General features: G+C 40.3%; 6 protein-coding genes across 11 annotated transcripts in view; 3 read left to right on the top strand and 3 right to left on the bottom strand.

Annotated features, from left to right (window-relative positions):
• THSD1 (thrombospondin type 1 domain containing 1) overlaps positions 1-8,180 on the bottom strand; it is a 21,869-nt gene extending 13,689 nt beyond the window's left edge. For both annotated transcript variants that reach the window (XM_059819404.1, XM_059819396.1), the window contains exons 1-2: positions 8,123-8,180; positions 1,732-2,697 (exon numbers count right to left, since the gene is read on the bottom strand). In XM_059819404.1, coding sequence (XP_059675387.1) covers positions 1,732-2,697; positions 8,123-8,180 — 1,024 coding nt within the window. The remainder of the gene's footprint in view (positions 1-1,731; positions 2,698-8,122) is intronic.
• Positions 8,181-28,830: 20,650 nt separating this feature from the next.
• VPS36 (vacuolar protein sorting 36 homolog) lies at positions 28,831-49,599 on the bottom strand. 2 transcript variants are annotated; one of them, XM_059816676.1, is made up of 14 exons: positions 49,531-49,599; positions 48,190-48,258; positions 44,441-44,511; positions 43,031-43,145; positions 41,478-41,567; positions 39,605-39,691; positions 36,347-36,379; positions 36,160-36,237; positions 35,616-35,750; positions 34,610-34,675; positions 33,993-34,057; positions 33,454-33,538; positions 30,889-30,965; positions 28,831-30,805 (listed from the first exon to the last, which is right to left on the bottom strand). In XM_059816676.1, exons 1-14 carry the CDS (start codon positions 49,597-49,599, stop codon positions 30,712-30,714), a joined length of 1,134 nt encoding a protein of 377 aa, XP_059672659.1. In that variant the 3' UTR covers positions 28,831-30,711. The 2 variants fall into 2 exon arrangements, with proteins under 2 accessions (XP_059672659.1, XP_059672650.1); XM_059816667.1 differs by having other exon boundaries at positions 49,504-49,599.
• Positions 49,600-49,982: 383 nt separating this feature from the next.
• On the top strand, positions 49,983-61,633 carry CKAP2 (cytoskeleton associated protein 2). 2 transcript variants are annotated; one of them, XM_059819723.1, is made up of 9 exons: positions 49,983-50,043; positions 52,175-52,262; positions 53,505-53,583; positions 55,341-56,164; positions 57,186-57,372; positions 57,960-58,127; positions 58,669-58,741; positions 59,475-59,868; positions 60,731-61,633. In XM_059819723.1, exons 1-9 carry the CDS (start codon positions 49,983-49,985, stop codon positions 60,966-60,968), a joined length of 2,112 nt encoding a protein of 703 aa, XP_059675706.1. In that variant the 3' UTR covers positions 60,969-61,633. The 2 variants fall into 2 exon arrangements, with proteins under 2 accessions (XP_059675706.1, XP_059675715.1); XM_059819732.1 differs by having other exon boundaries at positions 53,508-53,583.
• Positions 61,634-64,446: 2,813 nt separating this feature from the next.
• Positions 64,447-76,838, top strand: NEK3 (NIMA related kinase 3). 3 transcript variants are annotated; one of them, XM_059819298.1, is made up of 15 exons: positions 64,447-64,583; positions 65,362-65,455; positions 65,675-65,772; positions 66,787-66,870; positions 67,524-67,591; positions 67,711-67,797; positions 68,906-68,960; positions 70,925-71,129; positions 71,467-71,544; positions 72,147-72,193; positions 73,110-73,212; positions 73,609-73,752; positions 74,823-74,957; positions 75,623-75,749; positions 76,738-76,838. In XM_059819298.1, exons 1-15 carry the CDS (start codon positions 64,467-64,469, stop codon positions 76,802-76,804), a joined length of 1,509 nt encoding a protein of 502 aa, XP_059675281.1. In that variant the 5' UTR covers positions 64,447-64,466; the 3' UTR covers positions 76,805-76,838. The 3 variants fall into 3 exon arrangements, with proteins under 3 accessions (XP_059675281.1, XP_009807807.2, XP_059675288.1); XM_009809505.2 differs by having other exon boundaries at positions 70,925-71,125; positions 71,475-71,544; XM_059819305.1 differs by having other exon boundaries at positions 70,925-71,125; positions 71,475-71,544; positions 73,630-73,752.
• A 2,273-nt stretch (positions 76,839-79,111) lies between these two features.
• On the top strand, positions 79,112-107,983 carry NEK5 (NIMA related kinase 5). The gene is made up of 22 exons (XM_059824266.1): positions 79,112-79,228; positions 81,024-81,120; positions 82,168-82,265; positions 84,234-84,317; positions 84,426-84,496; positions 87,617-87,703; positions 88,836-88,890; positions 91,039-91,239; positions 91,336-91,408; positions 93,020-93,156; positions 96,861-97,060; positions 98,404-98,470; positions 98,812-98,931; positions 100,186-100,269; positions 100,374-100,478; positions 102,201-102,281; positions 103,111-103,179; positions 103,992-104,136; positions 104,332-104,463; positions 105,542-105,679; positions 107,231-107,345; positions 107,749-107,983. The coding sequence occupies exons 1-22, from the start codon at positions 79,112-79,114 to the stop codon at positions 107,981-107,983; spliced, it is 2,511 nt and encodes an 836-aa protein (XP_059680249.1).
• Positions 107,984-109,575: 1,592 nt separating this feature from the next.
• On the bottom strand, positions 109,576-114,971 carry ALG11 (ALG11 alpha-1,2-mannosyltransferase). Its single transcript, XM_059823363.1, has 4 exons — positions 114,934-114,971; positions 113,604-113,837; positions 111,957-112,888; positions 109,576-109,847 (listed from the first exon to the last, which is right to left on the bottom strand). Exons 1-4 carry the CDS (start codon positions 114,969-114,971, stop codon positions 109,576-109,578), a joined length of 1,476 nt encoding a protein of 491 aa, XP_059679346.1.
• Positions 114,972-128,973: the final 14,002 nt, after the last annotated feature.

The raw sequence follows: 128,973 nt of genomic DNA on the forward strand, positions 1-128,973 counted from the left end.
TTAAGAAAATAATATGCTTTCATTTTTAGGTAGACTTTCTTATGTCAAATGAAGAGAGAGAGTGCCAACAGAGAATGCAGATGGGAAGTTAAGATGAAGAGAAGAACTATGTACTGAGTTTGGCATATGGTGAAAATAGAGGTCATTTTTAATACAGACTGTTAATTAAAGAACTGACAGTTTTAGAATTTATGAAATAGTACAAAGTAAGACCACATGACACTAGAAACCTAATTAAGGTAGGCTGTGTCTGGACTGTGTGCTATGGAGCACGTCCTACACTCCTGGTCTCCTGATGACCCCGCTCAGAGACCTGCCCGTGAAGCGCAATGACCTTTTTTTGGCTTGAGTTCCTGCACTTCCTTTTCAGAGAGACCAAGGTGGGGAGGTGTAGAAAATGGTGTACACCTCAAAACTTTCAACCCAAACTCTTTGAAGTGTTTACATGGGAAAGACTAATTCATTATGTATGGACACAAGCCTGCTCCAAATAAAAACATTTACTTTTCTGTTCCAGGATGTAGGCAACACAACCTAACCCAATCCAACCCAATCCTAGTCCCCTTGTGCGCATACAGCCCATCCCTCACTGTAGTTGCCTTCCACAAATGAGGGATGAGAAGGACGTTGGGCTCATCTGCTTCCTCTGTCATGCTACTGTGATTTGTAGACTCTGCCAAACTATGGACTGCCACTTCTGAAGCTACATCTGCGCAAGATGTATAGATGTAAATAGAATGTATAGATATTCCTTAAACAGGGCTGAGGAATGGGCTCAAGCTCTGTCTTGTGATCACACTTAACTGTGATCACTCCTTAACCATGATCATTCATACTCCTGGATGTGGTTTTGGCTTCTGCCAACCAGCACTCTCCCAGACCATGCCTGGTCATGGCCCAAAGGACTATATGGACCACAGTCTGTCCCTCGTTGGCAGTTTGGATGATTCTAATCTTTTCTGGGAGGCAAAGTTTAGCTATATGAATGTGACCCATGATCTGTCAGGTGGCCTCATGGGTCAGAAAATGCACCCTGGTCTGTTTTAAGCAGCAGCAGAGACATGTCTTGAAAGGCTGCTTGAAAAACCCGAAGCTGTCCAAGAAATATGACAGTGCCTTTTGCTGTGGCCAAATCCTGATTCATCTCACCAAAATTTGTGTATCTAACAGACAGGATTCTAAACTTTTACAGCAAATGGGCTAAAGAAAAAGACACCCAGGTGAGGATTCAGCCCATGTATCTTTTATAATGAATCACCCTTGTGAGATGCCTGTCTCTCTTGACTAAAAAGCTAGACAACTACTTAATGTTGGACCCTTGGCTTTTAGACACTTAAATGTAGGTAAGACTAATCCTACCTTTAGTATGTCCAATGGGCCAGATCTACTGCAGTAGCTTCTTACCTCACTGAGAGGGCCAAGTTTCAGTTTTACCTGGACTAGATAGATACATCATTCAGAATGCCCCAAACAGTTTTGGTTGGTACTTAGTGTTAACTTACTGCAGTTTTAAGTTACCACAGTGGCATTTGCTACCAAATGTCCTTGTATATGCCTCTACTCCATTGTGTTCCCATCTGCATATGACATTACAACTATTTTGTCTGGTGTAGGAGACCCAAAAAGTAGCTATTCAATAGAGGACACCACAATCAAACCTAGTTACCATTACCCATGTTGGCTGGGAAGAGTGCTGATTTCAGCTAAAAGAGGACAAACATCAGTACAAACCCATATTCCTTTGGATCATCATACACTCCTTAACTCTTGTTGGGAAATGGCTTCGGTTTGAGAAATTAAAGAGGTCAAAGCAGTATTTGTTCTTCCCCACATCAAACAAAGTGCAGTTAAATTCTGTCCTGTTGTCTCCTGGGTGAAGGGTGTTTTCATACAGCCAAGTTGTTCTTTGACTAGGGTGCTTGAGAGCCTCTTTATAGACGACAATTTTTCCGCTGATTGTAGTGCACGGTGGAGAGACTACAAAGACTTGAACCAAAGTTTTGCATGTTGCTTCTGGTGCCACAACCAGTCTGTATCCAAATTTGTGGAGGAGATCTATGGGTCCTATGGAGGCAATGATGGAATATGTTTCTAACGATTTCAGTAACACAGTGATGTATGTTTCTTGACCAACAGGTGGGCAATCAAACTCTACCCACTGGGACCTGGAGAGCAGGATTCCTTTGCTAGTTCTAATGCCCAGAGTCTCATCAGAGCTTACTCTTCCGAATTCATAAAGAGTGCTGGTGAATATCACATCCAGTGAAACCACTGTCTCGTTCATAGCACACAATTGCTCATTTGTAAAAAGTCCAACCTGAAGGGAGCTCCCAAGCACCTCTGAACTCTTGTTCAAATCAATGTGAAATACAGGCCACTCCACGTGGAGGGTGGACATGCTTCTTCTGCTCCACTGGGCAGCACTGCCATTATTGCTGGGAGAGACCATTCTGAACAAGAAGTCCCCAGCTCTCTTGAAATGGAAACACTCAAACTCTACCATCCCCTGGGAATGATTTGCTGGAAGTTGTTTTCTTGCAATTATCTCATTGGTGCTGGCATCCAGCAATAGGATGGACAGATGCTCTGCTGTCGCATTACCACCACTATAGTACTGATATTCCACAGACACTGTGTCATTGCTGAAGGCTACATGACCTGGACGCTCCAACAGGAGATACTCCACTTCGCCGAGAACTGAAAGGAAAACAGTTTCACAACAGTATTAAGAACCAAAGAGACAACTGATTGTTCAGTTCAACCTTATGGAAGAAAACAGAGTTATAAAGTGGGTATTTAAGAAGTGGTTCTCAAACTTTTTTAAGTGAATCAGTTCACAAAAAAAAAAAAAAAGGTCCTAGCTACAGCAATTAAAACTCCTCACCTCTCCTTTGTGCAGGGACGTGGTTTCAAGCAGCTCAAAGTCCACTGCAGTAACATGTTCAGGAAGGTTAAAAACAAAGTTTAAAAAAAAAAAACCCACAAAAAACCCAACCCTAAAGATTCACAGAAAACTTCATTTATCAGGATAGATTTTCAAACTTCCCAATTTCTTTCACTTATAGATTCTTAAAGCTCACCTCACAGTGGCCAGCTGTTGTCCCACTTACTTTAGCTATAATTTAGCAAAAAAAGGACAGTAGTTTCTTAATACAGAAACACAAAAAATGTCGCTCAAATGAAATAAAATAGGAAGTCTGCATGATGCTTTTTGAAGCCTCTTCTCTTGCTCTGTCTTATGAATCTTTCATTTTGCTCATTTGCATCACAGAGACACTTGAGCAAAAGAGCTGAAAATAACAGTGATGGTGACTGCAGCACTTTTCTTGTCTCAGATGTGGTGCAACATGTCTAAATGACATCATTTCATTATAAATGGCGCAGTCTTTTTAAATGTACTTCTTGCATGACCATGTTTGTGCAAGTTGCCAAAGTATCCTGAGACGTGCTGTAACTAGTGGGGATAGATGATATCTAAAGCAATGGATTGTGAAGATCATATGTCCATTCTCATCTCAGCCAGCTTTTCTGCATTGCTTGAAACTTAAGGATTTCAGACAGAAAGGTTATCTGAAAAATGGGAACCGCATACATCTATTCCAGACACAGAATGTGCTGTGAGACATCTTTATTTAATTAATCGTCTGGGAAAAGGCTTCCAAGTCTTGGATGGAAGGTGCTACGGAAGTGTAAAACTTGAGTTAAGGCAATCCTTTCATAAGTAGTATCAACTAACAATACTTTGACTTGTTAAATCTGTTACACATGCCTTAAGATTACCTCAAAGAAAGCTTTGCTGGAAAAACACTGCAACTGCCAAGGCAAGCACTCAGCAGTCAAGAGTAGCAGGACTCATCTCGCATATTAGACACCTACCACTCTAAGCTTCAATTTGAGTTAGTCACCTTAGATTCATTTTCTTGTCAGCAGGGAAATTTTTCAGGAAGAAATTCATCTGACCAGCTATAGACTTTTACATCAGGGTGAGGTGCAGTGTGCACTAGAAGAGCTATTACTCTTCACCAGCTATAACACATGCTTAAAATAACCAGGTCCAACCACATCCATGAAGTCCGAACGAAGGCGGCACACACAGCCTTACATGTATAAATCATGCATAAACTCATACATATATGTACTATAACTCAGTCTCTAATTTGCATGACTCAGTACTATTTTTTCCACAAGATGCTGCTTCCTTCGCAGATGGATGGTGCTCGTTACCAGAGGGCTCTTTTGTTCTCATTCTTCCATGGGTGGTCCCATGTATTATTGACTGCACACCATCCAAAATCTACCCTGATAACATGGAATTATTCATTTCCCCCGTAGACTCTTCTATTGTGCTCTTATCATAGTATATTAATGCATTAGAAATATTAATGAGTTTATCCTTCCAATATCCCCAAAAGATAAGAGGATGTCACTATTCTTGTTTAGTGTGTTGGGAACCAAGGCACAGGCACAAAGGTGAAAACTGTCAGGTATCAGCTACTTGTGGATGTCCTAAGAAACCCAGGACCTGACTTTAAATACAACGGTCCTTCAGACATCTAAAGAAGGATCCCATTGATCCCAGCTGTGGTGAGCACATGGCACCCCAGCAAACCTGATGTCAACTCAGACACTCAGAGAGTAGGAAACAGACCCTGAATGCCTGTGAAAAATGGCTCTCTATGAATTGCCCAGCAACACATTCTCCTTGCTCTTCATGTTTTGGTTCTGTCATCTGTGCCTGCCCATATTTTCCAGTCCTGTTCCTACCATCACCTACTGTCAATATCTCTTGGGTACTATCCTAACTTCATTACGATTACCACGGTTCTCCAAACTCCTGCCCTTGTCTCTTTGCCTTATAGCTCTTCTCCTGTTCCTTGGGTCTGCAGTTAACTCCAGCAAGTTCCCACCTTTCTTGTTCACTGCTAGCATAACAGCAGAGAGCAGAGGACAAGCAACTCTAGTGCCCGATACTACAAATGTGGGGGAACTATGCTGCCCTGGGCTGGAGCACGCACAGTATTGCGTGGGGCTGGCAAGAGGAGCCAGCGGGAATTGCGGCACACTCAACCCTTCAGAAAACTTCATCACTAACTCATCTGCAAGGACTTAGATCCGGACCAGATCTGGGCAAGTCTTCATAAGGATAGCAGAAAGCATGTCCCAGGCCACCGTGAGCACTCTAAGAAACATGAAGTTCCCACGTCTATATTAAAGAGTTCCCCAGTTAAATGGTTGCAAGTTGCTACATTTTTGTTTCCTTGAACACAGGCAAAATGATTCATTTCTCTACAAAGAAACTGGCTACATTCAACTTACCTGAAACATTATAAGGAAAAAACAAATCGGACCATGGCAAAAATCCAGATGAAAAATTTCAACATCAAGCTTTAAACTTACAGCAAAAACATTCAAGTGATAGTAATGAAAAGCATTGATGTTTGTACCTACTGCTCTACCGTCCTTACTCTCTTTTAGAACTGTCTTGACCCTCTTGCACTATTTTTTATTTGGAATGGCTCGGACAAGAAGAATGAACATCACTCTGTATGTGTGTGTGAGGACTGGAGAGAGGCCAGAGGACTACCATGTAGCTCCCATCAACCCTAATGCAGATCACTTGGGAAGTGAGGAAAGTGGGCATTATTGGTGGATGCTGCTAAAGCATTGCACAGCTCTGACTGGTGCATCCCAGCTCACAGCATCCTTTCCCCCATCTTTGGTTAGTAACACAGGAACTCTGCACTCCTGGACAGCCCACATCGCAGTTTTTCACGATGCTCCAAAAGGCACGGGTCAGAACTAGCCAGCTTCCACCGCAAGCTCCTTCAGCTGCCCTCCAGCCTACTGTGTGTGCGTGACTGTGTCACATGCCAAAACTTGGTCCCAGTTGTTTGGACAGCCAGTCAGGGGCAGCTTTCAATGCATTTGTATATTTTTGGTTGTCATTACAATGGTCTCCCATTGAATGGGGCCTGGCTGTGGTGCCAGCAACCTGCCAGAGGAGTCTTTGCAAGAACTCACGCTTAGAAAGATCAAAAGGAAAATCCTTGTTTTCACTGAAGAGCAAGAAGAATTATTTGAGGGTGTTATTCGATATTTATTTATTTTCAGTTGTGTTTAAGCCAACTTGGGTTGTGCTGTTGGCTTGTCAGCCACCAGTAGCACAGAGCTAAGAAGAACAAACACATCAGAAAAACTGATAAGAAATGAGAATACTGTTTTGTCGTACATTAGGGCTTTTTTTAGCATTACAGTAATTTTCCAGAGCATACTGGATCATTTAAAAAATAGCCTTGGTCTGAAACATAGAAGTATGAGAGTGTTATCTAAAAACTATGTACACATGTGATACTCAAAGATGTGTATATGCAGAACTGTTTGGAACTAATTTTCTGAATCATGGACTACGGTGTAACTAGAAATAAGGCAAAAGATGATGCACCTAAAGTTTGCAGCAGATATTTAGCTCTTTAACTGCACCCTGTAATTACCTACTGTGCCATGCTCTATAAAGAAGTTGAGGAATAATAGCTTTTAGCTCTGAGTCAACTAGTTGTGAAAGCCTACAGTACTGGCTCACCAAGAACCAGTGGATATTGCAATCATTCACCTTACTTCTTGGGTTAAGTGAATTTAACACTTACCTTCACTGTGTTCCTCACTCAGTGCAGTGTTCCTAACTTGGCTGTTTAACTTTGTCTTATTAAAAGAAGAAATGGTACTAAAAGCCGTAGACAAGTGTCTCCACTTCTACTGGAATTAAGTTCATCTAAAAGACGGCAATTCTAGGTTCTTTACACCTTCTAGTCATCCCTTGTTCTAGAGCAGAGATGGAGCAAGCACAGAGGCATGAGTAGCTACGCATATTTAGTATTCAGTCATTACCTATAATCAGATTTTTCTGACTCAAACAAGGAGAGCAAACTGCATACATTTTTGATCCATTCCTCTCCTTTGTAAGACATCTTCAGCCGTTTGGTGCGTGAACTGCCTGCTACCATAGCTCATTCCATAAGCGGGGACTAAACAAGCCTTTTTTCATTTTTTCCATGCTATAGACATTTCAGCAGTGCGTGGATTAACCCTTTAGCATGGTTTGGCAATGTACTGCAGCTGTCAGAACAACACCTGCTTTTAAATTAGGAATGTAATTTCTGAAAATGTGTGTTATTTCGGCATTGAGTCCCATTTTCAAAATTTCTAATTCACTGTGCAATAAAGAATTAATTCCCTTTGCAAATCTACTTCCTACTTAGTACAGCCTTGGAAGAGGTAAGACGCCATGCATAGGATGTCCCTCAGCTTGTAGACATCTTACAGTTGTCTAACTTGAACTTAGATGTCTAACCTCTCTCCTTGGCAGCTGATTGTGAGAAGGAGGTGCTTTCTCATTCCACACATCTCAGATTGCAGATGGGTTGGAGCTACTTTCAGTATGTGCTGATTCGTGCGTGGACTAGTCAAACAAGACTGATTGCCTTTGGCTAGCTGCCTAATTTTACATGACTAAAATTGAATGAGTATGAATACCATCCTTTGGCTTCTTATATGGTCAGAGGAAAGAACACCTCTGTTGTTCTCCAAGTGGCAGCTTAGGTCCATTGGATGGAGGTTGACTCAACCAAAGGAGGTTGCCTGTACTGTAGATGCTTACATCTCAGCCAACCACCATAGGTTCTTTTTATAGTTAATGGAGAGAAACAGGTAGTTGTAAGGCACAGTTCTGCCCATCCTGGTACGTTTACCTAAAATAGGTCTATCTTCCATGATGTTCATTAAATATTATGAAATATGAGTCTTACAAGACAGCACAGTTCCAGTTACTGCTTCTAACACAGCCAGTCCCTTGATGATGCCCACAGAAGTACGTTCCTTTATCTTGTTTATTTCTCTGAGCAAATTTGCAGCAGGAAAGCTTCCTGCCACTCTGATCTAAAGGTGCAGTTTATGCAAGCTGCATTTTCCACCTAAATATTGCATAAGATCTAGACTATATTCTGTGCATATCAGTGGTGGCTTCTGTGGCATCTGATTTCAACAGATCACCTGGAAAACAGCACCATCCAAAACCGCGTTGTGAATACCCATCTCACAGTTTTCCCTTGATAGCTCTAATACTCACCGTAGTCACAGAGCACGACTAACAATAGATTTGAAAAATCTTTCAACATCTGTTTCATTCTGACCAGTGAGATCCCAGGTCCTTTTACTCCTCATGTCCTTCTTCAGCTCCAAAGTACAGGCACTTGTTTCCCAAGAACACCTGAAAATTAAAAAATTACAGCTGTGTTGACTTTGCTTCATAAAATACGAGAAGGAAGACATCCCACTAATAAGTAAAAAAAATACACTATTAATCAACACTTTTCTCCCATTTACTTAACAATTATTAATACTGTATCAATGGATCTCAATAAGCACAACTACAATTAGGTGTTCAAGGAACGTGTGGACGAGGCATTGTGGGATATGGTTTAATGGGCATGGTGGTGTTAGCTGATGGTTGGACTTGATGACCTTACAGGTCTTTTCCAATCTTAGTGATTTTGTGTGTGTGTGTGAATTCACTGTACAATAAATTTTCCCTCCTAAAATGTCAGCTCCTGAGCTAGAACAACAAAGACAGGTCACAACAATTTACCTTTGCACTGCAGTAACTGCTGCTGCGCATGTCTTACATTACAATCAAGACTCATGATAGCGAAATAACAAGTATTTTATACAAAATGTAACTCTGACCTCAGCACATACCGATATTGGAGATTTATTGCTGTTACACAATTCATATCATCTACTGTCAACTGCTTTCAAGCATGAAAGAGACCTAGTAGAAAACTACCATTTTGGTCCTCAAACTGCCCTATTATTCACATCTACTAATCTATTTAGTTATCTTACTATATTTATAAAAGATCTATAGCTCCCTTTTATGTCATACAGACTGATCAGATGGAGAAGGTATTAACTTCCACTTTTTCCTCCGTCATTTTTTAAGTTTACATTCTCTGCAGCCTTGTTAAGCCAACAAAGTTCCTTTTGGGAAGTGTCACAATTTTATGTCCATGTGCTTTGAACTAGTCTTTATGAGTCTCATAATAATCACATAAAACGAGTTGGAAGCACAATGATAGCAGCAAAACCAACAGTTTGCTTCAGAAACAGAAGTAGGGGAGAATCTAAAAAGAGAAGATCTAGCTCGAGGGAACCATTCTCAAAATACAAGAATTGCTCTTTTGTATTGCATAGGAGTGCCGGCAAGTCAGTCTTACTGTGCTCACCGTCATGCAAACACGCAAGAAAGTTCTTGTTCCATAAAGTTTACAACCTAATTTTACAAGAGAAATCTGGCACTGGAGCAGGCAGAAGTTAGGAGTGAACAAAACTGCGGAGCATAAACGTAAAACGTAGGAACCAGGTACGGCAGAGATCAGGTACATCTTTAGGAATCACAAATGAGATATTTCAACAATTACATTGCTAGTCTTGTTGAAGTAAGAGACAGCAGACGTGCTATTTGAAAGCTTTTCAAACTGTTCTCTGTGCCAAGTGGCTGGAGAGAATAATTTCTAAGAAAAGACTAACAGCATGGCTTTGCTCAGTAAAAGCCCATTACAATAACAGCTGTATGTATCTGAAGGGAATAATCATCATCCGGCCCACGAACTTGACAAGGCTCCAGGAAGAATTAGATAGGGACAGTGATACCGCCACCACCCACAATTTCACTTGATACGCCAGAAATTACAGGAAGACAAACCTTATGCCTCAAGACAGGGGCGGGCTGCTAGCAGAGGGCGGTGGAGAGCCAACCTCCCTCCCCAGGCAGCTGCTCCGTAAGGGCCCACGGCTACTGGCAGCAGGCACGGCATCACGTTGGGGACGTCATTCCTTTCCTGTATCATTATTGATTGTTAATCGAAACAAAGATTCAAAGTGGTCCAAGGAAGAAAAAGCAGGTTTCATTTAAAAAAAAAGTGATTGTGATTGATGCCTTGGCCTCTAGCATTAACTGCTCAAGGAAAACAGCAGAAGTTATGCGGCATTGCTGTAAACTGCCCTGAAATAGAGAGGGGAAAAAATGCTTTGTGGGCCACAACCGTGATCGTGATGGATAATTTAATAGGTCCTTTCCATTTCTAGCTTTCCTAGCTGTGTATTTTTCAAATGGCTTTTACAAATCCTTCTTTCAGAGCGTCACACACGGACAGGTGAAATTCAAATAATCCTAATCTCAGTCTAATGAGCGACACACTGCAGAGAGGAACCAAAGCTATGGAAGGGAGAATAAATCCTCAGGAGGAAAGAAAAAAGCCTGCATGGGAGAACACTCTCAGTCAAGATAGCCACCTTGCATCTTAATTTGTGTGTGTCAGCCCTACCCAGGCAAAAGCAGCGTGGTTCAGGAGACAGGGTGCTGACGGGAGGCACAGGAGACCCAACTTCTGTTCCTATTCCTGCCATCACCAGGCATACGATGTCAGCAAACTGCAGCATTAATCTGCTCCCCTCTTTCCCACCCCATCTCTCCTGCTCTGTATTTTTAGTACAGACTTTTCAGGACAGGGACTCTTTCTAACCAAGCCCGCAGATGAAGCCCAGCACCAGGGCCCTTCAGTGTTTCCGTAACACCCATCATTCGTCAGACCAAAACCTCCTTCCCTCTCACCCTTCCCTCCGTGTTATCTTGGCTCACTTGGGAAAAGACTCCAGTGTGCAGCGCAGGCAACACCCAGGCTAGAACTGGAGTATTTGAAACAGTACCAAAACTAACTTCCAATTAGTGAGATCAGGTACCTCTGGAAGCCTAGCCCGGGGCTACTTCACCCTCCGCACGCCTCTGCTGTCACTGCATTGCAGCGGGAGCCCTCCCACCTCACATACAGCTACTTTAGGCTACCGGCTGCAATACAGCCCTACCTTTGAACAAAGCTCCGATTAAAGTGCCTCCATGAAGCCTCCCTGAGTTTTTGCACCGGTGCTAGCTCAATTCTAATAGCAGCTTTGAATGCAAGAATTGCTGGCCCATTTGTGGTGTAGTATTGCCCCCCTCCTACTCCCCTCTTTCCCCACAGGTTTGCTCCTCTCCCCTCCTTCAGTTTTCCCTCCTTTTGCCTTGTCTCAGTTTTGGACAGGCCTTATGCTGACCTCTAAGCTTGGTTCAGACTTCTCCCCTCTCCTCTCAGTCTTCCCTAAGACAACTTCTTTCTGGATTTCTTCTCATTTTTAGGTCTTCTTCAAGACTCTCCACATCTTTGCCTCCTGCCTCCCGCTCTATTATTTTTCCTCTTTTCATACCTGCGTAGAATTTTGCTTTTCAAGGCAGACAGTACATTTTAAATGGTTTCTACACTATTCAGATCTTCTACCTCAGGTTCATTAACTTAATGAGATGAAAAATGATCGAACAGAGAAGGCTATCAGACTTTGAATAATTGGCTTTTTTAATTTATTGCTCTCGTGGACAAGCACGGACTGAGGCTCTATTGTATGAGGCGCAGAAGAAGCACAGCAACATAAAGGGATGCTTTCTTCTTGCAAGAGACAGTGTAATGGGCTGATTTGAAGTGGAAGACTTCCTCTCCAAAGGGAATTGGAAATGACAGATGAGGAGGGGATAAGACATAAAGCGCCTTGGAAATTAAGACCAAGAGGCCTGTGAGTAACGCAAATGACACTGGAAGACTTCAAGATCCTGCTCTGCAACAGATTTCCTGTGCGATCTTGGTCACGTCACTTAGTTTTCCTGTGTCATAGCTCTCCACTGGAAACAGTACCTCACTATCTGGTACAGGTATTACGTGAATAAATCCACCATGAAATACGAAGCTTAGTCATCACAGTGTCAGGAACTGTGTAAGAACCAAACATGAAATTTATAATTTTGTTTACAATATTTTTTGCAAATAAAGAAGTAATAGAATAGGTTATACATACTGACAATTAGTCACATATATTAATCTATTCAAATAATGTCCCTATTTCTCTACGTCATTAAAATCATAAAGTAGTTTGCTTTTACAAGCAAAAAAAAACCCACCCAAACCAACAACAAACCACAAGCCAACTGGATTTATAACTCCCAGTACTTTTTGCAGCAGTATCCAAGGCCACAGAGCAGACATGACGTTTCACAAACCAGCCACCTCTTCCGAGTTCTGTCACCTGCTGATTGAGCACAGCTAACCAGCTACCAGCTTCATCAGCTGCAACAGTATACCGTTCAGCAGCTACTCCCCCTTCATAAGGGAGATGAGAGGCAAATGAGCCCTGCAGTTAAGAAAGGGCCATCAGGAATTAATCAGCTACTCCATGACCAAACACTGAGTTTAATGAGAACACAAACTCACAGCACTCAAAACCTCTGTGCTCTGGAGCCTGATTCACATGAAGGGGAGTGCCACTGATGGATTCCGTATTTCGTCCCGGATACGGGTATCCTCAGCCCTCCTCCTCTTTGCAAATCCCCTGCAAGAGCTGAGCCCTCCCCTGCCCTAGCTCCATCCTCCTCCAGGAATCGGGAAGAGGCCTGTCCTCACTCATCTCTCCCCTAAGCACAGCCCCGGTCCCTCTGCATCCCCCAGACCCCACAGCTCCGGGTGCACGTGGACCCAGCCATGGCATGGGAACCCCCACGACTCGGGGCACATGCAAGAGTGAGGTGGGAGAAGGGCTTGGGGATGGAGTAAGTGGCGGGGTCAGTTTGAGAACTGATCCTCTCATGGCCAGCCTGCCTACCCCCAGGCACTGCCCCCGAGCAGCGGCACGAACCCCAGCCACCCTGATGGACCCAGGGAACGGGCCACGATCTGGAGTGATGCTGTCAGAAAAATAAAGTTATCTTTTGGAATTTAAAACAAGCAAAATGTTGCCAGAATGTAAAGGGAAAAAAAAAAATCCCAGATGAAAAAGAGTTTCCTTAACAGCTGTCCATTAGTAAACATTTTTCAGTCATATTTGCAACCCGAAATTTGCACAATTCTGGTTATGCATGAGAGGCTGACAGCAAAATAGGCTAGAGACGGAAAAGCCTGAAAGTCCATAAATCCTCCCTACATTTCACTTGAGGGATACCAAGCAGCACGAACAGCAAAAAGAAATGTGTATCTGCAACATTTCCGCAAATTTAAGATATTTTATCTGCATGGCAGGAAAGAGATTAATTATTTTCAACCAGCATTCACTTATTGCAATGTGGGATTAGGCAGCTATTGAAGTGTTACCACCTGCTGGGAATTTCAGAACTTCCCATATAATCCTTTCCCTTCAACATTAAAGAGGGAGCACCTCAGGTGTGCATCACATTTTATCAAAATCTAATCACTGATGACCAGTCAGAATGGTCAGGGTCAAAAATATGCCACTTCTCGGAAGATACTGAGTTTAGTGAGAAAAGTATATTTGTGATGTCTGCCACAGCAGGGGGCTAGAGCTGACATCCTCAAAGGCATCTTTCATTCTTATTTACACATCAGACAATTTTACATTGTTATCAGATAATGGCTTTATTAAAATTATGCATCTAAATTCACTAGGCTGAAACTGACAGCACCAGATTCTCTGTGTGCAAGAAAAAAACAATAATTAGCTGGTAAAGCCTATTTTCATCAACATTTTGGGTCTGATCTCACAAAATCCTGGGATTTCTCAGCTCCTTTTGGTATCAACTCAGCAATTCAAGACCTAGCTGGCCAGCAACATCCGTCCTTTGAAAACTAAGGGCTACAGCAGACTGAATATATAGATGAGATTTACTTTGGAAAATGTACAGTGAAAATAAGTTTATTAAGCATAAGGAGATTTGAGAAAGTGTCCAAAGCAATAATAAATAATGAATGCAAAGAATTAAATACATTAGATCACCCCTTATGGCACAAGGAATGGAATGCAGTCATCCATTCCTTCCTTTCCCCTCTAGATGTTTTAGAAAATATGTATCTTGTTCACTGTTTCTGGAATTCCCCTTTTAGAGTAGTTTATTTTAAAGATCATAGTATGGGGAATATATATGGCACAGCTGAAATAATTAGAAATACATTTGAGAAGCAGGTCTGAAATACCTTGAAGTATCAGTATTAAGAGGAGAAGTGGGAAGCTGTCTCCTATGCTTCATACTGATTTTGTCGTATACTCACATGGTTTCGTCTAGCGACTGATATAAAGTAGAAATCACTAAACATGCTGAAAAACGCTAAAGTTAATCCTTCCTATCACAGAGTCAGAGTGACAAAAAAATTACAGTTCCTTTACGTGTCAGCGCTAGAACACCAGTGCTCCCAGGCGGGACGGTCCCTGCCTCAAGGGGAGAGGCGATCGCAGGGAAAATCTCAGCAAAGGACAGATGCAAAACCAGAACCTGAAGTCACACGGGTATTTTGAAAAACCGGAATAACCAAGCGTTACGGCAAACGCAGCACGGTCCTGTCAGCACCCCTCGGAGGCGACCCACGGGCCGTCCCCGGCCCCCGCCGACGGGGGTCCGTGCCGCTGGACGACGCCCAGCCCGCTCCGAGCCTGAGGCTGCCCGGGGCGACCCCACGGCTCGAGCCCCCCGTCACCCGCGGCGAGGGGAGGCAACCGCCGCCGCGGGGTAACCCACCCGCGCCCCGCGGACGGCGTCTCGGCGAGGCCCGCCATCCCCCGGCCCCCGCGCCCGCCCCGCCGCCAGGGGAAGCCCCGGCCGGGCCGCGGGGCAGGGGACGCGGCTCCCCCTCCGCCCGCCCCGCGCTCACCTCCACGCCGCTGCCCGCGGCTCTGCGCGGGCGGAGCGGCCGCCGCACCGGCGCCGCCGGCGGGACGGGCGCGCAGGGACGGGGCTGAAGCGCGATCCTTCCCGCGGAGGAAACGCCGGCGGGGCTGCCCCTCGGCGGCGGGCGGGGGCTCACTCACCTCCGGCGGCGGCAGCGCCCGGCCCGGCCGGCGGCGGGGGGAGGGCTAAATGGCGGCGCGGCTGTCAGGGCGGCTGTCAGCGGGGCGCGGGGCGGCGGCGGGCGCCGTGCGAGGGGAGCCCGCGCCCCTGGCGGCGAGGCGCGGCGAGGCGAGGCGCTGCCCTGCCCAGCCCTGCCCCGCCGGGGCCGCGCCGCCCTCACACGCCCTCCCGCCGCCGCCGCCGGGGTGTGGCGGCCCCTGTGGGAGAGGGGCCTCCGGGAGGGAGGCGGCCACGGCAGCCCGCCCGGGGGGGAGGCGCTGGCATCCTTCGCCGTACGCGCCCCGGGCGCCGGCGGCCAGCCGCGGTGGGGGCCCCGCCGGACCCGGGCCTCCGACCGCTGTCTTCACGGGGCAGTGCGGTTTGCGTGGCCCCAGGGTGAACAGTCATGGTCTTCCTTTCGGTCACGAAGAAGCTGGAGAGCCGCCATGCCAGTCGAGGAGACACTCGGGAGTCGGGCCAGGCTGTCAGACCTGCCCAAGCCACCATTTCTCCACCGATGCCTGGCTGTCTCCACCTCTTGCACCTTGCTGCAGGCTTCCTTTCTGGTCAGTAGAGAGTCCTCACCACAAAATCAGTCCCCTCCTGCGGGGCGTTGGTAAAGGCATGTGTCCATGCAGAAGCTTGCACGTCGGAGCCGGCCATCAGTGTTGGTCATTGTCGTGTGAAGAAAGGAGCGGGCAGACCGGGGACTGCTTTCCAAAGTCAACTTGGAGTGGTGAAGACGGGGCATCGAACAATCTCATCAGCTGGGAAGAGCAGCCCTGGCTCCTTAACGTGCCCATCTGCAGCCAAAGTTTGTGTATGCATGGGTATTTGTCATGCCCAGTGTTTATGGATAATACTACAGGCATTACTGTGACAGGATAAAACTATCCTCTTGCAGAGAGACTTCTTCAAAAGAAAAGTTTCCATCTGTTTTCATGCATTTATCTCATCCATTTATCTCAAACCACGGTTAAATTTATTTCCCTGTCGTGGAGTCTGTGATTTTAATACAGACCAATGGATACCTACATGCCCACAAAGCTATGAAAGGATTCAAGGGGCATTTAAATTGACAGATGTTACGTGTAAAGACTCTTCCTGCTTTCCCTAATTCATCTACAATAAGTGTGGGCACAACGTAAAGGCCTGAGAGGAATTAACTGTCAACTTTTGGTGTCCAAAATTAAAAATGAACAAAAACGTTGCTCCTAGTTAACTTTTATCATCTATATGACCAAGAAAATACGACTTCCATACAGCATGAGCATCCCCACCCCACGTGAATGCTAAACCCAAGCAGCTGATTAGGGTTACCGCCCACCCTATTCCCCCGTCGTCCCCTGCCTTCCCACTTTAACTTGGCTCTGATCAACCTGCTCTAAAACCCTTTTCCATATGCTCACTGGGGTCTGCGGTGGTTAACACTTCACAGGCACACTACCATCTGGAGTACCATCAAAAACCTTGAGGAAGGTGAGATAAACACTTGCTGAGAAACTTGGACTGTGTTCTGGACAGCAAAGAGTGAAGTATTTATGTATCATAAATATTTTCCAGGCTGTTTTTAAACATTTTAATTTCATAGAATCATAGAATCATTTAGGTTGGAAAAGACCTTTAAGATCATCAAGTCCAACTGTAAACCTAATCCTGCTAAGTCCACCACTAAACCATCTCCCTAAGCGCCTCATCCACACATCCTTTAAATACCTCCAGGGATGGTGACTCAACCACCTCCCTGGGCAGCCCATTCCAGTGTCTGACAGCCCTTCCAGTGAAGACATTTTTCTTAATATCCAATCTAAACCTACCCTGGCACAACTTGTGGCCATTTCCTCTTGAACAATCCAAATTCCTAATGTTCTCCTGTTTTGTTTTAATAGAGGGGTGTACAGCCTTTCTAACTCGGCTGTCTTTTTGGTGTCTGTAGGATTTTGTTTGATGTTTTGGAGGAGAAGGGATACACATGTGTGTGTGTCTGTTCTAATACATGAAGGTCACTGCATTTCACCATCAGACACTCGCGGCTACACGATCTATTCCATGTCTCGTGGTGACGTAGCTCAGCCATTCCTTTGAATGCCGAGAAGCTTCCCATACTGGTTCCTGGTCTGTGTGACTCGTGACAGCAAGGATTCGGCTCCAGGCAGTGCTGACATGGAGGTTCTAAGGTGCACAGGTACAGAGTCGTGTCAGAAGCTCCTTTCACATTGATCACGTAAGGGATCAGCTGACACAACTGGAGGTGTTGTGACACTGGGTTTGGTTTGAATGAAACAGGTAATAAATCACATGTGGTAATAAAGACAATAATACTGTAAGGAGACTACAGATGATGGGGAAGTTCAGAGGAGAGGAAGTGTGCGGTGAATAGCCTGCTGCTCCGAAACATCTGCTGAGTCCCAGGACTGAAACTCCAGTCTCACTTGCTGCCTACATTTAACATCTGAAAAATCTTATATTGGTGAGTGTTTTGCCAGGCTTTTTTTCCCCTATGAACACGACTTCTTAAAAATTTAATCACTAAGAAAAAAATGTCATTCTTCCATTCTAATACAGAGGAGAAAGTAAAGAAACCCACACAGCAGGAAAGAGACTGAAACATGTGGCAAGATGTTTTACACGTATCCTAGTATTTTGCACTCATTATAGTGCCTTTGATCCAACGGCCTTAGAGTATTTTACGAGTTATGAGTGATCTTTGGTCTTTTTGTTTCCCACTCCTGATAAAAAAGCCTTTGTCTTCATTTTTCTGCCAGAGTAAACTGATTTGCTGAGATTATGCTCAAATTGTAAAGCCAGAAACAAAACCACAACTGCAGCTCAGGTCACTGCGCCCCCCCTCCGTGCCTTCTTTTAGATCCATCTCCCCTTTGTGTCAACATTTCCGAAAAGGTACACAGTTCAAAAAATAGCGATTAAAAAACACAAGTCAGCCCTTATGATTACGTGATAGAAATTGTAAAGACCTCCGATAACAGAAGGATGAGCACGGGATAAATACACAGGCTACATTATTAAACCCTTTGAAGCACACTGGATTATGTTTGCATATAATACACCTGCTGTGATGCTAAGGACTAAGATCTGTCTTTGGTAACATGCCGTCCAAATTTCATCAGGAACATATTTTTCATTAAAATACTTCAGCAGAGCTGGTCTCTGAGGCATCTGGCTAGCGGTGGATGAAATGGCGGATTCCTTGCCATTAAAGTTGGTCTCCCTGGAGAGTGAGAAACTAATAACAGAAGGGACAGGAGAAAGAGGGAGCAGATGAATACTCATTTAGCCCACAACCATAATGTTGAGAACAAAATGAATTTAGACACCAAAGAATACGAAGAGAGAGGGACCTTTAATTGCTGATCTGTAGTGCCAGGCACGGTGTGGTAGCCAAGCAGGGAGTGTGCGGACGGATCCCACCTGAGCGCAGACCTCAGCTAGCCACTGTGCTGAGGTGGCACACGCGGCTGAAATATTAAAGGCAGCTGTGACAGGCGGGTCAGGCAGGGAAAAGCATCTTAGTCTGTAAAAACGGGATCACCTGTTTTCCAGCTGCTGGCAGCTTTGCAGAAAATGCTTGCACGTGTAGTGACAGGCAGTGTTGGAGGCTGTGGGCAGCTGCCCCCTGCTTAGCCAGGCCAGAGCAGCCATGGTGACTCCAGCCCTGAGCCAAAACCCATCTGCCTGATTTTACCCGAACCAAATTAAGGGTGTTTATATGAAGGGCATCACCACCAGATTGGCTGTGTTGGTGGTTTTCAGTGGGCATAAGGTGGTATGTTGGTTTGTGGCTCTCTCTCCTGTCAGCACAGTTGGGTTGGGAAGAAAATGTCTTTTTTTTCCGTTGGCATAAAACCAAGATCGTGTAGTAGCACATATTGACTACAGACCACCAGGTGTGAAAGCAGAATGGCTGGCTACTGAATTCCCTCTCTGCTCTGTGTAGGGGGAGAGATGCAACATTGTGTTTGATTTCTATGCAAAATCTGCCAAAAGTCTCCTCTTGCTGATATTAAAATGACCTCAAGCTCCCTAACAGGAGCTGTAATAATATCCTGACTCAGGGAGAAAAGCGTGCAAGCGAGAGGAATCTCTATTTGCGCTCGTCCACACTGGCAAAGAAGAAGAATTAATTGTGAAACCCCCAAAGTAGTGCTGGCTGGGATACAAGCTAGTCATCTGTTATGGATGAGCAAGGTAAGGGCCAGAACAGTACTGTAAATATTTGGTGGTTTAGGAGGAAACTTCAGAAAGCTGGAAACAGGGAGAAACTGAAACGTGCATTTGAAAATGATACTTCTGCGTTGAAGAAAATTTCTCAAGCTATAAAAAAAAAAAAGGTTGCACTGGCTGATAAAACTACAGTTTTGACTGGAGAACTGGCAAGAATACTAATAATTTAACTACAGAAGGCATTTAAATGAATAGAAATAAGTAGAAAAAAGGTAAAATTTTCAGGAATTGGTGGAAATTAGAAGCATAAAACTGGTAAAGAACTTAAAAGAAGATGAGATCTGCAGCCAGCGATGTTGAGTAATAAAGATTTTTCTGATTTTAATATATATTTGAAACAGAAGAATGGTAGCTATCTTACTGATCTACTGCTATGTGAAAAATTTGACTTGTCAATTGGAATGCAAAAGAAGCACAGATGTTCAATAAATATTTCTGTTCTGTTTTTTGGGGGAAAACAGATGATAGAGCCATATTCCAGGATGGTAACAAAATCCTTCCTGTTCCAATGCAAGCCTGAGAATGTAAAATAAGAGCAGCTCCAGTTAAACAACTTAGAATCAGCAGCTCTGGATAAACTTGCATCCAGTAACTTGTAACATTGTTTTTTCCAGTCAGTTAGTCTGGAGATGCTCGGGGGGGGGGGGGGTTAGACCACTGGATGAATACTCATGTGCAGGGTATTAGTGGTTTGGTTGGTTTGTAAAGCGAGAGCAGCCCCGGCTGCTACAGACCTGGCAGCCTTACCCTGATTCCAGACACAGGGATGGAAAAGCTGATAATAAAAAGGGAGAGTACCATCACCAATGCCACTTGACAAAGTTGGTAGGCAATGTATTTTAGAGAAAGTTACAAGTTCGGGAGTAAAGGTATAATGTAATGATATCTTACATCTCCATAGAACATTTGGCTTGGTAACCCCTGACATTTCCACCAAGGACACTTCTGCAAAATTAACACAGCGTGCATTAAAAGGATTAAATGTTGATGAATTGGTCTCAAAATGTCATTCTAATGTGTCATCTTCATGCAGGATGTATTTACCTAAAGACTTAAGCATGGATTAGGCTTTAGCAATTTAAAACTTTTATTAGAGGCCTAAAAGAGGATGTAACATCATCCCTGCTCAAGTTTTCAGGTAACACACAAATTGGGACAATGGTAAGTCCTGAAGGCAGGTCACTACCACTGAGCAATCTGGATCTCTGACTAAGCTGGGCTTTAGCAAACAATACATATTTTAATACAGCTCCCATCAAATTACATACCTAGCAACAAAGACTGCAGGGCACACATTACAGGATGTGCAGCTCCCTCCTGGGAGGGAGGGATCTTTACAAAGATCTGGAGATCATACTGAGTTGTTAGCTAATCTTGAGCTCCCACTGTCACATCAGTTAGTTTGTGCTGCTGCCCACAGGTTTTGAGCAGAGAAGGATGTCACCTTACTTCTACAAGTCTTTTGCCACTATCCCACCTGAAAGTATTATGACCGAGGGCCCAATATGCCGGCCTGACCCGACCCACAGGGAAGTCTGCTGCCTCCCTGGGGCCCGGGTGAGAGAGGTCACAAGGAAAGTCCCTGGTCTGGTACGGCCCACCGATTACTACCCGCTGGTAGTTTTGCAGGTTGGCAGCGAGGAGATTGAGCAAAGAAGTGTGAAAGGGATGAAGAAGGACTTTAAGGCGCTGGGGAGACTGATTGACGGATCGGGTGCGCAGGTGGTGTTTTCTGCAATCCCTTCAGTGGCGGGGAGGAACACTGAAAGGAATAAGAAAGCAAACATGGTCAACGCGTGGCTCAGAGACTGGTACCACCAGAGGAATTTTGGATTCTTTGACCATGGGGTGGTCTCCATGGCACCGGGCCTGCTGAGTGCAGACGGTGTCCAGCTGTCCCCAAGGGGGATAAGGATCCTTGCCCGTAAGTTGGCAAACCTCATCAGGAGGGCTTTAAACTAGTCTCGAAGGGGGAAGGGGATGAAGCCAGGCTACCCAGAGGTGAGCCTAGGGGTGACGTGCCATTGTCGGGGGCAAGACCGATAGCCCAGCTCAAGTGCATCTACTCCAATGCACGCAGCATGGGCGGCAAACAGGAGGAGCTGGAAGCCATCGTGCGGCGGGGCAGCTATGACGTGGTCGCCATCACAGAAACATGGTGGGACGACTCGCATGGCTGGAGTGCTGCGATGGAGGGCTATAAGCTCTTCAGGAGGGATAGGCAAGGAAGGAGAGGCGGTGGGGTGGCTCTGTACATCAGGGAGTGCTTTGATTGTATAGAGCTGGATGATTGTCATGAAGGGGTTGAATGCTTATGGGTAAGGATGAGGGGGAAGGCCAACAAGGCGGATATCCTGCTGGGGGTCTGTTATAGACCACCCAACCAGGGCGTAGAAGCTGATGAAGCGTTCTACAAGCGACTGGCAGAAGTCTCACAGTCGCAAGCCCTTGCTCTTGTGGGGGACTTCAACTTACCGGATGTCTGCTGGAAGTACAACACAGCTAAGAGGAAACAGTCCCGGAGGTTCCTCGAGTGTGTGGAAGATAACTTCCTGACGCAGCTGGTAAGCGATCCTACAAGGGAGGGTGCCCTGCCTGACCTGCTGTTTACGAACAGAGAGGGTCTGGTGGGAGAAGTGAAGGTCGGAGGCCGTCTTGGGCTTAGCGACCATGAAATGATAGAGTTTGCAATTTTTAGCCAAGTAAGGAGGCGGGTGAGCAATACCGCTACCATGGACTTCCGGAGGGCAGACTTTGCCCTGTTCAGGACACTGGTCGGGAGGGTCCCTTGGGAGACGGTCCTGAAGGGCAAAGGGGCCCAGGAAGGCTGGACCTTCTTCAAGAAGGAAATCTTGAAGGCGCAGGAGCAGGCAGTGCCCATGTGCCGTAAGAAGAGCCGGCAGGGAAGACGGCCGGCCTGGCTGAACAAGGAGCTTATGCTGAGGCTTGGGGAAAAAAAGAGAACTTACCACCTCTGGAAAAAGGGGCAGGCAAGTGAAGAAGAATACAAGGACCTCGTTAGGTCATGCAGGGAGGGAATTAGGAAGGCGAAAGCCCAGCTAGAGCTCAACCTGGTCACGGTCGTGAGGGACAACAAAAAAAGCTTCTATAAATACATTAACAACAAAAAGAGGGCCAAGGAGGATCTCCATCCTCTACTGGATGCGGCGGGGAACATTGTCACGAAGGATGAGGAAAAGGCTGAGGTACTTAATGCCTTCTTTGCCTCAGTCTTTAACAGCCACACCAGGTATCCTCAGGGTATCCGTCTCCCTGAGCTGGATGACAGGGATGGAGAGCAAAATAGGCTCCCCATGATCCAGGAGGAAGCAGTTAACGACCTGCTATGCCACCTGGAGACTCATAAGTCTATGGGGCCTGATGGCATCCACCCAAGGGTGCTGAGGGAGCTGGCGGAGGAGCTTGCCAAGCCACTCTCCATCATTTATCAACAGTCCTGGTCAACGGGGGAGGTCCCGGATGACTGGAGGCTTGCCAACGTGACGCCCATCTACAAGAAGGGTCGGAAGGAGGATCCGGGGAACTACAGGCCTGTCAGCCTGACCTCGGTGCCGGGGAAGGTTATGGAGAGGCTCATCTTGAGGGCGCTCACGGGACACGTGCAGAATACCCAAGGGATCAGGCCCAGCCAGCACGGGTTCATGAAAGGCAGGTCCTGCTTGACCAACCTGATCTCCTTCTATGACCAGGTGACCCGCCTAGTGGATGAGGGGAAGGCTGTTGATGTTGTCTACCTGGACTTCAGCAAAGCCTTTGACACTGTTCCCCACAGTATTCTCCTAGAGAAGCTGGCGGCCCGTGGTTTAGACAGGTACACTCTTCGCTGGGTAAAAAACTGGCTGGATGGCCGAGCCCAGAGAGTTGTAGTGAATGGGGTGAAATCCAGTTGGCGGCCGGTCACAAGCGGAGTCCCCCAGGGCTCAGTTTTGGGACCGGTCTTGTTTAATGTCTTCATTGATGATCTGGATGAGGGGATAGAGTGCACCCTCAGCAAGTTTGCAGACGACACCAAGTTGGGAGGGAGTGTTGATCTGCTTGAGGGTAGGAAGGCTCTGCAGAGGGATCTGGACAGGCTGGATCGATGGGCTGAGACCAACCGGATGAAGTTCAATAAGGCCAAGTGCTGGGTTCTACACTTCGGCCACAACAACCCCAGGCAACGCTACAGGCTTGGGGACGAGTGGCTGGAAAGCTCCCCCGCAGAAAAGGACCTGGGGGTGTTGATCGACAGCCGGCTGAATATGAGCCAGCAGTGTGCCCAGGTGGCCAAGAAGGCCAACGGCATCCTGGCTTGTATCAGAAATGGTGTGGCCAGCAGGAGCAGGGAGGTAATCATGCCTCTGTACTCGGCGCTGGTGAGGCCACCCCTCGAATACTGTGTTCAGTTTTGGGCCCCTCACTACAAGAAAGACATGGAGGTGCTGGAGCGTGTCCAGAGAAGGGCGACGAAGCTGGTGAGGGGTCTGGAACTCAAGTCTTATGAGGAGCGGCTGAGGGAGCTGGGGTTGTTTAGCCTGGAGAAGAGGAGGCTGAGGGGAGACCTTATCGCTCTCTACAACTACCTGAAAGGGGGTTGCAGAGAGGTGGGTGTTGGTCTCTTCTCCCAAGTGACTAGTGACAGGACTAGAGGAAATGGCCTCAAGTTGCGCCAGGGGAGGTTCAGGCTGGATATTAGGAAAAAGTTCTTTACTGAGAGAGTAGTGAAACATTGGAACAGGCTGCCCAGGGAGGTGGTAGAGTCACCCTCCCTGGAGGTATTCAAGGAGCGTGTGGATGTGGCATTGTGGGATGTAGCTTGATGGACATGGTGCTGTGTGGTGTTGGGTGGGTTGGTTTTTGGTGTGTTGTGCCTTGTTGTTGTTGTGTGGTGGTTGGCTTGCGTGGGTTGTTTGTGTGTGGTTTTTTTTTTGGTTTTTTTTTTTTTTCCAGGTTGGACTTGATGATCTTACAGGTCTTTTCCAACCGTAGTGATTCTGTGATTCTGTGATTCTGTGAGCGCAAGAAATACGACCTTGATCAAATTGCTATGAGGAAACACAAAACTTGTGGGAAAATCAGGGAAAGAGTAGTTACCATTGATATAAAAATGGAGAGATGATCAAGTGAAATTCATCACTACGAGAAATAATCACACAACCATAGCACAAAGGACAACCCCCGAGGAAGTAAATCTGCAGGAAAGCGTCTGTAAGCTGCCGGGGAAGCTGCAGGGCAGGCTTAATCAGATGAAGCCCTGAGCCTTTCCCTCTACGCTGTTGGTTAATAACCCCACTGTGGTTCAGGCTCGTAGTTTTTATACTGTGCTTCGGAACAGTCTAGCTTGGGACACCCACCAGGAAACTGGGCTGCAGTGCACTTAGCCTAGTGCAGTTTTACAGGAGACCACCCTCGAGCCCCACTTTCCCCTCTTTCTTAAGTTACCCGCAAGAATGAGAGTCCAGCAAAAGTCTGACATCGAAGTCACATTCGCATCTCAGCTATGTGGATGGGGAGTGAACTGAACACGAACATAGGTTTAAGCATGTTTGATAGCACAGGCATGCGGTCTGTATGTGATGGCTGGGAGTATAAAAATTGGGAAAACAAGTTACCTCTGCAATTAGTACTTTTGCAATAGCTTTTCTTGGTCCAGTGCTGATGTTTACAATTTAATGTTGTTATTAGGTAACTATGGAAAACCTTGGGAAGAGCAGAAAATAGGACAACATGGTGGGCAGAAGGTCTCCAAATGATTTCACAGAACAGAATCACAGAATCACTAAGGTTGGAAAAGATCATCAAGTCCAACCATCAACCCAACAGCACCATGTCCACTAAAACATGTCCCACAGTGCCACGTCCATACATTCCTTGAACACCTCCAGGGATGGTGACTCCACCACCTCCCTGGGCAGCCTGTTCCAATGCTTCACCACTCTCTCAGTAAAGAAATTTTTCCTAATATCCAGCCTGAACCTCCCCTGGCGCAACTTGAGGCCATTTCCTCTTGTCCTATCACTTGTCACTTGGGAGAAGAGACCACCACCCACCTCTCTGCAACCCCCTTTCAGGTAATTGTAGAGAGCGATGAGGTCTCCCCTCAGCCTCCTCTTCTCCAGACTGAACAACCCCAGCTCCCTCAGCCGCTCCTCATAAGACTTGTGCTCCAGACCCCTCACCAGCTTCGTCGCCCTCCTTTGGACACGCTCCAGCACCTCAATGTCCTTCTTGTAGTGAGGGGTACTTTATTTATTTGTTTAAGAAACAGTTATGTTCCAGGACACCTGGCATGATGGGAACTCATCCTTTAATAGAGGACTTATTAAACATAAGGTCCAGCGGCTAGAAGCTGAAGCTAAACAAACTCTGATTACGTACACTGAAAGCATTTTTACAACAGGTAATAGTAATTGGAATAATTTGCCAAGAGCTGCAGTGGGATTTCCCAAAAGCTGCGATCTCTTCTTTTTCCTAAAAGAGCAGTTCTACTTCAAACACAAATTAACTAAGGGAAGTCCTACAGCTTCTGTTACCCGAGAGGTCAAGCGAGATGGTCATAATGGTCTGTTCTGGCCTTGTAACCTATAAATAGATCAGAGTCCCAGTGGGAAAAAAATTATCCTTATCTTGGGCTTTCCCAAAACACGGTGGAAAAAACAATAGGAATGCAGAAAGATCAGAAATAGACACTTTGCAACAGTTGTGCCTAGTTTGGGATTTCTACTGAAAAGACCAAAACATTTTGTGATCTTATTCTAGAATGTCTTTTAAGCTCTTCCTCTTGCCATCAGAGCTCAGCCATACCCAATATACCCATTTTCAGAGCTGTTAACTGGTCAACATTTGATAATTATAACAAAGGTTGGGTTTGAAGTTGGTGGGAGTTTTGCCATTCTCACTTAATGGGTGGATCAAACCATAATTTAAGGACACACCTCAAATTCTCCATCCGATATGAACTGAAACTCGGGGGAATTATGCCACACACACACACAGAGCTGCTGAGTCTGGCTGAAAGAACAGGCGTTTCTCATATACCGTGTCAAATACTGTTATATTTAGGCAACATTCAAAAAGAATTCTACCTACATGAAGTGAATCATTAAATAGCCACAGTACAAATGCCATACCAGCAACAGACACAAATTTACTCTGTGTGACTGTGCTGCCTTTATTGTTCTTTGCAAAAAGAGAGTACTTCACACAGCATGTATCCTCCTGCAAACTTTTTGGTTAAAAGAAAATAACAAGTCCTATCTTTGAGTTTCTGGGAGTGTTCTGCATGTATGAAGCAAGGGACACAAGAGCACTGATTTGTTTGACTGTTGACTTCAAAAATACAGCGAAAACAGCATTTAGATTGTATCAGTCTCCTCTTTTACTTACTCCCTGAGATCATTTTGATGATAATTTATCATCAGCTAAGTGAAACCCTCCGAGTACATAAAACACTGTGAATTGAACAGAACAACACAAAACGTCTAAATAGTCTGAGCCTTATGCTCCAAGCAGGAGTAGAGTCACAAAAGTGCTGCAACTATTCCAGCAGTACCAGCCCCTTTTACCTTGAACTTGCTGTCCATCGTTGCTACAAGCATGGCAAAGCAGGGTTTAATGCGCTCCTTCATCAGTGGGAATTTGAAGTCATGGCCTTCACAGTCCAGTGGGAAAGCAGGAGACCCAAGATTCTACCTGGTCTTTGGTCTGGAGCAGGGATATGAAGTAGGGTAGTTTCTGTCAGGTCTACCTCTCACAAGTGTGTGCTAACTAGCAGGCTTTCTGGGGTTTTCTGAAACTGAGGTTTCCTCTTTCACCCCAGAAGTTTTTGTGTTTTGGTGTTTAATATTTGAGTAATACTTTAATTCTGAACCACAGAGAAAAATTACTCTCAAGCCTGCTGGCCAGGACAACTACCTGGGAGGTATGACACTTGGGCCTCCAAAAAGTATTTAAGAATTTCCTTAAAATAAAGATGAATGTTGCCAAGAGACACGCCCAGAATATCCTTTTAGCAAGAGTACTTGCTAAAAGTACTTGCAGCTTATTCTTGGGAGAACAAAACGACAGTTGAAGTGTCCCCAGCAGAAGATGACCTGGAACTAGTGTCTTGCATTTCACATGAATGCCTGAAGCACTAAGAATTAGGATGAAATGGGAACTGCTAGGAGAAGCAACTAATTGCCAGATTTGTGAATCTAGCTCAGAAAAAAAACATTGGAGAGGGGGTTCCACCCAAAGAAAACAATGATTCCATACCAAATCCACAAATAATTTTGAATCAGCCATTCCTGCCTTTTCAGTATGTAAGAACTGTCCAGTTGCAAATGAGACCCTCCCAGGCTTGAGGAAGCAGAAACCTCTACTGTCGGCAACAGGCTCCCACAGTCTCCCACGGTCTCCCACTACTGTCCTCATGAATTCAGTGACAATACTTCCACTAATTTTACAAGAAGTACAGTTAGGCCCTTTAGACAAACTGTAAAAGTCCTGTTAGAAGAACTGAGCATCAAAGAATTTAGCTAATTAATATGCAGCCAGTAGCAATTATTAAAGATATACTTCTGAAGACTTCCAAATACACATACATACATATATATCTTTCAGAGAAAGAAAATGTTTGCACTCGAGAAATACGGTTCGGATTAGATCCATGTTTCCATAGGCTGAATACAATCTTCCTGAAAACAAAGGCAAAGGAGAAATGGAAAAGATGTACAGATTCCTGAGTGGCGTTCTCTTCCTGTCAGAGGTATAAAAAGGCCTGTGTTTTCAAATGAAAAACATAATCATCATTTAAGACTGCTCCATAAAAAACCAAGCACTTTTTGAATACACGTTACAAACCTCTGTTCGAAGGACTGTGTAATCGGGCAGCCCTGGCAAAATGAGATAATGTTCATGTATCATGTTACAAACATTCTAGGAATAATCAAAACATGAAAGGTTCATATAGGCACCTTCTGTATGAAACTAGAATGATCTCTGACAACGACAAGTCCTGTATTTTCCTCTTTCCTATAATCCTGCTTCAACACAGTCAATAGATTTTTTGCTGGTAGTTCCAATGGAAACAGGAGTGGGCAATAACAATTTAGGACAGTGTGATGTACTACCATGATACCACACACTCGTAAACACGTCACTCCATTTGTTCACCCAACAGCTGGCTCTCAGTATGGTATCAGATATATGATTTCTGTTGTCTTTCAGCTGGGAAAACACATTCAAATGTGTCAAACGCACTTCCAGCGCTAGCACAGGATGTATGCTTGGCTTGGACTCAGACTCGTTCCCTCGTGAAACTGGTGCTTGTGTAGACATCTACAGCTTTGCGATTCTGGCTCGGATGGGTCACAGGCTACTCAGCTACAGAACCAGGGCATTCTAATTACATTTAATTCTGCCTTTTAACTTTAAATCAAACCTATCTTGTACCCTTTTAGGTACAAAATGAGACAGCAAAAATATGATGTGCGTTAAAAACCTGCCTCACGGATCCACAAGATTTTGATGTGTGAAGACTTTAAAGCTGCCCGAAACATTTAGGAAGAAAAAAACCCGACAGAACAGTCTATTTAAGAAAATCTTTTAATTCTTATTACTTTCTAGTAGTCATTTTCTCATGTGTATGTTTAAATTCTAAACCAGCTATACAATTTACCCTATAGATTTCTTCCCTGTAGAAAAAAAAAAAAGTCAAGGAAAAATCCTGGGAAAGAAAAGTTCAAGAAGGTACCATCATTCTAAATAGGCTGTATTGTTATTGCTTAATCAAGATAATGAAATGCTCAGAGTTGGAGCAACGAAGGCTGGGAGTTTACACTTGGCATTTCCTTTCTGGTTTTGTTCTTTCTGCAGAAGACATGCCCCCTTGTGGGGAGAGGTTCAGGCCCATAAACCACTGGTCTCCCTTGACAAGTTTGGGTATTGGGCAAAAGAAAGTTGTCACAAACCAGCTTTTTGCTTCTGAATTTCTCACTTTTCAGTCCCTCCTTAGATGTGTGATGCTTGGTGTACCTCGCATAGATCTCTTCTGTGGGTTGTGGGAGGATGAAGAAAAGCAGCAAGCTGTAAAGTTCCTGAAGAGATGATACTAGGTGGTTAACACAGTAAGGATAGCATGGAATCGGTTCCTTCAGCTGTGTGAAATACAGTATTTTTAGCACCTTCATGAAACAGAGGAAAACTGCCCCAAAGAAGGCACTGCATAAAAGTTTGCTTGTGACAAGAGGACACAAATCCCTGGATCTAAATGAGCATCCTACGAACCAAAAGCATTATCACTGTAGGGATCTCTGCACTGAACTTCTTGGCAGGCTCTTAACCCTTGTCTAAGCTATGGTAACACTGAAATAGTTCTGAAAATATTTTCAGGGTCTTAAAAGCCTTTTTCTCCATTTTTGTAATGTCAGTTGGCCATTACAACCACAATGCAGTTACCTATATGTTGGTCCTTGCCCATACCTTGAACCAATTTTGTTATTTATTAAAACTGGTCACTTCAAACCACCAAAAATTTAAGGGACGTGGATTGTAAACATCCATTTACCATTATTACCATCACAACAGATCTGCAAGTAATGTAACAACTCCACTGGAGTTATGAAAACTGAGACTATCAAATTGCATTCAGTGTGAACACAGGGTGAGGAATACCAAACAATATGATATGATATCTCGTGACTCTTAAAAACAGGGTGATAGTCTTCTTCCTCCCTTCAATATTGAACGCATATTAATTTTCGCATACGAGATGTAAGCAAATGAAGTGTCTCTCCAAAACAGATAACAGGCTGATGAAACAAAGCAAATGAGCTTTCATTAGAAGTACAAGATGAAAACCAAGCACATTAAAGCACAGAGTCTGGTAGAGTGACAGGAGGCTACTACACTCTGCTATGTAAAGAGAGGACAGAGAAAGGGCATCCGAAGCACAACATTATGAAACAGGAAGGAAGATGGCAAGGAAAGAGAAGGGAGGAAGTCTGTGCTAACAATGCGTCTATCTGACATATTAGCATAAGACATGATAAAATAAACACCGTGTTTTCTAGATTCACATAACATGTTAATCTCTCCTGCAGCAGGTTCCTTCTGTCTCAAATTACAAGAACCCCAAGATCCTCTCTTAGAAAACTGTTCATCACTTCAGGGAGAAGGGGTTATTCTACACTGATTTGTTCCTTATACCTCAGTACACACCAAAGTCACTTTTCTTATCACTGCGGATACATCTGTCTGCTTTGTTGCTCTAGACATAAACAAACTGAAACTGGAGTATGCAGTAACCTGTCTTCTGGGTGCCAACCCTCATGGCAGACTACAGGGATATTCTCTCCACTTCCACTTGTGTGGAATCTTCATGTGACTTCTCTTGAAATGAGAAACTACAAAGCACATCAAATAAAACTTGAAACATGAACTAGCCAGCTTGAGACAATTAACATGCTTCTGACTTAGTGATTCCTATTTCCTTTCAGTTCCACGTAAGAGGATTCAGCACTGGAAATACCTGAGAACTGTAAAGCATTGCAATGTACATAACAAACTGTACACAAACTACATTAGCTTTGTGTCAGAAATAAATTTGGGTAGAATCTCAAGCCTTCCACTGAATCATCTCTGCAAAGATGGCCCATCTTTTCAGCAAGAAGCAGCCTAGAGAAAGCAAAAGAAGACGTGCTGTATTAAATGAGGACAATGTGATAACAAAGGTATTAAACACAGCAATTATTACTTACCTTTCTTTGGCTAAGAGAACAGACATCCCCACCAGCTTAGCAAACTCATCAGCTGTGAGAGAACCCTTTTCAGATACCTGTCAAAAAACAAACACACAAATAAACAAACTATGGCATTAAAAGAACAACGAAGTTCCCTCAGCTACTGAATCAGGTCTAGCCTTGTGAAGTGATAAATTCATAGCAAATCCCTTGCAAAGACAATTAGTTTGCTTGCATTTAAAAAAAGTACAAATAATTATGACTATTTCCCCTTAAAAATACCTCTTCTTTGTCCTGGGAAAATTGCCAAGTGTAAAAAAGGAATGTAGAAAATAGTTAAATCTGTAAAAAATCACACGGTACCCTTTCCTTCGCATTTTTTTAAACGATGCCTTGGGACAACAACATGAATAGAAAAATTAGAATAGCTCAGACAGCAGTATACTGTCACAATCAGTATTTACACAGCCCAACTATACTAAGTGATTCTGCAAACAGTGAAGCCTAAATGAGGAAATAAAAGACCTGTTCAGGGCAGGTCATTGATTTAGATATTTAAGTAATCTCAGATGGAAATGGAGAATTTGAGTTTAATGGCATTTAAAACATTCCCCACTGCCTATAGAAAAATTCTGAAACCTTAGTATTGCACCCTATATTACGGCATGCTAGAGGAATCAGTAAAAGCCACCATCACATTCAGTTGACACAAAAGATGATAGGTTCAGTCTTGGGACTCAAAACTTTGGCCCCATTGTCTCAACCACGCTAGTTAATACATGCTAAAATGAAACTTTCTCACACAGGTTGGACAGGTGGATCCTTAAAATATTAGATATGAAGTCCAGACTTATTACTGCATTGAATTTCCCAGATAAACGTGTTTTATTACCCTACAAATTAATAATTCTAACATTTCTCCATTGCTTCAGATTCAAGCAAACTTGTAAATCCCGATGTAGTTGCCATTTCCTGCTTCCCACGTAACTGGGTAGGTCTACTCTGTGTCATTCTCAGCAGTAGTCTTTTTACAGAAACTCAGATTAAATTAGTCCTAACTTGAGATTTTATGAAGCTAAGTGATCAAATATGAGTAATGGAAGTCAGCTACACAATATAATATGCATATGGGTAATTAATCATCTTTCCTTCCCAAACCACTACTCTCATCAAGGGTGACTTTGGGTTCCTTTGACTTCCATGCCATTTCCTGTCTTCACCAGCCGTTCAAAACCACATCTCTCTCCTGTCTGAAACCCTGTGACTTCCTTTCACTTCTTCTCAGAAGTTTCATGTTACTGTACATTATACATTAAGTACAGGGTGCTTTTGGCCACAAGTCTGATCTCATCTTCCCCTTCCCTTATGGGTTAGCTTTCCTCATTCAAAGCCTCTCCCTTATGTTTTTCTGTGGAGTCAAAGTCTCATATTATGAAAATAAAAGAAAAAAAGGCACTTCAGTAATAAATCCACCATCTGCTGCTTTTTGCAGTTGACCTCATTTGTTATCAGGAAAAGGTTTTTCCTTTCCTTTTGAAGAGATAAGCACTCTTACTAAAGGCAACAAATTAATTAGAAACCAAAAATAATCAAAAAAACCCTAAAGTGGACTAGGTATTTTTCTGTAAATATAAGAAAATAAACTGAAAGGATTAACATATATTGAAAGATTTAAGCATTTTAGTTTTGATAATTTAGGATGGAATCTTTTAGACAGCTATATATATTTCTCTTATCTAAAAATCTTTTTGATGAGAGAAAGCTATATGGTAAAAATCATGCAAAATGCACTGAAGAGTCTACCTCATGTATCAGGTGAGAAGGTGTCTGTCATAGCTCTACTTTTTCTTGACTGCCCAAGTCAAAGTCCTCTTTGACTCTGATGTTTAACTTTGGATATACTGAATCAGCCTTTACTCAACTTCATGAAAAACAAAAAATTAAATCCCACTGAAAAAGATACAGGAAAATGCATCAAATAATGGGATAGCAGGACTTTAAGGACTCCAGAAGTAGCAAGACCACAAAGGTTTACCATGCTGAGCAACTGATACTAATTTTTTTCCGGATGAAGCCAGCTTAATTCTATATGCGCTACTCTCCAACTGAGCGCTCTTCACAGCAGCAAACTCAGCACAAGATGTTACACATACAATGTGCTATTTTATGAAATAAACCCAAACCAAACAACTGCTTATATCAACATTTAAGAGCTACTTTCACTGCTTTCAAGCACATTGTGTACAGTGTCTGAAGTCCACTTCTGTTAAATTGCTTAATACATGCCATGAATTTCATCCTACAGTGCAAAAGATTTGGAGGAAGGTTGAAGGTTAATGAAGTTTGAAAAGAGATGGAAAAGTGATTTATTCCTTTAGAAGAAAGCAATGACTAAGATTATTGCCTCCACAGCACTTTGAAGGTGAAAAGTGCTATTTAAGTATTACTGTTAGAAAATTTGGAAGTGAAATATTTTGTATTTCAAAACCTTAAAAAGAAATCCTGTACCCCAAGTTTTTATATGTAATGGGTTTAAATTTCTCCAGCACAGTCAGAACATTGAAGGAAATGAAGTACACTTACTGTCTCTAAAGCAGAAGCTACCATTTCCTCTTCATTATGAGACTGGAGTTCAATCACCATCACACCACTGTCAAATATCCGAAGCCTAAAATCAAAAGAGAGTCGAAGTAACTAAAAAACCTGTGCACATCAGCTATGGTCACATTTCTAATGCATCCACATCTATAACCACTATAACCAGAAAAAAAAAAAAAAAAAAGCTCCGTAAAATGAACTTCACATTAAAAGTATCTTCAAAACCTGAAGAGACTGAAAAGAGCAGGGCATATGTCTGGGCTTAGTTAAACACTTTTCTCAGTCTGAAAAAACTGTATTGCAAGTGAAAAGAATATTGTCTTCCTAGCAAAGTGAACCATGGTTAAAAATTCATATTTTAATGTAGAGTGGATGTTGGTGCATACAGCAGCATCCTTTAAGCAAAGGATGACTTTCTTTAAAAAACAAAAAAAATCTACTGCAGGTAAAACATTAAGTCATCCAAGCACCATGGTCTGACTTGCAAGTGCCATGTTTTATAAATACATCTGTAAAGCTCTTACCTTAGTGGTAATTTCAATGACTCCAGCGTCTTACAAGCATTTACTAAATCTTCTGGTGACAGCAACTATTAAAATAGTAAAACATTTATTCACAGTTTGCATTTCAAGTATACAGCATAGCACCAAAATGAACAGTATTAATAATTACAGCTATAAAATACACCAGACTACATAATATTGTTAATTTTATTCCTTTCTATTGTCCAGTCTATTTTTTTTGGCTTCTATGCTTCTTTCTGTTCCCTTCCTATGTGTTCTATAATAATCCTTCTTGCCCACAGAAAGAATTGATATATTTTGTAAAAAAAACCCCATTCACCATTCTTTAGTATTCTCTGTCTTTTCAGTTTTCTTTCCAGATAAGGATGGATTTTCCCTTTTATATGGTATTATAAAAAGCAGCATACATTATGATAACTTACAGAGGATACATAAACTTTACGCAGAAAAAGGAGAAAGGAAAAAGGTAAAAAACTCTCATTTTAATAAAGGGCTGATCACTTCATGCTGTTGGACAGGTGGAGCAAGCAACTGGTAGGGAACACTTACCCTTTTTCTTTAATTACCTTATCACTGAAGTACATTTTATAAAATATTTAATAAAACCAATTTCTCACCTCTAATCCTCGTGCACGATTTACGAGACAGTACACTTCTGTAAGTGACATGATCCCTCCTCGCTCCTGTGTTAAGCACAAGACTGGTAAGAGAAACAGCATTAATCTAGTAAACACAGTATCTCAACTTGCATTTGACTGAGTAAACAGGTAAGACAGAGGAGCTAAGTGATGGGCCTTAATGAAAAAAACTACCCAGGCAATACAGTATATTTCTAGCATGAGAGGCAAGTTGTTATATTACATCTTTCTCTAATTATTTTAAAATGTGAAGCACTGATACTACATCCAAAGACTGTGAATTACTTTGATTTTAAAGCAGAGCATAAATCACAGGAACAAGGAATTTCAATACATTAAATCTATCAATCAATTTACCATTTTTACTTTTCAGACACACCCAGTTTTCCATTCTGATCATAGTAGGTAGCACATAGCTTTCACAAAAATACTGTAATATGTATGCTTTTTTGTAGACACATAGCCTTTTAAGTTGCAACATGAAATCTAACTTTCTGGTGAGAATCCTGAACTCTGTAATAGCTTCAGATAAATTAAAATATGAGATATTACTAAGGGGGAGTAATCCATGTAATAACTCTGTGCTATATTTGCAAAATATGTACTTTTTAAGCAGTTTAAAGACTGACTACTTATATTTTCAAAGTCAGTGTTGTTTCACTCTTTCTTTAAAAAAGTAGTCTGCAGCAAGGGATGAATACAGGGCTGTTCAAATAGAAGAAAGACTGCTAGTATGATTTTCTAAATATCACTGATATTTCGCAAATTAGAAGTTGAGATGCCATTACTCCAAAGAAAAATTCTTACTCATATTTAAACTTTCTTATTCAGAAAGAGGATATATATTCCTTCCATAAACATTGAATATGAGGCTGTGCTGCTAAATCCGAGACTTTAAAAAGAGACACAGTATTACAGCCAAAACACATTTACATCAAAATTCAGCAACACACGGAAAATGCTGGTGCAAAATTAGGTACTTTACCTCTAATGGTGTCTGCAGTATTCCAGCTAGTTGCTTCGCCAGTTGCATGTGGTAATGTGTACCAGATCCATACGTTTCCCTAGTAACTGGATTAGCTATACCCATACTCAGTAGATAGGACTTGAACCTAATAGTCTAAACAAACAAATAAATAAATAAATTTAAAAGTACATCAACTAGTGAATGATTCTGGTTTTAAAAAGTCTTTTATTTTATTACTCTAAGACAGTTTTGGTGAATAAATCCATTCAGTTTACTACCAATAAAGTCAATTAGTAGCAAAGAGAAGGCAAGACTTAATACAATTTATTTTTGACCAGCAGAGGTCAAAAATAAAGAAAATTACACAAAGGAGTAAAATCTTTTCTTTTAAGAAAGGGTCAAAAGAAAAGCTAACACTAAACAAGTAAGTCACTTTTACTTTATGTAGAATTAAAACACAAAAAACCCCAATCATGAAGTGTTCTTTATTAACGTTACATGTATTAAATGGATAGCTTTTTGCTTTGCATTTCTGTTGACTTTAAAAACAAAATTCATTTACCTCATCCTCAGTGATGTCACCTTGTTTTTCTTTAATCTTATTAGCTATTGACTTCGATAACTCCACCATTTCCTTAGCCTATCAAGAAAGACACATAGATAACTCAACTTTCAGCTCAAAGAGAAAAGCATGCTTAAAACTGAGAAAACAAGCATAAGTCTACTTGGATAACTGACACATGCCGTACCTTCTCCATTAGCTTGCTAAGATCCTCAAAAGCCTGAAATGAAAAGCAGACACTGGAGATCAGTATAATTACAGCATTCAGCTTCATGGATACAATGAGCTGCTTTTGTCCACCTATCCAAGCTATCTGTAAGAGCTGCCTTCCCTTTGGATTAGTATGTTACAATGCGAGATACTATACAATGTGAGTATGTTACGGTATGAGATTATACCCAGGTCTTGAAATCAAAATCATACAATCCATAAACAACAAAGAATGAAGAGAAGAACCAAACAAGTACACACTTTTCTAGTATGTGAACACTAGTTCAGTATGATCTGTGAGGTCTATATGATAGGAAGGAACAATGAGATACTGAGGCCCAGGAAAGATTAAACTGTCCAAGTATATTATGCTCTCCTAAAAGGCGGGGGAAGATTTCTTGGTGGTGATGGTAGGTTTTCTTCCAACACTTAACCCACACTCAAGGAGATCTGTCGTTTCTAGCCAGCAGGAAGCCAGGTGTAAAGCTACAGAAGTACTCCTCCTGACAAGACAATTTTACTTTAATCAGTAGATGTTACTAAGTTAGTAAGAAACAGTAATTTCAAATGAGCAAGGAAGAGGGTATATGCTTTCACGTGTATGCTTAACTGAAGAGACAAACCCTCTGAAAATGTGCGGCAACACCTCTTCATTTAAGTATTGCATACATAGGAACAGTGATGCTACCACGATACACAAAAAGTGGTTAAAAAAATGAATGAAATAAGGTCCACGAGACAAATTATCAAATTTAAATGAATTAAGATTAAAACTAGATAAAAAGCATCCTCTGAAAACTATAGTTGTTGGACCTAAAACCCAAAATGCCTGCTACAGCAAGGGAAAAAATTATTTGTACAAAAGAATTTTTTTCTAGTCTAAGAAACCTTTTATTTTGTTTCCACAAAAAAATACGTAATAAAATGGACATTCATCATAGGACCACAATTATATCAAGTCTATTAAGCTTAGTAAATTGCTATGGTCTCAAATACAACAATTGTACAACAACCCACAAAGGGCATTTTTAGGCTTAAATAAAACATACTTTTAAAAAAGCTGAAGGTATACTGAGATTCAAGTTTTACTAATGCTAACTAACTAGCATTAAAAAATTCATTTAAAAAAAAAAAAAGAGTTACCAACTATATTAATGCAATTAGATTAAAAAGCAACTCTCATTTCTCCCATCCTCGGCAACACGCATTCAGCCTTCTCACCCACTTCTCACAAATACATGACAGCATGCCCAGGAGGTCAACCTTTTCAAACAACCTTTTTTGAACAACTGGTGTGAGAAAAAATCCTGAACCTTTTCAGCTAAAGCTTCCCTGACAGCAGCACCCAACCCCTCCAGCCACAAGTAAAGAAGGTTGTTCAGTTACAGGATGTCAAATGACCAGAGATACATCTTGCCTACAGCTTCTAGCCATTGCTTCTATGTGATTCCTAGCTTATTCTGACTAATGCCCCATGAAAGACATATTTTAGCAGAATTTGTGCAGGAAGACCCAATTGTTCCCATCTGCATTTAGGCACCTTACTTAGAAGCTTATTGGTCTGAGATTCAACATGCAAAGAAGGAAAGAGATGCCTCCAGGAAGGGACAGGGTTTGCTTTTCATCTGAATCCCTCCTAACGGTGCCAACATTTCTGCACTAACTGGAGAAGTCTAGCCTCTTAACACTTGATACCTAAGTTAGGTATCCAGGATTAAGTGGGACAAAGCTAGGTCCAAGGGGAGAAAAGAAAATATACTACCATATAACAATAATCTACCACGATCAGAACAAAAGCTTCTCTTTGGAATATTTCTTCTTACTTCCTGATCTGCCAAATTCAATAATTTATAACAGATTTCCCGATCTGTAGTGTAAATCAATGTCCCTCTACTGTACTTGTATATGATGTCAACAAAAAGTTTTCTAACAAGGCTTTTCCCAGCTTGTTTCTCTATAACCTGCATGAAAACACCATTCATCAAAAGAACCCTTGATTTAGCTAAATAAACAGCATGCTGTGTCTAACTCCTCCTCTGCCTGACTCACCGAGGGCAGGCCTGGAAACAAAGGGGAATGTGCACACACCTAACAGGAACTTCCTCAGATAAACAAAAGGCTAAAGAACTGGATTCTTATCAGCAGTGAACAGCAGATGCAGGAAGCCTTTTCCTGGAAGCCAGGGCACCATTTTTTAAATTAAGTCATTTGTAACATTTAAAGCTGGAGGAAGGCAGGATTTTACAAGTCGTGGTTTTCCTCCGTTCATACAACACGTATAAAGGGATTTCTTTTACTCTCTGACAAAGCTACTAAAGGAAAAAATAACCAGACAATACCTTTTGAACTATACACACGGGCATGTAACCACAATACCTTTTGAACTACACACTTCATTCATTACGCTCCTCATAAACAGAAAGGAAAAACTTTAATGCTACCAGTATCGGAAACTTTGCATGTGGCCTGCAAAAGTACTATAATTTTCTTATGTATTACTTCTGTATTAATCTCTACCACCAAGACAGAACCAGACTATTTTTGAGGATATTGCTCCCAGGTATATATGAAGAAATTAATTGCCTCTGTTGTCCATCAGTATTGATATCTGGAATTCAACTATTGTGCTGTTTCTGGGGAAAAAGATGGTCTCCATTTACCCCAGGTGTTTTGCAAAGATACTTGTAACATCTTGCTGATGCCTGGACTGCAGAACATTTTACTGTAATTATAAGCCTAAATCTAACATTTAAAAACTGAATTATTTATAAGATGAAAACCTAACTTCACCACAGTTATGTGCAGACATGTGTATTAGCATATTCTTCTTAATATATATTAACTCTTCAACTGAAACCAAAATTAGGTGTAAAAAAAAAAGGAAGGAAAAAATTACCAACTTTTAATAGTCTCTTTCTGCAGATGCCTTTGTGTTCTGCTTCCCCAATGAAAAGTCACTGAACTCAGATTCCTAGTTCTACCAAAATTAATTTTATAAATACACACCGTTAATGTCAAAGAACAATCTTCTTGAAAGGAACTGTTTAAATTAAGTACCTTGACATATATTGAAAAACCAGTTAAACAAAGTAAGTAACTGTAAATTATACACTCTTAATCAATTCAGACTTCTCAATAAAACCAATAAATAGTCTCAGCTGCTCCTAAAAGAAAGTCTGAATAAATGTAAATGGCTCAGACAGGTGGTTGGCCTTTAAACTTCAGTAGTACTTACCTCGGAAATGTTTTTGTCAGTCTCTTTTCTTTTTTCCTCTAATTTCCTTTCAATCCCTACAATTCCTACAGCCCTTATTCTTCCTGCCTGAAAAAGAAAATAATGAAAGGAATCAAAATAGGAAATGCTAAGTTTTCTCATTCGCCTCACTGTGAAAAACCTTACATCAGAAGACAGGAAACGTTCCCCCAAAGAGCTGGTATCATGCATACAACTTTTCATATATTTCTTGAAAGTATTTTTTAAACCAGTGCAAAAAAATAAACAGTAAGTGTACAGCATGTATGAATTTGCTGTAGTACATAGATAATAACACTATTACATTGAAGGTATTCATATGAAGATGCTTAATAGCCTAATCCAGACTGAGCATTCCAGCTCATCTCAATTAAAGCCTCCCAAATCCATGTGAACATCTATACTAGAGCTGTGGAAATGCGTGAGTGTATCTAAACATGATTACCTCAAAAAATCTAGCCTGGAGAAATCTAGCCTGGAGCACAAGTCTTATGAGGAGCGGCTGAGGGAACTGGGGCTGTTTAGCCTGGAGAAGAGGAGGCTGAGGGGAGACCTTAACACTCTCTACAATTACCTGAAAGGAAGTTGCAGAGACGTGGGTGTTGGTCTCTTCTCCCACGTGACTAGTGACAGGACAAGAGGAAATGGCCTCAAGTTGCGCCAGGGGAGGTTCAGGCTGGATATTAGGAAAAATTTCTTTACTGAGAGAGTGGTGAAACACTGGCATAGCTGCCCAGGGAAGTGGTGGAGTCACCCTCCCTGGAGGTGTTCAATGTGTGGACGAGGCATTGTGGGACATGGTTTAATGGGCATGGTGGTGTTGGTTGATGGTTGGACCTGATGATCTTAAAGGTCTTTTCCAACCGCAGTGATTCTGTGATAGCCACAGAAACAAAACGCTAAGTGCAGTCTGATTTACCTTGCTGAGAAGTATCAGAATAGAGGTGATGGTGAACCTTTCATTTGATGCCAAGTATGTTTTAGAAAGGCTGGTACCTAAGTGGCAGTGGTGCCAGCTGTCAAATCTCTGACTGCAAAGCTTAGCACTGGTGTTAATGATTTGCTATGACTTAAGAATAAGAACAGGAGGTTAGGCATTTTCATTAAGTGATTCTTGACGCAGGGTACAGGCTTCCCCATTAGCTGAAATGCAACTATGTTTATAGGTACTACATTTACAAAGGAGGACATATGTGATTCGACATTGAACAATCTTCAAATAATCCTATTTCATTCATATAGTACTGTATGTTCAATATATTAACATATTCAACATATTCATATACAGAAACAACATCTACATGTTTATCAGAGTTTATAACGTAAAGTATGCAGACAGATAGAGAAGGCAATCTAACATATGACAAAGAGATTCTCCATGACAACTGTTCATTTAGAACATACATTTAAATCAAACACATATAGGTACCAAAGAGTTATATAAAAGTTTTATGTTATATATTTGATTTCCAGCCACATAAAATAAAACAGAAATCACAATTAAGACCAAAAATCTTTCTGCTTCATTAGATCTCTCATGCTGAATAAAATTATATGCATATAGAAAATATTTGCATAATTGTGCACACGTGTGTGTGTGTCTACATAAAAAAAATGGAGCTCATTATCAACTATTCAAATCTAAACACACTCAAGGAAGAGAGGCCACAGTGTTCTGTATCAGGTAAAAACTGCAAAGGAGAAACTAATTTATGCCAGTGAAGAAACAGGCAAAGTAAAGCTGAATTCCCACATGTGCCCACGCTGTTGGTTAGAGAGGCATGCCAGATGCAGTATATGGGCGCAGCAAGAAGTGGAAACAAGAGGTTACATACAGATTCTGCTCCGCACATACCTGTGGGTCCTTGTTAACTTGAATGGTCTGACCAGTAGGCATGTTCTCCCATCTCCTTTGTGTGATTTCTTCTGATAATCGTCTGTAGAACTGCAAACATTAAAGAGTGACAACAGACGTTTCATAAACTGTGCAAAATACCTCTGGGTATTTTTAGCATTTTGGTGGTAGATGAAATAAACTTCACTGTAAGACAAAACATGGTAACACCTACAAATCCACAGTACAACATTCATTATCTGGAAATTCTTCATGTCCAATATTCAAAAATATACACATTAGTGGAGGAGCCATGTAGTTACTAGTTAAACTTGCATGAGTACTTCTATTGTAAAATATTTTTTTCAGATATTCAGAATGTTCCAAAACATGCTAAAAGTTCAAAATGTCGAGGTTTGCTCAAAGGCATGCTTTTAAAAGTAAGGAAAGCTGAACAATCCAATTACTATTGATCTGTTAATTCAACGATATAAAGACAACCACACAGATCAATTACACTTATTTGTTTATTGCTATTTATTGCTATTACACTTATTTGTTTATTGCTAACACCAGAAGGTGGCATTAGTTAATCAGTTAACAGTAAGTATATCCCACTGACTAAAATTCAGAAAGAAAATCTATTCCATTCTTATGGTTGTTCAGAAAGCATTCTGAAGTCATAAAGAAAAAATCTGGAGTGTAATTGATATGCTAGGTAACCAGTAAGCATAGTAAGTTTGAATTTCAGATGATTGGGCAAAACACCTATACAGTTATAACTGGGCATAAAGCTACACTCATCTTAAGCTGAAAACTGCTCACAAAGAAATGAAAGTGAGTCTCATCAAGCACATGCATTTATAAGACATTTGTAACTAATTCAAGTTGAAAATCTGATTTTCTGTAGTGAACAGGTATGGCTTTTTTCATTGTCCAAAGTCAACATTCCCAGTCTCTTCAAGTGAGGATCTTATACTGTGAAATTTCTTTACAGAGTGCAATTTCTTTCTTTTTTATGATAAGCCTTCTTTTAAAAATATATTATGGTTTTTTTGAATGTTCAAAGCCTTTGAAATTTGGTGTAGGTAAAAAAAATACAGGTTTATAAAACATAAAATTAAACAAAGCTCTGAGGCAACAAAAAGTGTTCAGCAATAAAATTAGAGAGACGATTAGGAATAAATTGCTTGATTCCTGTTCAGTAGAGGGTTAGCTACAAAGAAACATCTTTTACTCTGTTAAATATTTAACAGATTTCAGAGACATCATTTTGGAAAATCCTGTGTTCAATTTAAGATTAAAAAGGGAAGTATAAGATTATATTAAAACTAATAAAATAAGGACAAAGCCTAATAATGCCTCTTGACATTTTTGGAACTCTATTTGCATTATTTAACCAAAGTATAAAACCCTGAAGGCTCATAGTGTTTGTCTTCAAAAAGGATGTACTGAAAAAGCTCCACCTCAGAAGTAAACATGGAAAGATCATGGAAGATTATCATTAACGCAGCAAGAGGAGAAAAGCATGTCCAAAGATCTGATGTGCTGGGCTTGCATGATACAAAACTTACCTCAATCTGCCCATGTTCTTTGAAAGAAAGTTTGATGTAGGAGTATTTGCTGCTTTGGAATGGACCAGGTTCTTTGTTTGAAGCAGCAGGATGCAGATGAACTACTATTTTGGCACTAACAAAAAATTAAAGGAAAGAGAAGAGGCAGATTTCTGTAATAGCTAAACAAAAATTATTTCTACAATCAAAGTTAACTATTTAATCAAAACCTCTATTAACTTTATCTCACACAAGAACATCTCACACACTAAAAAATGCTTTACATTTGTGCAGTGACATTTAAGTATTTTGACTCTATAAAAACTACTATAACCTCTAAAACAGCAACATCTCACAAATTTAAAATGTACCCACCATCAATTCCTACAAAATAAACATAGTAAATTTTAACATTTCAAGCAGTAATTTCTGAAAAATCTTTTAGTTAAGATGAAAACTAATCGTCAAGTAGTCATTTGATTTGGCTTTTGACTTGCAATAACTACTGCCAAAATACACTATCTTTGTCACAGGAAAACAAAAGGTCTCAATATTATGTTTAATCTATCCCACTTGTGTATGCCACTTGCAAACACTGTATGTGAATTTGTCCAAAACCAACATTCAAAGGTAACGTGCATGGAAATAACAGTCTAAAATGACACCTACCACCAAAACAAACCTTGAGATAGCATTATTTTAGGAACATAACAGACTGCTATCACAGCATGACTGCAAGTCCACCATTCCCATTTCATTTTACTGATAATTTTTCCATGAATTTTTATTTACTTGACTTCTCCAGCATTAGTGAATTACCTGATTTCTTCTGGATACCCCCAGAATATTACCTTACCCATCTGACTAAAGGCTGCAAGCAGATGTCACCTACATATATATTTCTCCAGTTGGTATTTTTTTCTCCTTTTCTTGTGAAACTTATTTATACACATACCGTACTGAATTAGTTATTTAAGTGACTGGAAACAGTGCATTCCTTCTAACCACCGCTAGCATTTCCATGCTCATAATCAGTCATATGGTCATGAAAAGTTATATAATATGGGATCTGGTAGAGTTTCTATCCCCAACCAGTTCTGTGGCACGAAAGACTAAAATTAGCTTTCAAATTTAGCTCCAGCAAAATCACTGTTGTGATTTATGACTAATCAAATGAAAATGGCAACGTAGAGCACATATTTGTTTAGTGACTACAAGACAGTTATTTAACAAATCACATCAAACACTGCTTTGTCATGACTCTCTTACACATTTGATCTCAAGTGAGGAAAGCAGGTCCCTTGTGGCTGTCAACCTGGAAACTTGGATTGCAAATGGAACCTACCATGAATTAATACATAATCTTGGGTACCTCACATAACATGCATGGGCAAACTATCCATCTGAAAAAGACAATGACTATCATCTTACCTTTTTCCTATCCCAGCTGCTTGCTCTTCAATAAAGACAATCTGAGACAGAGGTATAGCAATGCAGCACTCCTGGAATAATCAATGCAAACACAAGTGAAATTAAAGCCTATCTTGACTATTCATTCTCTAAAACCAAGTGTTCTCTTTCTCCATTTCACAAACAGTATAGGTGCTGCCTGAGGCGCTCCATATGAAATATGATGGCAATAATAGAAACAATCTATTAAAGAGAAATATAAGTAGAAAACTTAATGCAAAGTTGAAACTGAGTTCTAGATAATCAAAAAACCAACCTTAAGTGTCAATGTGTTGACTTTCGACACCTCAAGCTAGATTCATAGAAGGACTCGTGAATTTAACAAATCTTTAGTATCTATGTTCAAAATTTAAACACTAAAATTTCCACACTACTGCAGCTTATTCCTGTAGGTCCACAATGTTCATAGGTTCTTAACATTTTTGCATTGATGTTGCTTGGGAGCTAAAACAATATCCAAAAGCACCAGTCTTTTAAGTGTTGAATGTCAAAAAAACTAGACCGTCCTCTGAGTGGAATAGGAATTTCTCCATCTATCCCACAGCCAAGGACTTAATCCAGTAGTTGATGCATCTCAACACACATTTTTTGGACTGTGCTTTAGACAAAACAAAGCAGAGCAAGAAACAAGACTGTATCCATCTGTGGGTTTACCCAGGCTAAACTCTTTCTATAGGCATTTGAGACGGAAATTGGTCAAGGGAGCAATTCAAAGCATCTAATTAGGTGCCTGGTCCTGTTTTGGTGAATGTCCTTTGGTGAATGTTGTCTTCCACACAATAGCTTGGTGATCAACACAGTCACCCAGAATTCAGGAAACACAGGTTACATTCCCTCTTTGAACCTCTGTTCCATCTGCCATGAGGGTATGGTTACAATAAACACTGTTATGGGGTCCTCTCAATCCCTACTACCAAAATTGTTCCTCTTTGCATGAAATGATTAAAAACTCATTAAATTGGAGATTAAGGAAGTATACATGCAGGAACTCCAACTAATGAGTAAATCTCTCATTAGGAAAAAACATGGGTTGTACTTCCTGTTCTAAAAACTCTTAATAGAAGCTATTTAGATTCTTCTATGGCTTTCACTGTTTGTAAAACGCCCATATAGCTTGGACACTTTAAACATAGGCAAAATGATACTTCAGTTAAAAAAAAAAAAAGAAAAGTTTTTGAAAATTACAAAACAGTCCAACTATACATAGTATGTACACTGTCAAAATGATTAATTCATTTAGTTCACAGAAAGTTACGAAGTTATTGTAAGCACAAGGACTTAGAATCACCCCTTCCTGGTTAGAGAAGTAAGAGGAAGGGATACAAAGAGAAAGATGCGTGAAAAATGCTGTGAGGTCATTTGGATATTTTTTTCCTAATGTCTCATGCTCACATCATGTATGTACGTACATATACTGTTCAACTGCAGATGGTAACAACTGCAGCTATAAAACACAGCTGTATGGTTTTGTAAAAAGGCTTGCAATGTTAACCTAATGACAAGTGCCTCATTTATTACTAAAGTTTGCTGACACAATAAAAGGGGACTCTCTCTATAAGTTTATTCTAGGTAAGCTAGCTAAGGTTTGCAAGGCTGATGTTATATCACAGCTGAGCTTAGCCAACAACTCACCATGAAAATAAAAGAGCATTGTGCTCCTCATGTTTCAATCCTAAGAGCTTGAGAGAGAATCAGCTTCATTTACCACACTAACAAAGTTATTTGTGTACCATAGATTTTAAATTAAAAAACAAACCTGGCTCTGCTGAGACAGAATTGGTCTGTATTATACCAGAACTGGGTAATTCTTGCCCATCTCCTGGCCATATGTTTCTGCCCCTTCTCTTAATCAAGCCTGGAGCTTGTTAGAATCTTTGCTGAGTTAAATTAATTTGTTAAAAGAAAACTATTTTTCTTATTCTCCAAGTTTCTGCTCTGTTGATTTAGCAAATTCAGTTATCTTGATACAAGGAATCACGTAGCCTAGGAGCAGGGGAAGTCAGGGACAAGAGATCAACGCCATCCTTTTGTTGGGAAGGAGAGAATGGGGATGTGGACAGTTGTAGACTTGCTGAAGCCATAACACTTAAGGTTACTCCAAGCAAGTAAAATGTCCAAGTGAGAAGACTTGAAGCAATGCACATTGTAGTACATGCCCATCCGTCAAGCTTTAAACTGAAAGAGGGTAGATTTAGATTAGATATAAAGAAGAAATTATTCACTATGAGGGTGGTGAGGCACTGGAACAGGTTGCCCAGAGAAGCTGTGGATGCCTCATCCATGGAAGTGTTCAAGGACAGGTTGGATGGGGCTCCAAGCAACCTGGTCTAGTGGAAGGTGTCCCTGCCCATGGCAGGGGGGTTGGAACTAGATGGTCTTTAAGATCCCTTCCAACCCAAACCATTCTATGATTCTATGAAGAGATGCTGACAAAGAAATAAGAGATTAATTACACAGATAGTTTAGCACAACTAAATTATCTCATGCTGACTGTACCAAAAAAAAGTTAATTTATACAGAATAGTTCATGATCCGGACAATCAACCCCTGACTTCTTTAACAGTAACCCCACCCTGGGGATCAGCTCTCAAAACATTTTGAAAAATTTGTACTAAAAATAGTTCTGCTGTTCCTGCAAACAATCCCTAAGGAAAAAATATATTGCTTTGCCAAATTAAGAACATCCTTGGTGACCTTACCTTTAGAAGTCTCTTAGTAGCTCCCTGCTTTGGAGCAAGGATGTGATATTTGGTAGGAAATGGCCTTTGGATGTGAGAGGTGCTTCAGCTATCCTTCCGCAAAACTAATCCAGTGGAATATAATAGGCCTTTGAAAAGTTGTCATCTGAATATGCTCTGTCTAAACTTTGGCTTCCAGGGCTAAATTTCTAAAAGGCTGTGTCCGAAACAAGAATAATCCAACCTGGTTCTGAGGAGGACTTCTCCTTCAATTGCAGCTGCAAAGTGGTGCACGTTGTCACAGTCTATGCTTAGAACTTTGTATGTGTTTGTAGTCTTTCTCACCCATTTCTAGCCTGCAATCTCAGGCTGTGGCTTGATGATACAAAGCTTTCATCAGCAGTATTACACTTCAGTTCTGACACTGTCACTTATCCTCTGAGTTAATTCTCCATAGCAGTACAGACAAATGTTCTGGCTTATTGAAGGGATGGTTCAGCGCAAGAACAGGCAGTTGGGAAGGTAAAACCCGTACAAAATAATAATGCCACCAAACACACCCTAATCATGGTCTGGGACTATATGCTGGGAGCAGATGACAGGGAAACTTGGACTTGAAAACACAATGAGGAAGAAAAGGTCTTGCTAGACAAGGAGCATGGGAGAGGAATTCACATTATGATTTGCCTGGCACATTCAACTTCAGTCTCAAAACCAACAGTTTTTAGTGCATGATACCAGACTCTTTTCTCCTCTATTTTTGTGCCATAGAAAAGAAAAATTTATATGATTTATTCTCATCTCTCCTCGTCTCTGCATGATCATTTTATTAAAGCAGAATTGGGTGAGAGAACATTCCTTGTACATAGTTTTCTTTCCACTGTGAGCAAAAAAATGGACTAAACTTGTAAAACAAAACACACACAAAGGAAAGAAAAATATCTCTGTGCGCAATCTTTTCACTGCAAGCTACCTGTTGTTTATTATGGAATTTACAGTTGAATGACATAAAGAGACAAAAGTAGAACTTACATGATTCTTTTGATCCCTCCATATTAGTCTGTGTGTGCTAAGTAGTAATACTCCGCTGTCAAATTTCACCTAAACAGGAAAAATAAAACAGATCAACGACAAATTTAAGCAGTAAGTTGCATAAATACCGGTTTTGGAAACATTACGCATTACCACAACATAGCAATCAGATTCAACAAGCCAATATTTTGAGAACACTGTCTTTTTTCAGAAAACACAATAAATGAAGTTTAGGGAACAATGGAGAAAATTAGTATAAAAGGATTAGATGGATATACACAAACTTCCTTTTTCAACTGTATAAACTTTCCCCCAGGAAATCCTGAAGGATCCTCCCTCCATATGCTGTGCAAGATATAAACATTCCTAAATATCATATTTTAAACAGGGCTATTGGCTTTGGAATACTATTTGCTGACAAAGAAAGTAAAAGTTGTACAAAAAAGCAAAGCAATCTAATAAGATGCTATGCACAGACTGAAATCTTCCGGTCTATCACTTAGGAGTATTGCTTCCAGCCATTTTACTGTTGAAAAGTTCTTTATTTTCAGACATCAATCAGTATGTGGAAAATCTGTGTTAGCAAATTGCTTCCTACTTTTAAAACTTGAGGCATGTTTTCACAGTTTTTTATGAGGGTATGCAACTACTGTGGTGTGGAAAAATGAAGAGATCAAGAGTTAGTCCAGCAGTGAAGCAAAGTAATAAGTGAGTAGGCTCAGATAAGAGCAGAGGGCAAGAAAGCACCCTTCACGACCTGAGCTAAAAAGCATTTTACAGCTACCAGGGTGACTCAAGTGCGAATTGTATGGCACGGCCTGTACATGACATCAAAGCCACAGAGGGCAGCTTGCTGTGCGGAGCAACAAGGGGGGGAGCGCTTAGCCCCTGACGCAGGAAGTGACAGCCCAAGCAGTGGGCATCAAGTTTCATGGCAGTGACATCAGCTACACTCGTCCCATGGGGATGCCAGCCCTCCCTCCCTGTGGCACACACCGTCCAAGGCCTTTCTCGGTCCCACAAAACCTGGATCTCCTCCCTAACAATCTTCTCACAGAGCCAAACCCTACCAGACCCTGGAGGAAAATGTACCCGTCCTCCCACGCCTCTGACCGATGCTCCTCCAGCGGCCCAGGCCCCTTCACACCCCTCCTCTCGGCCCCCCGCCGGCCAGGCCCCTCGCACCCCTTGCCAGATACCACCCCTAGTCACGTTCCTCGCCGCCCCCTTAGCTGAGGGCCCACGGTCGTGCCGTTTCCCGGCCCCCCGGGTCCCGCCGCGCCGCCAGGCCCCGCGCAGGGCCGCTCCTGTCACCTTCTCCTCCCCGTCGTAAAGGCGCACGCCGCGCTGCTGGACCACCAGCGTCTCCCCCAGCTCCAGCAGCCCGCTGGTCCACGCGAACCTGTCCATGGCGGGCGCGCAGCCCCTTCCCCTCCCTCGCTGCTGCCGCCGGCAGACCAGGCCGCAGCCGCCGCTCTCTGCCCGCAGCCGCTGGGCAAGCACGCCCCATCCCCGGCCGATCCGCGCCCTCTAGCGGCGGCCTTAGGAGCGGCCGCCATCTTCCCGCCGCCTCGCGCTCCAGCGGCCGCCCCGCCCAGCCAGCGGACACCCCCGCCTGCCCCCTGCCGGCCCGGCAGGCGCACCAGGCGCAGCCGGCCCCGCCCTCCCGCTCGCCATTGGCCAGTTCAAGTCCCGCGGCCGGTCCAATCTGGGAGGCGCTGTGCGGCGGGTGATTCAAACGTCTGCCGCGCCGCGCGCTCCCCCTCGCAACTGCCTTCATATTGCGGGCGGCCATGGCGGCGCGTTCCCCTCCCCAGCTCCCGGCCAGCCGCAGGTCCGAGCCGGCGTACCGAGGTAAGGCTGCGGGGCGGGCACCGGGAGACAAAGCCCTGAGGGGCTGAACCGGCCTCCGCTCCCGGCAGTGCGGAGCCGAGACGCTCGCTGCCGGGGCTGTCCGTCGTTACCGCCCCGCGTAGCGGCGGGTAAGGAAGGAGCCGGTGGGAGAGGGGAGCTGGTCGCTCTTCCCGGGAAGCGGGGGACGAGGGCAGGGGCCTCAGGTGGTGTCGGAGACCTGGCAGGTCTTGGCAGCAGCGCCCGCTGTCCGTGGCCTTACAGCTTCCGATCGGTGCGAGCGGGTCGGTGAGACTTCGCCCTCCCCTCGCAGGGCTGGGGCCCGTGCTCTCCCCCAGGCAGGGCTCCTGGAGTGAAAGCCTTTCTTCGTGACGAGAGGCACGCCTTAACTTAAGAGCATCCTATTGAAACAAGCAAATGCTCCGATCTAGACCTGCACTCTTCTGCTTATTACTTTCTGAGCGGTTTGGCTTCTGCAAGTTAAACGACCTGCATTGCTTTGATGGGGCTTTGCTGTTTTGAGTCGGTAAGACCCGAGTTTCTGAAGCAGAAGGTACCCGGGAGGCTCTAGGATGCACGCTGAGCTCGCTGCTCTGCAGCATCTCTTGGCAGGTACGCGTCTGGTGTACTAGCTGGTGTACACCTCTTCAGAAGCAGGTGATGTATACTGACTCTCGGGCTTCATTTAGCGTGGGCTTGGACAGCTGTGCTAAGAAAGCACTATGTCCTAACTGAAAGACAGTGTTGCTGCAAGCCCAAGTCTCAATTCACTCTGCTGGCTGTGTGTTTCAGGCTTTGATGTGTCAGTGCATGAGAAAGAATCACCTCTTTCAGCTCTCCTATATTAGGAGGAGGTTCTGACTGTAATTACCCCATTCCCGGGGATGACAGCTTTTTACCATGGAGAGTGTGCAATCAAGTGCTTGCTACTTTTCAGGATTAACATTCAGGTTCTCAAAAGCAATAATGTTTTAGCAATTTCTACTGCCTAAACTTCAGTCATACAGAAGCATCTCAGTGTTCAGTGAACGTGTTGGTGAACGTTGCAGAGATTTCTGAAGTGTGAATCAGGAACAATGGGCAAGACAAAATATGAAAGATAAAGAACAAATGCATACAGATTCAAAAGGGGACTTGTACTTGCCTAGGAGGGGCAGAAATTGGGTTTTATATGTGAGTTCATTGAAGACTTCCACTGTTGAATGAGCCTGTCTATGATGGAGGATGGTGTGATGCCATGAGTTCCTGAATGCCATAAAGGAATTGTTGTTCTGAGTCAAAGAGAATGCTTTACCTTCTTGTTCTCACATCCCACAGCATGTGAAACAGTTGTAACACTTGGAGTCTTCCTAACTGTCTAGACTGGCTGCGTGGATGCTTGAGCTTGCTTTGGGTGGGAAGACCATCTTATCCCAGCAGCTTCCAGCACGCCAAAGTCACTAGCTCCCTATGGGGAATAAGGAAAGTTCTCAGAAAAAGATCAACAATGTAGTCCTATGAAGGATGTAAGACTCTGGTGTGCAGTCAACCAGTGAAAACCTGGGAAATAATATCCTGTTCTGGAATGACTTTCTGTATTAAGACAGTGACAGCTGGCTTAAGACCTTTTCAGGACCATTTTGTGCTGTTATTAACACTCCCATTGGTCCAACATTGTGCAGATGCCCAGATGACAACAGCAGAGAAGCAAATGATTTTACAGGTGGTCAGCTGGGTTCATGTGCATGGTGGGTTTTGTGTGCTATACTTACCTCATTACTGTCACAAGTGAAAAGAGTGCTTGCTGAACCAAAAGTAAGTATGTGAAATACTGAACAGGCATCCAGAAGGTGAAAGAAAGAGCATTTTAGCTCTTTAGTGTTTCTTTTAGCTTAATGCAGCAAAATAGCCATGAAATTACATTCAACTGCGCCTTGAATATAGCCTTTCTCAAGAAATGAGAGAATGCGTAAGACATCGTAAGATGTGAATATTAAACTAAAGACTTTCTTAATCCATACTGTCTATGCTTTATAATGTCTTGATGCTTTTCTAATTGCACATCCTTTTTTCTAAGAGACAAAGTTTGTCTGGCATTACTATTTTAGCTGAAAACATAATAATTCTGCTTGTTTGGTTTTTTTAAACCCACTAGAACAAAGACGACAAAAAGTTGAAGAGTATCTATCAAGAAAAAAGACCTTTTCTGGTGTGCCCATTCAAGAAAACCAGGCATTAATCAGGTAGTAATTCTGTTATGGCTTACATTCCTTTAGAAATGTCCATGGTTGGTGGGGAAAGATGTAAATAGCAGTTCTTGCAGAGAACCTCAACCAAAAGGTGAGACCATGCAACAAGACTGGTGAGCGCGTGGATTTCCTAAAGTCCTTTTATTGTCAGCAAATACTAAAAGTTTTTGTTAAGCAAATGTATGATAGATGCAATTCATGAAGTGTATCATCTGCTCCTATAGAGACTGAGACAGGACAGGATTAGTCACCATCCCTTGAGGTATTTAAAAGACATGTAGATGTGGCACTTGGGGACATGGTTTAGTGCTGGGCTTGGCAGTGTTGGGTTTATGGTTGGACTCGATGGTCTTAAAGGTCTTTTCCAACCTAAATGATTCTATAATTCTATGACTTCTGACCAGTTCCCTTAACATGTATTCTCTATCACAGGTGACAGCATTATGCAGACTTCTTTCTCCAGCATTTCAAAGTCACTAATTATTTTTATCTTTATTTTCACTAATGTACCTTCATTTTCAACTCAGCTAACTTCCAGAAGATCATATGATGCAAAGATATCAGTTGCTAACTGGAATGTTAATTTTCAGTCACATGCAATAGTGCTACATGCTTCATATAATGAATCATGAAGCATTTGAGGAAGAATTTGAATTTGTAACTATGAACTGAGATGTTTTTCTCCTGAGCTGTCAGCACATTTTCATAGTTGCTAGGAGGCAATACTGGTCTTGGTGGTTTAGTAACTGGGTAGTCTGATGCCAGCTCTGGTGCCTGACTGCAGGTTTTGGAACCTGTCAGTGTGGTAGGAACTATGTATCCTTGTTCAGACTTGCCTCTGATGATTGCAGTAGCTGAGCTTCAACTACTTGTGCTGCTCCCTCTTCTCCCTCAATTGCAGCACTTAAAAACCTGACCTTCTGTAGCAGATGCATCAGGCCAGACAGTTGGTGCTCATCCTTAAACATGAGAATGGCACCTGCAGTAAATAGTTTGTTCTTTTCTTCCCCTCTGTTAGCCAGCTCTTTATGGTGCAAGAAGGGATGTTTTGCAGCCTGGGCCCTGATCAGTGGTTGCGTAGCCATTTATTTTTTTCTGGAGGAAGAGTACAAGCTGAACAGAAATGCTTCAGCATGAATTCAGCCTGCAGACTGCAACCTGGACCATGTGAATTTACTCTAAAAATACATTCCTTTGTTATGCTCCACGATGATTTAAGATGTCATCTTTTTTAAGCAGTAGCAGAACTAGGAGAGCAACTAGCAATAAACTGCAAGACAAAATACAGCTCTCAAGATCTCCAAAGCCAGGAATGGTAAGTTTTTGACCAATAATCAAATACTGATGGCGCTCTGTTTCTGTGACTACAACATTCCACTCACTTAAACTGTATTCAAGTAGTTTGCAGGTGCAAAGGTGCAGTTTGTTAAAACTTCATTTAGTGACTGCTTAATATACAGTAAAGCATCACGTCTCTAAAAAGGGTATGTAATGGATCATATTGATATTCAGTTTGTACCTGACTGGAGAGGGGATTAAAGAGGATACCATTATTGCTGAAATAACAATTCAATTTTAACAACTTTTCTTGAGACTCTCAGAACTTTTTTGATATATTTTCAGTCTTCATGGAGGTTATTTGAAATCTGAGCAAGGTCTTCTCCCAGAGTACAGAATTATTCTATTGTACTCTGTTACTTGGAAAGAAAACCCAAGCAACTAACAAAACTAACTGTTGAATGTGTGGTGATGTTGACAAATCTAATGTAATCAGAAGTAGTTGCTAATACCTAATCAGAGTTCAAGGGATTACTTTCCCTATATCATTTTGTGTCACTTTTCCAGAACTAAGATGCACATTGTTGTGCTGCTTAGAAATACCAAAACACAGATTCTTCTCCAGACCTGTTCTCAGGGAAAGGTGAGGAAAAAACCTAGACACAAAACCTGTGTTCATGTTAGGTGATTTTGACTTTGGGTTCCAAAAGATTTGAGAGACCTGGGGTTATTTGAGGAGCAAAGCAAAAAACTTAAAACTTCAAAACTGGGTGTTGAGGGGAAAAATTCCAAAAGTGAAACTCGAGGGTTTTTTAGAAATTTCCTGAAGGGAGATACTTTGGTCTACGTTAATGTCTCGTGTGATTTTTAAAGTTGAGTTAAACTACATAGCTTCCTTAAATAGCAGCCCTTGTACTCAAGCTCTAGTTACTGGCTTGATCATATCTAACTTCTAAGCGTGAATGACAGATCAGGAAATGAGATGCAGTGTAGTTTTCTTACAGTTCAAGGGCATCTTCCTTAAAGGAGAAGAGTATCAGCTTCTCCAGATTTCCATGTTTCATTCACTTTTTTTTCCCTGCCTTTGGATCTTTCGCTCTTCCATAAGCTGCTGCTTAGACAATGCTGAATTAGTTGCTGTAGAGCATCTTCTTTGCAGGAAAAGGCTAGGTTCCACTTCTCATGGCCTCTGGGCTAGTGTTATGCTGAGAACATATGGTTGAGAGTTTCAGGGAATAGTAAGGCCGTATAAAACTCACGTGTCTGTTTTTAACTACAGCCTCCTACAGCTCACTAGTAAGGAAAATTCTCCTTGTTCAGGTAACATGTCCTAATGCCCTAATTAAAGGCTTTATTTACTACCTTGTGTTAGTAGGCTATCCACATTAAGTGGAGGAATGGTGTTGCCATTGATGGGGTATGCAAAGTGAGATACTGCTTTTGACTATATACAGCCTAAAGCAAGTTTCTGCTTTAAGACTCTTGTTAGAAGGTGATTCTAGCAGTTGCTTTAAGAGAGCTTTGTTTCTGTAAGAAGAGTGTAGCCATCAGGTTAGGCCTTCTTACTTTCAAGGCAGAGTTAAAATAATCCTTATTTGACTTTTTGATGTGAATTCTGCAATAACTGACAAATATTCTTCTCAGTATATAAACACTACTTTTGTAGATACTTTTAAAGTGGCATTTACTGTTAATCACTTTAGTCCTGTAAATGAGTGAAAGCCTCTTTGGAAACAAGTAACATGCAGCATGAATGTACTTCAAACATCTCCATGGATATGCTTTTGATTTCAGGAAAATAAAGAGAATGCTAATAAACTGTCATGGGACCAATCAAGCGGAACCTCAGAAAAAAATGTTATTTTAAACTCTTCCACAATCACACTGACAAATTCCATATCAGGCACAAACTATAATCCTGAAGATCATGCATCCAAGGATGAAGTCACTGAAATAAAATCTCAGCACGTGTCACTTAGCAAGTCTTTTTTGCAAATAAAAAGCATAAAAGAGAAGCAATTGATTACAGAAAAACAAAATTCAAGTGTCAGCCTACCGAAGAAACCAGTGCTTGGTACATATCGTGGCAAAGTTATCCAATCCAAGATAAACTCCTTCCGAAAAGCACCAAAAAGTGAGGGGGAAAAGAGTTCTTTGCCAGACAAGAAGCTTCTTTCTTCTGCCACCAAACCAGCAGCAACTTCTTTGTCCACAAGCAGCTGTAATGTACTTCTGAAGACCATCAAAGTCACAAACCGCCCTAACTCTGTAAAACCAAATGGTGTCCTCCCATCCCAGAGCAAACCATCTGACAAAGCTGCTATTAACTCACAGTCCAGTCTGAAGAAACAACAACCAATATCTGCTGTCGTACCAAAGAAAGTAACAGTCCAAAAAATTATTGGTGGAAGGGGACCACAGCCACCGAAGGCTGTTTCTAACAAATCTGACCACAGAGCACCAGGAGTGAAGAAATGTGCAGATTTTTGTGAAGATGCAAAACCAGAAGCTCCAGCAAAACCAATTTCTGTTGTTCCTGGTACAAAGTTCAGACAGGATTCTAAAACTAATGGCAACAGAAAATCTGTTCTGCCAAAAGAGTCAGCAGAAGAGAGAAGGTAACTAAATTACTGACTGTCGTAGCTTGATTTTGGGAAGTATTTAGACCTTCTTTCCAAGAATATCTATTTTGATCTATTTTGTGCTGTAGGTGTGCTGAAAAATAAGAGAACTGAGTGTTTGAACTTGATGCCTAAGGTCAGCAGACTAAAACTGCAGACTTGATACTGAGAAATCAGGATTCAGACTAATTGCAGCAGCTCTTCAGGCTTACAGCTTGTCCTGAGCAGTTACAAATACAAAATGTATATTGCTCGAGCTCTCTGGTTTTTAAGTGTTGTGACAGCCTTAAGCATGACAGATAATCCTGTAAGTGAATTGCACATGCATGCCACTGCTTTAAAAAAAACCAAGAGACTGATGCAGGGTGTATATAGAAATGAGCGTGTTTATGGACTGAAGGAGAGCACTTGTTAATGACATATTTTTCAGCGTGGTGAATGCAGCTTAGACAATGGAGTGAAGATGTATAATCTAAAAGTTATTTAGTATTCTTGGTAGAGCTCCTTGCAGAAAGTCACATTTACTAAAAATTGGTGGTCTAGGGGGATGGTGTTGAAATGAAATGTATATGAAGACTGAATGACATTGATACATCAGTTTCAGATTTTAAAGGCTGTGTGATAGGGTTGTTCTAGGTTGCTCTCCGTGCTTAGAGATAGTTTCTAGTTTTCTGGTTTGAAGTGGGATTAGGGAAGAGAGGTGCCATGGACAAATAAATTGGAAGCATTTTTTACTCTCCCTTGGAAAAAAGGGTCTGTAACCTAAGTCTCTTGTTGCTGCTGGAAAGGGAGAGATTAAAGTGTTCTGACCTGATAGGTACCTAAAGCAGGTAGTGGTATGCATGGTTCTGAAACTTCCATGCAGGTCTAAACAGCAGCTGTATTCCTTTTAGGATTAAAGGGAGAGGACTTGAGGACTATCTGGAAAATATGTCTTTGTATGACTTAGCCTAGTTAGTGTCAGTCAATGTAAAAAATAAAGCATCTGTCACTTGAGCTAATAATATTTTAAATGCAGAGCTCGCCTGGATGAATGGAGGGCATCTAGAGGAAAAGTGATGAGGAGACCTCCTATATCTGTGCTTCTGGGACCCCAGTCTAAAACTGAAGAACAAGAATTCTCTTCTGATGATTCTTTCGCGCATGTATTACATAGTGAAAAGGTCAACAATACTCTCGCAGAATGTCTTCAGTTAACCAAACAGGTATTCACTCCCTTGCTTACCAAGTTCTAATCATACAGGTTCCTACAATATGCAAGTCCTACGGATGTCCTGGACCTGTGAATCAGATGCAGGGGGCTAATTGCTCCCCAAGTTAAGCAGTATCATAGCTTTTTGCTGACACATGAAGAAATTAGTTCTCACTTAAGCTTCACAACTTACTGAACTACCCAATAAGATTAGGCAATAATGGTAACATAATAAAGTAGAAAAGCTATAATGTAATAAGAGTAGCTATGAAGTAATTAATCTAAAACAAGTTTGCATTTGCAGAAACTTGCTTGGACTTCTGAAAAAGTCTGGTTTAAGTAGTTCTGAAGACATCTATGCATTCTACTATCCCTTCTATTTACAATACTGTATAAATAATTCTCATTTGGAAGAATAGGTGAATGTCAGTTCTTCTACTCAAGTTCATAGTTCAGTCTTGGAAATACTTGCCATCTTCAACTTTCAGGGTTAATCTCCAAGGAAAGAAAAAATACTTGCTTTCCAATTCAAAACCAGTTAAAATACAGCACCTCAAAATGTTCATTGCATTTAAATCTCTGCTCTTGTGTTGACTTTAGGGATGTCAAGGCAGTGAAGTACGCACCATGTTGGAAGACCTGACACAGAGCATTCCTGGGGCTAAAAAGCTTGCAAAATATTGGATCTGCTGCATGCGTCTTGAACAGATGGGCCCTCTTGAAAAGCTTATTGCTGTCTATGAGGAGGCCATTTTGGCAGGAGCAATGGTGAGCAGCTTGTCTTGAAGTTTGAGATTAGCAAATGTAAAGTCATGAAAGTATGGTTTATAAAATACAACTACCTCTGATTTTAATAAATCCTTTTATAGTAGAAGGAGAGCCATGTGACCTACTTGAACATTAAAAGTTGGATTTGGTTTTCTCTGTAATCACCGTAGATACTTACTACTTCCAAGAAGAAAGGTTTAGGAACATCAAAATAACTTATGATGTTCCGCCTAGAAGCAATTAAGGCCTGAGACTTCTAGTATCACTAGAAACCCAAACTAGAACTTAATTTTACATTCATTGATGGACTTAATTCCTGTGCTTTAATATCAGCAAGATTTCAGGACACCAAATACAGCCTTAGTGCACCAAATACAGGATTCACTTGTGTTCTGACATGTCTGAGCAGCATTAAATAAAGGGTTTGTAACATGAACGTCATGTCGTCTGTACCACTTTCCCTGTAACTGTTATACCAAATAAGCTGAAATAATGATTAATTTTGGAATTGTTTTTCTAAAACAATACAATTTTTTTCCAGCCTAAAGATGAACTACGACACACACTAATAGATACTATGAAAAATACTGAAAGCCTTTTTAAGTCTGAGGATGGTAAGTCTGAGTACTCTATTCTAGTTAAATATCTGGGTTGACAGGCAACACAAGCTAACTGTTTAAACTATTTGTGCCTCTATTAAATTCTATTTCATGGAAACTTCTCTGTGGTCATTTTGTATGTACTCAATTGCCTTTGAAAACAACCTTGACTAATCTAATACTTTTCAGTTGTGGGCTTGTTCAAATGAGTAGTGGAGATGCTTGCATATTCAAACGTTCTATTTAAACTATTAAAGCAATGTTGTCCAGCTATTTTAGCCTGATAATCAGAGAGTAAATAAAAACATCCTTGGCAGCTAAAAATCAGTTGCCTCTGATACAAACTCCTTCACTAGCAGATGCATGGTTTTGTTATGGCATAATGTCAATTAAAGGTGGTAAATATTCCAATTTTGAAGCAAAGTAGCCATATACATTCCTGTTAAATATAACATAATCTGACAAATATTTGATCCCAGAAACTGACTGAAATACTTGTTCAGAGCTGCTGTGCTTGGGAAGGAAGAGAATGACTTCTCAGGATGTACTTAGCCTGAGTTTTCAGGTTGCAGGTTCTTGAAGGTGACTAAAATTATTAGTAACTTAAATTGCTGTGGCTCAGACTCACACATACTTAACTTTCATTCTCATGTAAAGCTTTAAGATTTCAGAGATCTCTCTAAAACATTAACTTTTCTTTTAGTTGTAAATAATCACAGCTGTACTTTCTTCAATATTTCTATTTTAGGAGGAACTGTGATAGAAGCTCATTTAAGTGAGGTAGTGGAAGTCAGCAAGGAACTAAATTCATCTGTAGAGCAGGTTCAGGAGGCCTTCAAGGATTTCTGCTCTGGTGATGACCAAAAAGCAGAGAATGATGACAAGAAGGCAGAGACTAGCAGTGAAGTGATCAAAAAAGAAGAAAGGGATTTAGACTTGAAATCGAGAGAAGAAATCTTGCCAAAAAAGAATAAAAAGCACAAGACTAAAGAACATACAAAAAAGAAAGGAAAATGTGAAACAGAGGAGCAGAATGAGGATGGGGTAAAAGATATAGCCCTAGCAGTTAATACTCCTGAGAAGGAGAGTGACACATCTTATTTAATGAGATACAATCCATCTACCACACCATACTTGGAAAGGTAAGATTACTTCAGGTAACTATGGAAAGTTTGCAGTGTGTGGAGCAACAGTAATGTTTGTGTCCTGTTGAAACAGGGAGGCACTGCATTTGTGAACACCTAGTTAAAAGCTCTCAAGAACTTAGCTTTTTAGGAGTGCTTACTCTTCCTTCAGAAGGAAGTATTTTAAAATAAATTCCTGCATTTACTCACATTGCTTTTTGAATCCCTCACTACAGAGTAATCAAACCTCTTTGTGGCAGAGACATAAATTCCAGGTTTAGGATCAGAGCCCACATGGTAGTAGCAGTTCTACACTGAGCTAGGTAAAGAGAAAGTAGGTGTCTCCAGTCCTCCCCTTTTCAAATGTAGATGTGGTTGTACGTCATACAACACAGAAGTGAACAAGATGTAACTGCCCTGTAAAGATTTTCTTAATTGTATCTTGAGGCAAAAATCTGGGTAGTAATCTCAGGACAAAACAGATAACATTTTAAATTCTTTTTTTGCCGCAAGGTTTCATCTAAGATAGCAGACTTAGGAAAGTTGTACTCAGCTTTGGCATCTGATGAAGCTGGACTCCTGGCAGCTGGCTGCTGTCCCTCATAGCAGGAAGAACAGTTTCCCCCTGACAGAATGGGGGGGAATCTTCCTTTGGAAACTTTTCAGGAGGTTCTCCAGATTAAAATATTTTGCCCAAGAAAAGAGTTGTACATCTGGTTTTAACTGTATGAATGAGAAAGGGCCTGTTTCCCATTTCCTTTGGCTAAGGGAATGGGAAAGAGTTGAATATGAATCATGACTTGCTGTTTCTGTTAGATGCTACAGAGGTAATTTGTATGATGGTGTGCCTATATTTAGTGATATTTTTTCTTTTCCTAAGTGTGAAGATGCACCATGAGGCAAACGACTCCAGTGCTAAAGACCTGAAAATTGTAACCCCTTTGCGATATTCTCAACGCATTCGGGAGAAGATGTGCAAGCTGTCAGATACTGTTAAAGTTCAAGATCCATGTGTCTCTTCGTTTGAACAGCTGGGAGAATTGGAATCAAAAGCCACTGCATTTATCCACAAACAGAGTAATGGGCTCAAAGAAACAAGTGGTGAAGCAGAAGAGTAAAAAGTAGCATTAATGCTACATGGAGATTAAAGATTGGATCTTTTTTAAGGAGTGTTGGGGGGGTGTTTGTTTTTAGCAGCTTTGAGAGAGGAGCTATCTAAAACTCACGTGGATGACTTAAGATGAAATTTGACTGTCTGAGTCACTAAACTTTTGAATTTATAAGTTTCTGCCTTTTCAAAATTGTGGTAAACCTGGTCTGTTTTAGTGCTTATAAACATCAGTGTCTTCATGCTAAATACAATTAAACATTGAATTAAGGACTAGGTTTAACACTTCATATAACAGTTTGATTGTAGTATATTCCTCATATCTACTGTTTTCCTGTTGCAATTCCTATAAATTCTTTAGAATTGTACAATCTAACTTCTAGTTTAAGAAACAAAAATAACATAGCCATTCCAATAGGACATTGTCTACTGCAGCAACAATTAGTTTTGAAAACTGAAGCCAGCTAGGAAGGTGTACACTAAGTTTAAACTGTTGTATCCATTTTTAGGGGGTATTTCAATAAAACTTGAGTTTAATCCCTTTAGTTACCCGGATTATTCATGATGAAGTAATCTCCCTTAGATGAGGTCTGATACACTAATTACTATGTGACTGTTCTAATGTTGGTTTGCATTAGTCTGTAATATGGTAGACATATTAAACTAATCAATTGAGTTGTATTTGTTCTTTATTTATGGGATTTAGTCTGGAAATTAATTGTAGAACATGGCTATAGGCCTGAGACTGGAATTCTGAGAATTATTTTAATCTGTTCCTGGAAGTGAACTGTTAGAGCAGAACATAATGAAATATTTCACATTCAGCAGAAGCTGTTTCCACATCTTCAGTATGCTGAGTTTACATGAACTGTAACTTAAACCTTAGCTGAGCATTCATATTTCAGTGTTAAACAGATCTTGGTCCTTTATACTTAGCTAGAATCTTCTGTTTGTGGAAGGGACATGCTCTTTGCATCTAACAAGATGCATCTAAAAAGAAACCAAACTTTAAGTGTACTATTGCACTAGGTTTTCTTCAAAGAACCCTCCTGATCACTGATAAGCAAGTCCTAGCATTCACTTGTAGTACTACAAGGAGTAACACAGCATTGCATGTGTCCTGCCTGGGATGCGGTCTAGGCAGGCACTTCTGGTTCTCTGTTGTGGAGGATTTAACTGCTGCATCCCGTAGTTCATGTGCTGACCAGGGCATCTGTGTTGAGCCAGTTCTGCTCTGTCACGGGCAGTGGCTGGAACTGCATGGTGTCAGGCTCAGGCTGATTTATTTTATTTTTTTTTTTTTTTAAACCTGGAAGTCTGAAATGGAAATGCTTTTTCCAGCACAGAAAACAAAATCATGGAAATTGTGCTGATGGAACTGCCTAAGACTTCCATGCTTTGCAAGCAGCTTTAGCTGGTTTTGTCTGTCTTGAGACATTTCCTTATCTTTTGTTACAGAATATCCTGTAGTTAAAAGTTTTACTTTCACTTCCTTACCTCCCTGTTACATTTCCATAGGTAAAAAACAAGGTTAAAGTACAATTCATGCAGCATAAGGCTTCATCTGTTTGAGTCACTAGTGCTAAGCTCTGGCACAAATTAGTCTCTCTCTACTGTAGAGACACCTATTGTGAAACTGTTAACAGGATTTTATACCTTGGCTTTTGTGCAACACGAAGTCTAAAGAGACTCTTGAGGTATTAATAGGCCTCTACTGAGGCGCTGGGCGTGGACGGTAGCGTTTATTGTTACTAAATGCCGGGTATAAGCCCCATTTGCTTGTTGTGAGGAGCAAAAGCGGCAAAGCCTCCACAGAGGGTTGGGCCGCCATGACGGCGAACACCCCTCCCGCGCTCCCGCTCCCGCCCGCCCTCTGAGGCAGCGCTGCCCTCCTTCCCGACCCTCCGCCCCCAGCCCAGCCCGGTGCCTGCAGGCCAGCAGTGCTGCCCGGCCCGGCTGTGGAGCAAGCGCCGAGCTTGCCTGAGGGCCCTTCCTCAGGCGCCGAGCGGAGGCCCCGGCGGTTTGGGCGGCCCTCGGAGGTGAGTACCGCCTCCGCGGCTCACGCGTTGAAGGCCCGGCGGGGCCTGAGGGGCTCGGGGCGGGCTTCGGCTTCTCCGCCTCAGGGTAAGGTAGCGGTAGCTGCCAGGTGTAACTCCTATTAACGTGAAGCACACACCGAGCGTGCTCGTTGCCCTGAAAAACACCATCTTTGGTCATCGCTTAGGTGCCTTCAGAATTTTCAAGTAAATTGAATTCAGGTTGGACTCGATGATCTTACAGGTCTTTTCCAACCGTAGTGATTCTGTGATTCTGTGATTCTGTAAATGAATCAGGGTGTTTATTTTTCAACCTCTGAGTAAAACGTCATTGTATCCTTTCAGAAACAATTAAGCCCTGAGATGCCTTCTAAAAGCAACTCATCAGCCTATTAAAACACTATGTGCACGTAGGTATGTACATAAAGCGATGTTTGAATCATGGATAACTAAAAAGTAGCAATGTTTTGATGAAAGCACATAGTCTGTAAATCCAGTGATAGGATGCATAGGAATCATAGAATTGTTAAGGTTGGAGAAGACCTTTAAGAATGGTTCAAAGCTGCATCAGAGGAGGTTCAGACTGGACATTAGGAAGCATTTCTTTACTGAGAGGGTGGTCAAACACTGGAACAGGCTTCCTAGAGAGGTGGTCAGTGCCCCAAGCCTGTCAGTGTTTAAGAGGCATTTGGGCAATGCCCTTAACAACATGCTTTAACTTTTGGTCAGCCCTGAAGTGGTCAGGCAGTTGGACTAGATGATCGTTTTAGGTCCCATCCAACTGAACTGAACTGAACTGAACTGAACTGAACTGAACTATTCTATTCTATTCCATTCTATTCTATTCTATTCTATTCTATTCTATTCTATTCTATTCTATTCTATTCTATTCTATTCTATTCTATTCTATTCTATTCTATTCTAAATCTGCTAGTTGTTGAGGTCTTTGCGCATGAACACTGGTAACTTTTCCCAGTTTGATCCTACTTACACTGTTTTAGGTGAGAATTGTCACTGGAAGCTTGAAACTTATTGTTTATATTATTGTGCCTGTGAGTTTTGTTTAGTGTTATGAAACCACTTGCAGAAGTGCAGGTAACAAAAAGAAGATGCTAAGTTGTAGGGCTATAATCTACATTTTCAAAGAACTTTAACATTCAAAATAAAAAAATGCAGAGATGCACTGTATGATAGGTACTTTGAATTGAACTTTCTGAAGGCCTCATTTTCAGAAAAGTCACAGTAACAGTGATTATGGTAATTTTATGGTATTTATAGTAATGCTGAACAGTTGTAGGTACCCACATACTACATTTATCACCCATTCTCATTATTTTGCAGGGTTCTTTTTCTCATGCCAATCCCATTAACAGCAAATTGTAAAAAATGAATCAAGGTCATGACAAAATTTAGAAGGTCATTCTGTGAAAGAGAGTGTTTGAAGACAAGTGTTGGACCTAGGCTTATAAAGAATGGAAGAATATAATGTGTTGAAAGTACTAGGAGAGGGATCCTTTGGCAGAGCTCTCCTAGTTCATCATAAAATCAGTGACCAGAAGTATGCAATGAAGGAAATAAGACTTCCTATGGTAAGCGTGACATGTATATCACCTCACCCACCACTTAAAAAAAAATTTAAAAAATCATAATTGTGGATATATTTTTGAAACGCTGAGCATCTTTGCTGAGAGTTTTTCATGGTATGGCTACTATATAACTGTGAGTAACGTAGCAAAATCTGATCTGTTTCGGAAAGTGTGTGGTTACATTTTGGTAAGTGTAGCATATAGGAAAACAGAAGGAAACACTTGTTCCCCTGATGCCCTTGGCTGGATTCCCATTGATTTCACTAGAATGCAGGTTTCATCTGCAACACCTGATGAGGAAATTAGCCTCATGTTATTGCTAGTAATCAGTTGTTCAGGTTACCTTCTCTGCACGTAGCTAACCAAAAATTCACAAAATGGGAGACACCGGCTTTATCAAGGCTGAAGCTCAGTTAATGCCTGGGCACTTGGCTTTATACTGAGTTCATGCAGTGTAGACTGTCAGCTGTTCCAAAATCAGTGTGTGCTGCTTTGTTACATAGTTCCGCATTGTTAAAATAGAAAAAAATCATTAACTGAAGTAGGAAAATATCCTCTCAAATTACAATAAAACCAACCCCCCCAAAAAAACGAAGAAGTCTTCAGCTAGTAATAAACCATAAATTAAAAAATGATGGGGTTCTCAAGTTTCTAAATGATTTCTTAAAATAACGGAAGAACAATTCTTAAAAATATTTTCCTTTTGGAAAGTGAGGTGCATTGTGTGTATATATGAAAATCCATTAGTGCGACATTTATGTAAGTGTACTTGCATTTTCAGTCTTCATCTGATGTAGAGAACTCTAGGAAGGAAGCAGTTCTTTTGGCTAAAATGAAACATCCAAATATCGTTGCCTATAAAGATTCATTTGAAGGTAAATAGAAAAACTTAAAATATCTTTAATTGTTTGAAGTTGCATACTCCTGAGTGATCAAGGTTACTTTTTTTTGTTGTTTATAATACATGTTATAAACAAAATATGTGTTTATGGTAATATATAATACATAGCATGTAGTTGGAGCTTTATAGTAAAAATAATACGCTTACCCTGCTAATGAAAATACTAATTATTATTAAATTACCTAAAATTTAGCTGATGGACATCTGTATATAGTGATGGAATATTGTGATGATGGAGATCTAATGCAAAAGATTAAACAACAAAGAGGAAAGTTGTTCCCTGAAGATACGGTAAGAAAAGACAACATTTTGATCCAAGGACCTAGGAATCCTTTTTCATGTAAACTGACGCACCCTGCATCACATAAAACAAATTTTAGATATACAGACACCTTGAAGTACCTTAAATGAAACAAAGACATTTATAGATAGAATAGAAGCATTATTTCTTTGATAATTTCCAGCAGAACAAGATGAGAATTGGACTGAAAGGAATAAAAAAGAAATTGCTGTCCGTATCTGAGAAATGTGCAAGCAGTGTGAAAAACAGAGTCAGGTTTGCATGCACAAATTTATGCAATTAAGTAAGAATTTAACACAAACTTCAGCCAGAATTTAAAGCACAGTAAGAGGTACTGCAAATGAAAAGTAAATAAAGCACTCTGGTAAGATAAATGAAACCAGCCAGGAGACTAAATGCTTGCATTTTATGTAGCAATTAAATGTTTAAACCATTCAGCAGGCATTAATTCCTTTTATCACAGAGGCTATAAAACTTCTTAGGAGCAGGTCCAAAGTGACATTGTAGTGATGAAAACTACTTCTTACCACAGTTAGAAGCATCATCTTAGTTACAATGAAAAGACCAGAATCCTCACCTAGTATTTAGATTGGCCAAGCATCTCTAAGAACTTTATTTCATACATTTAAAAAGAATACATTTCCTTTCAGAAACAGCAATTAAAAAAAAAAAAAATTGCTAATTTACTATGAAATTGTAGTTGGCATAATTATAAAATGACCATCAGGTAAAGTGCCATGTAGTCACTCCCTAGCTTAATTATTGTTATGTATTACTAGGTTTTTCTAGACACAGTAGGAAACATTCCTTCTGCCCTGTTAAAATATACTTTATCTTAAAAATTCAGTCTCTCATGCTAACTGGAGGCCATTATGCTAGAGTTACTTTTAACTCCCAGATATTCCCATCATGCTTTATTTTTGCTCTCAATGTTTTTTATCTATTTGTGAAGTATTCGTTACATACAGCACTGAGCTGTTGTAACTCTTAATTACTCTTTTCAGATCCTTCACTGGTTTGTGCAGATGTGCCTGGGTGTGAAGCACATTCATGATAAACGTGTGTTGCACAGGGATATCACATCCAAGGTGAACACAGCAAGTTTTCTTGCTGTTTATAAACTCTTCTGCATGCAAAAGTTCAATTCCCTCTTTCATAATTTCCGGTTACTGCCATGTGCTGTGTTTTTCTTTTGGGCTTAAGATTGTTAGGCAAATGAAATTGTTGAGTGTATGGGATGATTGCGGGCATAAAAAACAGCTAAGTATAGCTATACCCTTCATATCCACACTGCTGATAGCACCAACTGCTTGTGGCAGACAGCAGATAATTTAAGACAATAACAGAAGCATAAAAACATGTATGGAGTATGCAGTTGGTAAATATCTTGCCTCTCATTTTTTCTTTCTTACTCTTTCCTAGCAGAAAGATAGAAATTCAGAAGAGAGTGTGACCTTAGTGGTTTGAGCACAGCATAGAGGTTAAGACATTTCTAAACTCTGTTTTTTTCTGTTACTGATGCTGGGGCTTTTGGCCGATATAATGAACTTGCTATTTCCCTTAAAACCCAACGTAGTTCTTAACTTTTTTTGGTAGAAGTATTAGGAGAAGCAAGTAAAAGGAAATATAAAGATAAAATATCAGAAGTGATTGCTAAAGTGTTTTCTGTATACACAAACTGCAGAAATGTTTCCTAGAAGAATATTTAAGTATGTTAATCTATCCTTCTCTTGAAATGCAGAACGTCTTCCTCACTCAAAATGGAAATGCCAAATTGGGAGATTTTGGATCTGCGCGCCTTCTTGCACAGTATGTGTATATCTCCACTGATCTCAATAGTGTAAAATTTTATTTTACCATTGATAAATGGTACAGATTTCTTAAATCATGACTTTTCATCTGGTGTTTCTTCTTTATCGTTTCAATAGTCCAGTGTCATATGCTTGCACATATGTGGGAACTCCTTATTACGTACCTCCAGAAATTTGGGAAAGCATGCCATACAACAACAAAAGGTATTTGTGTTTTCAGTGGTCACAAATAATGCCTACTGATGTATGTCTTTATTGTTGTCTCAATCTGGCTTTGTGGCTTATCCATATTTGGCTTGGAGAAGATACTCAGCTGAGGAATATTTAGAAAGAGGTAATTACATGGTTTTTAAGATGAAGAGGCCTAAATTCCTCTTTACTTAGGTAACTAGGTGTATATTTTTAGTCTTAAGTTTGAAAACTGGTGTGCAGACCTCTCTGTGGATTTGGGAGAGTAAATATATACATACAAACACAGACATATATATGTATGTATGCATATAGGGGGGTGTGTGTGTGTGTCTTTTGGCTGGTCTTATTTGTTTGGCTGGTCTTATTTTTGAAGCTCTTCTTTCCAGTCCTGATAATGCAGGGATAATGGCTACAAAACCGATGACTTAATTTTATAAAGCCCAGTTATTCAAGTCTTTATGCAAGAACTTCTGAGAGCACCTTGACAGCATGATGTTTACAGCTTCCTCCCAGACTCCAAAACACTAAGTCATTTTATATCCCCTCCCCTCAATCTGTTCTGTGACCCTAGGTGTACCTGAACAAAGTGACTCATTTTCCACAGGAGGGAAGAAACCTTCTAGCGCTTAAGTTTTTTCTGCTTCTCTTGCAAGAAAGGCATTAGTTGCTTCTTGGGCAGGTGGCAGTACTCACTTTGGGTGGAAGATGATGGTTTTTTTCTCGGCAGGAGAATTCTGATTGGCAAGGCCAGAATTCCAGCTCTCAGAATTAGGATCATGTGTCTGCCATCTGATATTAAGGGCTGTGGAATACAAAGGCTTTGAAGTGTGGAAGGATAAATATTATTGCAGCAAATTGCTTAGGAGACATTCTGGGAATAAAAAGCCAAATACAACTGTATGACAGTCATCCTTTTTTACATCAGTGTAGGACAAAATAAGCAAGATCATTTCCCCTGGCAAGGTTAAACACATAATTGTATTGTCTTTTATGGTCACTTACGTTTATTTTTAGTTTATTCAATTCAGTTATGTACACGTAATGAATTTAACTTTTTCTAGGCAGGATATTAAATTGTAATTTTTGGTTCAAGATTTCTCATCTTTCTCTATACCTACAGTGATATATGGTCTCTGGGATGTATTCTGTATGAGCTGTGCACTCTTAGACATCCAGTAAGTACAGCTTTATTGCTTTATTGCTATCAGAAAAGTTTTGGAATTCCTTAAAATTTGATTAGCAGTTAGCTGGAGTTTGATGGGTTCGCAGTCAATTATATAGTTGACTGACGTGTTTGCTGCTGCTTCTGAAAGAAGCAAGTATTGCTCCACCCTTCCCACCCTTCCTCCATTATATGCCTTCTATTTTTCAGCAGCTCTTGGGACCTATTAGACCTTTCTGTAAAACACTCAATTTTCTAAATTGTTAGAAAATAATTATTTTTTTTTTCTTTCTTGGTTAATTTTTGTCAATATCAGTGAGGTGACCTGAGGCTTATTAAAGAGTCCAGCAGGTGCCAGACTGGTTACAGATATCTGCAGGGATGTTGCAATGAGCATTGTGTTTTACAGGATCAAGATGTTCACAGAAGATGGAGGCAAGGACACTCAAAATCTTTGCTAATGAGAATATATTGTGTGCAAGTATAGCAAAATATAGTAAGAAATAAGCAGTTTTGTACCTCGCATTGGTGATGTACCTATTTGCTTATTCTTCAAATCAAAGAAGTCACTGTCCAAGCACTATCCTCCTACTGGGACAGCGGGGAACCTTGAGGGATGGTTCTGTCATTTCTGGGCCACTGTCTTTTACAGTGTTGATGTTATGCTTCTTATGTGTTAACTTCCTCTGGCTTCTATATACAGACACACGGCTAACATGAGAGCCCTTATCAGGATATTTTTGTTTTACAAGAAAATGAGATCATCCCAATTTAAGGTCATTTTGTCTTAATTTTTTATAAGCAGCAGTTTCCTTTCATTGAGCTAATACTGTACCTTGAAATCCTGTGTATCAGCAAAAGATTATTTACAGCTGCAACTGCTAGCAGTACAAGAGTTTATAAGTTTATACTGTATGTGTCTGAGTGATAAAGGAGTCTGTGCATAGGCGTGTGTTAGCCTAAGTAGGTCTGTAGCAAGGCTTTGGCAGTGCCACAGCTATTCAGGCAGTGCTCAGGGCTGGGATACCAAGCAGTGGAGTATCCTTCCCTTTTTAGCAGCAGTGAAATGTTCTGTACGTGTTTTTATGTGATGGTCACATATTTTCTTGTGTAATCTGTCAGAGGTGATGTAAAAGGATACTGCATACTGTGGATGATTGGCACTCTGCAGCCAAGCCAGCAGTGTACCGTAAGAAAACCTTCTGCATGGAGATAGCAGTTCTCAGCCATTTTAGCTCAGACTGTTTCCATCCATGGTTATAGCTGTTCCTGGTGACATTGCAGTCATCCGATGGAAGCAATAATTCCTGACTGAAGGCTGGTTAACAGTTAGCTGAGAAAAGTAACAACTTCAGCCATTTCCTGTTGTTTTGCAAGAGGGTATTTGTGCCTTGATAGGCTACTTCTGATGGTTATTCTTTTTTTTTTTTTAAATCAAAGTCTGTATCTTTTCTGGCTTACAGTTTCACTCTTGCAGTTTGATTCTCATCTCAAGAATATGAAGTAAAGGACACTAAGATGATCCAAATTTTCTCAATGGTATATTCCTACAAAAATAAAATTTGAACAATCTTAAATTTACAGGAGTAACTCCCACCTGGTTTCCAGATATACAGGTTATTGCCTGCCATGTCCATTACGATCTGGTTTTAATCAAACTTTGTATGCAAATGGTGATGTTTTCATTCTCAGCAAATTATATTTCTGTCATTGTTAACATAAGTAAATGCCTACGTAATAGCCCTACAAAATGTAAAGAAAAGTTACTGGTGTGTTTGCTCAGGGTCATTATCCCACACCTCTGAATTAGAGCCCTGAAAATGTCAAACTGGGAGCCAAATCAGTATGGTAATAGGGAGTCTACATAGATACATACCATGCATTTTTATACAATAAATGTTAAAGTTGCTCTTAAGTTATGTCAACTTCTTTTCACCTTAAGCTCCATGCTCTAATGTTAATTTATTTTTAATGTAGTTTCAAGCCAATAGCTGGAAACATCTCATCCTTAAGATCTGCAAAGGGTCCTACAATCCGCTACCATCTCATTACTCCTATGAACTTCATTACTTAATAAAACAGATGTTTAAGAGAAATCCCAAGAATCGTCCATCAGCCAGTACTATTCTTGCAAGAGGCTGCTTAACTAAACTTATCAAAAATTGTTTGCCTTCTGAGGTATGGTATATTCTTTGTCTCTAGATTTAAACAATAATATCTACATTTTAGATACTAAATCAATTTCTTTTGTAGTTTGTTAGTGTATAACAATATGAAAGGTAGTGTTGTGTAGATCCTACTCTAAAAGCCATAAATACAGTTGTAGGCTTCTCAGAAAACTGGGTTTTTAGAAGGGTTTGTTTTGAAAATACAAGTTGAATATTGACATGATGCTGCTAAAATTAGATATTGTTAGCTGTTAGCTGTAGCAGTGTTTTTGTATAGTAAGTCTATTTTTAACAAATGGCATATACAGTAATTTGAGAAAGCTTAAAATGGTACTTGCATCTCTTCATACACATTCCAGATGACAAATGAGTTTGAACAGGTATTAAAGGAAACCAAGAAACATGAAGGCAATGCAGCAAGACCAAAGGGTAAGTCAGCAACATTTTTCTTGATGTAAGGAATGACAAAATGACTAGGAATTGTAAGACCTTAAATACAGCTATAAAGCATCACTATTATATGTTCAAATCTACTTTTAATTATTTAAAAATGTAATATTATTGAACTTGTATGGAAAAATGCTTGAAGGGCATAAATTATATTCCAGCATGAGAAGTACAGTGTGGAGCTACAATACATACATTGTAAGTCTTAAGACTTCTGCTAGAATTAAACCTTTCAATTTTAAAATGAGCAAAACTTTTAGCTGTTGCATATATTTTAAATATGACAGTGCTTTGTTTCCCAGAATATGGTGAAGCAAGTTATTTTCATTATTTAATTTTTAGAGAGAATGTTCGATTTCTTCTTCTGCATAAATATAGCTACACCAAAATTTGTACACATTTGGAACTGAATAGTAGAGGGACTCCCTGTTGAGAATCAGCTACGTTGACAGAAATGTGAAGAAGCTTTCACATAATTTTCATTGCTTGGTTCAGTGGCGTTGCTGTCATACCTCTGGAATACCACTGTACTGCAAATGTTTGCCAAAGGTATTAACTCTTGAATCTGTTTCTTAATGTATTAGGTAATGTCATGGCTGGTGAAAGCTCAAATAATAAGAAAGAAAATAGGGTAAGTATTCAAATATGAATATAGTATTTGTATTTTAGTAATTTAGAATGTTCAGTATTATAGAAAAGTTCATACGGAAAATTATTAGTATGCTAAACCATAGATCATCCTACTAGATCAGCTGTCATCTGTGTTCAAATGGCATAGTTTTCCTGTGCATTTCCCACCACTGTAACTTTTTGATGCTTTCCACATTTAGTTTAGTTCCAAAGTGGATTTTCTTATAGCCCTGTCAAAAAAAGCCCCAAACAAAACAACAAAATCAAACAAAAAAAACCAACCCTCTCCTTTTTTCTAAGTTTTGGGATACTGCAAGAATTGATGCATTTTCTTTGCTTTAGGGACACTTTTTGAACAGGCTGCTGTGGAAACAGTCTAGTCTGGGCATAATTCTCACTAGGTTTTAGGGCCCATGTGGGATTTCAGGTGAGGAGAATTAAGTCACAGGTGGCCAAGCAATCACGTTTGGGTAGATTATAGCACAGCCTGGCTCAGCCATATTGAGTGTATTTTTCAAAACATGCTGCCAGTAGGGCTCTTTTTTTTTCCTTCGAATAGACCTGTCAATCTGAGAAGCTTAATATTTGCATGCATCTTGTTTTCCCTGAGATTATCTTTATATTGCTACTGTTCTTAAACGTAAAAAAAATAAACCCACAAATTGCATCAAGAAACTACATTTGTACTTAGCTTCAAAAACTGAGATTGTTAAAAGAGGACATGAGGTGTGAAATGTAGTACAATAATAGATGCAGTGCAATTGCAATTGCCTTCATGGTGTCAGTGGTTTAGTTTTCACATCTTCAGGCCAGCCATTTTGTAGCAAAACTAAAATAATTAGAGCCATGTTAATATTACTGCTTTGTTTTTCTGGAAAACAAGGATAATGATTAATACAGTCTTTATTCTTTTAAAGAGAAGTAAAGATGAAAGTAGCAAGCATAGCCCCTTAGAAAGGAAAAATATTAATAAGGATTTGAGTGAAAGCACAAAGGAACAAAGGAAATCTGATGAAGAGGGTAAGTGTTACAGTTTCAAGGCTCATGCATTTCCTTCTATGTAGCAATATCTAAATGTCAATGACCCAGCCATTTAAACAGATAGAGCATACAAGTCTGCACCTATCAAAAACCATGCCACTGTCTGTTACTTCTGCAATTACCTTGATTCTTACCACTCAGCTGAGATTAAAAAAAAAAAAATCTTGGCCAAAGTATTAAAAAATGACTGTTTGAAAACATTTGGTACAGAGTAAATGTATGGGGAACTCTTTTACCAAGTTCAGACTTGTACCCACAAAATCAAACGTCACTGTTAAAGAAGTGCTGTACGCTTAGTACTAGTTTGCATGGACAGAGAATTGAGTTAGATGCTGGTTATCATCTTTTTTTTTTTTTTTGTTGCAATTACAACAGAAACTTCTGACGTCCTCCCAGGAATTACTGATTTGTCACATCCCCATAGAAGGCAATGGGAAAAGAGGATATCCAATACTGTAGTGAATGTACTGGAAAATGCATCCTTGCTTTCTTCCAGTTTTACATCTGAAGAGGCTAAAAGTAAGATTTAATTAAATGTGGTTTTAATTCAAGTAATATCAGTGGTTCTTTATAGATTTTAAAAGCCACAACTTTACAGGGCATATTTAAAATGATCTAAAAATAATTTTAAAATATTTTATTAACAAACACTCAAAAAGTCCACTGTGCTGAAGAGAATTTCTAAGTGGTCTTGTGTGACAGGAGGATTGCAAAGAGTGATGAAAGCCACAGGTAACATTAGCAACCCTAAAATTATAATTATTGCTAAGAAATTATCCTACCAACCCCTCTCTTAATATGCCATTTGTGGGGGTAACACTGAGGAATTCATTTGATGCAGAATGTAGCTGCCTGTCTTTCAAGTACAGCATACTATTGGGAGCATGTAACATCTGTACCCATACTTCTCTTGTCACTTAACGTACAGATAATGCCAATGACAAGAACTATTAATGATGTACCTCAGATGTGAGGCAGAGATTCTTCCTTCTTCCACATCAACAGCTTTTAATTAGAACCCTTAACATGGGGTTTCTTCTGAAAAATATGTCAATTTTAAAATGGCCCACTCTGTATGCAATTGTTATAGTTATTCCATGTGATTACGGATATGTATTCTAAGTAAATGTGAATAGATGCTGTTGAAACAAATAATCAAGATATGAGTAGTCACAAAATTCCCAAGATGTAGTAGGGAAGTTACATGATAATTATACGCAGGGCAAAGGAAGAGGACAGAATAATGCGTGTATTTAGGTGTTCTGCTATTAAAAGGCACAAAAATGGCCACAAGCTCTGTTTTTTGAGATTTACAGAGCCACCAAATAAGCTTGCAGAGACTCCTCACACCCCTCAGCCAGTTTCTGCTGGCTCTCTGCTAGCAGAACGCTCCACTGTGGCCTTCCGTAGTTTTCTTTCCTCTCAATGCTGATAGTGTCAACCTCAGCATGTTGAGAGGTCAGCAGTGCTACAGGTGGAAACATCTAGATTCTTTTCTTCCTCTGTTTCTCTCTTGAATGGTGATCTTTATAGTTCACATGCTAACACAATTTTATCTAAGTAGTATTTATTAATGATTTTATACCTAGGTGGCTGTGTTATAAACTACAGTGAAAATAAGCCACGTAAGCAGTGGAACAAGGAAATTCCTCAGACCCTGATGAACATTCTCAGTAATGCAGAAGTCAGCTTAGCATTTAAAACATACACAATTTATAAACCAGGTAAATCCCCAGTTTGCGGGCAAACATTTTTGCAAACACGTTTATTAATAGAGACTTTTCTTTTTTTACATACGTAGCCCCTGTGTGTAGAGATCGTGCACTTGAGTTCATGTCACAAGACTGGTGGGGTTTTTTTAAGCTTGCTAAATTAAATATGGGATTACAAAAAGCCAGGTTTAGAATTCGTGGGTGATTGTACATCTCCACTACATCTCTTTATGAAGGGCTTTCACTCATAGCTCAATAGCTGAATGAGGTTGTGACAAAAATGCAGCGACTGCAGAGCCACGCAGTCTCCGTCCTGCTAAGGTGTATGCATTAAGTTGTATGCGTTAAGGAGGTGCAATAAATAGGCTGTAGCCCCATCACGTAAATACACCTTCACTAAATCAGTAGTGCCATATTTAGAAAACAGGATGGTAAGATGGCATGGCAAAAGGTAGTCTGTAGTCTGTAGATGTGCACAGCTGCGGTCATAAATGCTTGGTCTGCACTTCAGCTGTGCTATTAGTTTACTTCCCCACTTAAAATAGGTAACAGCTTGTACTGGAATCTGCTAAGAACTGGGGATAAATTAGAAGGACTATATTGTATTTATATTCTTAATAATTTTGGTTTTAAAATTAAAGGAGTTTGGTGACATTTTCATTTTTATACTTTCAAAGCTTCTGAAAATATATTAAGAGGTCCACTTTCCGATGAAACTGAAACATCTGATGAAGTAGATGGTGAACATGAAGCTATTGTCACAGATTCTGAGAGACTTGAGCCTAGATCTGATGAAGATGACACGTATGTCCAAATCCTTGTATTTTTGTTTTCTTTGGTTCCTTAAAGTGATTTTTCCAAAAAGACATTTCCCTGAAAAAAAATCAGTATTTTTCTCAGTATCTAAATCCATCCCTCTGTTACATAATGATATTAAAATTTAGTAACATTTGATATCTTATTTGATATCTGATATTTGATTTGATACCAGGTTTTCTTTGCTATATTTATAGTTACTGATGGTGTTGAGATTAAACAGGTTGTGTGTTATCAGCATATTGGTTTTGCTGATGACTTTGCAAAAATGAAAGCATGAAAGCATGAGATGAAATTAGATCCACAGTAAAGCGCAAAACCTTCTTGCATGAAACATCTTTGTACTCTGACCTTGAAATCAGATAACCAGTGGCAAATCCACTTGCCTAGTGGTATGTTTGCTATAGTTGTGTATTATTCTTCCTACTCTTTCATGCATAGTGCAATAAAATCACTTTGGTACCTACTTATTGAGACATACTTGTAGAAACTTTTAAACTTCTATGTTCTGTTTATGTTAATGACCCCCTTTTCCTGATTTTGAAAGAGGGGAGTGTGCATCAACACATTCTGAACAGAAATGCTGTATTTTACAGATGTGTGTATGTTTTGGGGGGTTTTCTTGGAATCTCAGAGTCTCAGTTTATGTCATTGTTTATTTTGGTGGCACTTTGAGATGAACTACTTAGGCCTGTATTACTGCAGTTCAGCTGCAAGCTGTTAATATCAACACATTTGCAGTCTCTTAGCATATGCATTTGGTTTTGCTTTTGATAAAACTTAATTGGATAAATTAAAAAGAGAACATCTATTGGTTTCTTAACCAAAATAGTGCAGGAAGTAAGCCTCTCATGTTGATATTTTTAACATAATTTATCCTAGTTGTAGGGTAATTTCAGGGGGGGGAAATAAACAAACAAAGATTTATAAAGTTGTAGTTTGCTTTGCAAAATAACATCTTGAAATCTATTTTTAGGGACTTCGAGGAAGATGACCCAGACTGGGTGTCAGAGCTGAAAATGGTATTGAAACACAGCGACTGAAAACTTGAATTTACCTACCATAACTGAAGTTAGGCTTGCCAGTATTTATAATCCAAATCATCGCTGTTAATAGTTGTAGTTATTAATAAAATTATTTCAGTCAAAAAATTCTGAGTGTGCATGTTTTCTGTATCACAAAACTGAGGGTAAAAAATGCGTAACAAACTTCTTTAGCTAGAACACTTGCAAATAACTAAACAAGTCTAGATACTACATGTATTTGGAGTTGGTAATAGCTTTGTAGAAATGTTCAGTCAAAAGCACTAGTGCTAATAGCATTGCTCAAATTGCCCTCTTGCCATATTTCAAAGAGCTGGTGTTTTTACTATGAGAGGGTGTAAAGCTTTTCTTCCCGACTACACACTGAAATACTACATAGTAGGAATAACTGATCTTGTCTGAAAGGCATATTATGGAAAACATTTAGCTATGCTAAATATTTGAGGCTTTAGTTCATGCAATTATTAATCCTCTGAAAACTCTCGAGCTTTTGCCTTAATTAATTCCATGAAAGGGTTTTTATATATGCCATTGCATGTGTGGAAGAACGTTAATTTGTTCATAAATAAGGACGAATTTTCTGATTTTGGTAAGGAGACACACTTCTGCTGTAGAAAGCATTTACGGGCAATGTCATGTTTGGACTCTGTGCCGGCTACAGGGTACTAAACAGTCATTTTACAAGAGAAACACAGCAGGGGAGAGAAGAAACGCTCTCAGCAGAGTTATCCTGGGGAAGCTGTTCTGGACTATGTCCATGTAATTAATATTAGAGAATAATAAATATAAAAAGCTTTAAGAAATCTATAGATTTGGTATGGAGCCATTTCATACCGCACCTGCTGCGTTGCGCGTAGGCTGGTACGTGAGGCTCCGCCAAGGATTCAAGAACTGGAGGCAGTCGAGATTTTCTTTTGGGCCACCCTACTGTTACTGACCACCCAAAGCGAAAGACGCTCCTCGTGGGAGGACGGTGCGGTTTGCGTGAGGCAAGTCAGGCTCCTGCCGCCCCGGCCGCCTCTCGCCGTTCCTGGCCGCCGCTCCCGCCGCGGCTGTGGGCGCTGCCGCCGCACCGCTTCAAACGCCACACCTCCGCCCGGGGAGGGCTCCTCCTCCTGGCTGTGGGGGCTTCGCAGGCGGCTGGGCGCACGCAGGTACCGCGTTCCCCGGCGGTGGGCCGGGCCGGGCCGGGCCGGGCTGCAGGGAAGGGAGGCCCCGGCAAGGGCTGCCCGCCTCGCGCGCCCCGTCGCCATGGCGACGGCACCGCTGCCGGGGCGAGAAGGGCGGCCGAGAGCGATCCCCCAGCGCGGCGGGCGGAGCGGCACTCCCGCCGGCTTCCCGCGCCCGCTGAGGTGCCTCCCCCCAGCCCCCAAGCAGGAGGTTGTAAAACACCCCCCGTGACTTTCTCTAGGTCCTGCTGCGAGGGAGGCGGTGGCCGCCTCCACTGTCACGGCCGGCGGACCACCCTGCCCGAGGCCTGGCCCGGCCGCCCTCACCTGCGCCGCGTCCCGCTGCCATTAAGCTGCCCGCACAGGCAAGGCCCCGGGCGGTGGGAGGCCTGGGTGTATGGCGGAAGTGGTCTTGTCCGTCCCTCCCGAGAGGGAAAGTCTAGTATCTTAGCAAATCTCCCTTGCTAAAACTCGGGCCAATTAATAAGAACAGTTTTGTAGTGTTTGCTCATATTTAGCCATGTAAGTTTGCTTATGGATTCATTGCAAGTACCTGGTGACATTACCATTTGTGCCAGAGGTTTTCAGATGGCTGCCGATGCCTGGCAGTGCGCTTGGCTGTGATCTCCTGCAAAATGCAGTGGCTTTTCTGTTTGCTGCCAACATTAGATCACATTAGTATAAACTAAATCAATATGAAATACATTATCATTTTATTTTTTGCATTGAAAGAACAAGTCTGCAGTATTGTTAACTTCAGGAAATAGTGAGTCAGACTTTCCAAAATGATATTATAATCCTAAATAGTACTTTCTACTGCCTTCTGATGTTTTAACTTTAGGGTGTACTAGGACTAAGTTTCAAGCTTTTCTTTATGAGACACTCATAATCTTGCTGCTTATTGAAAGTTCAGATCCGCAATAATTTGCGGGCTTCCTGGAGATGACATTTTGAAGAAGAATCAGCAGCAGTAATAAAAATGTGATAAAATGTGATAAAAATGTGACAAAAATGACAGTCTTAAAAGGTAGTGTTGTACTGGGTTTGTAGTACAAACGCAGGTGTTACAGCACTGACTACGTGCAGTACTAATTTGGGGACTTCTTTATTTTAGACACTGCTTTAAGAAGAAGACATCATGGATAAATATGAAATCATTAAAAAAATTGGTGAAGGATCTTTTGGCAAAATATTCTTGGCAAAAGGAAAACTGGATAATGAGCAGTGTGTTATCAAAGAGATCAATTTAACTAAGGTAAAACAACAAAACCTGGATGATAATGGTAGTTACCTGATTGTGCTAATTGTGTTTGGCTAGGTTATGAACTTGGGTTATGTTTTATCTCATTTGTAGTTCTATCTCAACTATATAGAGTTAAACTTTCCGAAGACTGTACTCTTTGCTAATTTAGTGATTTTACAAGCATAGATGAAATATGTATTTTTATATTAACAGTGTTTACCTTTTACTGCATTTTTGCTCTTTTCAAAACTTCTCTTTACCTACAATGCATGACACTACTTAATTCAAATTTTACAATAGATGATTCACCTACAATGAAACTATTGCCACTGAAATAACGAAACACAATTTTGTGACACATTTCTCTAAACTTTCTCATTTCCTTTTTTTTTTTTCCACATCCATATTTTCAGACATGAGTAATTCACAACAGAGTCTTTCCAATTCTCATTTGTGTTTATGGCAGTTTGTTTAATCTCATCTAATTTTACATGTCCATTCTGTAGCTGTCAGCAACTGAGCTGCTCGGCTAGACTCCCTTTCTAGGAGAACAAGAGAAGTATGTATTTTTAGGATGCTGTTGATCGTGTGTGTTTTAGAATTCTGTTTTAGAATGAGCTGAATCAGGCCATAAAAGGGCTCTCTTTCGTTCTGTTGACTGCAGAGGCAGGTTAGGATGACTAGCTCAGGGATCAGAGCAATACCACTCCTGTGTCTAGTTTGAGAAAGACAGGCAATTAAACTCCCTGTGATTTCAACACAGGGGTTTCAATAGTCAATTTCAATGAGTGCCTACATGCTTTTGACAGGTCTTTTGCTATTCTGGGCCACACTAGTGAATTTGTAACATATTAGAGAATTATAATAGAAGAATGAATTTTTATACATCAGTTCTAGAAAAAGCTGTATAACTTCCAGATTCAAACCCAGAAAAATTGATATGCTAGTAATGACAGCTAAATAAAAAATAGTTTCTCTTTATGCTTATGACCAATAAAACCCATGCATTTCTAATCTTAGATCTTGATGTATGCAAAATAGAATAAATAAAATATTATTGTGGATCCCACTCATTCAAAAATCTGGAGCTGGATACAGAAAATTATTACTTTAACGTCATAAGATTTTTTTTTTAATATGGTAGAGTGTGTTTCATTCACTTTCTGATTTTTAAATCTTTAAGGATTACATTTCAAAATTATTTCTTAAGAATAAGGGTAAGAAACTTTATAAATACAGGAGGAAATTTTGATGGATGGATATTCAGAGACATGAATTTTTAAGAAGTAATATTGATGAAAGTGTGATCGCAATAAGCCAAATAAAAGTTTTCCATTTAATATAACAGGACAGAGTTTGCCTGATGTGTTGCAAGACTCATAACACCAGTAAAACAGAAGGACTTTTTTTCTTTTTACTTTATTCTTTTGAGATCACCCATATTAAGAATACAGAATCATCTAGACACTTATTCTTCAAATATTTAAGGGAAGTGTAACTTTAGAGTTTAACTCTATTCATCAGCTAGCTTAGGAACAGCATTTGTGTAAAAAGTTTAAAGGTATACATTTGTCTGTTTGTAAAATGTCATCATTTGGTTTGACTTTGGTAGCATTCCAATACATTTCCAAACATACACTGCAAATTTATATTTTACGTTATATAGACATCATATTTTATAATATTTCTTCATCACCTTGGTACACAGTCATTTTGTATTTGTGGGAATGGTTTGATAATGATGTAACTATTTTTCAAAAGAGTTAAATATATCATTGCTAGCATATAGTTTCTTAATTCTTTGTAGATGCCGGTGAAAGAAAAAGAAGCCTCTCAGAAAGAAGTCATTCTTCTGGCCAAGATGAAGCATGCAAATATCGTAACCTTCTATGCTTCTTTGCAAGGTTTACTTTTAACATTTTTGTTTTATTTGTGATTATAGGAGTAGAAGGCAGCAAAACCTAGCTTTTTAATATTGCCCAAGCTTAAGCCTGTCCCCAGCCCTTACTTACCAGTGGGGACAGGTCCCAGCTCCTAAAAATGAACACAAGGTATCAGAGTCAGTCACCACTTGCCCTCTTCAGGTGTGTGGGTGGGACCTAAGGTATTATGGCATGAATACTACATCCTGGGGTGTCTGCATTGCTTAAGCTGAACTTTAGTCTTGACCTTCAATAAGAGTCCAGAGTTTTATGAGACTTTTCCAGGAATTTCAATGGAAGAAGAGAGCTTTTGAGTATAGCAGGAAATAGGTCCTGTTGGCCTTTTGTCTTGAGCTGTATTTTGAGGTATCACTCAAGGATACAGGGTTCTTCAGAACCTAAAGAGATAGAAGGAAGTGTGTTCTCCATAAAAGCCAATTCCCTATATTTATTTTTCCTGCTGACATCTGTCATAAGGAATGCCTTATGTAATGAGTGCTATAGTTACAGCTTGTGTTCAAATTGTTTTCTGTGATCAGGACTGTAAATATTTTAAGGGACACGTAAATCTGGTAGTCTTCTGGACCTCGGAGAGGTAAGAATAGGGTGAGTTTCCATATTAAGTAGCCCATGCTGTTTATTTCTACTGTTGGACACTGTCTACTTTTAAGCTTTTCCCTAACCCTAACTGCATACTTAGTTATTATTGAGGAACAATCCCAATTACGAAGTATTCTGCTAAGCGTTGCCTGTAAGAATATCTGTCTTCTTTCTATCAGTGTGGTCTCTTGAGGGTTTTTCCATGTATGTAATATTTTGGTGAATCTCCATTTAAATATATTTTCATGTCTTAGTTTTGCATCACGTTTCACTGGAAGTATCCATTTTTTCTAAGTTACTTTGTGAAATGGAGGAGTAGATAGAGGATTAACTACTCCCTTTTAAAAGGACCATATAAAATAAAAATAATTTATTGCTGTATGAATAAGTAATAAAGGAATAAAGGAAAAATGATACTTTTCCTTTCAGAAAAGAACAAGCTATATATTGTGATGGAATACTGTGATGGTGGAGATTTAATGAAGCGGATAAATATGCAGCATGGAGTACTGTTTGATGAGGACCAGGTGAAAGAAGTTATCTTTAGAGGAAATGACATATTATGTAAAATGCGTGGTTTGAATTATCCAGTACAAGCTACTGTTCTTTTTCTGACCTGTTACAATAATTGAACATTTTAAAGAAACTTTGGTAATTTTAATGGGAGTTTAGAGTTTGCTTTTTACACTGGTTTAAGATCTTAAATTAATTAACAGTGTTTTGATGCCACTTTTATCCCCCCCGCTCTCCCATTGCTTGTACCATTGTAGATGCCCTTTTTCTTTGTATTAGTAGTATACCTACTAAGACATAAAGACTCTTTTTAAGTGGTATTTTAGAATTATGGGGGGATATATTATATATGAGTTCTTAATTCGTTTATGCTATTTGCATAATGTCGTATCCTGCTTTATATTAAAGTCAATGGTAAATCTCTCATTCATTTCATTTGGGTCAGGACTTCTCTGATGCCATTTAAGTTGTTAAACCAGCACAGAGAAATGTGTCCAGAATTCTGACTGCTTTTGGAGCGTGTTCACATATATTTTAACTTGTAAATAGGTGAGTGTGATAGGTATTGCAATTCACAGAAAGATAATTTCCCACTATTCCTTACTTACTCCTTTATTTTTTTTACTAACTCTTAGCTTTCTGAAGGAAATTTTCGCTTATGTATTGGACTTAGTGTACTGTACTCTGAGGTTATTTAATCATGCATAGTCTTCCACTTTTGTAGGTACAATGAAAATTTACCTAGAAACTAGATAGATAGTATCCAACCTGTTAGTGGAAATAGACTCTAAAGCATAAAAGTGGGAAAAAAAGAAGTATTGTGACTTTTCTTTTTGCTTTAGTAGTAAAAGAGGAACCCCTTAATGTAGAAGCCAGTTGGAAGTGAATTACTGGTTCAGTAATAATGAATTTTAAGATCCTATTGGGAGTCATACTAGCGGTAGAGAGAACATGAGAGAAAATGAAGAGAGGACGAAACCACACCGATCATGAAAACACAAAGGAGAGAACCAACACACACAAACCCCTTGACAATGAGACAGAATAATACATATCCAAAGAAAGTAAAAGGAAGTGCAGATAGAAGAATGGATTACAGAAACTAAAGATACATGTGCCAATCACAAAAGGAAAGCAAATTGCCCAATTTAACATAATGTTGTTAAAACATCTTTGTATTTTCAAATATATGCCTAAGAAAGTCTCATTTGTGGCATCAGCCCTGTTCAGGAAATCATCTGCTAAATGTGAAACATTACTAAATAGAAGATTATTGCTTGAATCAAAGTCTTTAATGACTTCATCAATTTTCCTAAATAGAGAAGCATATAAGCACATTGTACTTTTGTTTCTGAATTAAGTCCAGAGGTCCTTATTCAATAAAACACAGGTATATTTGAAGTTAAATATATGTTTAAGAGCTGTACCGGGTCAAGGATAAACCTGTGTGCTTACTTATTATGTAAGTTTCTTGATAGATCCCTTTTTTCACCACATTTCAGTCCTTCCTTCATCCTTTGTTTCTGTTTTTTTCTGGACCACATTCATTAAGACTACAAATATTATAACTGGGTGGTATGACTTCCACCGCTGAGGATTAAGAAGACACTTCCCAAATCTGTCTTAGTTGTTATTTGAACTCACTCTCAGTAAAGGTCTATTATTCTACTGTCCTTTCACATGATTCTTCAGTCCTTGTTCAAGTACTTGTCCTGTCACAGTCAGTGAAAACTTGATGGGGATAAGGAAAGTGGAGCAGGTATCTATTTCCATTTAGTTTTGTGATAGCACCAAAAAAAGGAAAGAAAAAGTCTATGTCATCAATTTTAAAAATATTATTTCTTACTATTTTGTATTGTATATGCTCTACATATACTAGATTTTGTTATTGTCTTTATTTTATGTATTTCAGTAAGATGTCCCACTGGACCTTAGAGTCACACAAATTTATAGCTATCTGTTCCCTTTAACTTTCACTGCAGATTCTGAGTTGGTTTGTGCAGATCTCCTTGGGCTTGAAGCATATTCACGACAAGAAGATTTTACACAGAGATGTAAAAGCACAGGTAGTAAAACTGGTACTGGAGAGGGAGTGATTTTGTCTTGTAAAAAATTATGCTTAAGAAGCTCTGCCATGTTTCATTTTCATATACCAGTTTTGTTTTTGTTTGCAGAACATTTTTCTTAGCAATAATGGAAAGGTAGCAAAGCTTGGGGACTTTGGCATAGCAAGACAGTTGAACAGGTAAGCACCTTTTTTAATTATTCTGTGACCTACACAAAATAGGACTGTTCCTGAATGTTCAGAATGCAACTTGAGTGTGCAAACTGTTTGTGGATTGTGCTTGTTCAAGAGGCCTGGCATACAAAGGATCTGACACTACATTTTTTTTTGTTATCCTAGAACATGCCATCCTGCGTGAAACCACACATGTATCTAGCCTAGTAACTGGAGTTCTGTTATCTATAGGACACAGGGTGGGGAAGCCCCAGTCTTTCCCTATTCTCTATGGAACTGATATAAAGAGATTCTGGAGGCACAGCTCCTGCTATTGCAGCTGTTGATAATCACTTCTGGTGCCTCATAGAAAAGAAAGTGAAGAGCATTAAAAACTTAGTGAAAGAGTATAAGAGAAGAGTTTGTACAGATTCTCTTTGTATGTCCTCCAAGACTGTGCCTTTTTTAAAAACGGCCTAATTTTTAAAAAAGGCCCAGAAAGTAGCCCAGAACCCACTTTCTGGGCCTGAGAGTAAATGACATGGTGTGCCTTGCATCCGTATGGCTAAGCTCTGTTCTCCCACAGAAGGTGGCCTTATCTTTACTGACTTTGGGAACAAGGTTGGCCTATCATGCATGGTGGCGAGAGCTTGTCTAGAAGAGTGCTTTTTGGTGTGGCCAAAACACGCCAGGGGGCATGCTAGCAACAGGGCAATGCTTGAATTTGATCTCTTTGTGAGCTGCTTGATTATCTTTGACCATGGCAGGATATTGTGGCAATGAAGTTCCACAATTTAATTAAGTATTGTGTGGAAAGGTAATTTCCTCTGCTGATCGTTCCTCTGCAGATTGTCCCTCTAGTATCAGTCCTTCTCAATTGCTTTGTACTACACCTGCTGGAACTCACTTATTAAAACTTTTCTTATCCCTAAATTAAGTCAGTATAAGTTTAACCACATTTCTGTCGACACAGCAACAGTAAAGAGAACAGATAACTTTAACCAACATAGACAATTTGCTCATTCTCTTCAGAGGTACTTAACTGTGTACATGTGTTAGGTACCTTTATGCATTCTTCACATGGACATGCAGCCCATGTAATTTCTGTCAAGGCCCCATCAGATTGGCTTTGGATTTACGTAACCTTGCCAGTTCAGTGGTGCAGCACAGCTAGGAAATCTTGCTGAGAGTTGGAGTATATTGGATTAGCATGTTTGGATAGTATTTTGATCCAAGCCTGCTCATCTCCAGGGATATGCCATGTCACTGTTCTAGTGCAGTCTCTGCCAGCTCTTGTACCTTTGTGGTGTGTTCCTTTGTGAAGCATAGACAGACTGTCAGTGCCTCAACTCTCCACATGTAAACTACTTACGCAGAAAGTGCCTACCTTCAGAAGTGTTGTGGGGATAATTGCTTTAAGAATTGCTCCTATGCAGCAGAATAGTACACAGCAGATGGGAAGTAAACCTCAGAATTTGAATATCCAAGTACAGATATTTTGAAGAGTGTTTAATAAACTTATGCAATGAAATAATTGGAGCTTGATAGTACTTTTCCTCGTATAACAAGTGAATTAAGTTTCTCAGGCTCTCTTTTCCTCCTTCCCTGGGGCATACAAAGGCATTTTCATCTTCGTTCTCCACTTCAAAATGCAAGATAGTATCCAATACTTTCACAGTTAGGTGTCTGAGGCACCTCTGGCACTCAGACTTCATACACTCTATAAAGAGTATAACTTACAACTTTATTGACATTTAGTATAGAGTGAGAGGAATCACAGAATCACAGAATCGCAGAATCACTAAGGTTGGAAAAGACCTGTAAGATCATCAAGTCCAACCATCAACCCAACACCACCATGCCCACTAAATCATGTCCCACAATGCCTCATCCACATGTTCCTTGAACACCTCCAGTGAGGGTGACTCCACCACTTCCCTGGGCAGCTTATTCCAGTGTCTCACCACTCTCTCAGTAAAGAAATTTTTCCTAATATCCAGTCTAAACCTCCCCTGGTGCAACTTGAGGCCATTCCTCTTGTCCTATCCCTTGTCACTTGGGAGAAGAGACCAACACCCACCTCTCTGCAACCCCCTTTCAGGTAATTGTAGAGAGCGATAAGGTCTCCCCTCAGCCTCCTCTTCTCCAGGCTGAACAACCCCAGCTCCCTCAGCCGCTCCTCATAAGACTTGTGCTCCAGACCCCTCACCAGCTTCATTGCCCTTCTCTGGACACGCTCCAGCACCTCAATGTCCTTCTTGTAGTGAGGGGCCCAAAACTGAACACAGGATTCGAGGTGTGGCCTCACCAGCGCCGAGTACAGGGGCACGATCACCTCCCTACTCCTGCTGGCCACACTATTTCTGATACAGGCCAGGATGCCATTGGCCTTCTTGGCCACCTGGGCACACTGCTGGCTCATCTTCAGCTGGCTGTCAATCAACACCCCCAGGTCCTTTTCTGCCAGGCAGCTTTCCAGCCACTCGTCCCCATGCCTGTAGCATTGCCTGGGGTTGTGACCAAAGAGCAGGACCCTCTGTGAATCACACTCTGTGAATACCTGTTTCTCTCCACTGACTTCCAAGTGACTCTTGATGACATCCCCAGTGTAGATATCCAAAAGCAAGTGAAATAAATCCAACCAGTGCTATTTGGCTACACCGTCACAAGTCAGCACCAAAGATGGAACTAGAATTCATTTAGTCCTCCTTTAGCTTCTGGACAGCACTTCCTCCTTCCACTGCTTCTGGCTTGCATGACTGACTACGACCTCCCCTAGTCTTACTTCAGTGAGTATGTTGGAGACTTCTCATATTTTGCAGTGTCTTTGACAGCTTTCAGAATTCTATGTTAATGATAAACATTCCTTGAAAATGTTGATTACAATGCTGGTGAAAAGTGGTGGAAAAGAGAATTCTTGTGTTTTATGTTGAAGTGTTAACACTCTCCACTATTAAAATAGTTGGTCATTTTTACACAGAACTGGGAAATACTTTAGTTTTTCTTGGGGTGTTCCATTATTCAACTATTTGGAGAGCAGAAATAATGTCCCCCACAGGCTTTTCAACTGTGGCAGAGAAGCCTCTAGTTCAATTGCTTGTAAACTTTTTAAGTGTGTAAGCCTTTTTGTTCATTGTGTTTCATTAGCACTATGGAGTTTGCCCATACCTGTGTAGGGACCCCCTATTATCTGTCACCTGAGATCTGTGAAAATCGACCATATAACAATAAAACGTAAGTCTCTGTCTTTCCTTCATATGCTTGTGCATGAGGGCATGCAGGCATGCAAGAATTTATTTTAGTAATATCATGGTTTAAATCAGTATTTCTGCAGCCCACCAGGGATGTCACAAGTGTCACCCTTTGTGAAGTTTGGTATTATTGTGTACAATAATTAGGGGCATCAACTGTATGCAACAACTATGTTATACTATACAACACTGCCAGTTGTATTTTGACTCACAGTGTCCAGAGTATAGCAATCATGAATTTGTTGTGAATCATTTACAGGCTTAACATAATTATATTTTTTGTTTTTTTATAAAATTACTTGTACTTCAAACTTAAAGTTCAATCTCATTCTATTTTAATACTCCTTGTTAGTAGTGGCATGAAATGTAAAATAGATTTTTTTTTTCCTTTGCTTTATCTGGTTCTCCAAAAAATACTAAATTTCACTCTGTGTTTCCAACATGTAATAACCAATGCAAGTATGGATCTTTTCAGTTCCAAGTTTATGAATTTTTGATACACTCATTTGTGATTTATAAAAGCACACTAAAATGAAAGCTGCTGGTTGGCAATTCTGGAACTTTGTGGTAGTCACCTGTAGGAAAGACAAATAGGTCTGAGAATTGTAAAGGCTCACTCAGGCTTCACGCAAAATACCAAAATAACAAGTTGAGAAGCACTGAAAAGTCAGGAGTTGAGTGAGCTTGACCCCCTTCTCTGTGTGTGGGATGTGATGAACACCAAATATCCTGGAGCCCAGACGAGCATCTCAGCTCTAAGGTGCTATTCACACAAGTTTACTACCTTATTGTCTCCTTAACTATCAAGTCAGCCAGAGATAGCTTTGCCCTTCATCCTGCTAGGAATATTAAGCAGGCATTCTTTATGTCATGTGCCTTTTCCAATGATAATTGTAGTACCTAGTTAGGTATCACAGAAACATTGGTACCACAAATAGAAAGAAATTTCAGGTTGTTCTTTTCAGTGTATCTTTAGAAAAAATAAAAGTTGCACCAATATTAATCTGTGATGGAATATTGTTAATAAATTTGAGAGCTGAGAATAGGTACTGTGATTACATGTATGAAAATATCATAGTCTTTTCCCTGAAACTTTAATTACTTTTTATTCACAGAGATATTTGGTCTCTTGGCTGTGTGCTTTATGAGCTATGTGCACTAAAGCATCCTGTAAGTACCGTAGAATCAGATCAATATCATATTATTAAAACAGATAGTGGGCAGCCTGCAAAAACTGTAGTAATAATAGTATTCATAGGCAGCTGCTAGAATTATTTTCAGTTTAGTTACTGGTATTAAAGAATGACTGCCAGTGTTTTATTTTTTTTATTGTGTCTGTTTTGTGCATACTAAAATACAATGTATTATGTTGTATTTCTACAATTTATATATACACACACACACATCAAACACACATTTACTCTTTAATAAGTACAAAAGTTTTTCAAAAGGCAGATGAAAAATTTGAAGAATTTAAAACCAAACTTCAAGCTTAGGCTTTAGGCATATAATTTTACTCATTTCATATTTGAAAATTTGAAACCCACATTTCCCTAGAAAACAGTTTAAGTCCCCAGAAGCATTTTCCTAAAGGTTTCATTTTGGTTGGAAGCACATTCATGTCAGAAGATAACTGAGATAGCATCTTCAGGAAGCTGTGTTGTCCTCAGGCTGATCTGAGCCTCAGAGAATCCTCAGCCTGTGAGTATTATGTGGAGAAGGGAACACAGCAGAGACTAATCCCAACAACAGGAAAAGGATCAGGTTCCTGGGCCCAGCAGAAGTTCACCTTTTGCTGTGCTTGGATGTGGGAGAAGGCAGAGAGGCACTGATAGTGAAAGCAATTGTGCTAAGCTAAGAGTAAGGGGATACTGCTGAGGAAAATTTCAGATTTCGCGAAGTAAGAAAGTATTAATATGACTTCTTATGAATATTAGGTGTTTTATTCTGTATTGCTGCCCATTTTTTTAATATGAAGGCAGGGACTAGATGCTGATGTAGACAGGAAATGCAAGTGAAGCTAAGGCAAATTTTGGTTACACCACCTTGAAAATAGCCATATTCTGTAGAAAGGGACCGGGGAGTCCTGGTGGACAACAGGATGACCATGAGCCAGCAATGTGCCCTTGTGGCCAAGAAGGCCAATGGCATCCTGGGGTGCATCAAGAAGAGTGTGGCTAGCAGGTTAAGGAAGGTTATCCTCGCCCTCTACTCTGCCCTGGGGAGGCCGCATCTGGAGTACTGTGCCCAGTTCTGGGCTCCCCAGTTCAAGAAGGACAGGGAACTGCTGGAGAGGGTACAGCAAGGGGTTACGAAGATGATTAGGGGACTGGAACATCTTTGTTATGAGGAAAGGTTGAGGGACTTGGGTCTTTTTAGGCTGGAGAAGAGAAGGCTGAGGGGGGATCTTATCAATGCTTATAAATACTTAAGGGGTGGGTGCCAGGAGGATGGAACCAGTCTTTTTTCAGTGGTGTGCAGTGACAGGACAAGAGGTAACGGGCACAAACTTGGTCATAGGAAGTTCCGTCTAAACATGAGGAGGAACTTCTTTACTGTGAGGGTGGCAGAGCACTGCCCAGAGTGGTTGTGGAGTCTCCTTCTCTGGAGATATTCAAAACTCGCCTGGATGCATTCCTGTGCAGCCTGCTGTAGGTGAACCTGCTCTGGTGGGGGGGTTGAACTAGATGATCTCCAGAGGTCCCTTCCAACCCCTATCATTCTGTGAGTCTGTGATAAATAAAATGGTAGTTTTAGAAAGAACTTGCATTCAAAGTTATTTTTGCCTGTCTAAGTTCCTAAAAACTATATTGATGCTGACCTGTTGAGATCTGCTGAACTGAAAGGTCTGATTTATCTGAGTGACATCAGTTGTTAAAAATAAATTGGTTCCTGAGAGAACACAGAATACAGAAGCTAAGTTGTGTAGAGTGAGGTTTTGAAGGTGAACACTGTGAAGACAGCATGTATGCAGGTCTCTGTTGAACAGCTTTTGGCAAAATAAATAATGTTTCATTCTGGAAAAATTGCTTCTATGTTACTGTATGACAGCAGAGTATGAATAAAACTCTTCCAGGTACAAAAGCTATTAGACCTCCTAAGTCATGCAACTGAAACAAGGAGAACGTAACCAGAAAACACAATCGGAGGGTGGTTATATTAATTTTCCACAGCAAACTATGATTAGCAAGAAAGGATTTGCAAAGATTGCATAGCACAGGGCTTCTGTCAGCAAGTACCTTTTTTCAAGTTGGGGTGTCTAGTCCATCATTTCCAACCAGCAGTACTTACTGTCATCTTTTTATGGTTTTCATGAAGTTTGAAGGCAATAGTTTGCACCAGCTGGTGCTGAAGATCTGCAGAGGGCATTTCCACCCAGTGTCTCCCAACTATTCATATGATCTGAGGATACTAATTTCCCAGTTGTTTAGAATATCTCCAAGAGATCGACCATCTATCAATTCTATTCTAAGGAAGCCCTTCTTGCAGAAGCTCGTTCTCAGGTATTTGCCCCCTGAGGTAAGTGTCTGTACTGCTGCTTGCTGAGAGAAAAATATGTATCAAAGTAGTATAAATAGTTCTATCAGATACCTTTTTTTCTTATAGATAACACAGGAAGAAATCAGTCACACCGTGATACATAGAAAAAGGCCTTCAGCATCACAGTCTGGAGCCAAGCTGATACAAGGTAATGATAATAATATAATTTAACATTAGTTCTACACTAACATTGTTAGTTATGATATATGTGATAGCTGTAACTTTCTTCAGCAGTCTTTATTGCACATTTGGATACAAGAGTTTCGCATGTTTAAAAACGAAAAGAGGAGAAAACTGCAATAGTAGAAACATTCACCCCAGACAGTGCATCACTGTCCTGTTCAGGAAAAGACAACTTTAAGACCAGCTACTAGCAACGTTCAGCTAGAAAAGCTGCCGTAGGAAAGTGCTGGAATATTAATCTTAATTCTTTTAAGAGCAGAATTTACAAAACTGAGAGGCTTTGGTCTAGATGCAGTTTAGGTCCATTACATGAAAAACATCCTTACTTAATTTCACCAAGCTATGTGCAAAAATGCAAAAATCTTGCAAAATGTGCTCTATGGTATTTTAAAAAAGAATAAAAATGTATTTTAGAAAATATTATAAATTAGATTAAATCGTGACAGACAATGAACTCTGTTTGGATTTAGTGCTTATTGATAGATCAGATTATGTATGCCCATTTCTTAGAAAACATGAATGAGACTAAACGGTATCTCTGCATGAACTGATGAACATCTGGCATATTTCTGGTAGCATAACCTTTTCCTAATTCTTTATTCTTCACTATATCATAATTATTCCTTAAATTTATCTTTGGATGTATTAAAGTAGTTTAAACAGATTTGTGAAAATAAACCTATGTAGTTACTTAACTACAGTATGGACTTTTTTTTTCCCCCAAAAAAGATCTTCAGTAGTGTAGGAACCCATGTTCTGGAAATGACTTTCAATGAGACTTATCTGCCTTCAGGACTAATGCAATTTGGACAGAGGCACCTGAACACCCAAATCACTTAGGCATTTAAAAAAATATCTGTGGTCCTATACTCAGAATTTTCATACAGTTAATCTCCCAGACATGATACTGTCGCAGTCATTACTCAGGAAAGATTTAAAACTCACTTAGAAACTACTTAATCCTAGCAAGGACACTAGTTTTCATTATTGCAGCTAAGATCTTTGCAAAATACTGACTGACCAAACTGGAATGGTGTGTACTTTTATTCTCCTACATGGGGAAATAAGGTAAATTTTTCACTTTTCAGCTCTTCTTTCCAAATTTCACAAGTACTACAACATTGTATAGTGATTTGTAGAATACCGAGGACTAGGTTTAGAAAGGGAATGCTTAAGCAGGAAGACACCTAGCCTCCAATGAAATCTGAGCCTAAGAATCAGACCTCCTGTTTTCTGTTCTTGGTACTAGCATGAAATCAACATTCTAGTTTACAGAGGTCTTCCTTTTATTCAGTGTGCTTTGCAAAACTTATCAATGAGATCCACTTTACATGAGTGTGACGAATCATAATATTTTCAAAAGCATGTTGTTCTAAGTATGGAAGGCAGAATGCCTAGGAAGTGTGAAGTATGGTGATGATGGTAATGGTGATGATGATGAAAGGACATAAGGAGTGTTTGTCACCCCAGCCTGTCAGTGTTAGGTGTATGCACCCTACTATGGTTTGCAACTAAATGATCATTAATCACGTAGAGAGCACAGAATGTAACCTTTTAATCTTTTATTGTTAAAAAGCATATAAACTTCAAAAAAGGAGAGTCCAGGACCAAGTTTCTCCAGAATCTGGAATGGTGGTGCCTGTCAAGAAACAGGAATTATTTAAAAAAAATGAATGGAAACCTCCTTCAAGAGGGCAACAGCCTATTTTTCAGGTACTGTGCATCCACATTCTCATAATATTTAATCATCTTCAGAAGGCAAATTCCTGCTCATAGAAAAGACCCTTTAAAAGGCCTCATTAAGATGTATTAAATTCAGCTTAATGCCTACACTAAGTCAGTACAGACAGTTAAGCACTCCTGAAGCCTCAGAAGAGGTGTTTTAGAAAGCCTAAGTGGGAAGTGCCAAATTTAGGCTGCTTCAATATGGTCCTTTGTAAGAAAAGGAGTCAGGCGTGCTTTGCATTTACATTTTCATAAAGGCAAATAAACTCTGTGTTTGCATTTTTGCCATAGAAGCAAATACACTGATCACAGAATCACAGAATCATTAAGGCTGGAAAAGACCTGTAAGAGCATCAAGTCCAACCATCAATCTAACACCACCGTGCCCACTAAACCATGTCCTGCAGTGCCACGTCTACAACTTTTTTGAACACTTTCAGTGATGATGACTCCACCACGTCCCTGGGCAGCCTGTTCCAATGCTTGACCGCTCTCTCAGTAAAGAAATTTTTCCTAATATCCAGTCTATCCTCTTAGCTCAAACCTTGTGAGAACCTGTTCATGGGCAAAACCACAGGCACCCACTGCACTTGTCTCAGATACTACTGCAACAAACTGAGATCAAACCTTACAGCAGAAAGCCCCAGTTCCTCACAACCACTTGTGTCCCTCACTCATTTTCCACCTTCTTTCCTCAGGCTGGATATCAGCTGTATGCTGTCTCCAGCCTCTTCCTTGGCATTACTTCGTACCTTTGTGTTTATCTCCAAGAGCATGTAGTACTGCCTTGGGTGCTGGTGAACACAGAGCAAAGCACATTTAGGGTCTGGGAGCTCCCAGCAGTAATTGCACAATGCAGTTATGGTGGATTAACTGATGGTGGGGAATTGTGGAGTTCTCAGAACTGCAGCACTCAAGCAATCACTTACACTACCTATGGATAACACTGGCTCTGTGCAGAATATAGGACTTAGTTTTCTTCATAGTTACATTTGTGCATATCCAATACAAATCCAAAGATGGATTAAGTTAGGAAGGTTAAGTTTCCTTTTACTGTGCACGGCTGTAAACAAAGGCAGAATTTTGTCCACAGTGTTTTGATCTATGAGACATACTCTAATATTAACACTGGGAAAGTTCCCACATTCTTTCAACATCCAAATGAAGCAACCAGTTTGCAGGGTTACAGGGATACTTGCATAGTGTCATACTTTGAATGTGTTGCTTCAGGATTCACAGAATCACAAAATCGTTGAGGTTGGAAGGGACCTCTGGAGGTCACCTTGTCCAACACCCTGCTCAAGCAGGGCCACCTAGAGCTGGTTGCCCAGGACCATGTCCAGACAGCTTTTGAATATCTCCAAGGAGGGAGAGTCCACAACCTCTCTGGGCAACCTGTGCCAGTGCTCGGTCACGCTCACAGTGAAAGTGTTTCCTGATGTTCAGAGGGAACCTCCTGTGTTTCAGTTTGTTCCCATTGCCTCTTGTCTTGTCCCTGGGCACCACTGAAAAGAGCCTAGCTCCATCCTCTTTGAAACCTCCCTTCAGGTATCTATATATATTGATTAGATCCCACCTGAGCCTTCTCCAGGCTTAATAGTCCAAACTCTTTCAGCCTTTGCACAAATGAGAAGCACTCAAGTCCCTTAATTGCCATCGTAGCCTTTCACTGGACTGTCTCCAGTATGTCCCTGTGTCTCTTGTACTGGGTAGCCCAGGACTGGACACAGCACTCCAGGTGTGGCCTCACCAGTGCTGAGTAGAGGGGAAGGACCATCTCCCTTGACCTGCTGGGAATATTTTGTCTAATACAGCCCAGGGTATCATTCACCTTCTTTGCAGCAAGGGCACATTGTTAGGTCATGGTCAACTTGGTGTCCACCAGGACCCCCAGGTCCTTTCTGCCAAGCCGCTTTCCAGCTGGGTGGTCCCCAGCATATACTGGTGCACAGTGCAGGACTTTGCACTTTGCATTGTTGAACTCCATGAAGTTCCTGTCAGCACATCTCTCCAGCCTGTTGAGGTTCCTCTGGATGGCAGCACAACCCTCTGGTGTATCAGTCACTCCTCCCAGTTTTGTCATCACAGAAGCTTATCAAGTTGATCAAGCATGACTGATCCTTGGTGAATCCATGCTGACTACTCCTGATGATTTTCTTGTCCTTCATGCGCCTGGAAATGGTTTCCAGGATTAGTTATTCCATCACCTTGCTAGGTAGGCATTAAGGTGAGGCTGACCAGCCTGTAGTTCCCTGGGTCCTCCTTCCTACCCTTTCTGAAGATATGAGTAACATATGCTTTCCTCCAGTCCTCAGGCACTTCTCCCAGTCACTGCCATGATCATTCAAAGATAGTAGAGAATGGCTTTGCAATGACATCTGCCAGCTCCCTGAGTATATGTGGGTGCATCCCATCAGGGCCCATGGACTTACGTTTGTCCAGTCTGTTTATGTATTCTCTAACCTGATCCGTTTCCACCAAGGGTATGTCTTCCTTGCTCCAGACTTTCCCCCCTGGTTTCAGGGGCCTGGGATTCCTGAAGGCTGGTCTTGCTAGTAAAGGCTGCGGCAAAGAAGGCATTCATTACTTCAGCCTTTTCCAATGTCTGTGTCACTAGGGTGCCTGCTTCACTGGTCACAGTTCTCAATCCTCTTACATTTATTTAGATGGCCTGATTTGTTCTCCCTATTGCTTGGGATTGCCATACTTCTGGATACCATACTGTAAAATATACTTTAATGAGGGGCAAGATAAACAGTTTTTGAAGTTACCTCTTCCTTGGGAACATTATCGGCAGTGGAAAATTTTCTTCTTACATAGATATGAATTTATATTCTACTGTAATCTGGACTATACTGTAGGTAGATGGGCCTATTTGCAGTGTTTCTAAGAAGGAAAACAGAGAGGAATAGTTAATGTGTTTACCATCTAAGGAAGGGATACTTAGATATTTTTTCATTTATGCAAGAAAATAACAAAAATTAATCATTTTTCTCATACACCATATAGTGATTCTTAGTCTCCCACCATGGAAAAGTTTGTGAATGTCTTACCACACTTCTTTCATATCATGCAGTGGCAGCTAGACAATCACCTTTTCTCCATTGGTCTTACAAGAAAAGGTAAAGACAGTCTTGTCACAAAGTAGGACTAAAGGGATGTTTCATCACAGTAAGGACTTTGAGAAATGAAAGGCAAGCTCCCATAGGCACATAATCAAAGAGATGGTGACATGAAGTAGCACGGTGCTCCCCTGAAAGCAGCAGTCATTGTGTATACTGCCCAAAACTACATCCCAGATTCCCCTTGCTCTCACATGTCAAAATAAGATTCTCCTGGAATTAATTCAGTGCTTTAGGCTTCAGAACAATGAAATGACTCTAGTGCAACGACACTACAGGGTACAAAGCCCCGTGCTGACTGACTCGCACAACAATATGGTCTGCTGCTTAATGACAGCAGTTAATGGAACAGGGGAAAAGGAGAAGACAATGGTAAGATTACATAAGCCCTGAGAAGTTAGGAAGTTTCTGGGTTATATGTGAAAGGATTTGGAAAACTTACACTAACTATACCGTAGACAGCCTGTATTACCATGCATCTCAGATTGGGGAGAAGGACAGGAAGTTAATTCAAACTTGTACTGTTACTAATGAGAACAGATAAATTAACATCCTTTATTATATTTTCAGCCACAGAGCTCCAGATTTAAGATGGCAGAAAGACCAGAAAGTATTAGAGTACATGGCCATTATGGTCATTACTATGATAAGCTTGACAACTTGCAGAGGAAAGCTAATGCACATTATGACCTTTCTCATATCAGCCAAAGAGTTGAGGAATACTATAAACTAAAAGGACAAGTTGCACCTCCAGCCCCCACACCCGACTGGTAAACTTTTCTCACTCTATTTATTAGTAGTGAACTGTCATGCATGTTTTGAGTTATCAGCCTTCCTGGTTAGGTAACACTGGACAGGGCTCATTCAGTATAATTCCTTCTCTGCTTGGACTTTGATAGCTTTTTTACGTAAATTTATTGTACAACAACATAACTCCTGTTCCTGTCTATCCAGAAGTTCCTTCTGAATGTATTGTCCCAATGTTTGACATTTCATTGTCAAAATGTCTCCCAAGTCTCAGCATTTTATGTGAGAAGTAAAGGTGAGAAGTAAAACAGGCTTTTTGTAAACTTTCTGATTATATCAAGGATAAACACTGTCTTTCCTTCCCACCAGGATCAGAACAATCAAAGACCAAAAGCAGTTCTCCACTTGAGGGAACAGGGTGGGAGGCAGGCCATGAAAATGTTTTTTTTCCTGCAGAGCTTATATTTTGGTTTCAGATATAAAGACCCTTTCTCCAGCAGTTTGTTTACTTCAAAGCATTTTTCTTACAAAGTAGAGGTACAGCTTTTTTATTACTTTAGAGATTACCTGTCCATTCCATGATAGGCCATTTTAGGTGTGGATGAGCTTTGAAAACTTTGAGAAAGGAAGGTAAGGAATTTTTAATACTGCCTACTTTCGGATCCTTCCTTTAAGGTTGACTGAATTGTTAATTTTTGTTCAATGATGACAGTGTTTAGAATGTTTCAGTTAAGGATCATCAGGTTTAGAACATCTTGTCTGAGCTGAGTTTCTAGTGCCTTATTTAAGCACAAAGTCAATTCAGTTTGGCTCCCTGGGGTACAAGTGGATTCTGAAGGTAGAAAAAGAAATAAACAGAAATCAGGGAGCTTACAAGTGACCGCTGTTTGTTTTATACCAAAAAAAGGGGTAAATGTTTAGAAACCACAAAACTACATTAATACAAAGTTAGGCTGATAGAATTAGGCGCAGAGGAGAAAGGAAATAGAAAAGCGGTTGAATATACAACCTCCATTCTGACAATTTTCACTCATTTTGAGGATCAGGAAAAACAACTTTATTTTCATTAACACTTTCGCATACCATTTATCAAATAAAAGGTGGAGAAGGACTTTGCTGCACTCTTCAGAAGGCTAATGTAACTGAAGTAATAGGAAGGGGAATGCCTGAATTGGATATGTTTTCTTTTTGTTATTTTACTGGTGTTCCATATTTATACATAGTTTATCCATATTTATATATTCATGTAGTACAAAGAGAGCTTTGTTTGTCCTATGTGATAGAACCTATAGAGAATTATTTGTGCAGAAGATAGCAGAGTCTGTGGAATAAAATGTAGTATATGAACATCACTTTCTTCTCTCAGGCCTACAGAGTATCTTCAAAGGCGTTTTGAAGCCCAACAGTACAAGATTAAAGTGGAAAAACAGATGGTAAGTAAATACTGAATCATAGAATAAAATCTGTAAAAGAAACTGAATGAAAATCCAAAAGATGAACTGATGTCTTTCTAACAGCAAACTGTAACACTGACAGGTAGAAAGTTCTGCTCTAGTGAATTCGTTCATCTGCTCTGCAATGCTCACCTTGAGATTTTATTTTCTAGTACAAAACTGTAGCAATGTAAAATTCTACTATAACTTTTTCCTCAGAAAATACACACTTGCCTTACTGTACTCTTCTGTGGAACAGAGAGAGTGAATTGAGTGAGCACTGAAGGCAAGGATTGTAAATGAAAATTGCTTTGCTCTGAGATTTATTTGTACATCCATAGGGACTGCGACCATCCTCTGCTGACCCATATCATGACCAAATACAGGAGCAGAAAAAAAAGGAAGAGCATCTCAAAAACCATCAGCAGGACGTGTCTAGAAAGAATGAAATGAAAGAACAGGTAAATGAAATATCTTTCTTAGTTGCTTAAAGCTGTCTTTTTACACTCCTTGACAGTAGTATTCTTTACATAAAAATTGATTCTTTTCCATCTGACCACTAGGAAAATATAAGCTGTTTTCATCTGGTTCCATCCTACGTAAACTGGCGAAGGCTTGCACAAAAGCTGATGTCCATAATAATTTCATAAACCATGGCCTTGATTTTGATTTCACTTCTACTGAGATTAGAGGAGTTGTATCACTGAACAAACTAATGTTGGAGTACAACAGATCCTCACATTTACAAATTAGAGAAAATAGTCATACATGCATTTTTCGTGTATGTATATTCATTGTTCATAAGTCATACTATGACATTTAGAATGTGATATAGTAGTATGTGATGCATGCTACTTCCCTGGTATGTTAAGTTTTGGAGACTATTTTATACAGAAACAATATACTTTTCTGGTTTTGCTTTTGGGTGACAGAGAAAACAAACTGATACTTCTTTCTTACATGAACACATGTAAATACATTTAATCTTTCTATCTTTGATTTCTAAAAAAAATTCCAGAATAAATATGAATATATTACCTTTTACATAATGGTCAGACTTTGGAATAAGAACATACTCATCATGTACACATTCTTCAGAGACTGTTGCTCTTTAGTTCCACAAAGTCTGTACTAAATATGCCAAAAAAAAAATTTTACAGATTTGTCCATTTGTAACATGGGCAAATTGGGATAGACTCATATAAACTGTAACAGAGATGTCCTTAATACAAAAATTACCTTTTGGCCAAATCTGAAGTTTTTGCTCCAAAGCATAGGAATGTTGAAGCTTCTCCAAGAAAAGATTACCAGGTTTGGTTTTGTTTTGGGGAGCAGGTTGCAATACAATAAATATTACATAATTTTTTGTCCTCCTAATTTCCAGTCCTCTATTTTTGGCTGCAACCTTGGAGTCATTACTCAGACAGTCCTTAGGTTATTCTTGGAATTAGCTGTTTTAGGTACAATTCTACAGAAAAAAACTAGCATGAAACAGTCTGGAAAACTTCAAAAAGGTTTAAGTCTGGAAGAGTTATAACCCCAAAGTGTCCTCTAATAGGAAGTATCGAGAAATCTTTAAAATTGGCAGTAAAGGACACTGATCCCTTTTTCTTGTATATACACAGTTTGATATCCATAGAATATTTTGTTTAGCTAGTGTTATTTCTGCATGTATTTCTAATACATCCGTATTCTACCTTACTGTTCTTTAATAGGAGTACCTGAAACAATTGAAGAAAATTCGGGAAGAGTACCACAGCGATATAAAAGAATTCAGATTTAGAGCAGGGGTACTCCAGGTAACAAAGCTCAAACATAGACACAGTCATATTTCCTTTTTCTTTTTTAAGCTAGTACACTTAATTAGAAATTGAAATGAACATTTTATAAAAATGTTCCCTAGGAAAATCAAAAAATACAAGATAAAACCTATCTTGTGAGGCAAGGGAAAGCTGAGGACCAGTCTGAAACCAAGGATACAGCTGGAACAGGAGAAGAATCACTTCAGGTATTAGTACCATCTCCTAGTCTAAACAAAACTTTTAATGCAAGTCCCGCATGGTCTTTGATTCACTCTCTGTGACAAATCTGAAAAACAGTAAAGCTTAAATCTCACCTGATGCTTGCACTGTATGTGAAAGTCTCCCTAGGTTCCCTTCATGAATAGCTTGGAAATTTTCTTTGGCCGAGTCCTGACTTGTTTTTGTTATTCTTTTTCATCTGTAAACATTAGGATGTAGTTTTACTTAATTTCTTTTTGTGGTATGTTTCTTTTTCTTGCTTTGTAAGTGAAGTAAAGAAGCCACACACAGTGCAAATCTTTATGAAAATTCTGTACAGAAGATATAGCAATTCATGACAGCCCAGAGCAGTACTGTGTGGGAAGTTAGAATCCAGTTTTATGTGGAGCCCTTACTTAAACCAAAATTTGGGAGAAGTGGGAGGAAGAGGCAGAGCCAAAGCTTTTCAGCTACAGTACTCCTTCACTTCTTTCTCATCAAAGACTACCAAAGCAGCTACTGGAATGGAGTTTCAGAATTGTTCCACTTTTACTTTGCAATATTGGCATTGTGAACACCAGATGAGGTTTCCAGACCACATGGAGTTCTGCAGCAAGAAGTCCACTTTTCTTCAAGTGGAATGAATGAAAGCCTCAATTTATGAAAATTAATCTCAGTGTGCAAATTCCCAGTCTATTCTGAAGCGAAAACAGCCCTGATCTAGCTACTAGGATTCTTGAGTCAGGATTTGCCTCATGTGGTGTAGGACTTCCTGCACTGTTCAGTAGCAAGGGGCAGACTTCCACATAAACTGGTGACAGACATTGGTACCCTATTGCAGCTGGAACTTGGGCCAAACCTCCCAATATTAGTAGGATTCTCTGCAGTGATTTTCACAGATCCTGGATCTGGCTTTTACTAAAATGAATTCACACATCACTTGATGGAATAAAGTAGGTTACAGGCAGCCAGAGCCACGATAGGACAGAAACTATATTCTCAGTGATTTAACGGGAAATGATGATAACAAAAAAGAAACACTAGATTTTCCACCTGCTTGATATCACCTTAGTTCATGGGCACTCCATCTACTGGAGAAACTGCATAGATATTTTAAAAAAGTAAAACCTGTGAATTGTTGTGGTTTCACCTGAGGTTGAGGACGTGCCCTTATTGCAGCAGATCACAGACGGAGCTGCATACAATTATTTACTTTGCTTTCATCTGAAAGGTTCTAACTTAGGTCACAAGAATATGAAAAGGGGTAATTAAATAATTTTTAGGTGTTGCCAGAAAACAAGATACTATGAAACATGGCTATACTTTCTACAGGCATAGATTTCCATTATAGTCTTGATTTTCATCACTTCTGAAATTTTCCAGAATGAAATCAGCCTGAGTTATCTTGCATATGATCATAAAAAATAAAAGATGTATTATTTATTTCTTGACACAGTACTGTATCCTCCAAACATAGGTTTTTGAAAAATCAGAGGTTTGCACATTATGCAAGGTTTCCTATTTTTCTTTTTGCCAGATAAGCCAGAATTATAATGTCTTTTAGTATTAGAGTCTAAATACGGCAACTAATGGAATATTCTTACAGATATATAAACACAAGGAAATCAGTGACTACATTTACTACTTAAACAAGTATTTTTTTACAGGGTATACACATATTCTGGTTCCAAAGAGTGTATTTTAAAATTGGGGTGTTTTTCTCCTTCCAGGACATGAAAGAACACTTTAAACAAGTCAGACTCCAGGATAGGCAAGACCAAAAAATCTTAGAAAAGAAACATAATGCAAAGGTATCCATCCTTATTGTTGTATTTTTTTCCTTTTTCTTCCTACATCTGTAAATTTCAAATCATTGTGTCATTAGCTCTGGAAATCAAGTTATTTGAGAGTCAATTAAGAATGATGGTCTACTGTTTGTTAAATGTTTATATGAGGAGATAGACTCACTAAGAAAATAAATGTATAGCAGAGCTTTTCTGATCATTTGAGGGAGACTCCCTTTAGATATTCCCAGATAGTAATCAATCCCTACCTACTGATCTTTATATCAAACTGCATTAGTAGTGTCTGGACACTCATGTTTACTTAAAGTTTAAGTGAAGTCAAGTCAGGGTGCTAATTTCTTAACATTTTGTTATAAAACATTATTCTCTATAGTGCTTTTTAAATTGTAGAAGGGGATTGGAATTGAATGGAAATGCACATAAGGTATCAGGAAGGTTTCTGACCATACGATCATTATAAAGTGGACTAAAGGTCTTTTGTGAAATATAGCATGGAAGCAGTACAGTAGTCAAATTTTAATACTGGTTTAGAACCAGCTGTAAGAACCAACTCTGTGTAATGCAAGGATTTGAATTAAATTATCAAAGACAACTTTCCTTAAAATCAAAAGTGGATGCAATCATTTGAAAATATCTATAAACTATATTTAGAGAACTCTATTTTTGTCCGATTTGTTCAACTTTGTTCTTGTTAAATGGAAGAAAAATATTGTTAAATAAAAGTTTTTTTCAACAGAATAATTTTCAAGTTTGTAGTTCCATATAAACTGTGTACATTTAATTAAATGTTTTTATTTAATAAAATAAATTAATGAAGTGTATGAATTTTCTTTAGGGAGGAGTAAAGTTTGAAATTAATTTAGATGTATGTGTTGCTGACGAAGACAGCATTCAGGAAGCAGAGGTACATTGTCGTTATATTCAAAGCATTTACATTAGTAATTTGAAACCATGACAGTCGCTCCATGATCTAAGGTTTAATCGTTTCCGTTACGATCATCCTCTACCTTTGTTATAATGAAGCTTCCTACTGAAGATTTGTTGACATATTACATGTATCTGACCTTCTTTGAGAGGATAATTGCTTGGAAGAAAATTGGATGATATATGGGTCAATCTTTCACATGGTAAAAGAGGAAGGAGTGCAGATATTTAAATTTTGTAAATTGGTCTGAGGGGAAAAACTCATCTCAATCTCAAAATTTAGTTAGTCTGCAAATGCCAAATTTGATTTGTAAATTGTTTTAGTACATTTCTGTTTCTTTTCACTAATTTTGTATCAAAAAGCAAGAATAATATTGTGATGAACCAGCTGTTATTTAGAAAAAGTGGAAGTGAGACTAGAGACAACATGTGATTTTATTTATTAAAATGACATTTGGGGCTGATCGACATGTAATAGCTACCTATTAAGATTTTTATTAGTATGTTTAAACATTAGAATGTTTAAAATATTTGTAACAGCAACATTGAAAATATAATTACTTTCTAGTATATATATTCTTAATTTATAAAGCACTATTATGTCATTCTGTCGTTTCACATCTCTGCAGAGCTCCATGCAGCCCTCTGATACACAAATCACAATGTGACTTTTGAATTCTGCTGCTTCACTTTTTGTTACACATTTTTCCTGTGCATACATGAGGATGGCTGACAAACACAGTAAAATGAGAAGACATTAGTTATTGTCCCGTATTTGTTTTCTCTTTCCAGAGTAACCTGTTGTTTTTTCAGGTACTAGATAAACTCAATGAGACTTTAACTTTTGTGGATGGTGAGAATCTTAAGGAGAAATCGGTGGAAGTTTATGAAGATCATACGGACAGAGCTTTGGAAGAACTATCTGGATACCAAACAGGTATTTCTTGGGGAAATGCAACACTGAGTATTAATCCTGAAAATTACTTAGGAGTTAGGTAAATTCAGTAACTCCACGCTATAGCAAGTTCATCTGATGAGCTCTCTCTTTATAATATCACATAATATTATAATCACACTGAAATCTACTTTAAAAAAATGAAATAACTTTGTCTCCTCTTTTTCTTCCCCTTAGAGTCCAATGATACTGGTGATACCGAAGAAAACAGAAAACATTGGCAAGCTGGAGCCCCTCAGACACTACTGAATTTTTTAGCTCATGCTGATGTCGCTTCTGTATGTCCTACTATGGCTGAAAATGAACTTGGTAAGAAAGTTTTGGGTTTTGGTGAGTGAAAGTAGAGAGCTGCTAAAATTCAGCCAGACTACTTCAGACCTTTGCCAAAACAATTCCATACCAGCATGTTCACATGATCTGGGAGGCTTTTAATTGCAGGACTTCATAATAACTGAGGTTATTGTATGTGTTAAACCATAGAATGCAGTCATCATTTTCCCCTCTGTCTAATATTGCAATCATGTTGTGCTGCTCATACATATTAAGAGGACTGCATTTTACGAATCACTCCATGGCCTGGGTAACAAGGGCTAACAATGCCAGTCTATGCAACTAATCAACACCACCTTCTCCGGCTTTGAGTTGATGACACAGAAGAACTAGGGCAGTCAGTTGCCAATGCCATCCCAGAGCGTGGTGGAATTCTGGTTTCCCACTCCACACACTCATGTTGCTACACAGTCACAAGTGCACGCTCACACAGGTGTGTCTGTGGTGATGCTCCATTTCAGAAGAGTCTAATTGCTAGGTTTTTTACAGCACCAGTGCATGTATTCCCAGAGAGCCAAGTATCTCCAGTGACTGGTTACTGCAAACAAGGAGCTCTTCCACCATTCCAGCATGCTCCCAAAACCCCAGATGATACACAGAAACAACCGGAAGAGTTTGTACGGACAGTGAAGACAAAGCAAAATATTATTAATATGCCACTTCTTGTTCATTCTTCCTTAGATGAAAGAGCATAGGGCACAAAAGAGGAACTTCTTGAAGCTTTTTCAGCCCCAAGAAGCCAACAAGTTTAAGAGCAAGGACTGCTCAATGAAGCTGCACCTGTCTATTCCAAGCTTAATAAGCAGTTACCTGAGCATTAAAACTGGTGTTAGAAATTTTTAGTGACAAATAGTCCAAACTATTTTTTCTCTACAATATTGATCAGATGAAATACTTACAAAAATTCAGGAGTATTCCACAAAGGAAAAAAAAAATAGGTTCCAGCATTACCCAAAAGGAAGACATCAGCATCAAGACTAGAAAGTGTGAATCTGGCAAAAGAGAGTGCCAAGCTACAGTCATGCTTTAGTGACCTGAGAACCTTGTTGTTCTTCAGCTGGCCATGCTATTCTGCCTGAAGACATCCAGGAAAACAGGAAGCAGTGGAAACAAACACCACCAGGGACACTCCTGAACATCTTAGCAAAAGCAGAGCTGTCTAATGACTCCTTCAGTTGGCTTGAAGAGGAAACAGGTAGGATGTTTGATACTGTAAATTCTGCAAGTTTTTCTTTAGTGTATTATTTCTTCTACCATTGGCAGAGGGTCTGTGATGACAACCAACAGCCTGTCCCAGCAGCCACTGCTCTGTCCTGTAGCAGTGAAAGGCCTCTTTCAGGATGTTGCTGTTTTCAATAGCAGGGAAAAAGGCAAGCCCTACTTACCAACTATTACTTCATATGTAATTCTTTCATTTGCTTGGGTAGACAGAGATGTGCTACTGCTGCCAGCAAGTTGGCAGATACCACAAACCTGCATCTAGCCCCTGCAACTGTTGAGGTTGAAGAACCCTGTAAAAAACTTTTATGCAAATAGATGTATTTCCATAAAACAGCTGTAAATTGTAGTACGTGATGGCTTAAACTACAGTGGTGACTTTACAACATGGTCCATGCTAATACAGCTGACACTGAAATTGATTCGAACTCACACTGCAGCACACTTTCCTAAACTAACAGACTGTTTTAAAAATGACATTTACTTTGCATCAAAGTTGTTAGTTAAAAAGCCAGACAGAGTATTTTCTACAGAAAGATGCTGTAAATGTAACCAGACATTGTGGTTTTATGCACAATTGCCAATCTACTGAACATTTAATTGGATGACAGGACTTTTAAGCCAGCTAAATGGTACATGCCAAGTTTCAACAATTTGCATGGATCGTGAGCAATATCTTTCATTTGCAACTATGCAGTCAGCACTCTCCTGCTAATTATGCCTCACATACATGTTTTCTCATAGCATAACAAGCTCTTTTAAAACTGCCTCATCCTGAAGGCTAAACCAGCTAAATGTACCACCTAAATTCCTCTCCTAAGACTAGCTTTATTGCTTACACATTAAAAAAAAACCAAAACAAAATGAAATTCAAACCACTGTTCACTAGTGTCAGCAGGTCATAGGGCTAAAGCAAGAATAAGTCACACAGGTATTCTAATTGCTGTTGCTTTTATCAGTTACATGTATTAAAATATGTCACTCTCTCAATACCCAGTTCTGCCCTGCTACTCAAGCTGATGTTGTAGAGTACAGTGTTACCCAGACTGACAGATTTCTGTTGGATCACATGCAGAATTTAGTCTTTATACTAAAACAACAACTCTTAGCATTGTTCTCCCACCTTCAGGTTCGGATTACCCTTCAGTCTTTAAAAGTGAGCATTTTTAGGTAACCATAGCTACATCCAAGTAGTAATTTTCAGTCTTTCCCAAACAGTACTCCCCCAAGTTTTCCACTGAAAATGCAGACCCCTGTATTGGGAACTTAAACCTACTGACACCAGATCACCTTTCTTCCTTAACTTTTATAGCCCTTCGGTTATGGTCTACAAACACACTACGTTCCACTAAGTAGAAGTTACAAACCCCTGACTAAAACATGCGATCAAGAATAATACACACATGCACGCGCACACACATGTGCACGCACACACACACATGAAGCGTTTACTTTTTTGCTATTACTTTACATACACTTTTATAGTTAGCTAACACACAAATAAAGGAATGTTTCTCTTCCTTTCCAGAAGGGAGATTAACTATGTTGCTTCCAAAAGAAGACAAGGAAGATGATTCAGAAACATACTCTGCTTTCACTGTTGATGAAGGCAGACTTGAGCCAAGATCAGATGATGAAGACACGTAAGTCAAGTACATCAGAAGAAAAATCCATACAACTGAACAGTTTTCATGAAATGACAGGTTGCATTGCCTAAAGCTTTTCTTCTGTTCTTTTAAATTCATAAATGAAGAAAACTTGTTTTACAGAGTCTGCTAATTTAACTTTTAATTCTGTAATTTAGTCTGTCACATGCCAACGCTGTCATTAAAAATGTTATGCAGAAGTACTAACATGGCTTTGCAGCTCCTGTTCTCTTACCTTACAAATACAGGTAAACAATCTCACAGAGAAAGAAGAAACAGTTCACATTATGTGTGTTTCTTCTATATTCTTTATAAAGTGTTAAAAAAATCTCAAAGACCTTGAAAGGAGAAAGTCTTGTAACAAAGTTATATTTAATTAATATAATTATCTTCTTTACAGAAATTTTGAGGATTCTGAAGATGAACTCAGACATGAGCTGGAGAAATCTCTGGAAAAAGTGGCAACTTCTCCAGCAGAGAGAACGATGGAGTCTCCCATCCTTTCAATAAATAAAGGTCCAACAGATGAAGAAAAGATTACTTTACCTCACAAACTACTTGGAAAATCTGATGGTGACTTAGAAAATAACCATGGGTCATTTAGTGTGGACACACAACGAAAAAGACAAGCATGAAGCAAGAGCTACCTAGACCACCAGCACAGTTAGTTTCAGAACCTTAACTTGCTTGAAATTTCAGCTGCATCAGTAACAAAATTTAAGGATAGCTGACATTAAATGCCAAGTAGATCAACAGCTTTTCAACAGTGCTAAATACTCAATTAAAATTAATAGAAGGTTGTTACTATTTTGTTTAAAAGGAAGAAAACCAGGCTACTTTTCAGATGTCTAAATGTTGAGAAATCCTCATCCAAGAGTGAAACGCAGTTTCATCTTTATTATTCTGAACTACCTGGGACATACATCTCTGACGCCACTTGCTTGAGCAAATTTCTGAATGCATACTTCCACCATTTTTGTATCATGTAAGAAAGTCTCCTAGTCAGTGTATTTCCCTAGCTCAATCAACATCTTGTTTTGCAAAGCTCTTCTAGCTTTTCATAATCTCTATGTACTACCAATACAGCTTTATAAGCCATAGTTTCATTTACACAGTACTGACCCTACATAGTATCACCAACTGCTCCGCAGTTTTATATAGTAGCAGTAAAAGCATTATTAGCTCCAGGACGATTGTGCATTCCCCCAATTCCTAATAAAACATGGGACAGCAGTTTCTTCCAATCATGTTTTTTCACATACAAAATTTCATATGATCCAGGTGAAGCTTAAATAGAGGGAAAAACACATTCTAAAACCTGATTTCAGTAGTTTTTTGCACTTCTCTTAGTTTGCTAAAATATAAAATACTGCTTTGATGGCTTAAAAAAAGGACTATATGTTTTTCCATTTTTGATACAAAAGCAAATGTCCAACTTCTGAACATTTTGTTCAGTGTTCTCAGTTTTATAATAAGCAGTAGTTTAGTGCTTTAATGTTCACGTTTGTATAGCATTTAATTATGCCCTCTAATCTAGACCCTTCTATTCCCTAGGAATAGAAAACCTTTCAATAGAGTAGGGTTGGAAAAAAATACCATTAAGTTGTCATACTGTGAAAGGGCATAAGGAAATAGTTAATATAAGGATCATAAACAAGTGTGATTATTAAATTTATTAAAAAGCAAGCTAGCAAAAACCACCATACAATTAGCCTAAAGGAATCACTGTAGGTAATGAAATCTCCACAACCACAATTAAAATCCCAGATAATAGAATTTTGCCACACAATGGGGGACAGCAAATTGAAAATGTGCTACAGATTCTGGGAAAATTCTGGGTACAAAAGCTATCAAACAAAAGTGTCGACTTTAAAAAGTGTGACGGCACGTGAAGAGTCATGAAATGGGTGGAGACTGAAAGTATTGAAGGAATAACAGAACTTCCAGATGTAGTTACGTTACCAAGGAAATATGATGGTTCTGGGAATCCAGAGGGTTCTGCTGTGCACTGTACTGCCATGTAGTCAACACAGAAAATTTTCAGGAGCACTTCTTTCCCAGTAAAAAAAAAAATCTCTATTACAAAAAGCAGATACCCAGACAGAAAGAAAAAAGATGTCTTTATTGAATGGGACCAAGGGTTCATAGATTAGATATATTTACAGGTGACACACACAGTCAAATATAAAAAGTTAATTTTATTCATATACATTTTATTCATATATATTTATTTAAATAATGGCTCCACAGATAACAGGAACGTCTCTTCAAAATGCAGGTCAGAAAACCTGTGCACAGAGTGACGAGCATTTTCTCTGATCTCTAATCTTTTTTCAGGAGACAAAGAGAGGATATAAGCCATCGTCTCAGCATAATTGTCCTCATTTTCTGCTAGGAAGCCTGTAATATGTCCTTCATAGGGTACCACAATATCTAATTTGGGGCCTCCGGAATTGTGAGCCAGGATAACTGTGCCAGCTGCCATACATTCAACTACTCCTGTAAAAGATACAAAACATGCTGATATGAATGTGCACATCACGTATTCTGGCTTTCTGTAAGGCACTGGAAAGTTAAAACCACAGTAAAATTCACCCAGAATTGTAAGTTACTATAGACTGCCATTCTAAATCAGTTTGAAAAATACAGAGTAAATGGCCTCACAAGAAAAACAAATTTTTAAGTTTTTCAGTCCTAAGGACTGAAATGATAGTTTCTCTTAAACACATAAAATTGAAATTAGAAACCAGATATAATTGGTTAAGTTGTGGTTCTTGTAACATACTTGATTTACCTGAGATAGATTATATCACCAGTATATACAGTGAAAAAAACCCTAGATTTTGAAACAAATGTAAAGATAAACATGGAAGGTAGCTCTGTGACAGCACACTGCATAGTTCTGCTCTGTAACAGAACACTGCAATACTGGTTTTATGGTATGGTAGCAGCTGCAAAAAATGATTAAAAATTAGAGCTGTATTCATTTTCTCATTCGCACTGAAGATTTTTAACATTTAGAAAGATACTGAGAGAAAAGCTGACTATGCACATTTCAATCAGATGATATTCAGAAGTTCAGTATTTTGCAGATTAACAAGTCCTTACAGCTTTTGAAAACTCAGCAAGACAAACTAGCAAAAATCATTATCGCTACATCTGTATTTTTGATGGAAGAAGTTTTAATGAAATGGGAATCTGATAGTAAGCTTTCCTCAGCCAAAAGCAGTGGGATAGGAATAGCACAGAATGTATACATCAACTTCAATTCTTCTCCATGGTTCCAGAAGAGACCTTAGAAATCCCTTTAGTTGCTGATTCTTCTCAGTTCTGATTTGATTTTTAAAAAGTTCCCACAGCTCAAAAATTGCCAACTATAAATAATGCTCCAAAGTTTTGGAACGTGTTTTTTACAGGTAAAAAGCCATTGGAGATGAAGGTGAAATCAGGCCAGTGAAATCACAGTGTGATTGTATCACTTTTTTTTCAAAATTTACTTAATTAAACTGTTTTGTGGGGAAAAAATATGAGAAACCATTATTTCCATTTTGTGGCAATTCCTTCTGGGAGACACTTCAGAGTAAATTTTTTTATACCAAGTTCCTGCAGACTACAAACTACTGCTCCTGATACTTAACTTGTATTCTAATAAAGTCTGATGACATTAACTGCAGTTTAGTCACATTATAGCCAAGTATGGCATCCATCTGCAGGCTGCTAACTTACCCTGTTGTAGATTTATGGCAGATGGGCAATCTTAGATTCCCTTTCAAGGTCAGGACTCAACTAACCCCAATAAACCAAGCTCAGTACCTTAATTCTATATGACAGCACATTGCAAACCAGGTCCCAACTCCTCTTCGGTGTTCTGCCCCTTGCTACGGCAACTGATTTAAGGACTTGATCCAATTGCCTTAGCACAGGTGCCTAATGCAATGAGATGACCAAGGGCACCTGGTGGTATCTACATGGGGTTTACAAATAAGACAGGATCTGTGGGAGACTCACACCTCTGAAACAGCAGCTAAAGCCCCATGACATATACTAACATTTCCAATGTTAGTTGAAGCAGGTGAAACACGATCAAAGTCTCTACACATGAATGTCTAGACATGAACTGTGTCTAAGCTCACCCTGCAGTCAGTGGAGCCAACAGCACAATCTAAGGTGCTTAAACAGAAGTACCTGCTGCCTTTTGAGGCTCCGTTGGGTACAGAAGGCATCTCTGTACGGCTAGCAAACTGAGCACAGGACCTTAGGGTGACCCATGGCCTTGCAGAGCAATAGCTGGAGGTCATCTTGGGCAGCACGGATGGGACTAGCTGCCTGTTTAGGTGACTAGAAGATGCCCATAATTAACAGTCTATGACATCTACAGCGCTGCAGCTTGCATGACAGTAGCACCTAGAGGTTAGTCATCTGAATTGGTCCTGTAGGCTCTACCTCAGCTAGATCACCTCTGACCAGAAGGGGAGTTGGATGCCTGCTTGGCATGCAGACCTCTATGCTTAGATGCCTAAGCTGAGGAGCCTTAATTGTGAACTGAAACCCTCCCCAGCTGTGTCCCCAGCTGGGACAAATGGCTGAACACTGAGGAAAGATACTGACCGATCCCGAAGTGCTCATTCCACATCGTATGCAGGCCGATGGTGGCCTCGGCCAGGTGTCTCTTTAGCTCCTCAAAGGGAATGTTTATTCTGAACATCACGTTGTTACTAACTCCCAGCTCCTCACAAAGATGTTTAAGGTTATTTACACGCTCTTCATCTTGCTGGTTACGACAGCCTCCAATTAAGATAAGCTTCAGTGATGGCTGCTGCCCCTGTCTCTTCTCTTTCAGCAATTTAGCAAAGGCTCTGATTTGCAAAGGATGATCTTTTTCAGGCCTGAACTGGCTGACAGAAACAACTGAATATTCAGTGGTGCTCTTCTCCTCCTCCAGTGGAATATCCAGGAAGGTCTGAACGTCGCACGGTGGGTACACAATGCTAGTGCAAGCCCCAGCTCTCCAGAGGGAAAGGATGTGATTTAGCGTCCAAGAAGAATTAACCATAATCACATCACTGCAGGAACCAACCAATCCATACATGAAAGCAAAGAAGTAGTAGTAGACAAGTTTAAATTTGCTGAAAAGAGGATTGTTTGTAATGAAGGCCGCATTGTTAAACCTGGTATCCTGATTCCTAACGACAGAAAGCATATCGGTGCTGATAGTGGGATAATGGACATAGCATCCAACGCGACAACCTCCTAAATACTTAAAGAGGGGAAGTGTGAAGGCATAACCCATTGAGTCAATATAAATATCAGGAACACACTTCAGAAGAGCTTCCCAGCCGAGAAACACTGATCCTAAACTTTGTCCCAGCAAAGTGAAGTGAGGGTAAAGAGAAGCTTCCACAAGGTAGCGTTTTTCTAGAAATACAAACTTCACAGGATGAGTTAATTTAATATTGAATCTTCTGAAAGCACCTTCTACTATTTCTTCTCCAGTGGCATCTCTATCACCAGTGTAAACAACACACGTTACATTTCTGTACCTGCAAGAGTGAAGAAAAAGAATTTCATACATTCTTCTCTTCAAATTTTGTAATATGAAACTAAAATATTATCCATTCAAAATTACTCAAAAAGTGAGAACAAATGTCCGGTCTAGCTCTGAAATTATTTTAACTAAATTATACTTTTTCTTACTCTTCCACAGTTTTTTCTTATCTACAGAAAAACATATGGCTGAGGACTTGCGGAATACTTTTTTGAGTAAAACATAAAAGGAGCTCAGTATTATTCTACTGACTTAAGAATGCCTTGCTCTACATTAGGAGATGCCTGTCTAGGGCATAGCATGAGTAAAATGCAGAAGACTCTGCAAGCCAGTGGATCTGCCAATGTTAAATCCACTTTAGATATTAACTTGTTTTGCCTCCTGCACGAAGAGGCAAGTATCAAGATTATCAGTTACCTACTGACGAGTGATAACTATACAAAGATCCACACCAGTACTGGAGAATTGATAAGGGCGGAGGGATTCTCCTAAGGAGAGAAAGAAGTGAGAGATGCCACAGAGGGACAGATCAAAATCTGTGTAAAGGGATGAAGTGGAATGGTGCCACAATGTGAAACTCAGACATAAAAAAAAGTAGGACCAGCAGATTAATGATACCTACTCAAGTATGTAAAATGCCAAAATGTGCATAAATAATACCATCAGTAGTCGAGAATGAAATACAGTATTTGATAAACATATATGCTTACTTTTTCTGGAGCGTTCTTATGGCACACCACAAGACTCTCTCCCCTCCACCACCTGCATTACAATATGGGTGAAAAAATGCAACCAGCAATGGCCGCTTCCCATCTTTTCCTGCTGAAGTGAGCTGTTTCTTCTTTTGTTGTATCCAGAGCCGTATTCCCCACAGTAGTACCACCAAGCAGATACACAAAATTCCACTTACAAATAATGCAGGGATTAACAATGAGCACAGCAATCTGAAACAAGCCAGAAATTTTAAAATATAAAATTGCTTTAAGGAAATACTATGTACGCAATTGAGAGAGAAGGGCTTACAGGCAGAGCTACAGGGAGTTCAACAATTTCTTGAGTTCTTCTAATCTCAGAAATCATCAATACCTCTGTATCATTTCAGCAATTAAGGAAAAAAAAAAGACTATTCTACATCGTTTAGCCAAAGATATTTTTCCTACTGTTACCCCTCAATCATTTATTGTTTATTCATGCCGTATATTTATATCTATCTCCATGTGCTAAATACGCTGTAAAGGTTGCATACCCTTAGCAATCTGGCAAAACACAACTAGCAAAGTGATTTCTAAATAGATTTGTGAGAGTTTTCTTCAGTCCAAGCTCCTGTTTGGCCTGCCTTAGGGTGAACTACTTTGGTGCAGAGCTACTTGGGCCAGCTTGCAGTGTATGAACCAGAACCTGCATTTTCCATTCCCCTGAGATTTGAAGAGCTATGCCAATTGCCCAGAAAAGCTGTGAGCAGTTTCTCTGTTGAGAGAGAGACCTGCTTCCTCCGGTCTCTGAAGCACTCTCTGACAGGGGTATTCCCTTTGCTCACCACCGCCCCCCTGCACAACTCTCCTAACCCAGGAACGGGAGGTTTCTCACAGGAGTCTCTTCTTGGCCTACAGAGCTTCACAGGCGCCAGAGCCTGGATTCCGATGCTGTGCTACGCGTTATGATAAACATCACTTACTCGACACTAAGGGGTTGCCCACAGCGAGCCACGCGTCACGACTGACACGTCAGGTAAGAAAACATTTTCGTTTTCGGGATGAAGAATCGGAAAAGCGCATTAACCCATCCGAGGCAGGCGGCAGAGCGAGGAGTCGGGCACGGACCTGTCCCACCTCGCCCTGCCCAGCTGCCTCCTCTCCTCGGGGGGAGGGGGGGGGGGGGGAGGGGCGGGCGCCTGACGCCCGGAGAGGTTCGGGGGGGCTGGGGAAGCGCGGCCGCGGCTTGGCAGGGGGCCATGAAGGCGCGGAGTCTTTTTCTCCCCTCCCTCTCCACTGCCAGGACGCGACGCGCCGCCCCCGCACACGGCCCTCGCATCCCCAGTACCTTATCAGCCCACACAGACACAACCCTCCCGCCACCATCTTGGACAACGCCGCGACGCTTTTCCACAGGAAGGGGTGGGCCCTGGGTGGGCGGGGGCGGAACCAGCCGGGCATTGCCTCTCTCTCATTGGTTTCCGCGGGAGATAGACGGAGGGGAGGGGAAAGGGGCGGGGCTAGGAGCGACACAGCCCTGCCGAGTGGGAGGGAGCGGAGAGTGGGGCGTGGGCGTGCCTGAGGAGGGTGGGTGGGGCGGGCCGTTGCGCGCGCTGGCAGCGCCCTCTGAGGGGCGGGAGAGGTGCTGCCGTCGCTGTAACCCTTGCCTCCTCTTCCTCCTCCTCTTCCTCCTCCTGCTCCTCCTCCTCCTCCTCCTCCTCCTCCTCCTCCTCCTCCGCGGCGGGGGGTCTCCTCAGGGGACTGCGCCTCCCGTCTGTCCCTCCGGGCAGAGTCCGGGCCCAGGGCACCGCGGCCCCTGCCTCGGGGGTATACGGTGTGGTGTGTGAGGAGGCGGAGGCCTCCCTGGCACAGGGGGTTTCTTCTCCTGCATCCACCACATGCAATTTTGTCTCTGTAAATACTGGCCCTTCTCTTTGGCCGGAACAGGATGGTATTCGATGTCCTGTCTTCCAGCCCTGCTTTAATCTCCTGCTTGTAAGTGAATCCCTCTTTTATAGAGTGGTACTTGCCAGCTCTCTGCAAATATGTGCCAGTTAACTCTGTGAGGCGGAGGACAGGATGTCCAAAATACCCTGCGCCTGGTGCCATCTCTGAAAGGATCCCCATGAACACGCTCACCGGGGACAATTTCCGCTGGAGGGTGTCCAGGCTGTCTCTGGCTAATATACTTTGTCTCCTATTCTGTCTTGATTGGGGAGTATATGCACAGACCAGACGATTAGTGTAGAGATAAGACTGAACAGTGCTGTTTTTTAAAATGCTACTAATAATGTGTCAGTAAACAGCAAGACTATTTCTAAAATGGCTTCCCTTGGAACAATGTAAGAAACTCATCCTGCTCTCCCAGATGCTGGGAAGTGTTGAGTGAAACTACCAGACTGTAGTGAGGATGGCCTTAGGCAGAACAGGCCAAAACATTTCTGATCTCCTGTCACATTACTAGGTGCTTTTTTTCTCCACCACATTCTCTATTTAAAAATAATAAAATGCTTTATGTGGCAAATTTGATCCAGATAACTCAGTCTCCAGTCTCTTGCAGAGTTGAGGTTGTCCAAAATTCGAGGGCATTTCAAGCCCTGTATCTTTGAACTGGACCTTTCCAGAACCTGTGATCTTTCAGCCTCTTTGAGGCCAGTGTGATCTCTTTCATGTCATAGCCGCCTGTGCCTTTTGAGGTCTTGAAGCTGTTAGGGATACTTATGAAGGTCATCCTGTGTCTTCTTTGTCAGAAGAGTGCTGGTTGGAAAATGCTGAATCATTAGTTTATTTGGCCATTGCTATAGCCTGAAGCAGAGGGACAAAGTCTCTACTGTAGTGGGAATGGGAAGAGTTCAGCTTCAGTAATGGTTGTTTGATTCTGACTTTCCTGGATTGAGTTTTCCACTTATGAGGACTCACCATGTGGGAATGGAACTGGAATGTGTCAGGCCCTCAAGGTTAGAGTTTTATTGGTCTTTTTACTAGTGTTTTTATTTAAATGTCTTCACTGTCCTAAATACCACTAACTATAGGTTTTGCCAGGGCATCTCTGCCTTTATGTAAGCAGGTAAATTGGAAGAGTTCTGTTGGGAGGTCCAGCAAGCATGATCTAACATTTCATTTCTGAACCAACAGCTCTCATAAGTAGGATGCCACAGGCACTGGTTTCTCTCCCTGAATGTTTTTCCTCTTCCCTGACAGAGCAGTTGCCCAAGAAGCATGTGGGATGTTTGCAGAAGAGACCTTTGCTGGATTCACATCTCTCAACTCAAAACACCTATCTTGTAATGTCAACATATGAAGATAATTGCCTGGATTCAGAGAAGAGACACAGTTCTAGGGAACAAGAAGTCCGGTCTATTTTGGATTGTGAAATTTGTGTGTCTCCCCACTGACTTGAAAAGGAGCTTATGGCCACTCCCTTGGAAGGTATGAATCTTAGATTGAGTGTCTTTATGAAGCTGAAGGATCACAGGTTAGCCATGGCTTAATTAAGATGAGACTTAGGTAATGCTGAAGAGTTCCAGGAAGCAAGAAGAATAATAAATGAGGGAGACACCTACATACCTGCCTTTTGAGTTTCCTGGGCTGTAAATGGCAGATGCAGTGTTTTGCGTTTAGATTCAGCGCTCTGTTTGGTAAATCATATAGCAAAAGTACTTAGAAAAGCTTTTGGCTTCATGTGGCTAGAAGAGTACCAATTGTTCTTTCCAGTCAAGGCTCATTGCAAGGTTAGCTGTAGTGAAATCAGGATTTAATCCATGAAGCTTCCAACATAATTCATACACTTTCTTCAGGGTTTCAGACCTGAGTGTCAGAAGTATGGTTTAGCTTGAGCCCAGAAAAATGTCTTGCTTTTCCTGAAACCACCTAATCAATTACTTGGAAGTTCCCCAAATCTCCTATTAACGAATGGGTATGCCTGTGCATTTGGCAGCTGGAAAAAAAAGACTGATTTGCACAGTCACAATGGACACAGCTGCCTCGTGGCAGCATACTTAATTTGCAGTGCATGAACTTTCCGGCAGGGTGAGCCTCAGACTTGATTCAGCTAGCTGTACAGCCGGACATGCTGTGCATGCACAGCATAGCCAGTGTCAGACGTAGGTCTGGCACTTCCTTGAAATACTGAAATTTTTGCTTGAATGCAGATTGACTGTCCAGCGTTAGTGTTACGCAGCCTATACAGTCACATAATCTTCCTGGTGACAGCAAACTGGGGGAGTTGGTTTTAGGAGAATAGATATTGTTCTTGTCTTGCTTTTGCTCCCACAGCAAACAACAGATAGATCAGAGGAATTTTGGTAGGAGCAGCCCTCTCCGATTTATATTCCTTTTTCTTTTTAAGCTTCGTGTCCCTTTTCTTACCATGTGCACTCATTTCTTGAGTGCAGTAAGCCAAGAAACATGATGTCCTTGCAGGCTGCATATGACCTATAAGTTGTAGCTCAGCGCATTGTAATAAAGCATCTGCATAAACGTAGATATTCTGGATCTGGATAACTTCTCCAGATCCTTACCAATGCTAAATGGGGGAAGAGTTCTTCAGAAGACAACCAGACTAGATAGAAAAGGATGTGAAGAAAAGCTGCAGTGCATCTGCTTGTACTCTCTGCCTGGTTTAGATGTGTCTTTTTTTTTTTCCCAAAAACTACAGGAGTTGCTACAGACATAGACTGTCACACAAGTTCAAATGATAATTCTGAAATCTCTGCCAGTCCTGACATAAATTCCTCAGACCTGACTTTGCCTGCAGAATATGTTTCGTTTGATGGTCTGTTTTTCTTCTGCAGTTCTTCCTATGTGTTTTGTAGTCACCTCAGACTGTCTTCCTTTTCATGGAAGGCTATTTTTATTTTGGAAGCAGTGTTCACTTGCTTGTTGTAGGGAGAAATCTGTGTGATGGTGGGAGTATCTAATAGTTTTCTCAGTTCTAATAATTCATAGTTCACAGAATCACAGAATGGTTGAAGTTGGCAGGGACCTCTGGAGGTCATCTTGTCCAACACCCCTGCCCAACTGGGTCATCTAGATCCAGTTGCCCATGACCATGTCCAGATGAGTTTTGAATACCTCCAAGGATGGAGACTCCACAACCTCTCTGGGCAACCTGTGCCAGTGCTCGGTTGCCCTCACAGTGAAAAAGTGTTTCCTGATGTTCAGAGGGAACCTCCTGTGTTTCAGTTTGTGCCCATTGCCTCTGGCCTTGTCACTGAGCACCACTGATAGAGCCTGGTTACATCCTTTTTGCACACTCCCTTCAGGTATTTATACACATTCATGAGATCCTCCCTGAGCCTTCTCTAGCCTGAACAGTCCCAGCTCTCTTAGCCTTTCCTCATAGGAGAGATGCTCCAGTACCTTGATCAACTTTGTTGTTTTATTTTTAATTAGTCCCTCTAGTGGTAATTAGAAACCAGACGTATTAATACCTTCAAAGTTCTTTTGTTAACTTATCTTTAATCACAGGGTATTCACCTTCTGATGTGAGCAATATGAAAACTGTTGCTGACAGCCTTTACAGACTGCAAGGGATAACTTTAATATGTGAATGTCCAACACACACTAATTGAGTTGTCACCACTTAACAACTTCCCCACCTTTAATGCATATGTAGCAGACGATATTGTATGCATGCATTTAGGGTATTGGCAATAACTTCAGCAGGAGCAGTGCTGAGCTCTCTGTGGTGTTCCCACTCCAGCAGTGAGAGCGCTATTAAAAACCTTGTCTGTAGAAATTCCATGTGGCTGACATGCCAACGAAATTAAACTAGTCTTGTCATGAAGTCGGCTTTGTTTTCACCTTCCCAGAGATGTACCAAGTTTTTAATCTTTTGCTGCCTCTGTAAGCATTTCTGTCCTGTTTTGATGGCTTTCCATGCAAACAGGCCTTCTGAAGTGAGTGGTATTCAGAACAAAGCAGAATGCACTCACAGGGTGTTCTCCGCAAGCCTGCAAGGCATTTGAGACAGTTTTAAAGTATATTTTTGTTACTCTCATTCTTTCTGAGTACTCCACATATGATTAACTTGGTAAGATAAAACCACTGGCAAGTAATAACACAAAGAAACTGGATTAATATTGTGTAAGGATATTCATATGACAGTCATGTGGTCTTTTATACTTTCTTGTACAGTTGGTTACTTTCCTTCAGAAACATGCACTGTGTAGCACTGAGTCTCTCATTCAGGGCTGCTGTCTTAGCTACCAAAATGCCTGGGATTGTTTTTAGCAGAAGAAATCTTAGATCATTTATACACACAGTAAGTTTTTCCTTTTTGCACGTGTCTTGTGATAGGCTGTTAAATGTTGCAACACATTTGTTCTTCATTGCATAGTAATAGGAGGGAGAAATAAAGTGCTAAATATTTGCAAAAAAACCCCAAGTATTGGAAATAAATTGTGGCACTGATGTATCTAGGGCAAAACACTATGGGATTGGTTTTACTGATATGTTGTAATATTAAAGTTGCTAAATACAAGCAATTCTAGTAAAATTTTTTTCTGTCATCTTTACTTTTGAGCTAGATGTTCTAGGGCATGGGTGCTTGCACCACGTATCTATGAGCAAAAGCTGCCATTTTTTTTTTTGGCAGAAGCAAGAAGAATTAAGCAGCTTGGATCTACATAGAATTTTTGCAAGAGCTCCTATAAAACACATTTATTTGAATCACCAGGCAACTTAAGCAGGTTGAACCCATAGCTTTTGATTAACAGAAGATTATTTTCACACAAGTTGTCCTGGTTGGGCAAGGACCATGTAGGAAAACAAATCAGTTCCACTGTTGTAGTTTAATCCTGTAGATTGTGCCAGTGTTTTAGCCTCCCACGGACTCTTCTGTCAGTTCTCCTAAACAGTTATCAGCAGGAAAAAGCAAAATGTCCGCCATTTTTTAGGGTGGGTGAAAGAAATATATTCAAGCAACTCAGGGCATAGGCGGAAATGAGATGGCAAATGATGTAGCCCTACTGAAAACATCACTCAACTTGCAAAATAACATGTAGACTCACCTTAAGTCCCAGCTTTTTCAGCTGGAAGTTTGGGATTCTTGAGGGGCTGGGGACTATTTTTGAGTGTCTGCGATAGCAGACCCAAACCCTTCTTGCTTCTCCCTTTTGCAGATACTAATGTCTCTATGGCCATCTGCACCTAATAAGGACATGAAGGGGATCATGAAGGACCACCTCTTTCACAGTAGTACCTTAACATCTGTTTAAATCAACTATGAAACTGCTCAGGAAGCTGCAAAACTTCACAGTGGGAAATTTTTACTGAGATAGGCACCTCCATTATCAGACTTTAAAGGGTTCACATATTGAAAAAGAAACACACTGCACTAACTTGTTCAAGGTGCATTTGTGCACATGTGTTTGTGAGTGCTTCTTTTTGCCTGTTTCAGGAAGCAAGGGAGAGTCCTATTTGGATGAAAATCCAAATTGTTTCACACGAAGCCAGGACGAGGCAGGATTTGCATTCTGTGCTCACGTCTGGCTTCTTGGCACTGATCAAGAAAGAGAAAGGAGCCAGAAACTGGCTGCGGAGCAGGACAGAAGGGAGTTACAATTATTGGAGGAGGCTGTTTGGCTAGTCCGGACATGAGAGATGCAGACACTGCCTCGTCACCTCCTCTGACTTATTTCTATTCTGGGGATAAAGAAAGCTTGAAAGGTTTGTGATTTTCCCATGGAGTAGATTCAATCAAAGATTCTCTTCTGGGGGATCAGCTAGGGCTGCTTAAAAGTAGTTCCCTGCTGCACTACCTTTTCTTTCAACAAGCAGAGGTACCAGGAGGGAATGATAAATGAAGTGAGCCTGAATTTCCATGGATTAGCATCTCTGCTTCCCAGGAATTGAAGGCAGTTAATAAATCTCAGAAAGTTGCTCAGCAACTCTCGGGATGGTTACCTTCTTTTATACTGAGCTGCAAAATACATTCATTTTGACTAAACGTGTCCTTGGAAGAAACATTCTTTGTCTGGGGAACAGACTGAGGTGAACTCTGGAAATGACAAGATTGAAGAGAGCTGAAAAAACCCCTCCATTTCACTGTTGGAAAGCTTTTTTATATTTCCCTTTTCTCACAACTGCAGGCTCCCAGGAACTATTTCTTTAGGAGTCAAATGTCTTCAGTTTCCTCTGCATGCTCATGCAATAAACAAACACTATTTTTACAGTAAGTTTGAGTCGTGATGAGCCAGTATGCATGCCACAGAAAACAACCTGGGAAAACCCATCTGCATTTTGAAAGCAGGATTTTAAATGCATATTTCAATCCAGGTGTTAAATATTTCAGATAAAAATACTTGTAACAGAAAGTTGTAAACAGAAAGAGGTTTACTCTGTATTGCCATTTCCCTTAGATGTTTTTCAAAGCATCTGTTTGTATGGAAGAGATTGCATAAAATTAGTAGCAGAGTTTCCTGTGTTGTTAACAAGATTGCATAAAATCAGTAGCAGAGTTTCCTGTGTTGATACTTTCATCCCTGACTGTCACTTTAGCTCTGACATTTCCACCTGAATTCTTCCCTACTACTTGTTGTAGACTGCTGGTGTTATTTGATGTAATAGGGAATTATTATCAGGTATTCCAGTAGAAAAATATAGCAGTGAATATGTTTTCATCTTTATTTTTTATTTTTCTGCTTAGTTTCTGTAAGCCTCTGTAGTGAATCAGTATGGCTTTATCCAGGCAAGCTCCACATATTTTCATGGTCACTTGGAAGTATATTGTGTCCACTGTTAGAAACTGGGATCTCCCTGTCTGTGGCTCTTGCATTAGAGTTGACTATAAGTTCATGCGAGATATTAGAGCCGGACAGGGCAGTGCTGTAATAGTTCCCAGCCCTGAAGAGCAAATAATTAACAGGATATTTGTAGAAGAATAAGTTACCTAAACAGCAGCTCACATACATTACAGTTTGGACTTCTGACAACTGGGAACAGCAAATCCTCTACCCCTTGTGCCTGTAGTGTTCTCATCAGAGGTTTCCCTCCTCACTTCTTGCCTGCTATGGCAAAGGGAATCAGCCAGAGAGCTGGCAGATCTTCATCCATCTCCAAATCAGGAAGAAAAACCCACCTAAGGGCAGCACTGTAGTTAGGGAGGCCCCTGCTGCTGAACACCTGAACCCTCCTGTCCCTTCAGTCCCACTGTGAGTAAGGTGACGCTGAGGTCAGTGGCATGTGAGCAGTGCTCAGGTTTGTTCACTCACGGGAGGGCAGTAGCCTTGCCTTGGCAGCACATATCAGAGTCCAAAAGGGCAAGTAGTGGACGACAGGTGAGAAGGGCCTTCGTGCCAGCCTGGCTGGGCTGTGTCAGAGCCCCTGTGGCCATAGGGTCACCTAAGAGATTACCCTTTCCACAAGGGTGAGATCATAGAGAGGCCTCTAACACCGTCATGCCTTTTTCTACCCAATAACTGCAACAAGTCCACAGGGAGAGGAGGGAAAAAAGGAGTAAAAGAACCAAATGGAAGGGAAAAAAGGAGTAAAAGAACCAAACGGATAATGTAGAAAGTGGAAACCCTTCTTCCCAGGCAGAGTTTTGCCTGGAACACTAAGAAAGCAGATAGGACTTTGCTCAGGACTCTGTGTTGGAGGAGCCCAGGTGCTGTGGTGAGGAGTGCTGCTTTCAGGCTTTCTTAGGGATTTGGGAATTTCTGGAAACTCCTTTCTTTCTGTGTAGAGGTGGTTTCTGCCAGGATAAGATAGCCAGAAACAACCGTTAAGAGAAACTGAATGTGGGCTTGCCTTTACATATCTAGCCTGTCCTAACAAAGGCAGTATGTTTGTATTTTAGACCTGGCATCTGTAATGCAAACACAAGATGCTGTTTTGTCTTTTTTTCTTGAAATGAAGGTGATTGTGGTGTATATAAATGAAATGAGGTGAAATAACCTTTTATTCAGAGGACGAGCAGTTTGGCTTGGGATCAAACACTGGCCATAGAACCAGAAATACAGGTTTAAATCTGAGTTACATTTCTTTTCTTTTTTTTTTTTTTGTCATTTTTCTTTTTTTGCATGCTTTACAAATATTATATGCTTTATGTTATTTACATAGTGTCAGGTGTCTCATCAAAGTGAAATCTCTGTCTCTGGCTGTCAAACATGACCACAAGAATGATTTGAAACAAGTGCTGGCAAGGAACTAGTAGTAAATCTAAATGGTGTGGACTCTACAGCTGGGGACAGTTTAGAGGATATCTGTTATATATGGAGGTTACTTAAGACATAGGCTTACATTCCTGATCTGTACAGGGGAAAATTTAATTGCAGATTTGGCAGGGTATCTTAGGGTCTGCTTTTAGTTTGCCTGCTACAGGGTAAATGACTGCTTACTTTGGGGAAAAAAAAAAATAAATCAGTCTTCCCATTTACTTAAATCACAATTCAGAGACTTACCACTTTATTCAAAACAAGTGTAAAAGATATTTTTAAAACCCCACAACAAATACTGAGGAATTTACAAAATAAAACTGGAATTAAGAACGTGAGTCTTATTTCTAAACGTGGATAGCAAATGTAGGTGACAAAAGCTATGATCTTTGGGAATGACTGATGTAGTTCACAAGTCGTAGGTTTTTCTGTTTTCCCAAATTAGCCTTTAAAAATAGTTACTTTTGTAATATTACTCATTCTCAAGTTATATTTGAAATACTGCAGTTAAGATGGATAAAATGTGGGTGCTTTTTTTCTGTATGGAATTCAAAAAAGCTTTTGCTCAAACTTTACAAGCCAAACCCAACTCTGAGCAAGAGCAAATCATGGACAACATCAGAAGATTAAGTTGGAAACACAGAAGTGAAAATACTGGTTTTGTTGTGGCACTGCCTGATGACTTCTGCCAGCCTTCTTCACCTATTAGGTGAATGAACGTTACTGGAAATCTGGACTCGAATTAATTAATGCAGATTGCAGTTGTTCTTTGCACTTAAACCCTGACCCAAAAGGTGTGCCTTTTCCTGTGGTAATATGATCAGCCTGGTAGTTTCCAGGTACTAGAAAACAAATTCCCGCAGTATAAATAGACAGATAACAGAAATTAGCATAATGAAATCAACACTGCTAAAAGCAGACAAAGTACCAAGTCCACACAACTTGCAATCATATTAGAAGCCATGGAATGAAAAAAATTAGTACGCGTTTTGGGAGCCCTGTTAGAAAAAAGATAACTCCGTTGAGTTTTGCTGGTTTAGAGCAAACAAACCTTTTTTAAATATTTAGAGAAGATTGAGTCTGCTTCCTGAAAAACTGAAGCCAAAGTCTGGGCTGATTTGATTTGAAATGAGGCCATCAGCTTTTAAGCAATTTTATTCATGGCAGGTAGGAATTTTATTCCTTGTATTTCAGAGTTATGTACAGTTTCCTTTTTTCTTATAGTGTAAGAAATAATATTACTTATGATCATGCTTCTTCATCTGTTGAAAGAAATGTGTATACCATTCATGCTATAGAAATGCTTGTGTGTCTGATGGCTGCCAGTTTTCTTAGGACTGTAGCCAAAGAGTTGTCCTTCTGATTTCATGGCTCAAAACTAGGAGCAAATGTAGGTAAAGAGGAAGTTTTGTTGCCTCTTCAATGCTAAAAAGGTATGGCCTTTGTCTAAAACTTTGACCAAGTTTCTATTGAACTTTCAGCTGCAACCTATTAACTTCATGGGGGAAGTGTAAGGCTTTTGTTGCTCAGTAGGACTGAAAAATGACTGCTGAGCAAGCGCAGGGATTTGCTTGAAGAAAAAGTTCATACCTTTACTAAGTACTTCTCTTTTGGCTTAAAGAGGACACTGACAGAGGAGAAAGTTGTTTCGCAGGTTCCCCTCAAGCCATGTTGTTAACAACTTGTTGATAACTGTGAGTTACCAGCTCCGTTTTTTGTGATGTTACTAGGAGCTTTTCAATACTTTGCTTTTTTACCCTTTTTTTTTTTCTTAAAGCTCCAGTTTCTGCAGTTGTGTTATATGTGTAGAAACCAAAGTCAATCTAACTCTGTTATGATGAGGAAAAAAATTCAAAAATTTTAGCTGACTGCATCCTGAAGACAACTTAAAAAGAACTCAAAATACTGTCAAATGTGAAATTGCTTGGGGTTTAGCCTCATATCATTGTATGCCTCAGGATGGATTGTATTTCAGTGGCTTAAAATGATGTCTGAGGAGGAGAGTAGGAAATTGATTAACATTCAAAGGCAGACTGGGTTTCTAGAGTGACGTATTAATACTAATACATACCTCTTTGCATTGACATGATGTGCACATATCTGAACTGGTTCTTCTTGTCTGTCTGTCAGATTAAGGCAATATGACCCCCTTACCTCCAGGCGCCCAGTTTCTTCCTTGAACCCAAGTGTCTCGTCTTTCAAGGCATTGTTAAGACTATTTTAAGATGCTTTCTTTGGGCAAGGAGCCAGAGGGATTAGACGCAGGCTAGAACATCCTATAAAGCCAGGGATGAATGCACCCAGGAAGCATAATTTACCTGAAAACACATAGTTCTTGTGTGTTTATCATATTCTCCAATAGTAGCAGGTAATGTAAAGGGGAAAACTCATGTTTTACCAGCTCTTGAGGCTTTATGTCAAAGGGATTTAATTTTCTTGGGATGTTCTGCATTTTCTGACATGAAACATGCCCAACACTAGCAGAGAGCTGCAAAGGCAGTAGGCATATTTTCTATTTGCCACCTAAATCTCATGCTACCAAACCTGAGTGATTTTTCCTGGTGAAACTCCTAAGCTGTGCAACATCTAGCCTTGAACCAGGCAATGATAGTGTTATCAGATGAGATGGGCAACATTGCCTTTCTTATTTCAGCCTTAACTAAAATGCTCATCCCCAATTTGTAGCTAACACAATTAGCATCAACTCTAAAGGGGCAATTAATTGAGCCAGAATGGGGAAAAGAATTTGGAAAACAGTAGGTTTTTTGGAGTTCAGCAGCAGGTGATCGCAGCAGTTAACTCCAAGCAGCTGCTCGCTCCCCTGGCAGACATTGCCACCCTTGAGGTGCTGACATCGAATCCCTTCCTGAACTGCCTCCTGAACCATAAGAGAGTTGTGGAATGGTGGGGATGGGGCAGGACCTCTGAGCTTTCAGTATGCAAATGGAAACTGCTGTTTGTTTTACAAGATGCTCATCGGTTTCTGCTTTGTGAATTGTACCTCTTCTCCAAGAGCTGGTGCTCATAACTCAGTCAGCTGCACAGGTTTCATTTGCCATTGCCATATAGCTCTGCTTGAGCCTGTAGCTAAACCAGGTGTTTTAAATCAGCTAGACTGGTTGAAATATAGCTTATTCCCCTTTTGTCTGAAGAACTGTAGCAAACTTTTTTCCCAGCCAAATAATTATTTTTAGTGTGGGTAAATACCTTGTAAACTAAACATGTTCAAAGCACAACCTTGTGTGTTTCTTCTCTACATCCAAATCAGTATTCAGGACTCTGCCAAAGGCAAAGGACTATGGGGCCACTAAGTAAGAACTTGTCTGCACTGCTTTTAGAAACAAACATTTTTACCTTAGAGTTGCTCAGAAGTTGGGGGGAAAAAAGGATGATTGAGGGGAATTGGAAAGAAGATACTTACTAAACATCTCTCTTTTCTGTCAGCCTAAGTTGAGCTTTGCTGGTAAACCTGAAATGAAGAAGAAAAAAAACCAACTTGTTTTTACAGTATGTTTCATCATATGATAATTTCATGAATATTAGTTACTTGTAGAAACATGCTAGGTAGGGTTTGGGATATTTTTAATAGTAAAGATGCTGTCAGAGATGAGTGGATCAAGTATATACTTCAGAGCTGGCCAGAAACTGGAATTCCTGTTCCCTAAGAAAAGCTAGAATTTGAAATTCCCATTATTTGGAATTAGGACGCAGAGCTGAATTTCTGAATACCTTTGATTTGGGATCAGAGAATTGTTTCAGAAAGACAAAAAATAGCTTTTAACTTTATGTACGTATATTTAGTATGTAGATGTAGCTTTAGTATTTAAAGACATTGTACTGAAGCATTTTCGCCTAAGTCAAATTGTATGATTTTCAATTGCTTGTTTCAAAACCAGTTAAAATCAGTAATTCCTGAAAATATTTCACCTTTAACACAGTTTTCTTTTTCAGAAAAGTGTTCCAGCTGAAGTCAGGTGTGTTTTTAATTGGTTTCATTGATAAATACAGGAAGAACACAGATGCTTTACGCTTTGTAGTAATACTCTTTACAAGGGCCATTTCTCAAAATGTTTTCAAAATAACCCTTTTTAAAAGTTTAATATTATCACCAATCTTGTATATTAAGACAATGATACAAAGCTGAGTTTCACTTCATTGGCAGAAGACCTTGTTTTTCCAAAGATGGTTCTTAACTCTGAAGTGGAGTCAAGAACTGGATGGTGTGAGCAGAGTGGAGGATTCATCTGTGTGGGGAAGTTAGGACAGGAAGACAAGCCAGGATGCTGATGTCCTGCATGGTGACTTTCTGGACCATTGTTTTTATGGCAAGGCGTGAGGGATGTACCTCTGATTTTGGAAGTAAAAAGGATCTGAATTTGTCCTGCCAGGCAGGTGGTGTGTCTGTCATCTATTCCCTCAGGTTTTCATGATGTGACAGAGCTGTGCTGAGATTTTGACCCTGTATGCTAACCTCTGCATAGGAGTAAATTTGGTGACATTTTTCTACAAGTCCAAGAGCTTCTGATTAAACATAAAGCAATTATTTTAAGGCTTGCCTGTGCAGTGAGGTCACTGCATAGCCAGGGAGGGTGTGAATTGATGACACATTAACTATATTATATAAATTTCCTGCATGGCCATTCTTTAGGTGTCCCTGTTCAGGGGTGTCTTCAGATGTGGACTGCACTACTGTGAACTTAGGGAACTTGAGATCCCACTCACCAAGTTAGCGCAGTGCTGTGAATTTGCTGTGGACAATCCCAGAGAAATATATCCGGGTTTGGCTCAAGGCACTTCTAGTCATGGTACCTGTCACATGTATGGCTATCTAAATTAGATGTTCCTGTAGTTGCCCAGAGGATTTAAGGGGAACTGAGTTTGCCAAAGGGAGTATCTTCTTTCTTTTTTTCTTTTTCTTTTCCTCCTGGCACTGATTGCTGGTTTCATTTTGTTTGTTGGTTTGTTTTTTAGTAAAGCTTGCTGATAGTAAAGAGGTGCATTTTAGAAAAGGATAAATAGTGTACTATTTATACACTTCTTTTTTCCTTTCTTGAAACAAAGAATGAATGTTCTTGTGCCCTGCATGAGTGAAAGACCTTCCATCTAGGAACCTTATCTGATGATACAATCATCAGCACGTTTTCAAAGTTAGAAGGGAACACATTTTATCCAAGAAATCCCTGGTAATTTCATAGAAGAAGGAAATGGAATAGCATTGCCCTTTGTAG

The sequence above is a fragment of the Gavia stellata genome, chromosome 1 (assembly GCF_030936135.1).
Source record: "Gavia stellata isolate bGavSte3 chromosome 1, bGavSte3.hap2, whole genome shotgun sequence".
Taxonomy (NCBI): Eukaryota; Metazoa; Chordata; class Aves; order Gaviiformes; family Gaviidae; genus Gavia; species Gavia stellata.

Excerpts from the sequence above, each read along its gene's own strand:
- VPS36 (XM_059816667.1), bottom strand. The coding sequence starts at position 49,599 with ATGGACAGGTTCGCGTGGACCAGCGGGCTGCTGGAGCTGGGGGAGACG. Across the intron at positions 44,512-48,189 it reads GGAGGGATCAAAAGAATCAT|GAGTGCTGCATTGCTATACC; the intron begins GTAAGTTCTACT and ends TGATTATTCCAG. Across the intron at positions 36,380-39,604 it reads CTGACAAAAACATTTCCGAG|GCTTTTGAGGATCTTAGCAA; the intron begins GTAAGTACTACT and ends TTTTCATTTCAG.
- NEK3 (XM_059819298.1), top strand. The coding sequence starts at position 64,467 with ATGGAAGAATATAATGTGTTGAAAGTACTAGGAGAGGGATCCTTTGGC. Across the intron at positions 67,592-67,710 it reads TCTGCGCGCCTTCTTGCACA|TCCAGTGTCATATGCTTGCA; the intron begins GTATGTGTATAT and ends TCGTTTCAATAG. Across the intron at positions 75,750-76,737 it reads AGATCTGATGAAGATGACAC|GGACTTCGAGGAAGATGACC; the intron begins GTATGTCCAAAT and ends ATCTATTTTTAG.
- ALG11 (XM_059823363.1), bottom strand. The coding sequence starts at position 114,971 with ATGGTGGCGGGAGGGTTGTGTCTGTGTGGGCTGATAAG. Across the intron at positions 113,838-114,933 it reads TGTCTGTGTGGGCTGATAAG|ATTGCTGTGCTCATTGTTAA; the intron begins GTACTGGGGATG and ends GGCTTGTTTCAG. Across the intron at positions 112,889-113,603 it reads ATAAGAACGCTCCAGAAAAA|GTACAGAAATGTAACGTGTG; the intron begins GTAAGCATATAT and ends TCACTCTTGCAG.
- CKAP2 (XM_059819723.1), top strand. The coding sequence starts at position 49,983 with ATGGCGGCGCGTTCCCCTCCCCAGCTCCCGGCCAGCCGCAGGTCCGAG. Across the intron at positions 57,373-57,959 it reads GTCTTCAGTTAACCAAACAG|GGATGTCAAGGCAGTGAAGT; the intron begins GTATTCACTCCC and ends TGTTGACTTTAG. Across the intron at positions 58,742-59,474 it reads CCTTTTTAAGTCTGAGGATG|GAGGAACTGTGATAGAAGCT; the intron begins GTAAGTCTGAGT and ends TTTCTATTTTAG.
- NEK5 (XM_059824266.1), top strand. The coding sequence starts at position 79,112 with ATGGATAAATATGAAATCATTAAAAAAATTGGTGAAGGATCTTTTGGC. Across the intron at positions 97,061-98,403 it reads CCAGCCCCCACACCCGACTG|GCCTACAGAGTATCTTCAAA; the intron begins GTAAACTTTTCT and ends TTCTTCTCTCAG. Across the intron at positions 103,180-103,991 it reads ACAGCATTCAGGAAGCAGAG|AGTAACCTGTTGTTTTTTCA; the intron begins GTACATTGTCGT and ends TTCTCTTTCCAG.